At 52.8% G+C, this 108,013-nt stretch overlaps 4 protein-coding genes across 9 annotated transcripts; 2 read left to right on the top strand and 2 right to left on the bottom strand.

Annotated features, from left to right (window-relative positions):
- Window positions 1-4,904: 4,904 nt before the first annotated feature.
- Window positions 4,905-41,022, top strand: MAP1A (microtubule associated protein 1A). Of its 3 annotated transcripts, XM_035130840.3 has the most exons (7): window positions 4,905-5,084; window positions 11,829-11,930; window positions 26,732-26,814; window positions 27,380-27,520; window positions 28,115-36,407; window positions 37,608-37,840; window positions 38,353-41,022. In XM_035130840.3, the coding sequence occupies exons 1-7, from the start codon at window positions 4,925-4,927 to the stop codon at window positions 38,506-38,508; spliced, it is 9,168 nt and encodes a 3,055-aa protein (XP_034986731.3). In that variant the 5' UTR covers window positions 4,905-4,924; the 3' UTR covers window positions 38,509-41,022. The 3 variants fall into 3 exon arrangements, with proteins under 3 accessions (XP_034986731.3, XP_034986733.2, XP_088513558.1); XM_035130842.3 differs by lacking the exons at window positions 4,905-5,084; window positions 11,829-11,930 and adding an exon at window positions 19,410-19,732; XM_088657432.1 differs by lacking the exons at window positions 4,905-5,084; window positions 11,829-11,930 and adding an exon at window positions 19,682-21,589.
- A 2,308-nt stretch (window positions 41,023-43,330) lies between these two features.
- Window positions 43,331-70,917, bottom strand: PPIP5K1 (diphosphoinositol pentakisphosphate kinase 1). 3 transcript variants are annotated; one of them, XM_088657433.1, is made up of 31 exons: window positions 70,867-70,917; window positions 69,308-69,446; window positions 69,007-69,184; window positions 68,141-68,336; window positions 67,965-68,055; window positions 67,476-67,561; window positions 66,355-66,509; window positions 65,889-65,990; window positions 65,632-65,793; window positions 65,126-65,247; window positions 64,858-64,959; window positions 64,248-64,334; window positions 63,674-63,749; window positions 63,292-63,404; window positions 62,841-62,926; window positions 61,833-61,961; window positions 61,593-61,714; window positions 61,151-61,333; window positions 59,942-60,083; window positions 59,082-59,305; window positions 58,865-58,992; window positions 57,091-57,205; window positions 56,021-56,128; window positions 55,792-55,908; window positions 54,825-54,989; window positions 54,433-54,520; window positions 52,636-52,758; window positions 51,127-51,189; window positions 45,803-45,946; window positions 45,099-45,209; window positions 43,331-44,544 (listed from the first exon to the last, which is right to left on the bottom strand). In XM_088657433.1, the coding sequence occupies exons 3-31, from the start codon at window positions 69,154-69,156 to the stop codon at window positions 44,003-44,005; spliced, it is 4,032 nt and encodes a 1,343-aa protein (XP_088513559.1). In that variant the 5' UTR covers window positions 69,157-69,184; window positions 69,308-69,446; window positions 70,867-70,917; the 3' UTR covers window positions 43,331-44,002. The 3 variants fall into 3 exon arrangements, with proteins under 3 accessions (XP_088513559.1, XP_034986736.2, XP_034986741.2); XM_035130845.3 differs by lacking the exon at window positions 70,867-70,917 and adding an exon at window positions 49,234-49,422 and having other exon boundaries at window positions 69,308-69,448; XM_035130850.3 differs by lacking the exons at window positions 51,127-51,189; window positions 70,867-70,917 and having other exon boundaries at window positions 69,308-69,448.
- Window positions 70,918-72,951: 2,034 nt separating this feature from the next.
- Window positions 72,952-86,762, top strand: CKMT1A (creatine kinase, mitochondrial 1A). 2 transcript variants are annotated; one of them, XM_088657434.1, is made up of 9 exons: window positions 72,952-73,015; window positions 79,355-79,553; window positions 79,640-79,735; window positions 82,700-82,921; window positions 84,387-84,472; window positions 85,391-85,514; window positions 85,751-85,885; window positions 86,102-86,227; window positions 86,550-86,762. In XM_088657434.1, exons 2-9 carry the CDS (start codon window positions 79,392-79,394, stop codon window positions 86,664-86,666), a joined length of 1,068 nt encoding a protein of 355 aa, XP_088513560.1. In that variant the 5' UTR covers window positions 72,952-73,015; window positions 79,355-79,391; the 3' UTR covers window positions 86,667-86,762. The 2 variants fall into 2 exon arrangements, with proteins under 2 accessions (XP_088513560.1, XP_034987910.1); XM_035132019.3 differs by lacking the exon at window positions 72,952-73,015 and adding an exon at window positions 76,474-77,085.
- A 147-nt stretch (window positions 86,763-86,909) lies between these two features.
- Window positions 86,910-103,744, bottom strand: STRC (stereocilin). Its single transcript, XM_088657253.1, has 28 exons — window positions 103,687-103,744; window positions 102,533-103,576; window positions 102,387-102,411; window positions 100,624-101,923; window positions 99,861-99,923; window positions 99,496-99,612; window positions 98,822-98,988; window positions 97,827-98,016; window positions 97,262-97,377; window positions 96,036-96,285; window positions 95,457-95,627; window positions 94,702-94,758; window positions 94,094-94,261; window positions 93,849-93,992; window positions 93,516-93,574; window positions 93,297-93,420; window positions 93,075-93,166; window positions 92,253-92,391; window positions 91,590-91,792; window positions 91,415-91,505; window positions 89,545-89,673; window positions 89,219-89,428; window positions 88,571-88,726; window positions 88,118-88,263; window positions 87,804-87,952; window positions 87,608-87,705; window positions 87,244-87,391; window positions 86,910-87,123 (listed from the first exon to the last, which is right to left on the bottom strand). Exons 1-28 carry the CDS (start codon window positions 103,742-103,744, stop codon window positions 87,029-87,031), a joined length of 5,709 nt encoding a protein of 1,902 aa, XP_088513379.1. The 3' UTR covers window positions 86,910-87,028.
- Window positions 103,745-108,013: the final 4,269 nt, after the last annotated feature.

The raw sequence follows: 108,013 nt of genomic DNA, 5'->3' as shown, positions 1-108,013 counted from the left end.
GAATATAAATGAGCAAAAGAATGGCCCGTGATCCCGGGTGGTGACGCTGATGGGAGTCCAAGATGGCTCTGAAGGCCCGGTCGCCAGCAGCGCACGCCAGGAGGCAGCAGTGCACAAGCTCCCCAAAGCGAAGGTCACGTGTGCCCGGTCACGTTTAGAACAGGGAACGAAAATAATATAGATGCAGCTCCACCAGGTAGATTGCCAAAGACAGCACAGATAAGGGAGGGGGATTTTGATGGAAAGATGCTTGGCACTACCCAGCTGGCCACACACCTGAGATAGCGAGGGCACACTCCTATAACTGTCTTTGTGCAAGGGCATAGCAGCACCCACACCGGAAGGAGGGGTGCCATGGGTGTAGCCAGGATTTATTTTCGGGGGAGGCAGGCATTATGTTGGGGGGGGCAGACCTGAGTTATCTGTGGTGGAGTTGGTCAGTTAGTTAAGTATATTTATTTACTTGATTTGGGGAAGGGCAGCTGCACCCCTGGCTCCACAAAGGTGGAGCTGCTGCAACCCTCAGAATCTTTCATGTGTCCTTCCAGCCCTTCTCTATGGGGTCATAATTCCATACATGGGATATTTGGAACAGGATGGTGTAGATCTGGTACAGGGGCACAATGGGGCAAGCACAATTTGGGGGGGCAGAAGTAACTCCCTTGCAGGAAGAAGGTTACAATATTTGGGACTTTTTGGTTTGGTAAGATGGGACATGACAGAGCTGGCAGGGGAGCCTCTGATCCTCCATGGCCAAATTAGGCCTGGCAGGGATCCTACTTTTGGTCGCAAGGCCTTTTTCCTCAAGCCATGCCCATCAAATTAGTGCTTTTTAAATCTTGATTCCAAATGGCATCCAGTTGTATCCAAACATAGACAAAAAAACCCATCTCAGGAACAAACAATTTGGTCATGATATCTTAAGAGGTGTCCAAAACGCATAGCAAACAATCAACTTTCCAAAATATATAGATGTAAAGTTAGGATTTTTTACCTATGTGCATCATTTTACATTTGCTTACACTGAACCAGTGTTTTAAATTTAATGCCCCTTCCCCCTTGGAGCTCTTTACTATCCCGTTTTGTTTTTAACATCCTGAATAACTAGGTGTCATCAGCGTACTTCACTACCTCAATGTTCATCCCGACTCCGTATCACTTATGAATCAGTTAAATAGCACAGGTCCCAGTACAGATACAGTGGTGCCTCTCTAGATGAATTTAATTCGTTCCACGGGTCTTTTCTTATAACGAAAAATTCATCTAGTGAATCCCACAGGAATGCATTGAATTTTTTTTGAATTATTTTTTTGCCCATAGGAACACATTAATTGAATTTCAATGCATTCCTATGGGAAACCGCGATTTGCTAGATGAATTTTTCATAAAACGAATTCGTCTGGCGAGGCAACCTCTGCTAGAAAAAAACATTTCGTTAAGCGGAAATTTCGTTAAGCAGGGCATTCGTTAAGCAAGGCACCACTGTATCTGGGGAATCCCGTTTCTTCCAAGTACACAATGTCTACCAAGTACACAATGTCTACCTTTAGAGTGTCAATAACATAGTCAATAAAGTAGTTATTGACACTCTAAAAGGTTAATGATTCAGGTAGGTAGCCGTGTTGGTCTAACGCAGTTGATATATAAATAGGTTTGGAGGCCTTTGGAGAAGCCATGCTGATTCATCTTCAGCAAGACTTGTTCTTTTGTATGCTTTTCTATATGATTTTTAATGCCAATTGCTGGGAATTACAAGTGGGGAAAGTCCTATTACCTTCAAGTTCTGCTTGTGGGCTTCCCATTGGGGCAACTGGTCAGTTATTTTGAAAACAGGATGTTGGATTAGGTGGGCCTTTGGCCTGATCCAGCAGCAAGGCTCTTCCTACGTAATTGCTTGTTTCTGAGCCAGAGGGACCAGATGATTGCCCCTCCCTACTGTGTCACATTTTAAAGTGCTGAGGTGCTACACGGGGCTATGTCTGGTTTTGTCATCAGATATGTGTTTTGCATCCTAGGAAGAAGCCTTGCCCACCCTGCTTCGGAGACCAGTCTGCAGCCTGTTCCCTTTAAACAAAACACCTGAAGGAGAAAGAAGAAAAGTTAGTCTGTTTCTTAAAATAAACAGAATGTTATTTACCTGTTAAGAGATGACATTTCTGTTCTATAGTTGGTTTCTCCTGCAAGAAATTATGGTATTCCAAAACTAAAAGAGGCAGAGCTGGGCAGGAGCTGCCTTCCTTCTAAGCCTCAATTTCTCTATGATGCCATTTACTCCTGGAAGAGAAAGAGATGGCTCTGGAACCAGGTCCTGCATGATAGGTAAAACAGGAACTACTGGTCTTTGTACATTGTCTCCATAAATAATTACTTTGAAGAAAAAGCTTCTTTTTTCAATTAAAATGGAAGCAGTTAGATTTTGGAAGAAATATAGTTAGGCTCCTATTCAGTTGCTGCTGAATTCCATTTCAACCACATTTTGTTTGCTCACTAAGGAGTTTTGTTGGAATCTGCTCTGAAAGAGATTTGTTGAATAAATACAGCCTGATAAAAGGCATGTTTACTTTGAAACCCACTAAAATCAGTGGAACTTGTGTGCAGGTAAATGTCCACAGGAGCACAACCTTAATTGGTCTAGCCTCAGTGTATTCCAGTTAGTAACTTACACACTGCAGGAATGGAGATTCTTGCACTGTGGCTGTCAAATAGAGAGATAGAGATATATGGACATTTGTGGATTTTTACTTATTTCACATTATTTCCTTCCTCTCCTCTTTTCCTCTAAGGCACTCAGGCCAAGTTTGAGCCTCCTCTTTCCAACCTCTGCCCCTTCATATGATGCTGGACTCCAGCTCCCTGAACAGGGATTTAATCCTGGATCAATACCAGATGGATAATCTATAACTGGAGGCCCCTGTCTTGTCTTTGGTCTGAAGCATTGATCGGACACTGATCACAAGGGACCACCAAAGGCTCCATGGTCATCCATCCAGAGGAGCTGGGTGCCCTGATACACATAACTTATTGTGAACATAATTTATTGGTTAATAACGAACTAGGATATAGCAGTAAAGATACTATATAGATACGAACTATCCATAAGACTGAGAAAAGCAATAAGATTGCAAGGTGGAAAATCGGGAGTACTGTACTGTACAGGTACTTAGCTCTTGAACCCATTTGGAGCAAGTTCTTTGCTTTTGGGAACTGTCCTTGGTCCTGCAAGTTCTATTGCTGCCCCTGCCTTTGCTTCCTTGTTTTACAACAAGGGGGGGAAGGGGGAGGTGTATAATCTGATCACCTGGTGTCTTTTTATTTTCTTCAGAGTAGCTGCCACTTCGACTGAAATTGCACTGGTGGACATATGCCATTTGTACCTGTCCCAAGTCATCTCCCTCTGGCAAAAGGTGTGGGGCAACAGGTGCTTGTATTTACCCTCCTCTCCAGTGGTGCATATGCCAGCATATGGAATATTCTTACTACTGAGGAAAGGGCAGAGGGAGAGAAAAGCCCTTCCCTAACTGCTGTTTCCCTGCTTAAATTAGCAGCCCACTTCAGGTTCTTTGAAGAAAAAGAGCTAGGAAGTGTCCTGTTGGATTGGACCAAAGGGGACTCATTTGGTCCAGCATCTGATTTCCCACAGTGGCCAATCAGGTGCCCCAATGAGTGTCCGACAAAAAAGGCAAAACACAAGGTGATTGTCTTCCATATTTTCTTATTCCCTTTCAAAGGCATCCGAGTTCAGGTCTATGGCCACACCTATAGTGTGCAATGTTTTGCTGTGGTTTATAATTTTCTAGAAACTGCCCAGAGTGGCTGGGGCAACCCAGTCAGGTGGGTGGCATATAAATAATACTGTAATTTTTTATTATTAACTTATTGTTGTGGAAGTGAATTCCATCATTTAACCACGTGCCATGTGAAAAATTCTTCTTTTGTCTGACCTAAATCTTCCAGTGTTCAGCTTCACTGTATGTCCCTAGGATCTAGTATTTTGAAAGAATGCAAAGGGCAGCTGTCCCCTTTCTCCACACCATGTATAATTATATGCCTCTCTATCACTCCTCTGCTGCCTTTCTTCTTTCTAAGCTAAGAAGCCCCCAGTGCTCAGCTCCACCTTCAGCGTGGAGGTAAAAAAGGAAGGTCGGGGAACTGGCTGGCAGGGCTGCCCTTCTGAGGGTCTATAGGGTCACCAGCATTCGTCAGAAGGTGACCACCTTGTAGGGGCCCCGCGGGTTGCCACCCCTCACTCTGCATTGTAGACAGGCGCTGCAGCTGGGGGCCAAGGCAGCTTCCCCACCTCCGCTCGTTTGGAGGCCTCTGGCCTGACCGGGGTGGGGGGCAGCGGGGAGGGGTTGCCTTCGCGCGGCAGGCAAAGGGGTTTGCTCTCCCTTGCCCCACCCGATGGAAAAGAGGGAAGGGTCACCCTCATTCCTGGGTGCCGGGTGGGGGTACATCACCGAAGCCCAGCAGCAGGAGCAAAAGCTAGATCAAATCCTGGCGCGTGGGGGAGGAGGCTCCGCTAACAGAGATGAGCGCCTGTTGGTCTGCAGGACAGCGGCTGGGATCACCTCGGGTCCTGGAAGGAGTGTGTATATCTCCCCCGCCAGGAGAGGAGAAGGAAGATGCAATTCCGCAACCCGCCCCCCCCCTCCAAGCTCCTTCGACGCGGGGAGTGGAAAGAGCCCGTGCCGCGCCCCCAGCCCCGCCCCTTCTGTGATTCCGCCCCACGCCCTGCGTATCCTAAGCACGCCTGGGGAAGTGGGCGGGGACGCCCTCGGGGGGGCCGCGGCCGCGGGAATCCCCGCCCCAGTGCCTCGTGGGGCACGTGCGTTCTGAGGAGCCAATCCGCGCGCCGCCGGCTCTCCCCTTAAGAGGCGCGGGCAGGAGGCTGCTGCGGCATCTGCGGAGTTGGGAACCGGTTGCTATGGGGACGCCGGCGGCCGGGCCTGTCGCCATGGAGACGCCGGCGGCGCCCGGCAGCGGGAGGCGGGGGAGGCAGCGGCGGGGCCACGCGGTGCTTGCCGTGATCGGCGAGGTCGGCACCGAACAAGAGCGGGAAACGCTGCGCCGGAGCCTCGAGCGCGGTAAGGACGGGCGGAGGGAGGGCCAGAGGGAGAGGGGGAAGCCTGCCGGACGCCGCCGCCTGCGCGTTCAGCACCCTGGAGAGGGCCTGCCGTGTCGCCGCCATCGGGAGCACCTGAGGGGCGCGCGACCGGTTGGATCTGGCCCTGGCGCGGCGTTCCCTGGACCGGAATTCCCAAGAGCGGTGGCGTCCCCATCCCTGGAGAGTCCGCTGCGGGGAGGGGGCGGGACACTGGCCGCCAAGAAGAGGAAGGGAAAGCGGGTCGCGAGGCCGAGCCGCCGCCGCAGGACCTGTCCAGGAAGCTCGCTGAGCGGCCGTGAGGTGCGGAGCCTCTGGGCTGGCGGGGCGGCTTCTTCTGGCCGGGCCCTTCTTGCCCGCTGCCGCCTGGGCAGGAGCCCCCGACGCCATTCATCGGGTGGGAAAGGCGGGGGCCTCCGCTGCCGTCTCTGCTCTTCGCAGGAGGCCCTTCGCTACGTCAGCAAACCCGGTGGGAGGCGAGCCTCCGGTCACTTCTGCGACCCCTCTCACCCAGCCTGCGCCACTCCCCGAAAGATCCACTTGGCGGTCAGTCTTCTTGCCATTTTGATCTTGCCGGTTCGGGAGTAACTGAAGAGAGATTTGCTCTGTCATCTATGGGAGAGCCCGGGAACTGTCTAAAGGACTGTCATCGTTTTCCTCTATTAATTCTTTCTTCTTAAACTGCTGCAGTGCTCCAGCTGAAGGCTAATCAAAGCAGAATTTAGCGGTCCCATAGCTTATCATGATCCAGACACTATCATAGCTGCCAAGTTTTCCCTTTTCTTGCGAGGAAGCCTATTCAGCATAAGGGAAAATCCCTTAAAAAAAGGGATAACTTCGGAGCTATGGACACTATGTTTCCGTTGTAGCCTAGAATTGTATTAGCCTTTTTAGTAGAGGCATCACATTGCTGGCTCATTTTTTAAGCTCATGGTGTGCTAAGAAACCTGGCTCTACTGTCAAGCCAGGTGCTTTCCATCCTGTACTTGTGTGTCTTGATTTTTCTACCTAAATGCATAATGTTGCATTTATCTGTGTTGAAATTAAATTTGTTGCTTTGGTCCAGTTCTTCATCATGCTAGGCTCACCTTGAATTTTGTTAGTTTGGTGTTATCTGCTGATCTGATGAACATTTTCTCTACTCTTTTGTGTCCAAGTCTTTTATACAAAGTTGTTGAGCCACTAGCTACACATCTGGCTAACAGTAACAGTGTCTTTCATGCGGGGGTGGGGAACCTTCATAGGCAGCATTCTGGGAACTGTTTGTCAAAGGTGGGCAGGACTAGAAGCAAAATGAGTCGAGCAACAGATGTGACTCTTAGTACAATAGACTACAGCCCTGCCACAATCAAGCCAAGGATTTCCCCCCACACCCTTCTCTATCCACTGACACAATTCAAGGACACGTTTCAGCCAGGCAAAAGCCCAATAGGAGGAACAGGATCCAGAGCTTTTGAGGGTTTTGGCTTGGGGAAAGTCTAAAGATTGGATAAAGAGTTCTGGAAGTCTCTATTCTGCCCCTGAATCCAAGAGTCCCCAAGCTTAGTCTATCACACATTTTAGCAGCTTGTCAACAAGAATATTGTGGAGGAGCTTGTTGAAAGCCTTGCTGAAAACAAGCTATACTACATCTCGTAACATCCCCCTGTTCTATCAAGTTAGCTGTAAAAAGGGGGAGGTAGATGAAGTTAGTCTGGTATGACTTTTTCTTAAGAAAACTGACTTGTATTTCTCTCTGGCACAATGCTGCTGCTGCTGCTTGAACTGGTTGGAATGATGGAGTATACAAAAGCTAGGAGTAAACAAATACAAAACATATACTGTAACCATTCCTCCAAAGGGCGTAAGGAATGAGACAGTAGGTGCACTCCCAATAAGGCTTTACAGCTGGGGTGGAACCCTTAATGCCCTGTCTCCTCAAGAACTCCAGCCTGGCAGGGGGGAAAGGCATGCAAGCCCACTGACCATGTATCCAGGTAAGTGAGGAAGGCTCCCCTTCTCTGCAGCCTGGAGGGTGTGGCTGGTGCTTGCCCAGCTGCTGCCAGCAAAATGTCCCATATTGGCCCTCCCCCAAGAATGCAAATCAGTGTCATGGGATTGACACTGCAGTGTTATTCAAGGACCTCCTAGTTGCAGCTCTGATTTTCAGCAACTTATGGGAAACCCACATCTTTCTTGCTGCACATAAGGGGAGCAGATGGAAGCAAACTGGCAAGCTTGGAAGGAGGCAGGTAGTGGTGGCTGCTGTGGTGTGTAGTTGGTGCTGCAGTGCAGCTTTCCTTCCTGCTAGTTCCTGGACTTTCCCTCTGCAGTGAGTGTGAAGCAGGAGCAGCATGAAAGTGCCTCCTTGGTGAGCAGGACGTAGGTGAGGGCTCTTTTCTTACCTGCCATTCTCCGGGAAAGGAGTAAAGGCAGCCCTCTTATCTCTCCTTAGGGTGATATTTGCAGCACCTTGTCAATGTGGATGGGTCATTTCAAGGGAATGAAAGAGGAATTGCCACTGTGGTTGACTTCTCCTTTGGACATGTGGAAATCACCTCCTTTTATTTTATTTTCCCCCCCTGTGGTTGGCTGAATCTTTTTAAAGCAGTCTTACACTGCAGTGTTTGTGGAGAGGGGCTGTTTTTGTAAGTCTGGAAGGGCATAGCTTTGTATTCTTATTTAATTTCAAAAAATGCATATCTCTTGTTTTTAAATTTAAATAAGTTTCTAAAGCAATGCACAATGCTGGTAAAACAGAGCACTAAGTAAATGGAATGGTACATTATTATTAATTTTTAACTCAAAAGATCAGTGGAAATAAAATAAGTTGGACAGCATAACAGGGAAGATAAAACACAATTCAGCAAATAAAATTAAAAATGTTGCTCATGAAAAGCTCCTACAAATGAAACAGTCTTTATCTGGCACTGAAAACTTAGCAAACATTGTGTGGAGCAGCTGTATTTGGAGGGCGTTGCAGTGATGGGACATAATCTCTCCAGCTACCACCTGCCTTGCTTCTGCTGGCAAAGGAAGGTTTGCATAGGAGTAGGTGGTCTTCCCATGGGACGCAGGTGGCGCTGTGGTCTAAACCACAGAGCCTAGGGCTTGCTGATCAGAAGGTCAGCGGTTCGAATCCCCACGACGGGGTGAGCTTGGTCCCTGCTCCTACCAACCTAGCAGTTCGAAAGCACGTAAAAGTGCAAGTAGATAAATAGGTACCGCTCTGGTGGGAAGGTAAATGGTGTTTCCGTGCATGCACTGCTCTGGTTCATCAGAAGCAGTTTAGTCATGCTGGCCACATGACCTGGAAGCTGTACGCTGGCTCCCTTGGCCAGTAAAGCAAGATGAGCCCCACAACCCCAGAGTTGTCCGCGACTGGACCTAATGGTCAGGGGTCCCTTTACCTTTACCTACCGTAGGTAGTCCAGATACCAAGGTTCTAAGGCATAAATGATTTTAAAGGTTAATACTAGCAGTTTGCCTGGGGGAAATAGGAAGTATGGAGCTACTTTTGAACATAATGGTGTGTTCCTCATTACTAGTACCAAGCAATAACCTAAACTGCAGCATTTTGCACTAATTTACGTTTCTGCATTGTCTTCAAATATAGTCTAAAGATAGAAGGGCATAGTATGGGCAATAGTGGCAAGTGTTCACAGCTACTGAACCTGACTAGTCTGATAATGCAGATGCCCCAGGATATCCAAACTATTAGAAGGATTTAACAGCACTCCAAAATTCTGGGTTTGGTCCTTAAGGGGTGTATAATCCCATTCAGAACAGGCCAAAACTGACTTCCTAGTCACATTTTATTTGTTTATTAATTTATTGGATTTATAACTCTCCATTTCCTCCAAGGAGCTTGAGGTGGTGTACATCGTAACCCCCCCTTCTTCATTCAACTCCCACAACAGCCTTGTGAGGTAGGTTAAGTTGAAAAGCAGTGATGGCCCCTGGTTACCCAGTGAGCATCATGGCCAATTGGGGATTGATTTGAACCCTGGTTTCCCAGGTCCTAGTCTGACACTCTAACTTCTATACCACTCTGGCTTAGATGAAATTCCTCTCCACAGCAGTTCTGACTTGCCTGGACTCACATAGATTATGAGCCCCTATCCAATCTATTACTGACCTCTGACACCTATTCAGAATTTTTTACTCCTCTTGTTCAACTGAAACCAGAGCTCTTCCTGCTGGGACTAATGGCTGTACAACTAGAAAACGAATATGGAAGATTAAAACAATATATTATCACAGCAGTGATTTTAATAAGCACAACAAAGACAGAAGAACTTACTATTACCTACTATGAAAGAATGGTTATTGAAATTAATGGATTTGGCTGAGATGGCAAAGTTGACATGCTAGAGAAAAATCATTGTTGACATTTTGAAGACTGAAAAAAGTTGGTTTATGTAAAGTAGAAGAGTTTATTATGGAGTAAAAGTTTTTGCACAAGCTTTTAAAACTGATAGATGGAGAATTGGAAGTCTTTTCTTTTTTCCTTCTTTTTCTATAACTTATTTATTTTAGCATTTATGTTTAAAAATGCTGGAAATTTAATGTTCAATTCTTTATATTGTTTATTCCTTGTTTGTTTTTCAAGCTTTAATAAAAATAGCTTTTTAAAAAAAGAACTTTCAGCTCCTCTCCTAAATTCATGGAAGACTTGAGGGTCCTTGAGGGATATTTTCCTGATGCCCACAATTTCATTTCATTCATATCAGCAGCACTGAACGTTAGGGAACATAATGAAGAAATCTATTTTGTATGGAGTATAGATTACAATGTATGCAACTAAAATTGGTGCATATTGTTTGGTCTTTGATTGTTCTGTCATTATCAAATTGAACATACTTGCTTATTGTGTTTATGTCTTGTACATTTTAAACAACCTTAAAAACTACAGTCCACCAACCAGAGAGCCTGACTTGGGTGGTCCCAGTTTCATTCTTTATTGTCCAAGTTCCTTTCGTCTTTATTGAAATTGGAATATTCTGTGTACAATTTTGACCAGAACCTGAGGCTGGATAGCCCAGGGTAGAAGGGATGCATTTCATTCAGGGTGCCCCATTGGACTCCCCCCTCCCCCATCTATTCAAACAAATTAAGCCCAATAGTGTAAGAAGAAATAAATACTTTAGCTCCAGGTCAGTCCCCTGGTACTCCAGGGAGCTTGTCGTCATAAATCTTCAGTAGCCCACTGTAATTTACTTGCAAATAACTTCAAATTGGGTTCTGATTTGAATACTGTAAAAATATGGACTGCTGCCTTAGCTGCATCTGGTAGCACTTGCTTGGATGAGTTTCAGTTGTTTGCAGCCAGAGGATGAAGACAGGATGCATGGAGAGACAAAGTTTCCCTCTTCTGTGCTCTGTTGGAAGCTGCTGCCAAATAAACCTTCCTTGGACCATCACCATGAGCTAAATATAAGTCAGCAGTCCGATGCAGTAACTAAAAAGGCCAATACAATTCTAGACATTAACTAATGTATAAAATCTCAACACCACAAACTAATGATGGCACCCTATTCTGCTTTGGTCAGACCTCATCTAGACCTACCTGTGTCCAGCTGTGGTGGGCACTGCAGCTGAAGGAGTGCCCAACTGGAGTGTGCCCAGAAATGGGCAACAAAGATGGTGAGGCCCCTGGGAACCACATCCTAGATGAGGAAAAGATGAAGGAGGTGGGTATGTTTAGCCCAGAGAAGAGATGATTAAGAGGTGAGATGAGACAAAACCATGTTCATATATTTAAAGAGTGTCACATAGATAATGGAGCAATTTATTTCTCCAGAGAATAGGACCTGAACTAATAGGTTAAAATTATAGGAAACGGGATTTCTACTAAAACCGTTAGAAAGAGCTTTCAATGGTGGAAGAGACTGCCTTGGAAGGTGGGGGAGCTCTCCTTGATTAGAGGTTTTTTAGTGCAAGTTGTATGGTCACCCATCATAAATGCTTTAGCAGTAGACTGACAAGTGGGGCTGAGCTGAGGTACCTTCCAGTTCTTTGTGTGTCCAGCCTTACTCCTTGATACAGGTGCTTGAATTGGTGGTAAGAACCTGGCTCCAAATAATCCTAAATGGTGCTGATGATATGGACTTATTTCATTTCACTTCCAGCCTGCTTTTAGGACTAAAACTGCTTTGGTCAGCAAGGTAACATCAATGAAGCTGGTCAGCATTGATGAAGCTGGTCAGTGCAGTGTACATCACTGCAGTGTAGTATAAATCTGTGCTAAATTAAATAGGACACACACAAACCCATTCTTCAGCTTTCCATAGTGCCAGGTGGCTGAGGCAAACAGTCCCCATTAAGGAATATTCTCTGGACAGTGTGGAAGAAACTCAACTCATGGACCTGAAGGTGACTCCCACTGCACGAAGGGGAAGCCACATGGATTACCTGGAGACGCTAAACTCCTGTTTGGAAGGACAGACTGAGCACCCTGCTGGGATAGGAAGGTGATTAGCCCTCATAGATTACATGGATTAAAGAGCAAACTCTGAGGCTATCAGGATGCTCAGGGGCTTTGGGGAAGTGATTAGGCAGTAGAAGCTTGGACTAGAGTTGGACTCTCATCCAAGGTTGCAAAGCATCCAATGCACACTGGGTGGTCGAACCCACTTCCTCACCCAAGGTACAAGCCAGGCCTGTGTTCCTCTGAATCACAGTGTACAGCTTTGGTCTCTTCCCAGAGAGCACATTAACTCATTCCTCTCTCCCTTTCTTTCAACAGGTCTTCGCTCATGGGACATTGACCTCTCTTCCTGTGACCTTAATCAGCAACTAAGACTGTTTGTTACGCGTCATCTTGCACATTTTTCATCAGAGGTCAAAGGTCAGTGCCCATCTTGTTTACCTTAAATTTTTGAGATTTGCGTTTGTGCCCAGAGCTACTGCCAGGTTTTAGGGAGGCTTCTGGGGTGATGTGCTGTCTCCTGGTGGCTTCAGAAATAGGAGCAGAGCTCTGCCTGCTGCCAGCCTTACTCTTTCGTACAGTGCACTGGGATGCTAGTGGCATCCAACCAAACCCCAAGGGAGAGTCTATGGGGCACAATGGGCTCCTCCAAGTTGGGGGGGGGGAGTCCAACTTGGGGGCTAGGAAGCAGCCTCAGGCTGCAGTCGCAGCACCATGGACAGCTCCAAACGTGCAGCTTGGAGATGCTGTACTCCACTGACATTTTTTGTTTGTATTAGGCAGGGGTCCTCAAACTTTTTCAACAGGGGGCCAGTTCACTGCCCCTCAGACACAGTTGGGGGCCAGACTATAGTTTGAAAAAAATATTCCTATGCACACTGCACATATTTTATTTGTAGTGCACAAAAAACAGGAAAATCAATACAATATTTAAAATGAAGAATGATTTTAATCAACATAAACAAACCAGGCCCAAGCTGGGGGGGGGAAGGTAAGGTGGGGTAGGGGGATCCCCTCTCAAAGTTTCCACATTTGCATATAATATATTGGGGTGGGGCCGCCAAAGGCTACAAAAAATGTGCTGTTACACACAAACATCCATTTCAGTACAGTGGAACCTCGGTTTATGAACACCTCAGTTTATGAATTTACTGTTTACAAATGCCGCGGACCCATCTGGAATGGATTAATTCACTTTCCATTACTTTCAATGGGAAAGTTCGCTTCAGTTTATGAATGCTTCAGTTTATGAACAGACTTCCGGAACCAATTACACCCATGCTTCGGGTTAAGTACGCTTCAGGTTGAATACTCCACGGACCCGTCTGGAACGGATTAATCCACTTTCCATTACTTTCAATGGGAAAGTTGGACCGTCTGGAACAGATTAATCCACTTTCCATTACTTTCAATGGGAAAGTTTACTTCAGTTTATGAACACTTCAGTTTATGAACAGACTTCCGGAACCAATTGTGTTCTTAAACCGAGGTACCACTGTACACACATCTTTGAAGGGGAAAGGGCGAGATATTGCTGTGGGAGCAGGAGGGAGGGAAAGAGATGCCTGAGATCCCACCCCAAGGCTGCAGCAGTCGAGGGCTGGCGGTGGAGACCATGCAGCTGGTCAGCAGGGGGCCTGAGCAGCATTGGGGAAGGGGGGTGTTCGCTCCACACCACCTCCAGCCTGGCAGCATCCCCTAAACATCTGGCTCATCCCCTCCCCTTTCCTGACCATTAGGAGGGAAGTGGTTGTGGGAGGGGGAAAGAACCCTCCTCGCCTTTCCTTCCCCTCCAAAAAAAACCACCCGCCCATTCAAGCGATGGGGGGATGAGGAGGCGAACCCGCCCACACACACCACTTCTCCTCACAGGAAGGAGGCTCCGCTGCCACCGCATGGTCCACCCGCACCCCACTCCCGCCGCCGTATGCAGGAGGAGGGCAGCCCGGCTGAGGAGGAGTGGGAGGGCCACCTCATGAATGAAGAGCTGGCCTCCAAGGGCACCTCATAAACACCTTCCTTCCCCCCCCTCTCCCGCTTCCTCCTCTCTTTCGGGTTCTGCAGTGGGCAGGCAGGTCGGATTTAGGAACCTGGCGGGCCGGAGTTTGAGGACCCCTGGTCTTGGGCCAGATCTCCCCACTCCTTCAGTCTCTCCCCCAGATCCTCAAGAGTGGAGACTCCCTGAAGCCATTCCTCTGGCCTGGATCCCAGCTATCACCCTGTTTCCTTGAGAGTGGCTTGGGGTAACCCAATCCAGATGAGTGGCACATAAATAAATTATTATTATTATTATTATTATTATTATTATTATTATTATCATTCTCTCCTGCTTTCTGTATTGCCCGTGCTTGAGAGTGGGGTAGGGGTGGGGTGTCAAGGGTTCCTTGTGGGAATCAGGCTCCGGAAGTGCTATCTTTGTGGAGCTGTCTGTGACCGGGTTGCGGGGTCAGATACAGACTAAGGCCCATTGTTGGGGATTGAAGTTTAGCCCCTTTTCTGTTTGTATTCCTGCTATGCAGTTGGAGGATGGATGGCGGCTAACAGATTGAGGTTGAATCCTGACAAGACAGAAGTACTGTTTGTGGGGGACGAGAGGTGGGCAGGTGTGGAGGACTCCCTGGTCCTGAATGGGGTAACTGTGCCCCTGAAGGACGAGGTGCGCAGCCTGGGAATCATTCTGGACTCACAGCTGTCCATGGAGGCACAGGTCAATTCTGTGTCCAGGGCAGCTGTCTATCAGCTCCATCTGGTACGCAGGCTGAGACCCTACCTGCCTGCAGACTGTCTCGCCAGAGTAATGCATGCTGTGGTTATCTCCCGCTTGGACTACTGCAATGCGCTCTACATGGCACTACCTTTGAAGGTGACCCGGAAACTACAACTAATCCAGAATGTGGCAGCTAGACTGGTGACTGGGAGCGGCCGCCGAGACCACATAACACCGGTCTTGAAAGATCTACATTGGCTCCCAGTACGTTTCCGAGCACAGTTCAAAGTGTTGGTGCTGACCTTTGAAGCCCTAAATGGCCTCGGTCCAGTATACCTGAAGGAGCGTCTCCACCCCCATCGTTCTGCCCGGACACTGAGGTCCAGTATGGAGGGCCTTCTGACAGTTCCCTCGTTGCGAGAAGACAAGTTGCAGGGAACCAGGCAGAGGGCCTTCTCGGTGGTGGCGCCTGCCCTGTGGAACGCCCTCCCATCAGATATCAAAGAGAAAAACAGCTACCAGATTTTTAGAAGACATCTGAAGGCAGCCCTGTTTAGGGAGGCTTTTAATGTTTAATTGTTTTATTTCATTTTTTCTGTTGTAAGCCACCCAGAGTGGCTGGGGAAACCCAGCCAGATGGATGGGGTATAAATAACAAATTATTATTATTATTATTATTATTATTATTATTATTATTATTATGCCTGGTGCAGCAGACTTCTCCACTTCTGCTTCAAGATTCCTGGTAACTGCTTAGGTTCAGGGTCATGGTAGGCATCCTGAGGAGATGGAAGCAGGGTGGTGGCAGCCGGAGCTCTGCTTCTTCTGAGCCAACATCTCCTACAACCAGGGGGTTTTTCCAGCCGGAATTCACCAGGGCTCAGTTCTGGCACCTCTCAGGTGGGCTCATTGCCATTATAAGAGAACAAGGGGAGGTGTTCCTGGTGAGTTCCGGCACCTCTTTCTCTAGAAAAACAGCACTGCCTACAACTATTCTTTTTTTTTTTTAATGAAGCTGAAGCTGCTGCCCTGGTCAGTGCTCTCCCCGCCCCAAGATGTAGCCTGAAATTAGGCATCCTTAAGGATGGTGTCAAAGGGACCTTGGCCTTGTAGGAATAAAGAGAGAATGGCGGAAAGATAAAGCTAGATATCATCAGCATAACACCACAGAGGTAGCCTAGAAGGAACAAAAGGGAGGCGGCCGAAAACAGAGAACTTTCAGGTCTCCAAACGGATGGAGAAACGTGAGAAGAGGTAGCCATGGAAAAGAGCCTTCAAAACCACAGGAGTTAATTCATGGAAGGATGTTGCTACATCTCAAAGAGCAAACTGAACTAAGAAAGAAAAAGATGTCAACAAAGAGTGTTGGACTTCCATCTTTAAGGTGCCACAACACTCTTTGTTGATGTCTCATTTATTATGCTAAGCCAGGCACCCCCAAACTGCGGCCCTCCAGAAGTTTTGGCCTACAACTCCATGATCCCTAGCTAACAGGACCAGTGGTCGGGGAAGATGGGAATTGTAGTCCAAAACATCTGGAGGGCCGAAGTTTGGGGTTGCCTGTGCTAAGCTTTGGCAACTGACATCCACTTCCTTACATGCAACCATGGCCAGTGCTGATGAAAGAATTGGGGAAGCAGCTTGTTTAAAGCAAGGCAGGACAACCCTGAAGAATGCGAGAAGTCAGAGATGCAGGAAAGGATGTAAACAGGCCTGTCTCCTGGTGCTTTCCCTTCATGGAAGGAAGCAAGAGAGTCAGGAGTTTGTGTGCAGCGCATTACCCATTTTATCCTAGCCTTCAGTTCATGGCTAGATCTACACAGAGCTCAATCTTGCTTCTAACAGGTTCTGGTCTGCAAGATCCCTGGGGATTTCAGCTCACGTCATCACCCGTTTAACATTTCAAAGTCTCCATGCAAGTCAATGGAACTGGAGGCTTCTGTAGGATGGGTTTTATGGGTAGGAGATGATATATTAACTGTAATTTATCCCTTCTGGCTCCCACGTGTGTAGGTTGAACAGAGTTTTAAAATCTCATCCTTGGCAGCAAAAATTTAAAGCATAAGAATTAGGCTGTAGAATCATAAAACTGTAGAGTTGGAAGGAATCCCAAGGGTCATCTATTCTAGTCCAACTCCCTGAAATGCAGGAATCTCAGCTAAAGCATCCATGACAGATGGTCATCCAACCTCTGCTTAAAAAGCTCCAAATAAGGGTCAACTTTAATGCCTACTTTTAAAGTCCACTGTAAAGCCTACTTTTGAGCAAGTTCAGCTATGAAATAACCTGGTTTTCCATTTCTTACCCCACTTAACAAAGAATCAAGAAACAACTTGTAAAGTAAGTTTAAAACAAGATTTACTTACTTTATAACCTTCCACTAGTTCACAGTAGAGGCAGCAGTAAAAACTATGCATGCAAAACATGTATTCATATCTACAGTATAACCAACTTCAGCCATGTGCCTAAAGCTAGAGCAAGTGGGGGTTTGTCTGTATCCATCACTTGTAAAAGAAAGAAAGGGAGAGAGGGAGGGAGGGAGGAAAAAGCAGGAAATGCTACATGCTCCTTCTACGGCAGAGGAGGGGGAAATGACATCACACATATGTCAACCAATTGTATTTCTATGGTCTGAGTGTCTGTCAACAATACAGCTCTGTGGTGTTAGCCCCTTCTCATGCTAACTAGCAAGAATATATATTTCTAAGGATTGGCTGCTAATGTTCTACATGCAGCTGAGTGCTTGGCTAGGCCACGGTGGAGAGCTGAGTGCATGACAGATTTGCTGCAACCTGACAAATATGGGAATCCAAATCTGCCTCAGCCCTGCTGGTGACCTGAAATATTAAGACCATTGAAGGTCTGCCATACACTACTTGTCCTGCCACAGCCTTCCATTCAGCAATAGGGGTATAACAGTGAGCTGCTCCTTGTTTAATGCTTCCCAGCTCAATCTGCAATGCAAGCATAAAACTATGGATATCATGGCAAAAGTGTTTGTAAGCTGCACTCTCAGCTTCCACCCAACTTGCAACAGGGGCCTAACAGCTGTGGACAAGTATTAGACCCCTATTTTTGGAAACTGTTGGATTCAATGTGAGCTGCACTGCCACTCCCTGCTAGCCACAACCCCTGCCGAGGGGTCAATGAACAGTATTTGCTTTGGAGTTTGTATTAGCAGGGATCGTTTAAAAATGTTTCACACTAAAAAGAAATGAATTTGCAACAAAGGAAAGAGTTTCTGCTCTAACATTTTTTGGAGGGTGGGTGGACACTCTGCTGCCCAATTCTATCTATATTAAAATATTGGACTTCTCCATTAATTTCTATAGGTCACTCTCACTTTCATCCCTTGAGCAATTTAGCCTACGGTATCAACACAATGGTCATCTCTGTCCTTTCTGTATTTGGGTGTCTCTCTTTTGCTGGAAAAAGTGGAGAGAAATGGATCAAGAGAGACTGGAGGAGGAGAGAGCAGCACAGAGGCCAAGCTGCCCACCTCCTACTCTCCTTATGCCTTATTTGCTCCCCTCCAGTTTTCTTTTCCAACTGACCACAGGTTCTGTGGATATGAAGCAAATGTGGAAATCTGAATTTAAGATTGGAAAACTGAGAAACTGAAATAATCATACCCACCCATCCCTAGTGGATGGTGCTGTTTTGCCTTCATGCAGATCTGCACTCACCTCTGATCTTTGCAAAGAGAGGGAAAGAGGATGACACACCTATACAGTGTTTATTGGGGGAGTTGGGGTGAAGCAATATTCTTTGCAATTGTTGTTTCTTGTGAGATGAGCCAGCACCACACTCTTCCATATAGAACCTTCATGGATTGTGTGCTCATTGCAGCTCAGTACATGCACTTCCAAGTCAGTTATAGGCACCTGTCAACTCCTGTTAGGTGAGGCATGAAGAGGCTGGAATTCCATTATATTCAAAGCCCTTCTAAGACACAAATGTATTTTCCAAGCTGAAAATCACACTTCTACCCTCACAGGCACCAAGCTTTTATGTGCTGGTCATCTGTCAGGAATCAGCTGGATATCCTGTTCTGTAGATGTCTTAATTTCCTGGAGTTTTGCTGCATTCGCTGGAATGCATTATACTGATGGAGATGATGTCCCAGTCTCCCTGTTCAGCTTTCTCAGTGCTGGACAGAGCAGCACAACTCAAATGTGTTTGCCACTGCTAGAGATATTCCAGGACAATATCTGATCTTCCACATCTTGCATAAGATGAACAGGCCAGCCTCGACACAAAAGAAGAATAAGACCTCCGAAATGGCAACACTAAGAATTAGTGTTTTTAATGGTGATTTCTTAATGGTGGTGCTAAACATTTTAACTGCTTTCCTGTTCTTGTTAACCTTAGCAAAACTAGTCCACTAAATGCACCCCTTGCTTGGACCAGGCTGGACATCTCCCTGGACACCTTAATTTAGACCAGGTTTGAGTTGGGCTTGACAGGCAGAAGCTATAGCAGGAATGGCCAAGCATGTATTATGGTAGGCCTGGCCAGTTGAAAGGCTTCCTGTTGCCAATTGCTCTGAATGTGGCAACCCCTCCGCTTCCTTCTAGGCGAGCAAATCCTTCCAACAGCCATGAGCAGCACTCCCTGGCCAGAGTGGCTTCCTAGCCACGGAAGCGGAACTTCTTGCTTCAGGCCCCCAAACCCCTCCCATCTCTCTTGTCTTTTTATTTGTGACCAGCCTGGCAGAGCTTAGCAGACCCTCTGAGCAGCAACTGGGGTTAGGAGGACCTGTAATTCATTTTGGTTCTCTTAATGGGATCTGTATGTTCATTTCCAGGCCCAAGATTACAGCCAAGCATGGTTTAATGATGGGAGGATGCCTCCTGTTGCAGTTCCCTTTGGGCACCAAATGGTGACACTGGATGTATCCTAAAGCACATCCAAATGTGGGTTCAGCTAAGGCATGCCAAATCCCACTCCCCCCCCCAAAAAATAATAATAATTCTCTCTGCAGATGGGCATCATTTTCTTGTGTGGAAACAGCTCCCCACATTTCCCAGGGAATCTGGTTTCTCTTCCATTTTCACAGCAGCCCGTTTCGGTGACTGAGGAAGCCCCATTGGAAACAACGGGACTTAATTTGGAGTAGACTTGACTGCACTGTTGATGCATCCTCTAGATTTTAGAACATCACTTGCGGGCTCCCCTTTCCCAGGTCTTGCAGGAGGGAAGAGAAGTGGCTCCTTTTGCATCCACAACCTGAGCGAGCTCCTGTCCTGCGGAAGAGCCGTACAACGCCCCCCACTTCCAGCCCTCTCTTGCCCCTTTCCTGCTCAGTCGTGCGTTTGGGCAGTTGGGAGGCCTTGGGCCTTGCCGCGGCTCACGAGGGGTTAAGGCTGCCGGGGCGGGGGGGAGCAGCTCCGCCCCCTCCCCCCCCCTTCGCCGCCGCTTTGCACTGACAGCAGCTGCCTGGCGCAGCCCAGGCCCAGCCGGCATCGTAGCGGAGGGCAGCCGAGGGCGGAGGGACGCGCCGCCACCTCACCGGGTACGTGCATGGGGTGGGGGGAGCGGGGATGGGACCAGCCGCAGCCGGACAGAGGGGTGGGATCTTGGGAGGACGAGGGTGGCCAGAGCCCTCCGCGCATCTCACGGGCCGAGAGGAGGCCCGTCGGGGGGTTGCACCCCGCATACCCGACCTCCGGAAGGGAGCGGAGTGGGGAGAGGAGGGAGAGGGTGCGCAGCATCCTCACCCGCAGCTGCTGCCCGCTTCCCCCCACCCCAGGCTTCATTGCTTCCCCCGAGGGGACGTGCCCCGAGGGGTATCCCTGCCCGGGGGCGGCCTGGTCTTGGGCAGATGGGCCAGCTAGCCCTCCTGGGACTGGAAGGCGGAGGCGCTCGTACTTTTGCTCCGGAGGGGGCAGCTCGCAGGCTAGCTGGCTAGCCTGCCCACCAAGGCCGCCGGGAAAGGGTCCGGCCAGCGCCCCCTTTCGCCTTTGCCGGGGAGGGGGAACGCGGCGGCGGAGGCTCCTGAGCGCGCACGCGAGGCGCGCACACTGCGGCAAATTTTGCAGCTGGCGCCCGCCTGCTCCAAGTGCCGCGTGGGGTGGGGGTGGGGGGCGCAGGGAGTCAGCTTGGCGGCCTCCGGCCTGCCGGACCCCTTGGGAGCACGCCTCCGCCGGGACCAGCCCCCGCCTTCTCAGACACCGATGCTTCCAGAAGCGGTGCGGGAGGGGGGATGCTCTCCAAGAGCTCTTGAACGCTGCCGGAGATGCCCTCGATGGATTGGAAAGAAGCAGTGCCCAAGGGGATGGGCTGCCCCCCCCCGCACATGCTTTCTCATGGCCTGCTTGTCCAGCCCCCCGCGTTGCTGCTCAGATGTCTCAGCTTAGTCCCGTGAAGCTCCCCCTCTTCTTCCAGCATGGGTGCCCCACCCTCTGGTGCCAGTGAGGATGCCAGCAGCACAGTGCTGCTGGGGCTGAGGCTGGACTGAGTGCCAAGCATCATCTTGTCTGCCAGTCAGCAGGTTCAGCCCTCTCTCTCTGACCCACCCCAGTCCCACTGCCTCTTGGAAGCCCCTTCCTACATCAAAGGTCCTAAGAACTTTAGAGGAGCCACACAGCTGCAAGATCAGGCCTAAGGGGGCTCAGCTGGTTCTGTACTCTGTTCTCACAGTGGCCAAGCAGATGCCCCAAGGGGAAGCTCAAAAACAGGACAAGAGTACATTTTCTCAGCATCCTGACCTTGGAGGGAGAACACGGCCATTTGTGTTTGTACTAATTGGTAACCTTATCCCCCTCCATGAAGTTGTCCACTCCTCTTTTCAAGTTTTCCCACCATCACTGCCTCTCCTAGGAGTGAATTTTAGGGTTTAACTCTTTGTTGCTGTGTGAATGAGTCCTTCCTTTTTTCTGGTCTGGACCATCCTGGCTGAGCCAAAGAAAGGAGACCTCAGAAGCCTCCTGCTGCTGGAAGGCTTTTCTCCCTGCATGTGGACAATCTGTGAAAGTCACTATCTGAAGCTGCTGGAACATCTGTCTAAGAACAAATCAGTGGGGCTTAAAGGTGCTTAGCTTTGGCTGGATTGTGCCCTAAGCAAGGCATTATCTTTATTGGATCAGCTGGCTGGTATGGAGGAGATACAGGCTTTTGAGTCATACAACCCTCTTTATCAGGCAGAATGGAAAGGAAGCCAAATCTTGAGGTGAGGATGCTGCTTCCTCATGCAGAAGCTTCCAGAGGCATCATGTCACCATCCATTGCAAACGCTTCAACACTAGAGAAGAAAATCGATTTGATTGCCAAAGGTAGCAGGGCATTGCAGGGAGCCAGGAGGCCTGGTTGCAACCCTATGCTTGGCTACTCAGAAGTAAGCCACATTGAGTTATCAGGAACTTACTTCCAGGTAAGTGTGTGTAGGACTGAATTCTTAATCTTCTCCTCCAGACATAAAGGCCAAGGTGCAGTGCAATTACCTCTGAGGGTAAGGACTGGATGAGTTATGCAGAAGGATACAGCCAGAGTTTGCATCTGGAATGGCCACCCTGCTTTTCCAGCTCTGAAAGGTGAAGGGTAGTAGTGCCTCAGAGGTTAGATCACCTCCTTTGTCTGCAAAAGGTCCCAGGCTCAGTCCTTGATGATATCTCCAGGTAGACCTGGGAATGTCCCCTGTCTGACATCCTGGAGTCTCATTGCTGCCAGTCAGTGTATAAAAAACTGAGTTTGATGGACCCCATTGGTCTGGTTCTGTATAGGCCAGCTGCTTCCACTGTGGTTCCAAAGTAGCCAGAGTAGACCCAGTGTAGGAAGCCAATCTACTATGCAAATTTTGGAGTGGATTTTGCACCCCAGATGCAAATAATTTTGCATTCCCAAAAGCACGCCTCATGGAGTTCTGAAGGAGAGACTCATTTCCTGTACTTGATCATTTTAAGGCTGCTTTCTTCATGGTGTTTTTAAAAACTTTGGATTATTTCCCTAAGCTACAGAGTAATTCCCAATAAGACAAGTAAATAAGAATCAATAAACTATGTCACCTTTCTGTATAGGGGAGTTGTGCCAACCCCTTCCCTCCTAGTTTGGGTTGCCCATTTCTGCACCTTTTCCAGCTCTACAATAGCCTTTTTGAGGTACAGAAACCAGAACGGTACAAAATATTCCAAGTGTGGTTGCACCAAGTCATTACAATATAGAGAGATTTTTCCCCCACCCACTTTCCTAAAGATCCCTCAAAAGGAATTCACCATATGCAATTGGCACACTGATCTCACCTGAGCAAAGCTGCTCCTGGACATCGCCAGGACCTGGACATCTGTGTTCAAGGCTGGATCCAGGTCAGAGCATTCCAAGCTGCAAACCTGAGCTTTCAAGGGGGATGCAGCTTCAGCCAAGGCAGGCCGAATCCCCAGTCCCTGAGCTGCCATTCTGTGACTAGGAAAACATCTGCCTTGTTGGGATTAAGCATCATTTTGTTAGCCCTTTTCTGATCCAATGCTAACTGCAAATGCTAATGTAGGAGTTGGGGGGGGGGAGAATGGATTTAGATGGGAAGGAAATATAGAGTTGGGTGTCATCCACATATCAGTAGCATCAAATCCCCAAAGCTTGCATGATTTCTCTGAGCAGTTTATTAATAAACAAGTTTTAAAAAATCTAGTCCAGGTGCAGCCCTTCCTTTAGGATGAGAATTGTTCAAATGCAAGGAGATGAGTCAGATGAGGACAGCAGGAGTTGGGCGGCCCCATCTACAAAAACATTACCTGAAGGCTCACTAGGTCACCCACCTTGCGCCTGCGCTCCCTCCTCTGTGTGGGTGCCACCCACCCGCCTTGCAAAGCTGGCATCACAGGTCCCACCACAGTTGGAGATTCCTAGGCATTTGGGGGTGGGTGTCTCTTGTTTTTCTAGTTCTCTTTGACCCATCAGCTACTGACAGGTCATCCTACAGGTAGGTCTAGTTGCTGTGAAGTGCTGCAAAGGCAGGCCACCACCACCAGATTCAGAAAGGGAGTGGACATCTTCCTGGAAAAAGAGTGGGGGCTCATCAGTTGAGCCCCACAGGTTTCTGGGCAGGGTCAAGAAGTAAACAGACGATGGCAAAACTGCCCCCCCCCCAGGGCCAAGCTCTCTTTTTTCCACATGGTCGGCCACAGAGCCAAATCCCAGCAGCCATCAGAATAGTATGCAGGAATCCAGAACAGATGATGGCTTTGTGCTTTGTCTGGCCCTGCTGGAACCATTGGCCTGGCACACATTGTCAGCCACAAGGAGAGGAGTTTCTGCCCACTTGCAGGGCCAAGGGTTCTCTCATTGCCCAGCTTCTAGTCTGCCCCCTCTTCAAAGGGTCAGAGTGGAACCCTCCCCCATTTGTATGGGTGTTTGAAGGCAGAAGTAGAGGTGGGGCTGGGGTTTTCTTGCAATAAATTTAACTGGGCAGGGAGGATGCAAATAACTCCCAGCCACAGTATGCATGGCTTAGTCCAGAGTTCTAGCGCCATCTAACGTCTTGATCTGGCACACCATGTCCCAAGTCCTGGAGGGCCAGGTAGGGTATTGAGGAGATGTGGTCAGATTTCCAGTTTCCTTAGATTTCTTTACATCAGTTGATCAAACTCTTCCAAGGGACCCCTGTGTAGAGTATGTTATAGTAGATGACTAGATGTGAAACAGAATGCATGTGAAGGAGGAGAGCATAAAAAAGCATAAAAGAAGCCTGGGATTTCCCTGACCCATAGGTTTGGACCCTGTTTTATGGGTATAAACCCCCTAAATTTCTGCTTGATTTAATTTTATAGGTGTTTAGATTGTTTTATTGGCTGTATTTTCATTTTAATGGATAGTTTTTATATTGTACATAATGTACACTATTTAGAGATTTTTGAAATATTAAGTAGTTTAGAATTGCTTTTAAGTAAATATAAATAAATAAGTTACCACTACTACATACCAGATGCCTTTAGCTCTGATTTGCTTCTGGGCTCAATTTAAAATGCCAATCTGGACTTTTCCATCCCTAAATGGTTTGAATGTTGGTTTTATTTGATGGACCACCTGCTTCCATATGAAGCTGCCTGGGCCCCAGAAGCCTTCCTTGCAGGCTCATTGCCAGATACAGCAGGCTAACAGGCATTAGAGATCAGGCCTTTTTAGGAGTGGCTCCAGATCTTTAGAATTCTTGCTCAAAAGAAGTCTGCATGGCCATATCTTTGTTCATTTTAAAATGAGACTTTAAAACTTACTTGTTTCAGATTGCATTCTGTTAGAAGTGTGGTGAGGTGGGTTTTTAGTTTTTGTAACGGGATTCTTTCATTTATAGTTTAAAAACTGTTTTATGGTTTAAAGATCTTTTGCAAGCTGTCTGGAAGAGCTTTGGCCTGAAAGCTTTACATAGACAGCCTTGAAACCAGGTTGTGAGGCATTTACAGCTTCCTCTGCCCACTGGGGCATTGGAGAACCTAGTTTGGACCACATTTGTAAGCAGGCCAACTCATTTGCATTTGTTAGATGGGATGCTTGACCTGCAAGAGGAGATTACAAGAGGAAAGGAGAGGTGGGCTGCAAGCTGCAGGTACCAGGAGATGGTGGAAGCAGCCAGGAGTTCTGCAGAGGCCTCTGTAATCTGCTGGGGAGGGGAGATGGGGGGAGGGCTAGCAAACAAGAGGCTGCCATCTCCTGGACACCTGCCCTTGACCCAGTGGTTTCTCCATGCCCCTGCCTGGCCTGCCTCCTTCCCCTGCCCACTTCTTGCAATATCAACTGGGAGCAGAGGAAATCCTCTGATGCAAGCAGAATACTAAGCAGCCAGGCTTTGTTTTCCTGGAAGAGATTACTGACATGAATTGCCGCAGCAGCAGCAGCCAGCAGCTGGGCAGGCCCACAGAGGGTCAGAGGCAGGCAGAGTGCTCTCTGGTGGCCAGCTTTTTCCTTTAAGGCTTAATCTGAAGCTGGTGCAGGTGACCAGGCACAGAGGGCAAGGCCAACCAGAAACACTCCCTGCTGGGCTTCAGTGGGAGAGGACCAGTGGCAGTATGGTGAGCATCTTCCTCTGCGGTACCTGCAATCCATGAAATGCTGCAGGTTCAGTGGCAAAACACCCACACCCCTCCCACCACTTCCTGGGTCCCTTGGGATTGGGAACAGAAGCAAGTTAAGTGGGGGTGGGGAGGAACTGTTGCTGAGCAAATGTATATTGACAAGAGGTCTTGCATCCTCTTTGCAAGGCAAGTGAGGGGGCATTCCCAAGAGACTCTGAAAGGGAGGAGGAAGGGGATGCAGCAGAGGTGAGAGAGGGAGATGGTTTCCTAAGCAGAGGCCTTTGGGGACAGGAGCTGGAGAAGTGGTCCTCCGCTTCGGTCTGGCTCAACCTCCTTGTTTGGTGCCTCAGAGGAATGTTTGTTTGTATATCCATTCACTTCTTGATGAGTTTCTGGGTTGCCAGTCACACAGTGCTGGGCAGAGCAGCCTCATGCTTCCAATGAGCATGACTCATTTTTTCCAGAGCTTGACCCTAGAGAATGAAAGGTGTGCTTGATTTCTGTAATAAAATCATTTTATGAACACCCTCCCTCCTTTCAAAATCCTCTGTCCATCTTCATCTACAGACAAATACGGAGAGCTGGAAGGGATAGGGAGGGGAGGGGAGTTGGGGAGCTCATGGCTTCGGCCGTCCTTGGAGACCAGAGCAGCTGTTGTACAATGGATGCCAAGCAGGAACAGCTGCTGTAGTGCAAAATCCAGCACATGCACACACACACACTCTGTGCGTCTGTCTTCTTCTTTTTAATGGATGCATTTTAAATTGGCCACAGAGCTCAACCCATGGAGTGTTTTACAACTCAGCAGCAGGAGCCCATGCTGCCAGGGAAAGTACCGGGTTGGGCAGCTCATCTCTTTTGCAAGGATTGGTGCAGGCTCATGAGGAACCCTCAGCACACACACACACACACACACACACACACACAGCTCATTTCCCAAACTCACAACTGCCTGCACAATTCTGAGGAGCTGGGGAGGGGCTGCCCGAAGCTAGAGCATTTTCAAGATCCATGCTATGAGCATGTTTATGTCTTGCTCATTGAACATCCAAGCACATCTGCATATCCTGCAGTGCTGGAAGAAGCTTCCTCATCAGCACGTGCCTCAAATTTGCAGGACTCCAGAGCAGCCTTTCAGCCTTAAAGCAAATCACTTTCCGTCCCAAGGAAAGCTGAAGTCAGCCCCCCCCCCCCAATGGTTAGCATAAGCTGTGCAGAGCAATACTGCCTGTGCCAAAATGTATTGGTCTAGTTTTGTTTTCATTTGCTGTTTGGAATCATTTGCTGCAGCTTCCCTGGGCTGGGAGTTCAAAAGCAGCTGGTCTGCGCTGCTGTACTGGAGGTCAGTTCCCCCAGAAACAGGTCAGAGAAAGCTGAAGCCAGCTTGAAACTACCAGCCCTTCCAACTTCTCCAGGATTGCCACAATGGCCTGGTTCTGAAGGCAGTTGTTTTGCCCTTGAGCTCCGACTATGAGCACCTGTTTTGAACATAGCCTTTTCTACTGTCTCCCTAGGTCAGAGGACCCTCCACCACCAGAGCGAGGACCTAGACACAGTCATCCTAGTAAACCCTGATGAACAGAGCACTGTGTCAGAGGTAAAGCTCTGGGATTCCTGCCTACCTGGGCTCAATGTAACCAATGGGATTACAACTCTAAGAGTTGCTACAGGGGCATGGTGCAAAAATTGCCTGCTTCCTCACTTTGGGGGCAAACCAGTTACAAATCCCTTGTGAAACCATCCTCCTGCCCCATCAGGATAAATATTTATGAGGGGGAGTAGATAAAAGTCCTTAAAACAAAGACCCTCCTGCAAAGCCCTGTCCTCAGGACTGCACCCAGTTTCCGCCCCCGCTTCCAAGGACCTGGCTGCCTTCCTGCTTTTCCTCTCTGCCTGCAGCTAAATTTGACTGCACAGATTATCCTGACCAGGTGTGGGGGTATTTGGGTTCCCTGCTACCCCTCTTATGACCTTGCCTGGGGCAGGGCTGGGATATTATGGAGCTATGTCTAGAGCCCAGACTCAAGCATGTTTAGGCAAGATGCAAAGCTGCCTCTCCAAGCTCATTCATCAGACATAGCCGTTTGCATTATCCAAGTGAGGGCAGCATTTCTGCAAGTCCAAAACTCAGGAACTGAAACTGTCTCTCCTGCTACAAACAGGTTCGTTCCTTGATATGTGACCCTTCTGCCTACAAGCTGCTAGTGCTCTGTGGACAGAGCACAGACCAAGAAGGAGATTTGATCCTGCAGGCTGGGACCTTCACCTACCAGAAATTTGCTGAGATCCTTGCAGATCCAGAGGTAAATTGGGTGGGTGGGGAATCTGGGTTTTGTATATGTAGGAATCTGGCTGACATAGGTGGCTTTGGAGGCCATCCTTAGGCTGTCTTCTTTTTAGTCCTAGCTTAAGTCTTATTTCACAGATTTTCTTGGAAAATCCTTTGTCTAAGATTCCTCTAACACCCCGCAGTGTCATGGGGTACTGAGTTTGGGACCACCTTAAATGAGGATTGATGCTACTACTGTTGTACACATTACAAATCTTCCCAGGCATTCAGGACGTGTTACTAGAACTTTATTCACCATGCATTCCAACTCCTGGCTTATTGTAGGCTTGGGAAACACTCAATTTCCTTCAGAGGCCCCTTTCAGATTATTAGTCTCCAACACACACATCACAGAGTAACATATTTCCAGGATGCTATTATTGATACATCTGGTGGACACCTCTGGCCACCCAAGAACAATAGTTAGTTACATAGGTTGACTAGTAGGTTTCCAGTTCTAGTTAAAAGTTGATCTTGCATGGATTTGACTAAAAAAAGACATTTTGGGGATTTTTATCAAGGACCTTTTGTGATGCTTCTCACAAATGCCTGCTTCTGACTCTTGTAGGTTGCCCAGCTTCTCAGCAACACAGATCCAGCTTCCAAGGCCTCCCTGACTGTGTCGTGCTTGGGAGAGGGAGATTGGAGCAACCTTGGACACCCCCGATTCCGGGACCTTCTCAGTCTGAGACTGAACCCTGACCCAATTCTGCCAGAGATGGATGGGATCTCTGAGTTTGCCGAGTATGTCTCTGAGACAGTGGATGTCCCATCTCCCTTTGACCTCTTGGAACCCCCAACCTCCGGGGGCTTCCTCAAGCTGTCCAAGCCCTGCTGCTACATCTTCCCTGGAGGGAGGGGGGATTCAGCGCTCTTTGCCGTCAATGGGTTCAACATCCTAGTGGATGGCGGTTCAGAGAGGAAGTCCTGTTTCTGGAAGCTGGTGCGGCACCTGGACAGAATTGACTCTGTTCTCCTGACCCACATTGGGGCCGATAACCTCCCTGGCATCAATGGTCTCCTGCAGAGGAAGATCGCTGAGCAGGACGAGGAGCAGTCTCAGGGCTCCACCAACTACAGTGACTGGATGAAGAATCTCATCTCCCCTGAACTTGGGGTGGTTTTCTTCAACGTCCCTGAGAAGCTCAAAATGCCCGAGTCTTCCATGAAGGTCAAGAGAAGTATTGAGGAGGCTAGCCTGACCCTGCAGTACCTCAACAGGCTGGGTGTGAAGCCAGAGCCCCTCTACAGGGTGGTCGGCAACACAATTGAGCCCATCACCTTGTTCCACAAAATGGGTGTTGGGAAACTGGACATGTATGTCTTGAACCCAGTCAAGGAGAGCAAGGAGATGCAGTTCCTCATGCAGAAGTGGGCCGGGAACAGCAAGGCCAAGACGGGCATCATTCTGGCCAACGGAAAGGAAGGGGAGATCTCTGTACCCTACCTGACCTCCATCACCGCCTTGGTTGTGTGGCTCCCAGCAAGTCCAACGGAAAAAATAGTGCGAGTTTTGTTCCCTGGGAATGCACCACAAAACAAGATTTTGGAAGGGCTTGAGAAACTCAGGCACTTGGATTTTCTGAAGTATCCTGTTGCTACGCAGAAGGAAATTGCCTCTGGCCTTCCCACCCTGGCACTCAAGCAGACCAAGATCAAGCAGAGGACAGACAGTAAGGAGAGCCTCAAGTCTTCTAAGCCGGCAGCTGCTAAAGCAGGTGGTGAGGAGGGAGCAAAGGAGCTGAAGTCCGAGGTCCTCAAAGAGGCCAAGACAGAGAAGAAGGTCAAGGAGCCACTGGAAAAGCCCCCCAAGGCAGAGAAAGTAAGAATGGACTCCAGTGATGCCCTCAAAGCAGAGAAAAGGAAACACAACAAAGACAAAATGGGCAAGAAGCACCTCAAGGAGAAAGTGTCTAAGCTGGAGGAGAAAAGGGACAAGGAGAAGAAAGAGATCAAGAAAGAGAGGAAGGAGATTAAGAAAGATGATGGGAAGAAAGAGGAAAGGAAGGAGTCAAAGAAAGAAGAGAAAAAGAAGGAAGCCAAGCCAGAGCTGAAAAAGATTTCAAAGCCAGACTTGAAGTCATTCACCCCTGAAGTGAGGAAGACCTTGTACAAGGCAAAAGCTCCTGGCCGGATCAAAGCGGAGAAAGCTCGCAACAAAGCTGAGAAGGACGCTGCCCACGGAGAGCCAAAGAAGGCATTGCCTGTGCCCAGGAAACCACCAAGCCAGCCCCCAGAACCAGCAGGCGTGGCTGAGCACAGGCTGGTCTTGTCTTCCCCAGAGGACCTCACCAAGGACTTTGAGGAGCTGAAGGCTGAAAAGCAAGCCAGGCTTCCAGAGGCACCTGGTCCTGCAGAAGGAGAGGCAGGAAAGCAGGGGCTTGGTGATGTGGCTGCTCAGGAGACAGACCTGATCTCAGAAGGAGTCAGTGGCCCAGACTCCTGGTCCCAAGTCGCAACAGAGGAGGAAACAGGCAAGGTGGGAGGAGGGGAAATGCCCAAAAGACCTGATGAGAGAGTAGCAGCCTTGGAGGAGCCCCTTGAGAGAACAGCAGAAGTCTCCAGAAAAGAAGCAGGAGAGGAGAGAGATCCAATGCAGGCCTCTGGTGACTACTCAGAAGACAAATATTCTGCTTTGGAAATGAAGTGGATGGAGACACAGGCAGAGAGGCAAATGGACAGGAGAGACAAGGGATTGGAACAGGCAGAGCTGGAAGGGACCAAACAGCCCCTTTCAGAGGCCAAAGGGGTAGAGGCAGAGAAGAGTGAGCTTTCTCTCTTCCAGCAGCCAGAAGGTCCCCTCTTTCCCTCCAGAGGGAAGGGAAAAGAGGCCAAGGAGGAAAGCAGACTGCCTGGGAAGCAAAGAATGGGCAAGGGGGAGGAGGAGGAATCCTGCCTGGGCAGTGCTCCAGCCCCACTTGGAGAACACATCTCCTACATCCAGGATGAGACCATCCCTGGCTACTCAGAGACAGAGCAGACCATCTCCGATGAAGAGATCCACGATGAGCAGGAGGAGAGGCTGCCCCAGCTCAAGACAGATATTAGCTCCTCTGACATTGCGGTGCCAGACCAGACCGGCTCCTTTGAAGCTATCCATGGGATCCAGGCCATGGCAGCTGCTGGCCAAGACCCTGCAGTCCTTGCCTACCCCACCAACATTGTGGCTGCCCCCCTGGCGGAAGAGGAGCATGTTTCTTCAGCAACATCCATCACAGAGTGTGACAAGCTCTCCTCTTTCGCCACCTCTGTTGCAGAGGACCAGTCTGTTGCCTCGATAACAGCACCACAGACAGAGGATACTGGCAAAAGCTCCTTGCTGCTGGATACAGTGAACAGCATCCCTTCCTCTAGAACAGAGGCTACCCAAGGTCTGGACTACGTTCCCTCCGCTGGCACCATTTCTCCCACATCTTCACTAGAGGAGGACAAAGGCTTCAAGTCTCCACCTCCAGAAGACTTCCGTATACAAGCAGAAGGTGAGAGGAGGCTTGAGGCCTGCAGAAAGGGCCTGCAGCAGCAACAGGAACCAGAACAGGAGGAGGAGGAAGAGGAAGAGGAGGAAGAAGATGAGACACCAAATATTGAGAAGCCTTGGAGAGCACAGGGTCATTATGATGCACCTTTGTTTTCTCAGCAAGGGCCCCTGGGAGATGGTTTAACAGGAGTGCCAGTGGAAGGATCCCAAGAGGCCATGCTGATACTCGATGGAGAAGCCCAGTTGCTGCAGGTAGTTGCAGGCTCTGGTGAGGCTGAAGAGCGGTGCATGAGCCCTGATGATAGCACAGTCAAGATGGCATCTCCCACCCAGTCGGGCCCCACCAGCGCTGGGCACACACCTTTCCACCAGTCCCCTGTAGAGGAGAAATCGGACACTGTGGAGGCTGAGCTGTTTGACAAGTCTTCTGAGGCCCCTGTGAAATGGGATGAAGAAAGAAGTCCCAGCAAAGCCACTGAGATCTCCAGGGCTTTTGAAGGAGAGGTCGCTGCTACCGAGGGGGTCTTTTCTGGGGGGAAAGAGGCATCAACTCTCCTTCAGGACAAGCCTGTCCCAGAAAGTGTGGCTGGATCAGAATCTGTACCTGTCCAGAGTGAGGATCGGAGACTGCTTCTTGAGAAAGAGGAGCTGGCCATCAGCTTCTACCACAAGCAAGAGACCCTGGACATTTCTGACCTTTATCCTCTCACCAAAGAGACACTTTTAGAGCCCGGAGAGGACTCTCCATTGAAGGGTGCAGACACCACTGAGGAAGACTCCCAGGAAAGCATGAAGTGCCCTGCCCATGAGGTGCTCTTCTCTGCGGCTGAAATTCCTCCCCCAGAAGGGTGGGAGGAACTTTCCGATAGAGCTTTTGGTGAGAGTTCTTCACAAGTGCCCACAAAACCGCTTTCACCAGAGGAAGTAAAGGTGTTTCCATTTATTGAAGACACTCCTGGGAAAGCAAAATATTCAGATGATTTTGCCATGGAAAAATTGCCAGAAGATGGGAATGCCCTACATTTTACAGAAGGCAGCTTAGGCCAAGAGGGGTCCCCCTCAGTTGCTATCAAATACACTTCCCCAGAAGGCAGCGACATTTCTGTGAGCCTTAGTGAAGAAACCTCTTTGCACTTGTTCACAGGAGAGAGTTCTCAACCTGATGCTGCTCAGTCCCTGTCTACAAAAGAGGTCCCTGCTCAGAAGTCCTCATCAGACGTGTTCACAGAACAATTCTCTCCTGAAATGAGCTACCAGGCTTACACAGAGCAGAGCCCTTTTGGAAGCAAAACATCTGAAGCTTTGGCCAAAGACAATTCACTCAGTTCCCTTTCATTCCCTGGGAAGGATCCATTCCAAGACAGCCATGCCACCCTCACGATGTCTTCTGCAGACACCTTTATGGAAGATGCCAGAGCTGTATCTTTAGCTGAGAAAGAGCCCATCAAAGTACCATCTCCAAGACCTTCCCCCAAAGAAAGTCCAGATTCAAAGTCTTCAAGCTTCACAGAACCAAGCCCAGTTCTAGAGAAGGAGCCTTTGCAAGTCTCCTCTGAGGAGATGGGGCCTTGTCAGTTGCTGGAAGAGGAGCAGGATACTGAAGAGGAGGAAGAGGAAGAAGAGGAATCTCCAGAAATGGAAGATATTTATCTGAAAGACACAAACTCTGAGAAGAAAGTGTGGTTTCCAGAGGAGACGAAAGAAGTGCCATGCAAAGAGCAAAAGCCAAAGTATGGGAAAGAAAGAGGGGAATGTACTTTCTTGGATGAGGAAGTAGAAAAACACGAAACAAAGGCTCATCCTCCTCCGAAGACTGAAGAGGGAGTGATCTCTCACTCTGCAGCAGAGTCTGAAGATGATATTTCTGGATTGGCCATGAAAGACATTTGGGACTCAGGATACAGGCACTTCCATGAAAACTTTGCCGCTCTGAAGCAAGAGACACCTCCTGAGAATCGCTTTTCCCATGTGAATGACAAGGTTGTGGCCCAGCAAATGCCAGAAACATCATCTGACCAAACACATGCATTTCCACAAGCAGCTGCTGAACACAGTGCCCTGGACACAAAGGAATCCAAGATGCCTGGCTCCATAAGCTCCCCCTCTCCTGGGCTAGAAAGTGTGTCAACATCTGGCCTGGAATGGGCCATACTGTCCCCTCCACACCAGGTCAAGATTCCGCCTACAACAGGGTGGAGAGAGGAGTCCCCAGCTGAGCAAGCTGAGGAGGAAGTGGCCACAGAGCCATGGTCCAGCTCTGTGGTGGAGCCTCCTGCTTTGGAAGAGGAGAGAGAAGCATCTGCACCAGAGCAGCGAAAGTCCCCTGCAGTAGACCAAAGTGTGCCCACGCTGCAATCAGGAACCACAGAGAGGAGATCAGAGGCTGATGATGTCTACAAAAGCAAGTGGGATCCCAAAGAGATGCAGGGCAGAGAGCAGGAGGCTGAGGTGGAATCTCATACTTGCTCAGAGGAAAGCCAAAAGGAGCAGGTTGTGAGGGCAGCTCTGCTGAGTCCAGTAGGATCCCAGGAAGACATGACCCCTGCAGTTGTGGAGCCAGGGAAGACTGAGTCCACCCACCTTGGAGGAAGTGGAGACCTCGCAACCCCTTTGCAGGACTTAGTCTCGATTCACCAAGCAGAGCATCACTCCTGGCTCAGCACCACAGACCCTCCCAGTCAGTCTGGGCTCTGTGAACCCAAAGGGGAAGAGAGAGAAGCAACTCCTTACCCTCATGAGAAGACTTTCCATTATGCAGATATCTATGAGAATGTTGTCATGTCTAGCATTGACCACTTTGGAAAAGATGTGGGTCTCAAGATAGGGACAGCCCTTTACCCCATCTCCTCCAAGGAAGAAGAGTCTTGCCTCTACACTCCTACTGAGAAAGAGCTCTCGTCTCCAGTTTCCCCAAAGGACAAAGCAGAGCCCTCCTTTGAGTATGCAGAGGTCCATGCCCAGGGCCATCCTCTTCAGATAACAGGGAAGCCCAGTGTATCACAGAGCTTGGCAGCCCAGGACAACCCACAGCCTGATGAGAGCCTTGCAGACTCTTCACCTCCTCTTCAAGGAAGTCTGGTGAGCTCCCTGCCTGCAGCCTCTCTGGGGGACAAAGGCTTTACCTCCCACACTGATGTGGCAGGCATGCTGAAGCAGGAGGAGACAGCTCTTTACATTGAAGGTGCTCACCCTCCAGATGCAAACATCAGTCAGGAGCAAAGGTCTCCTTCTCCCAAGCACTCCTTGCCCAAGGATATGTACTATGAGCAAGCCAGAAGGGGAGAAGAGAGCGCCAGCGACTCAGAGCTGGAGAAGGGGGCCAAGGAGAAGTCTGAAAAGGAATCCAAGCACCCAGGGGAGCCCCCTTCAGCTCTGAAGCCAGCCAGCAAGAGGGAAGAAGAACCCTATGCAGACATTTCAGGATTGGAGAAGGAGGACTGTCTGTCAGTGACATGGCAAGGAGCATCCTATGGTGCATTGTTGGGAGAGGAGAGTCAGAGAGAGAGAACAGCCTTGAAGGCTGAGGATGTTGCTGCCTATGGCAGCCTTGCAGGTCCAGAAAGGCAGGAGTGGGCCTCAAGCAAGCCATGCTCCAAAAAGGAGGTGGATGAGGAAGAAGAAGAGGAAGAGGAAGAGGCCTCCATAGGGAAAGGCTTTGATGATACTGACTCCAAAGGCTTCTGCTTTGGTTCTGCTGCTAAAGAGAAGGACTCTCCAAAGGGCCCAGCATTGCTGACTAAAGGGCTGGATTGCTCTTCCTCGGGCTTTGAACTCTCTTCCCTGGGCATGCACCAGCCATCCATCCTGTTCCGACACGAAGCACATTTCTCATCCCACTTACGGGACAAATCCCTCGCTTTTGGCATCCCTGATTCTGACCCCTTTGAAAAGGGCAAGAGAGATGAATACTTGGAGGTATCCAAAAAGGTTTCTAGTGAGGATTCATCGTTCCCAGCAGGAGGAGGGAAGCTTCTCTCTGGGGCACCCCAAGAGCAGCAGCTGCACAGGGAGTCATCTAGCTCTCCTGAGGAAACCTTCTTGAGGGCCTCCATCTCAACACATCCGGCAGTCAGTGAGAGCCCCTTGTTCCCCCCTTATCGAGGAACAGCTGCTGGGCCAGATGTCCAGAGAACACAGCAACCCATGTCCCCACAGCTTCCAGCAGGTTCAGCAAAGATGTTTTTAGGTGAAATGGGAGGAGATGCCTCTGCTAGCTTGGGACTGCCCTCTCTACCCACTCAGCAGTCTGAGTCCAGCTGCACAGTTAGCTGCACACAGCAGCTCCCAAGCCCTGGAGAGTGGCCAGCAGCCACTCCCCTCCCTGACATCCTGGCTGCTTCCCCCCACTGCCAGCAGGAGGCAGCTGCCACTGCCAACGGGCCCACGGAGGTGAGCCTCAGCCCCCTTGCTTTCCATGGTGGGCCACATCTCACAGGGGCAACAAGGAGTGAGGAGGACGAGGAGGAGGAAGACGATGACGAGAAGGAGGATGACGAGAAGGAGGACTGTGAGAGACAAAGCCGTCCCTCTTCCTTGTTGAGCTGTGAGCCAGCTTTCCCACCCTTCTTTCCAGATGCCCAGCATGGCAGCCAAACAGAAGATCATGGTGATGCCTCCCATGAGTTGGAGCCATCTTTGGGAGCCACCTTGGAGTACGGGCAGAGGTTCTCGTGTGAGTATAAGCAAAGGAAGGGAGAGCTGTCCCCATCGTTCATCAATCCCAGTCCTCAGGATTCATCAGAGGAGAGTGAATGTTCCCAGGCTGAAGATCACCCTTCTGTGAAAGGAAGGCCACACTCCATCCCTGGTGGCCATAGGCAACCCTCTGCCACAGCAGAAGAAACTCCCCCCACCTCCGCAAGTGACTCTGGCACCTCCCAGTCTGACTCGGATGTCCCTCCAGAAACAGAGGAGTGCCCCTCCATCACAGCCGACGCGGCTATGGATTCCGACGAAGATGCCGATTTCCTCCCAGTGGACAAAGCTGTGGGCAGCTCCCATCACAGCAGCAGCAGCAGCAGCACAAGAGCTGGTCATGACCCCCCACCCATCACCCTGGCGGACCCCCATCCTCACCCTCCACACCCGGATGTCTGCATGATGGACCCCGAGGTGCTGCTCAATGAGCAGAACATGAGCAGGCCTGACAAAATATCCAAGAAGGATCTGAAGGAGAAAAACAAAGGGGTGAGGAAGCCGCTGGGCAAGCCCAAGTCCTCTTCCCCTGCCCGGAAGCCTGAGAAATGGTCCCCAACCCCCTTGAAGCAACAGCCTCCAAAGCCAGCACTGGCCAAGAGAGAGAAGCCCCTGAAGGCCCATGGGGAAGAGACGGGTCCCCCCAACCCTGGCAAGAGCCTCGTCAATGGCGTCAAAACCAGCCCGGGTAAGACTGAGCAGAGGCCTGGCCCTCTTGGTGGGAATTGTGGGGGCGTCTGTGCTCTCACCTCTGGTTGTCCAGCCATTTGTCTTCTGCCCAAAGTCTGGGAGACTTTCCTAGAACCAGGATGTGCTGCTTCTGCTCCCTGGTGTAGGGTCAAAGATTGCCAGAAGCACTTCCTGTGGATTTAATCTTGGGCATGAATGACAAATCAGGCCTACCTTTTCCTGCTGGAAAATACATGGTCTCCAGTTCTGAAACTCTGCACTCTGGTGTGGTGATTACCAAATACATTATTTTGCGGGGGAATCTCTCTGGAGGGATCTCAGGCAGAGATACAAAGGGATCACCAGCCAGGTGAGTCTTCTACTGTCAGAGGTGATAGGTTCTTGAGACCCAGCTGCTGCAAACTGCAAGCAGGGAAAGTCCTGCTGCTGTGCTCATGTTCTGCTTGGAGGCTTCTTCCCTTTGGGGCCAAGGGGAGAAGAGAGTGCTGGACTGTGATGAACTTCCTCTGGCCTGACCCTACTGCTGCTACAGGGTTCTTCTTACCGGTAGGCAATAATTCAGACTGCGGAGCTCTGTCTTGGGCCCTATAATAGTCTGCCTTTCTATAAATGCATTGGACGAAGGATAGAATCCCAGAGAACCCTAGAAGGCAGGGCTAGGCTTGTTTGTGTGGAGGGGAGAGGGAGGCCCCTGCACTTGCCCCAATGAGTCGGAAGCTGATCCTTTCCTCCACCAGCAGGAGGTGCTATGCTGGAAGTGGAAGGTGGTCCTTGGGCTCCCAGTAGAACACCTCTTTGCAGAACTGGGCAAAGTGGGCTGTGATTGCATAGGGGGGATTGCATAGTCATGCCCTCAGGCTGTTGTTGGGCCCCAGTCACACTGACAAAGGTCAAGGACAGTGAGAGCTGTAGTCCAATGGCATCTGGAGGGCAACAATTTGGCCGCTATTGCGTGATCAGCTTCTCCCAGTGAATTCCAGTTTGCTTTTCTCTTAGCTTCTCCTGGTTCCTTGACTTTTCCATTCTAAGGAGAGGAGTTGAAGTGGGGCAGTTGTGGGATGTGAAGAAATGTTAAGAATGATGCTATGTGAGAGATCCCTAGTTGGGGCATTTTCATCAGGAGCTGATGGGCTAGTAATCACCATGCCCAGTTGCCACCAGCTGGTTTAACATCCCCTCCCTCTTCTCTCTCCCTAAGTCTCCAGCAACCCCAAAAGCAGCTCCTCTGTGCCCCCTGGGCCCCCCATCTATGTGGACATGGCTTACATCCCTAATCACTGCAGTGGGAAGAACACAGACCAGGAATTCTTCAAGAGGGTCCGGGCCTCCTACTACGTCATGAGCGGCAACGACCCAGGCAGCGGGGAGCCCAGTCGCGCAGTGTTGGACGCCCTCCTAGAAGGGAAGGCCCAGTGGGGGGAGAACCTGCAGGTATGTGCTGGGCTGGCTTCTCTGTGGAGCCAGTGGGGGGAGGAGAGGGCAATAGTTTGCAAGCATGCCTAAGAGCTACAGCAGAGCATGACTCATGGAGAGCTTTATTTCTCTGCAAAGTATGACGTCTCAGTGCAACAAGAACTCTTCACTTTAAAGGAAACTGCCTAAGTCAGTCCTGGCCCTATGCCCGCCAGGCAAGCCAGTGCTCAGCTACTGCTTGGTCTCATCTGGCTAGGAAGGTATTGTCTCCATTGGCCCACCCAGCCACCTCTCCTTTGCCTAGAATAATTCTGAGCCAAGTCCAAAAAGGGAGGCCCACTCACCTCCACCAGATCTGCCTTAGCTGCTGAAAAAATTAGCTCCAGCCTGCTCCTTTGACCCAACCCTGCAGCAAACCTCCTTCTGCCTCTGCAAGGGATCCTCTATTAGCTAGAGGTTTCCTGGCCCTGCTGTGATTGGCCAGAGCACCCAGGAAACCCCTTCCCAGCCTGTCTCTTGTGCTTCCTTAGGTGACTCTCATCCCAACACACGACACGGAAGTGACCCGGGAATGGTACCAACAAACCCACGAGAAGCAACAGGAGTTAAGCATCATGGTCCTGGCCAGCAGCAGCACAGTGGTGATGCAGGATGAGTCCTTTCCTGCATGCAAGATCGAGTTCTGAGGCCTCCCTGGCTGCAGCAGTGCATTTCATCCGTCCATCCACCCCACCCCCCACCATGCAGCACTGGGAGATCCATCTACTTACAGCGCAAGTCTCCTTCCTGTCCCAAATGTGGTCTGGATTTGCTGGGCACATGCTGCCTGCACATGGCTCTTGTTTGCCACCATGCCCAGGACGTGTCCAGCATGCCTGGATGTGCGTGGAGTGGAGGGACCCTCTTGGGAGCTGCTTCACTTTTCCACATTTATTTTGCTGCCTCCGTCATTGCTGTAGAATAATTCAGCTGCTTTGATGCTGCTTGCGAAAGCGCTGCCCCCTCCCTCCCCACTTCCTTGCCTGAGGGCTCTTCTGCAGGGCCAGACCCCCAGAACTTTGTCCGACTTAGCCCATGGGGTAACTTCAGATGGAAGCAGCACAAGAGACCAGTAAAAAGGAGGACGAGAGCAGGAAGAGAAAGAGAGACACCATTCCTCAGCCTCTCAGGTGTGAAGTGAGAACTGAGCTGGGAGGAGGAGGAGAGAAGGGGGTGATGACACAGAAAAGTGGAAATCGGCTTGCTTGCCCCTCAACACTCTGCCAAAGCTGTGCTGAAAAAAAGAATCCAGCCTGGCGCACCAAGGAGTACATTGCAGAGAAGCCCTTAAGCTCTGCAGTTAGAAAATGCCAAATACTGCATCTTCAGCAGTGCCAGAGGTGAAGTTGGCCCTTGCCAAGTGACTCTGCCCTTCGGACGAGGATCATGTTTATCAAGTCCCAGTATTTTCCCTGTGAGAAAAACAGTGGCTAGAAGGGGTGAAATTGGGGTAGGTGGGTGGGGACTGGATCCCTCTGGGGATGGAGCTGGCACCTGCTGCACATACAAGGACATCCTTTCCTCCCGTTTGCTAGAACTGAGGGCCAAACCAAGTGAAGGGGGTGTTTGCAGGCTCTTCCTCCAGCTCCCCGCATGCACTGCCATTCTCCTCGCAGCTATTGCAGATAGCATTAAAGGCCCTTCAAGCTGTCAGCAGCCACAGTGAGGGCCCCCGTTTTCGTCCTCTGTGCTGTTGGCAAAGCCAGGGCTGATGGCCCAGCACATTGTAGCCACGGGGAGGGAGGGTGCAGAGAGCACACTTGGGAAGTCACAAATCATGGGTGTGAAGCTTTGGGCAAGCTCTGAAAAAGCCTTACAGAGTCTTTGGGTGTGGCTTTTGGTCTGGGAAAGAATGTGCTCAGCCCTCTTAGCTGGTCTAAATTGTTCCTGCCATCAGACTGGCAAAAAGAAAAAGAAAAAGTGGAGCTGGGGAGAATCCCATAGGAACTATTTTTCTGGTCACTGTCTATATATTTATTTTGGGTTTCTTTGGGTTGTAATTGGAACTGACCTTTTATTGGAACTGTGTATGCTATTTTGTGTGTGTGTGTGTGTGTGTGTGTGTGTGTGTGTGTGTGTGTGTGTGTGTTTAAAATATTTTTACTGTGAGCTGCCATCACCACACTGAAGGCTTCTGGGTTTCAGGGCACAGGGTAAACATCACATTTCTAAATGCAGTAAGCTTGACAGATGATAAGACAAGCCCCTGCCCCCCTGCCTTCCCCCTGGCATTTGGTTCTGCAGCCTCCAGGGGCTCAGTTCCATGCTCCAGCTCGCTGCCCTGCAGGAAGGGGCCCAGCAAGCCCAATTGTTGCTTTCCTGTTGAGCTTATCCATTGCAGTTTGGGTCTTTGACTTGCCCTCATGGCTTGTGATGAGGCAGCAGCCAGTGACCAGTGCCTACAAGCCATGTATGCTCAGGCCCAGCAGCAGAGGTGGTGGGTCCCTGGGCCTGGACAGACAAGCTGCTGCACTAACCCACCTATGAATGTGTCTATCTTAAAACTTGAAGCAGGGGCCAGTGGGATTTAGACCCACTGCTCCGTCAGAGGAGAAAGTACTACAGGGGAATATATTCCCCCACATCCCTCCCCGCTCCATGGTTACTCAATGATCTGCTCTCCACCACTCCAATTTCCCCACCCAACCAGCTCAAGTCCTTCCCCAAAATTTGTAGTTTTGAAGCTGACTTCAGCATCTCCCTTCTTCACGTTCTACGGCAAACCTTGTAAAAACTGCTGTTTATAATGCACCCCAACTGAGCTCCATTAGCAATCCCACCACCACCCACCCAGAGGGACCGTTGGGGAGCCCAGGAAAGAAATGACGAGAAAGACATTGAGCTCCTGCTTCTGCTTGTTCCTGCATGGGAGCCCCAGCACGCAATTCCTCCTCTGCTGCGTCATGCTCATGGGGACCTTTCTCAAAGGCAGCGGCGGCGAGAAGGACTTCTAGGCCAGCTCCCGTTGCTACTGAATGTTGTATAAACAGAGCCCAGTGCTCCCCCCGCCATCCTCCTCTCCTCCATATTATGTACAATCCAAGTTCCTCAGATTCCTCTCCCCCCTCCCCTCGCATTTCTGTGTGCAACTCTCTGTAATTCTAATGATTGTAAATGGAGGGGCCTGCACTAACCAATAAAGCCACATTAACTGCGACTCAGAAGGGGCTCCTGTCCTGCTTCCACCGACTGATGCACTGGCAAAGTGCCCAGCCCTGGTCCTCCACCCACTGCCGAGTCTCTTCCAGCCTTTTGGAGCTGGGCTTCTGCTTCTCCGCCAGCATCCATGACCCAGTGCCTCCCCGGCCCAATGGCACTGAGCTCCATAGGTCAAGGGAAGGAGAAGGGCTGCTCTGCTCCCTCAAAGCCCCTCTGGGAGCATTTCAGAGCAGCTGTCTGCCTGCCTGGGCCTTGCTCCTGCTGCTTTCCTCACCCCACACAGCAGAGGCCTAAAGGGGTCAGGGGAGGGCAGCCTCCTTTTTGCTTGGTGGGGAATGAACAGAACAACCTGTTTCGTTGCCCACATACCTTTTGTTCAAAACGGCATTTCCAGAAAACTGCTCAGGATTGTTGTTTACAGCACAGGGACAAGGATTTGGCCTCTGTTTGTGTAATGTTCCTCATGAGCCATAGAATCATAGAATCTTAAGAGTCGGAAGGTACCCAAGGATCACCTAGTCCAGAGCAAAATAATCCAGAAGAGAATGGCACCCTAGAAAACAACTGGTTTCCCTTGTAGATATGGAACACCAACAAAGAGTGCAAGAGCAGAGCAACCTTCTAGCTGGACCACCAACACAGGCCAGACAGTTGGGAGACCCTCAAGGCGAGGGAAAGAGCTGCCTCCTGCAACTGTGGTTGTTGAATCCCACTTCTGAAGCTGTGAAATTCTGTATCCCCATCACAACAGACTATGCACAATTTTTTCCTCTCACCTATCCTGAATCTAGTCCAGTCCATTTCATTGGGCAGTCACCAGTTCTAAAATTATGCGAGAGGTAGAAAAAACTCTCTCCACACTGTGAAAGCCTCTGTAATTCTGCCCCCCACTAATTGCCTTCCCCCTCCAAACTAAAGAGGCACCAGTATTTGTCCTTCCCTGCATGAAGGTGTTTCAACTCGGTAGGGTGGATCAGAACTGCACACAGTATTCCATATGTATTTCCTTGATAACCACGGCAGCATGCATAGTTTTTGTTCTGTTCTTTGCAAATCAATTTACATTTACATTGGGCAGCATTTGCCATTTTCTTGCCCATTCACCAAACCTGGAGAGAACCATTTAGGGTGCTGCACAATATAGTTTGGTTTTTACACACACACACACACACACACACACACACACACACACACACACACACAACCCCACACCAAAACGGCATCTAAGGTGGCTGCTCATTCCAACCTCCAGATCCTTGAGGGAGAAGTGAAAAAGCACCAGCACCATTGCAGGACCTTGCCTTGTAGGAGTTGGGGGAGGAGAGAATCCCTCCCCTCTGAGAATTGCTGGTTTATTCCTACTCTCCGCTTTGTGTTGTTTAACCAGTTCCTGACCTATAAAGAAGAGCTGTCCTCTCACCCCAAGGCTAATAAATTTGCTCAGGAGCCTTTGGCAAGCGTCTGTTAAAATCTTACTGAAAATAAAAGTATGCAGGATCCACGTGTTTGTTGACACACTCAAAAGAACTCCAAAAGTCTAGCAAGGCCAGATTTGTTCATCTGTATTGGGGTAGTTAATTTAGTGCCCCCCCATGTTGTTCAACTGGAAGAACTCCCAACATCCCAGATGCGTCAGGCAGGCTACATGGAGCCAAAGGGAGTTGGCGTCCAAAAACATCTGTAAGGGAGCGTGTTGGCTCCCCTTGTTCTATTTGATGCTTGGTAATTTTCACTTCAAAAACATGTTCCACCAACCACCCAGAACAGATGTTGCGATGGTGGCCAAGCTGTCCTCCTCTTTGAGCAAAATGCCCCTGCCTCAGGAAGGACTGCTTCCTTCTCACACGAACAGACCTCAAAGGGTTTTCAGACACCCTCCCTTTGTGTCTCTGATTTCCTGCAGCTTCTCTTAGCAGTTATATAGCCCTTGCTGGAAACGGCAGGAGGAAACAGTGCTCTAGTGCTCCGGTCCTGCTTGCAAGCTTTCCACTGGGGCACTTGGTTGGGTACTGTGAGAACAAGACGCTGGACTAGATGGGCTTCCGCTGGCTTGATCCAGCAGGTCCATTTTAAGTCCTTTCTAGTGCAGCTGCTAATTCTGCCTAAGGAATCCCCTCTATACTGTGCAGCAAGAAGGCCTCTCAATGTGCAGGACAGCTGTGCTTCATGAATTCTTCCCAGCTTTGCCATGTTCTGTGCAGCCTCCTCCTCCTCCTCCCGGACCCCCAAGATGCCCCTGCACAAAGGCACACCAAGAGACCCCCAAGCGGCAAAGCGGCTCCCTCCAAAGAGACACACACAAGCCACCCATCTTGGGAGCGTCGGCGTTTTACTCCACGCACAAAATGCAGCACAAGGAGGACTCCAGGGGACGGCTGTACAATCCCTCGCAAGAGAAACACAGACACATCTGAACCACGGACGACACACGCCTGGGCATGGAGCGGGGGTAGGGGAGTGGGGACCCCCAGCAGCCCCCTCCACCTGCCAGCACGAATAATATATTAAATATTTACTCTGTACTGTACACCATTTGGCATCTCATCCACGTGTTTCTAAGAAAACCTGATTTTCCAAAGCAGCTTTGTACCCTGGCAATGGCCAGCAGGATTGGAGGACCTCCCCCCCCACCGAGAGCCTCCCACCCCCACCGCTGCCGCCAGCAAGGAAGACCTCTTCAGTTCTCGCATTCAGACTGCCAGGGGGACACCACTGGGGGGGGGGAATGTCTCTTCAAGTTTCTCCCCTCTCTGCGCAGCTGCAGCCAGACACTTTGGAGAAAGAAAACCATCCTGGCTGGGCCAGTGAGGCTCATGTCCCAGAAGTGGGGACGGCCCCACCCTGCACCTCTGCCGGTACAGAGCCCATCCCCGCCAGGTGGACTCCGAGCAAGACGGAGCCCTGGCTCAGGCAGGCAGCCTCCTGGAGGGGCAAGAAAGGTTCCCACTTGGCCAGCCTCAGTTGACAGCAGGCCTCTCCTGCCTAAGTGCTTTCCCCAACTGGGAGGAATGGGTTGAGCAGGGCCTCCTCCCAGGTGGCCTCTCCTGAACCAGTTTCCGCTGCCGCCTCCTCTTCCTCCTCCTCTGGCAGGTCCAGCTCCCTCCGTCCTTCGCTTGCCTGCCCTTCCCTTGCACCTCTGCTGCTCCCGACTTCCAGCAGCTCCAGTGCTCCGGGCAGCTGCTCACTCTCTTCCCCTGCCACCACAGCCGCCACCTCCTCTTCCTCCTGGGGTGAGACAGCCTCCTCCCCTCCCTCAAGTCCCTTCTGCAGTAAGGCTGTGGCTGCCTGCCTGCCAGGCTCTGTCTCCTCCTTCTCCTCCTGCGCTGAGGCTTCCCTGGGAAGGCTCTGCTCTTCTCCTTTCTCCCTGAAGGCTCCGTTGTTGCCCGGCTGGCTCCCCTCCATGGGCCCTGCCAGCCGCTCCTTGCTGGTCTGAGAGACGAAGCTGAAGCGGGGGCAGCTCTCCACAGAGGAGGTGGGCGATGAAGGGCCTGCACTGGAGACGGTGCTGGAGGGGCCGCTGCTGTCTGCAAGGGAATCAGAACAAGGTGGTTACAGGGTGGGGGTGAGGTGCTAAGAATGCTCCCCCCCCTCAAGCTCCTTGCAAACCCCTTCCTTGGCACTGTCACTGCTTTGGGCACAGGGCCTGGCATCTGTCCCACGCTGAAGAATGCCAGGAGGATCCCAGGGCCGTGTCTAATAGTAGCCAGACAACCCGGGTGGGGTGGGGGTGCATATTGCCCCAAGCAAAGTTAGGGTGAGGGTCCAATCCTGTGCAGCCCAAAGGTTAGATTTACTGGCCTTGACCCCTCCCACCAGAGAAGTGCTGCTCTGCCCAACTCCAAGCGCCAGGAAGGTCTGGGCTCAGGGCCCCTGGCAACCTTGCAACCAGCCCAGTCTACCTAGCTGCTGCTGCCACCCCTAACCCCCGCTCCTCCTGTTCCCATTGGCTGGGATTCCTCCTGCTGGCACAAAGCCCACCCCAAAGGCCTGCAATGTCCCCTCGGGCAGCCTTCCCCTCTGTTCCTCCGAGTCTATTCCATCAAACTGCTCCTCCCTCCCAGGCCCCGTGCCTACTTACACCAGGGGGGCTTGTCTGAGCGGGGGCGCAGAGGCAGAGAAGAGGAGAGAATCTGCTGCGGCGTCAAGTCCTCGCCTGGCCCCTGGCTCTCCATCAGGGACTCCAAGAGCACTGCAGGACAGAGGAGGAAACACTCTGAGTCCCCTGGCAAGGGCCTGCTTCTAGGCACCAACCCTTCTGCCCACCCCCACCTTGGAGTCAAAGATGCCCCTTGCTCAGGCTAACCTTTGAGGGGCCTGAGGGTTTCCTGGTGACCAGGAAGGCATTTCTGTCAAAGCCCCCAGGTGTTCCCCCAGCCCAGGCCAGCCCCACACTTCACCTATTTTAGCCAAATTCTGCTCATCTATCACATACTTCTCAGTAAATATGTCTTCTTCACTCTCAAGCTTTCCTTTGCTGATTAAGGGCTTCTCTCCTATATCCTGCAGCTCCTTAGCTCATGCAGCTGCAATACCAAGACACCAAAGGGTCTCCGTGCCAAGATGGGGGTGCCCCTTTGGTGGTGGCACCCCAGAAAAAGGGTGCTCTATTTCTGTGTGCAGTGAAATGTGTTGCTTCTACACAGCTGGGCAAAGCTGCTTTGGAAAACATGGGTTTGGAAAACATGCCCTGCAGGAAGCCCTAAGGCAGGAGGGGGCTCAGTTTGAGGGGGTGGCCACCCGGGACCCCAGCGCAGCACCCAACCTGCCTGCCTCTGATGGTACCTGGAGCAGCTCCTGGGTGGGGAGTGCTGGTGCTGCAGCTCCTGGAGACGGCCGTCAGGAAGCTGTTGACCTGGCGCAGGGAGAGCGAGTTGTGCAGGGTCTCCAAGGGGTAGATGCTGGGCACCATGGAGCAGCCTTCAAAGCCTGCAGGCAGAGCAGACCCCCCACCCAGCGTCAAGGACCTCTGCAGAGGAGAAAACTCAGTGGCAGCTGCCTCCCCACCAGACTCCCAAAATAAGCTCCAATGTCCCCCTCGAGCCACAGGCATGGAGCCCCCAAAACACACCAAAGAGCAGGCCAGACCCAGCCCAGCATCTCAGAAGCAAAAGCACGCAGGGGCTGGGAAGAAAACCTGGAGCTCTCCTAGCCCACCTTCCCGCTGCCTGGCTGCCGCTCCTCCCTGTCCCTGGGGAAGGGAAAGCCCTTCCTTGGCACCTAGAGCCCTGAACAGATCCCCCCCCAAGGCCCTTCTCAACTTGCCTAGGGGGCTGTTAGAGTGATGCGACAAACTTCGAAACCAGTTTGCCCAGGGACTCTAGTGGTGCACCGTAACTGGTCCTGGTGATGGCAGCCCCAGCCTCCCCAACCTTTGGGCAGCCATCCTCTGTGCTCAGTCTCCAGTTCTGTGTTACCCCTGCTGGGTGAACTGGCATTTCTAACCCTGGAGCTATTCCAGCAGTTGGGAGAGGGAGAGCGTTAGGGTTAGGGATATACTGTCCGACCTCAGCTTCCTGCCTCTTGGTTCCCATGGAAGGGAAGTATGAAGCCCCAGCCCCCACCACTCTGTTTCTGAAATGTCCCATCAACAGCAGTTTGCTTATTCTTTTCTTATACAGCATTTCTGAAAATTTTAGAGCAGGTCACCACTTTGTTCCCCACACAGCAGATGAACACACTTGGTTCCTTGCTGCCTTTCCAGTATCACCCCCACCCCCACCCTAGAGGACCTGTGGTTTCTATGCAGCCTGCGCCCCACACAGAGCCTGCTCCAAGCTGGGCTGGGAGGAAAGCTTGGCCAGGAAAGGATAAGAAGGGCAGAGGGGTTGGGCCTGAACAGTGTTCAAAACTCCAATTGTTCTAGGCGCATTTTGTGACAGGGAATTTCATCAGCACGAGCAGTTTCTGAGCTCTGGGTGCAGTACTGTGCCCAAGAGTGCAGATTAAAACTGCAGAGTGGAAGGAAAGGAGGAGCTTTTTCTGCCTCCCCACTTCCAGTTACTCTCTGAAAACTAGAGAAGAGACCCTCTTAAGAATATTAGTGGGGTGGGCAGGGGAAGGACTAGACCAGGGGTGGCCAACTTCCAAGAGACAGCGATCTACTCACAGAGTTAAAAACGAAGTGATCTACCCTCCTTTTTGGGGTTCAGGTCAAAGTTGTTGAGCTTTTTTTTTTAAGAAGGAAAGCCCTGTTTTGTTGTTGAGCTTCTTTAGGGAAGAAAGCGATGTTGAGCTTTTTTATTTGGAAGGAAAGCCCTGTTTTTTGTGGTTCAGGTCATTTTAGGGGTGCAGGGCAAAGATGTTGAACTTTTTTTTAGGGCAGCCAAAGTTTTCTAGCTTCTTTGGGGGGAGCCACTGATCTACCGGTGATCTACCACAGACGTCCAGTGATCTACCGGTAGATCACGATCTACCTGTTGGACATGCCTGGACTAGACCATATGAAAAATGAACATAATATTTTAGCTGCAATTCATTCATTTTCAGCTTTGCATTCTTGTTATTAAAAAATGCACCTAGTCCTAGACACTCCATTATGGTGCCCTTAACCTAGGTTTAAGGTGCCATTTAGCTCCTAGCTTTCATATCTCAGTTTCTAACACTGGGCCTGGGCAGAGGCCTCTCTGGAGTTGGGGGTCCAGAGCCCCCCGCCCTGCCCCTTGTCAGTCAGCCAGCCCCACCATGCACTGAGCTCTGGAGTCAAGGCCCTCATGGCTATACAGTCTGCAAATAGCTGCTCAGGAGCTGCCTCCCACCTGCAGGCTGTTTAGGTCCCCCATCCAGGAGGTGGCTTTTGCCACTGCAGCACCTGAGGAAAGGATGCTGCAGAATGCTCAGCAATACTCCAGTGGGTCTGCGTGGAAGGGAAAGGGCTGCATCAGGCAAGGAAGCCTGGACTCCAGTGCCTCATGTCAGTCAAACCAGCGGAACATCCGCTAACCAATTCTGGTATCACAAACCAACATTCGACCGTCTTAAGGAGAGCTGAGCCAATTTTCTGAAGCTGCAAAACCTGCATTTCTGACCCGAGAAACTCTTAGGAAACCACTGTGCAAATTATACACAAACCTGAAACTGTTCCTCTCTTGGATGCTGAGCACCACTCAGGGGGCGCTTTGCACCAGTCCAAAAGAGCTGCTGGCTTTTAAACTGCAGGGACTTGTGCTGCAAATAAGGCAGGGTTGTGAAAGGAGCCTGCAAGCGAGCCTCCTCTCCCAGGGAAGGGAGCGGTGGCAGTGGAAGAGAAACTCCCACCCGGAAGACGCAGGCCAAAGGGAGGGGAGGCCTGGTCCTCTTTCCTGCTGAGCTGCCCTGATAGTGGAACCCAAACCAGCCTGGCCATCACGCAGGGGCAGACAGAAGGAAGAAGGCCATTCCTGGGCGTTGTTGGGCTGCAATGACCCAAGCAGTACAAGCCAGACATCTTGCAGGCAGCTGCCAAGCTCCCCCACCTGCAGGTTCCTGGTCAAGAGCCACCTGGGCAGCTTTGCCCATAAAATCAGGCTTTGGCCTCCTGGAAAAAGAAAGCCCAGCCCAGTGCTCAGAGCCATGCAGGGAGTGGCTGGGCCTGTGTGCCTGGGTGGGAAAGAGGAAGGGCCCTCCAAGAGCCCTCCATCCTTCAAGTCCCACACTGCTCCCCCTTGGCAGGTTGTGGGGGCAGGAAGCTGCTTTGCCCATGCAGCACAATTCCCACACCCACACATGCATACTCTGCAAGGGCTTTGGCACCAGGTGCAGAGCAGCCTGGGCTGGCTGGGGAGATGATGCCCAGGGCCGGGGGGGGGGGGGGGGCTCCCAGAAGCCAAACCAAACCTCATGCAAAGAAGCGGCAGCGGCAGCAGCAACAGCAGCAGTAGCAGCAGCAGGGGCATCCCTTCCTCAGTCGCCCGGCTTCCATCGGGGGGGGGGGGCAGGGGACAAGCGAGTCCCACCAGGGCTCACAGCCTTTCTAGGTAGCCAGGAATTTAGCTGGTTTTTTTTAATGTTGTGTTTTAACATTGCTCTAGCCCATTGAAGAGGAGCAGGGAAGCCACCCGAGAAAGAATCAGCAGGACAAGAGGAGAGGTTTCCTGGCTGGCCTCCTCCAGGCAAAGGGCAGCTGGGCAGGGGAGGGAGGGAAGCAGCCCCTGAAGAGGCAGAGCCACAGGGACCCCCTGGGCGAGGAGGGCCCAGCCAAGGAGGCCCCCAAGGCACCATGCAGCGCCATGCCGTACCGTCAAGGCTCTCCAGGTCCCCCCGGCCAGAGACCAGCCAGTCCCGGAAGAGGCGGAAGTGGTAGGAGCACTGGCGGAGGTGATGTGCCAGGGCGGCATCCAGGAGGGAGGCGGGCTGGCTGGCGGCAAAGTCAGAGGAAAAGTGGCGCAGCAGCAGCCGCCCTGCCGCGCAGGGGCCTTCCAGCTCATCTGGGGGGAGGGGCCACAAAGGGTGAGTGGGGGAGGGGCACAGCAGAGCCACAGCCAAGGCAACAGAGGGGGGAAGGGCAGGGGGAGGGGGGGAGCCCAGCCTGGACCACGGAAGAGCATGGGGAGGGAGGACAGCTGCCAGCGCCACCCGCCATGGAGAAAACTCTGTTCCCACTTCAGAGACAACAAAGGCAAACACTTTCTGGGCACCTGAAGGCCCTTTGAGACATTTGGCAGAAGCGCTGTCTGGTCGGCACCAATTCGGTTTCCATAAAATCATCAGAAGAACCCAGAGGGCCTGGCATCCTCTTCCCACAGTGGCCAACCAGATGTCCCTAAGAGAAGCCCACAACCAGGGTTCGAGCACAAGAGCAGCTCTCCCCCATTTGGAAGAAACCCTCCCACAGGCAGAAATAGCCAGTCAGGAGAAGATGTTGGCCCTGCTGTTCTGCATGCAAGGAGGGAGCATGTAAACCTACAGCAGGCACCCCCAAACTTCGGCCCTCCAGATGTTTTGGACTACAATTCCCATCATCCCTGACCAATGGTCCTGTTAGCTAGGGATCATGGGAGTTGTAGGTCAAAACATCTGGAGGGCCGCAGTTTGGGGGTGCCTGGCCTACAGCCTTTGAGTCTTGCTCCTCCCCCCCCCACCTCCCAGCGGCTCTGGGCTGCCCCTCCTCAGAGTCCCTCCAACGCTCATTCCCAAACCTCACATGGGCTGCAAAGGACTCCACTGAGCAAAATGTGGGGGTGCCCCTCCACTGGCAGCCAGCCACAGGGGAGGCAGGGATATTCCTCAACTCTGCTTTTAACTCCTAGAAAACTGAAAAGCCCAATTGTTAAATGAATAAATTGTAGAAATACAGAAGCGCCAAATATGAGGCTCGGAGTTTACAACCAGCCCTGTCTTCCAACCGGTCCCTCCAGTGCTCTAAGCAAGACTTTTTGCTAGTTGGCAAACAACAGGAGAGGGAAGCAAAGAAGAAAGTGACAATAAGCACAAAGGAAAGGGAGATGATTGAGGCTTAGAAAGAGTTTGCAGCCCTCTACTTTAGCAAGCAGAAACAGAAGGAACCTGTCTTTTCCGGAAACAAAAAGACTTGGAAATCTCTCTAATGCAATTAGGATGTTTTACTCTGGAAGAAAACCTTCCCCAAGGGGTTGTGAGCAGCTTCCTCCACCCCAATTTCCACCCACCAGAAACCTCCAAGCCAGTCGGGCAAGAGCCAGACACCCCGGAAGAGACAAATACCCCCATGAGAAGAGAGAGGCACCTCCCCTCCTCTGAACTCACACTGCCCAGCAAGACCTGTTGCCTGGGGGTGGGAGAAGTGGAGGGCAGGCAGGAAGGAAGGCAAGCGGCCTAAGGAGAGGGGGGAACTGGGAAAGGTTCTCTCCCCACTCTGGGTCACAGCGAGGGGGGAGGAGCTGGTACCCCTATAGGCTCTCTCTCATCAGGTCACTCCAGCCTCTTGCCCTCCCTGCTGCTGCTGAGTGTTTGTGTGTTGAGGGGTCCCTCTGCTCCCACCCCGTCCCCGTGAGAACACAGAAGGGAGAGCCAAGAGGGTGGTTAGTGGCAGGAGGGGGGGACAGCACAGCAAGACACAGCTGCCCACTCATGCACGCGGGGATGGTAGACATAGGAAGGGTGGAGGGAGCAGGAGGGGCGGGCAGGGGCGTCAAATTAAGAAGCAAACGTACCGTTAGTTGGATGCTTTGCAAATGACACAGAAAACCGCTTTACAGCTGGCATAGACAAGAGCTCTGAGGAAACAAGATGAGAGCATCGCGTCAGTTAGGCGCCCATCTGCTTGAGGCGCCCCCTGCTGGAAGCACAGGCCCACTGCAGGAAGGGGCCTCACCCCACACTAGACTGCCCCCCCAGGAGGTTGCTGGGAGGAGCAACATGCACAAGGGACGGTTTGACACACACACACAGAGGGGCAATGGGCACCACAGGACAGCGGCGCAACAGGAGACCAAAGGCAAGCACTCCCCAGAGATGGGTCCCATGGGAGGGAAGGGCAGAGGAGGAGGGGAGCAGCTCCTGCTTCTTCAACATCCCTGTCCAGAGCCACAATAAAGGGTGCAGGAACACTCCCCCTCACCACAACACTCTACTGGCCAAGGACCAGCTTCAGCCCAGCTCCTTCACCTGCCAATATCCCCGAGCTGGGTCAGGCAGTGTTACTGACATCCCTAAGCTTCTGGTTGGGAAAGAAGAGAAAGCTCCCACCACACAACCCTGTGGGGAATCACCCCAGCATGGCGCTAGGAGCAGCCCCCAAGAGGTCAACCTTAACAGCCTACAAAAACAGGCTTCCCCTTCCTCTGCCTCGCCAACCCAGGCCTCAGCAACCGCTGCGGAATCTCTCTCTTTCAACAACCAAGCAAATGCAAGAAGCCAAAAAGACCCCGAGAGGACCAGAAGGTGCCAGAAGAGGCTCGGAAAGTTCTTGAGCAGCTCGCCAACTATTTGAGAGCCATGCTCCAATCCCAGTTTGCAGGACAGGCTGGTCACAACAGGGCTGGAGCCGAGAAGGATTTTCCGCTGCAAGGGGCAGAAAGCAAGCCCCTCTCAAACAGGGAAGGTGTTATTTGGTGTGAAAACCCTGCCAGGACTTTATAACAACCTTGTGTATGCCTGAAGGCTGGAGGCAGCTGCCAGAGGAATAAACCCCAAGAGAGACCCAGTAAATGCCACTGAGGAGGAGGAGAATCATCCCTGCAGGCTGTTTGGCAGAGACTTGCAGAGCGGCAACCTCATCTCCTGTCCTGCTTCACCTGAAAAACCAACCCAGCTGCTCGCCCCGCCCCACACTGCCGCCCATAACAACCCCTGACACCTGCGGCTTCTCTTCAATGCCAGGCAACTCCCATCCTGCTCTGCGATGGGGAAGGAGCACTGCACTAGTGAGGCTGATCCCTGAAAGCTTCAAACCTGCTCTCCAACCACCCTGCTAATGGATGCCGTGACTATGTCTGCTTCTCCTTCCTTATGAGGACCTGTGGTGTTGGTGAGACCAGGCAGCTCCAGGCAAGGGGCCCTCAGGATGAGGAGACACCTCCTCACAGCCCTGCTCTCCCAGGTCCCATGAGGGCAAGGGGTTCCTCGGAGTGCTCAGCCCCCAAGCTTCCCTGTAGCCTCCCCGCCAACCGCTGAGCGCCCAGCCCCAAGCCTCAGGATGTCTCTGCAGAGGGTGCACCTACCATCTTTGTATAGAAAGCTGGAGGCGAACTTCTTTCCGTGGCTGCGGGCATAATCCTGGAGGTTGGGGGCACTGGAGGAGCCCCCCAGGACCGTGGTGCTGAAGAGACCCGTGCACTGCGACCCTGAAAAGGTCCAGCAGGGTGTTAGTATCACACGTGTGCATACGAACACACACACCCCACTCCACATGCAGCTCAGGCAACCCAGGTTAGTGGGGCAGAAAGCAGCAGAGCAGCCCTTGCAGGAAGAGGGCCAAGAAGGCGCCGCAGCACCCAATTGCCCCCCCCAAAAAGGAAGTGGCAAAGGAAGAAGCAGAAAAGGGGTCTGCAGCTCCTAAATCTGCCCTGAAGGGCAACACAAAACAGAGGAGCAGGGGCAGACCTCTGTGGCCCAGGGAACAGCCAGCCTGCTCCAGCTTCTCAAAGCCTCACCGTCTTCTCTAAGCTCACATGCCGTGGCCAGAAGCAATGGTCTGTGGTCCAGCCCACAAGCCCAGGACCAAACCAAAACACTCCCAAGCCCGAGGGACAGAGGAAGAGGCTGATCTTCACCACCCAGGCAGAGAGCCCTGTGCCTCAGAGCAAGGGCAGGTGCAGGTGCAAGAGGGAGCATCACAACACAGGTTTGGGTGCGGAGTGGGGTGGGTGGGCTTTTACTGGCTCAGGCAAGCACTGTGATTGGACCACACGCCATGTTCCCCCGCCAGCAAAGCCAGGAAGAGCAGGCTAAAGACAGGTGCAAAGTGTCCCCCGCCCCCAATTTAGACTCCAGGCCAAGAGTGCAGGTGATTTAGCAAGCAGCCTGTTACATAAGGGGAATAACAGCCTCGAGAGCACGAGGTGCAGCTAAGCAGGCCTGGGTGCTGGATCAGTGCCCGGATTCAAACAGTCGGCACAAAACACACACACAAAACGCACCCTCCAATCTTGCCCTTGGAGAAGCTCCTTCCTCCCCCCTCTGTCTTTGGCTCTGGGGAGATGGAAAGGGGTCCCCTGGCCAGTGACCTTCTTTTGGGAAGGAAGGGCCTGTGAGGAAGCCTCCGAATCTGCCCCCCGGCTCAGAAAAAGGGCTCTAAATCAGAACCTGCCTTCTTTTCTTGAGTGATTGCACACACACGAGACATTTTGAAGACAACTCGTGTCTTGGGGGGTGGGATTCTCCACCGCCAGGGCTTTTTCAATGAGACATGGGCTATTATTGTTCTTCCGTTAAGATTTAATATTCATTCATTACATGAATACACCTCCTTTCATTTTGCGGGGAGGGGGCCATTCCGATGTGCCAGGTTTGTTTGGTTTGGAAAGGGAAACAGCCTGCCAAAGCTGGAGGGCACAGGGTGGCCCCTGCCATTGCTTCTTCACCCAAGAAAGGCTGGTAAAAATCCATTTATGTGTTTCTGCCCCCCCACCCCCGAAATCTCAAAGTGTTTTTTAAAAAAGAAAAACCACGTTCAGCCCTCAGACCAAGACTCCCTGTCCCTCCTACTGACTTAAGGCCTGTCAGAAACTGCCTGCCTACCTACCTACCTGAGACATTCCTTGCCTGGACTCTCAAAATGTCTGTGAGATCCCAGAGCAGCACCACAGGAGAAAAGGCCAGCTAGAGAAGGGAAGGGAGCACAGGGCCTCAGGCAGGCAACCCAGGCTCAGGGGGAGGGGGGCACTTTACAGAGACAGCCTCAGATCCTATCCGGCTGGGAGAAAAAACATACAAAATCCCAGGCAGGAAGTCCCACCCACTGACCCATCAGGATTGTCAACAGAGAGAGAGAGAGAACACAGAGAAGAAGTTCCTACCTAACCCGCTCTGCTTCACTTCTGAGGAATGCCGCGAGTAGGAGAAGAGGCGATAGCCACCCGCCTTGGAGGAAGATTCAGACAGCACCTGTGGAAAACAAGCACTCAGGTGGCTCCGGAGGCCTCTGGCACCTTGGCTGGGGGCAGCAGCAGCAGCAGCAAGGGAAAAACTGGGAGACAGAAAGTGATTCTGGGGCAGAGGAGGAAGCAGCTCTTGGAGGAGGGAAAAAACACTTCCCCTCCTTCTAGGCCACGACATCTGGGGATCCTCCCTCTAGATTCAGGCAAACCCACAAGGGTGGCAGGCATCTCTCCCCACACTCACACACACACACACACACACACACACACACACACACACACACACAGCCTGTCTAGCCCCTCTACTCTACCTCCATGGAGCCGGTCTTGCGGTTGCGGATGAGAGGGGATCTCCGCTGGACGTAGATGGGTTCCAGGGGCGGAGAGGAGAGGTGCTGGGCTTGGTCCATCTCCACAATGGCCTTGGGCTTGGCCAGCTCCTCCAGGCTCCCCTCCTCCGGCTTCTTGGCTTCCTTCTGCAGGAAAGCAGCACAAGGGGGTGGGTGTGTAAGGGGAATTGCCTTGGGCTGAGAACTGGAAGGGAGGGGAAACCTTAGGCAGCGAAAAGGAGACTGGAGGCGGTGATGCAGAGGTGGGAACCTCAGGCCTGGGGTAGAATGCAGAGGCCCTCTGGGCCCCTTTCTCTGGCCTCTGACATGCTCCCCAAGCCACAACCCAGGGCTGACTGGCCCTGTGTTGCACAAGGGTTTCTGCCTCTCACATGCCTGTATCCAGAACAGACTCTGTGTGTGAAGGTGTACAGAAATGGGCCTACTGTACAAAGGGGAAATTTGCACCCTCTGCTTAGGTTTTGGTCCCACCCACTAATGGCATGTGGGCCCAGGAGAGAAGGGAGCCCTTGGCCTGGGAAAGTCTCCCCCCTGCCCCACACTGTGAGGAAAGAGGTCAGCCAGGGAGGACAGAGACTTTCTTTCTAGTAAAATTACCATTGTGATAATGCAGAAATCAAACAAGGCACCTTCAGTCACTCGGACATGCCTCCACCGTTAGCCTGAGGTAAAATGGGTAGCAGAACCTCTTTCCTCAGGGCGAAGCGAGACACACACCCCAGAGAGGCAGCGTCCACCCTCTCTCTCCCTCCTCTGGTAGTTGGAAGGGATCTCTCAGCATCTGCGCCAGATCAGGTCGGAGCTGCCCTTCATCCCACCTTCCCAGCAGACGGCCATTCCAGGACCGTCTGGGAGCAACGGGGACCGGTCAGACCAGCTCCCTTACAAGCGGCTTTGTTCCCAGCAGCCTCAGAGGCCGCGGACTCACCTCTGCGGAAGCCGGGCGGAAACCAGAGCCTGCCGGGGCGCTGCCGTCCTCCTCACAGCCCTTCACCCCTGGGCTGAAGTGCAGCTCCACGTGGAACCTCTCGTCGGAGGAAGGGTCCTGCCAAGAGAGCAGTGAGGCTCTGCTGGAGAAGAAGTCTCAGTGGCTTGGCCACTCGGCTTCCCCCCACCCCACCCCACCCCACCAGCTTCCTCCTCCTCTGCCCCCTCACCTTGTTGTTGTCCTCGTAGAGCATGATGACAATCTGCGTCATGTAGTTCAGCTCCGAGATGGCGCTGAGGTAGTCCATGGCCCTCTGCCACTGAGGGTCTTTCGATTCCTGAAAGGCAAGAGGAGGACCAGGGCAGGCAGGATTAAAGGGCCTGGAAGGGGCAGGCTCAGCCTTGAAGGGACCTGGAAGGGATCTAGCACTCCCCCCCCCCCAGTGAATTTCGCATAAACCCTCCTGAAGGGGTTCAGCACAAGACAGACTTCGCAGCCCACAGCTTTTCTTCCTAGCATTGGCCCAAAAACCCACTGTGCTGTGGACCCTTTCAGATGAACCAGCTGCAACCAATTCTCACAACATGCCAAAATCCAGGTGACCGTCTAGCAGAAGCAAGTGGCTTGACTCACCAACACACACACTGTCCATGGAGTAGCCTCTTCCTCCAATAACTTCCTCCCTGAGCTGCCCAAAGACACCCTTGCCCTGATGGCAGAAGGTGCTCTCTTCCCTTGGTAGCTGGCCCTGGCCTTCCCATTATAAAGTCTTAATGGAGGCTGACTGGTTAAGTATTTCTATGTAAACTGCTTTGTGAGGTTCACCTGAAAAGCACGTCTATAAATGATATTCAATGAATATTGGGTCAAACCAGGGAGGTGAACTACTGAGCAAGTCTTCCAAGGATGGCTCAGAGGAACAGGCTGTGCTCCCTCCCGGTGTTTGGAGGACAGTTCAGGCCCACCCTCCAGACCAAGGCACAGGCAACCCTGGCTCTCCATATGTTTTGGAACTACAACTCCCATGATCCCTGACCACTGCCCCTGTTAGCTAGGGATTATGGGAGTTGTAGTTCCAAAACATCAGGAGAGCCAAGGTTGACTATGCCTGCTCCAGACTCTTGAACGAAACTGAAGGCTGACTCTGCAGCCACCAGCAGAGGGCGCTGCCAGAGTTATCAGGAGACAAAGGGTTCCCCCTTCAGCAGAGGGCACTGGAGAGCCCTGGGTTAGCCCCTTTCCATGGCCAAAACACACACGCACACACACAACACCACTGCCCATGGCTGGCTCACGTACATCCAGGAGGCCCCCATAGCGGAAGATGCTGAGCAGGGAGTGGACGTGGCTCTCGCTGGTGAAGTACAAGCGTGTTCGGACATGGCGCCCCGGAGACAGGACTCCCCTTGAGTACCTGGAAGCAGAGCAGTCAAAGCAGTGAGGGGACCAAAAGTGCACCAACAATACTGGGAGTTCTGTCACCCAGAGGGCTTGGAGGCCAACGCAGATTCACAAGGAGAAAAAGCCAGATGTCTCTTGGAAAGAGGGCAATCACTGTTCCCATTACTCTGCAATTTGGTCTTGGAAGTTTTGTTTAGAGACACTAGACAAGATGAAATAATTTGTGGAGCAAAGATTTAAAAAGAAAGTTGTAAGTTACAGGCATTTGCCAATGATTTGATGATAAGTTTTGGAAAATCCACTACAGGGAGCAGATACTTTTATGGATAAATTTAATGAGTTTGGTACACTAGCATGCTTTAAGGCTAATCACCAGAAAATGCAAATGCAAATAAAGAATATGACAACCGAAGACCCAAAGATTTTGATGGAGAAAATGGGGTTTCAAATTAATAAAAAAGTAAAGTATTTGGGTATTACCATGACAAATGCAAATTGTATGTTGTTTCAAAATAATTATGTTAAGACATGGGCTGAAATTAAACAAGATATATCAAGATGGGAAGAACTAACATTGTCAATGTTAGGCAGGATTTCTGTGATAAAGCTGAATGTCTAGTTTAGAATGAAGGTTTTTTTGTTGTTGTTGTTTCAAACAATATCTATTTTCACCACTGATATACCATTTAAACAATGGCAGAAATATTTATCTACATTTGTACGGCAGGGGAAAACATGAGTTAAATCTGAAGTTCTGCAAGATGCAAAGGGAAAAAGAGGATAGGGCTTGCCTGAATTGAAATTGTATTTTGTAGCTTGTTGCTTAGTATGGATGAAGGAATGGATGGCATTGAGAAACTTTTTGAATTAGAAGGACACGACAAGGTTTGGATGGCATGAATATTTGTGGTACGATACAGTTAAAGTAAATGTGTTATGCACAAACACACACACCCACCCAAATGGATTTCACCACAAGAAGCTTTCTACAGAAAAGAGTTGACAGGCAAAGAGAAATGGTTAACCATCAGATGAAGATGATGGACTTTATGGAACTTGCTGAGATGACGGGGAGACTCCGAGACCAGAAAGAAGAGTTGGTGGAGGAAGATTGGAAAAAAAATAAAGTATATTTAGGGAAATATTGTGGTATATAAGTATGGACTTCTGTGGAAGACATTTATTTTAGGCTTAGGGATATAAATAGATGATAGGAGAGATATAAAGATGATTGTAAGGTGAAGTTTTTTGATAGAAAGAACTGAAATATTATTAAGGTGGAAAATATTTAAGGCGATGAGTGTGAAACTGCTATTGATGATTGGAAAGGGAAATCAGATACGGGGGACTTGGGGAAGTCCCAAGAACAATGGTTTGAGAAGTTAAGGAAAATGCAAATGATTCTATGTTTTTGTTATTGTTTTGTATTTGTTTTGTGTAATGTTGTGTTGTTCTTTTTTGTATGCAAATTATTATAAAAGCAATAAAAATTTCTTTTTAAAAAAAAGAGAAATGGTTAACCTGTTAAGAGTTATTAGAAGTGCATCAAGGAGATGATAAAATTAAAACAAAGGAACAATTGATAACGGAAGGTCACAACTTTCAGTGGCTCTTCTATTTATAACTAGTAGGGAGATTTAAGTTGTATAAAAATACGAGGGGTGATCCTTACAGGGGGTGCAGCTTGTTGACAGACTCATCCTCGTGGGTCCTCTGCAGGTCCAGCTGGATCTTCCGGATGAGAGGCAAGCAGAAGCCCACAGCTATCTCAAGCTTCTCTTGTTTCTTAATGCCATATTCCTGGGGAAGCAGGAAGGGACTCAGCCCAGGGCAACCCCAAATCCCCATGCCGCCACCACCACACCCTCCTTCACAGGGCCAGGACTCACCTGGGGGATGACAACATCCGCCAGGGACTTGGAGAGCCGGAACAGCTCGGAGGTGCCCTCCAGCTTGAGAGCTGCGTTGTGCTGCACGTCGTACTTGACGCAGTCATAGATGTCGGGGATCTTGCTGATGTCATAGCGCCGGTTCTTCAGGCGGAAATCCTGCTCCAGTTTCCTCCAGCGCTGAAGCATCAGCTCGAGCGTCTCACTATGGTACAGCTGCAGGTCTGAGGAATCAGCAGCAGCATCAGTCATCCCGCCCACGGAGTGGGGGGAAGGTTAGGACACTCACACAAGGACCGATGAAGGACTAAGGTGCTCACACACACAAACACAAACTGCCAAGCTATCCCCCTGCCCTACACACTGTTTTGATTTTTGAAGTTATCTTTTACAGTCGTGCCTCAGAAGTCATGGAATCCGTTCCAGAAGTCTGTTCGACTTCCAAAATGTTCAGAAACCAAGGTGCGGCTTCTGATTGGCTGCAGGAGCTTCCTGCAGCCAATCGGAAGCCACGGAACCTGCGTTAGATGTTTGGGTTCCAAAGAACATTCGCAAACTGGAACACTCAATTCCGGGTTTGCGGCGTTCGGGAGCCAAAACGTTTGACTCACAAGGTATTTGACTTCCGAGATACGGCTGTATTTCTAAGATGCTGAGTCTGTGCTGGACAACACAAGAAAATGTATGGATGTTTTGGAAGTATATTTGTTGTTTTAATTCTCTTATGAAGCAAGTTCTGCAAGTAAAACTTTGAATGATATTTCTATGGGACAACGATTTCTTCCAAAAGGAGTCAGTTATTATGCTTCCAGTTGCTTTAAACGACACAATGTTATTACGGCGTAATGCACACTCCCTACCTACAGACTTGGGATCCTCCAGGCGCTTTTGTATCTGGGACGTGAGGCTCTCAATCAGGGCAAAGACCCGGTCACAGATCTCCACAGGGTTCTGGATGATGCCCATGGACTTGATGAGCGAGATGCTGCCCGTGGGCGCCAGCTGAAGGCAGGATCAGAGCAAAAGGGGAACTGAAGCATGAGCCCAGCCAGCAGTTCCCCCTCCCAATGTGGGGAGGGCTCTGCAAGTCATTCCCTCCCCTCCACAAACTCTGGCTCAGCCACCCCCACAAGCGCCAACTGGTGCTGGCTCCCTCTCTGGATGCCTTTGGGCTTCTAATGGTAACATATGGCTTCCAGAAATGCTACAGTCTTGAGGGCCAGCTGCATGCTTTATCTTTTATTTTGTCCCTTTTTTCTTAGAAACCTGCTTCAAGACTGCTAAGCCAATACTGTATTCAGAGAGAGTTTGTTTGTTTTTTAAGATCAGTGGAGGTGCAATTCCCTGCTTTACCACATGCTGTCCCCCCACCCTTAGAAATAACCCACCAAAAATCCAATGTTATTTCCCCCCCCCCAACCCTGCCATGGATCAACACCAGATTTAGGGTGGTGCAGGTGGTTCCTTCCCTGCCCCCACCCCCACCCCCCGTGCATGATAATCATAATCTGTATACAGATACCTACTGAGAAGATCCATTTAAAAAGCAACTGTGCCAAAAAAATAATTATTGTGAAAATATGAAATGGGGGAGGGGAGGGGATTTTGTCCTCCCTCAGGGTACCATATGATCAAAATTTGCTCCTCCCAGATCCTGGAGCCTTGATGCCCATTTCCCCAAATCTTTCTGGAGGGGAAGGCAGGCTCCCCCTGCATCACCAGGACCAGAAGTTTGTTTTAATAAGGGTGAGCAGGAAGTTCGCCTGCTGGAAGACCATTCTTCTCACCTGCCTAGCCATCATGCCAAGGGACACTGGCCAAATCACAAGTCCCCCCCCCCAGCCTTGGCCCCCTCTCCAATTGGCACAGCAGTGAGCGGCAGGTAGGATGTACCTCCTCACTCCCAGCCTCACTGTCAGCACCAGGTCCCATGAAAGCTGAAGTTCTTTCTTTTGATGCAAGAGCCAAAGCCTTGAGCTGGCCTGGCCCAAGGAGCTGCCCTCCCCTTTACCAGTGGCTCCCGCCAGCCAGCCAGCCAGCCAGCCAGCCTAGCCGCCTGTCCTCCTCACCTTCTCAAAGTCCTCCTCCCCAAAGTTGGCGTCCTTCTGCATGATCTCTCTGAGTCGAGCTTTCACCCGGTGCTGGCAGCTGCTGAGGGAGTCGCTGTCGCTGTCCAGCAGGCCGTTCATGTTGGCACTCTTCACCATCTGGACCAAGATGGGTGTCAGCTCCCCCTCCAGTGCAAGGAGGCCCTGCAGAGTGAAATGGGGTGGGGCACAGGCATTAGCAGCTGGTGATGGTGGTGGTGGTAAGGGAACGGCACAGATCATCGCTTGGTCCTTTGGAACGAAAGCCATCCTGGCCTGGCTGCAGGCAAGAGCATCAGTCATCCCCAGGTGGCCTTGGCTCAACTGCCACTGCACCCACAGCAGCACTGCAAGAGGATACAGCCAGGTCAAGAGGTACCCCCACCCCACCCCCAGTCACTGGGAAGACGGAGATTGCAAGGACCTTTGCAAAGGCAGCTGCAGTCATCTGGACTCTGCCCTCATCGGAGGCGTAAATCTTGAGGTCGTGGCGGTAAGTGCTGTGCAGGCGAAGGAGGCCACATCCTGGGAAGCCAGCGTAGTCCCCTGTGAGGTGGGAGGAGAGCCTCAAGGTCAAAGGTCAGCTGCTGAGGCATGGAGGCCTCCGGGCCAAACCCGGCTCCCCCTCCCATCACACTACCACGCTCCCCATGCCAGGCCTCACCTTGGCCCCCCGGGTACATGCAGCGGAAGGCTCTCCCCAGCTCCTCAGCTTGCACTCTCCCGGCGGGAGTCAGCTCGCCTCCCCACTTCAGCACCAGCAGCAGAGACGGGGAGGCTTCCTTGCGGGCATCTGGAGGCAGCAGAGAATCAAGAGTCAGACCCCATAACCCCAGGAGGGAGGTCAGCAGCCGCTATGGCCTACCCACCACCACAGTCGGGACAGGTGACTTGGTCATGATTATCCATGCTCTGGTAACCTCCTGACTGGACTACTGCAATACACTCTATGTGCCCCTGAAGATGATTAAACTGGTCCAAAATGCAGCAGTCAAAGTACTGGCTGGGGTTTGTTCAGACCTCATATAATCCCTACGTTAAAACAGCTGCGCTGGCTGTCAGTTCATTTCCATTCAAGGGGCTTCTGCAGGTCCCAAATGTCTGAAAGACGGTCTCCATGCCTACAGGTCCTCTCAGGTGCTAAGATTGGCAGTTCCACCTCCCTCCAAGTTTTGGAGAAGGAGGAGCGCCTGGTGCCTTCGTACACAGCTTTTGCCACCTACACCTCTTTGCCTCTGACAGTGAAGGTCTTGCGGAATCAGTTGTGTGTTCCATTTGGAACACTTGGACCTGTTGGGGCTCTCCCTATAATTATATCTGCTTTCGTCCATTTTTATATTACATTGTTGGAACCCAACAATGGGACATTGCGGCAAAAGGTAAATTAACACGTGCAAATACGTGTGATGGACTTGTCACCCTATGCAACTTATGCTCTTAAGTGCCACAACACTCCAGCAAGTCAAGGAAACGAAAGCCCCTCCTGCTCAGCTACGCTGCCACAAAGAAGCGGGGCAGGGGCAGGAGACGGAAGGCCCAGCTCAAGCAAGGTGGCATCAGGGGCAGCGCATCCCTCATATGAAGCCAACAGGGTGCAAACTCCCCCCACCCCCCACTCATGCCAGCACCAGGCCTGAGGCACCCACAGCCCCCGCAGGAGCCAGATACCTGCCTTCCTCTTCGCTGGACGCTTTGGAGCGCCCGTGGGGCAGGTAGGTCAGCTGCACTTTGCGGTTGATGCCAGAGAAGTGCCCGTACCTGCCGGTAGGAGAGAGAAGAAGCAGGGGCTTGGAAGGGCTTCCCTTGATAACTCCAGCTAAGCCAGGCCCTTTCCTGCCTCCTTCGCCACTCAGGCCACCCACTGCTGCATGCCAAGAGGGAGATCCTGAGAGGAGGAGGAGCCAGACGGGTTCACAAGGGGCTGGGACTTCTAAGGGCACAGCCACCAGGCAGCATGAACTGCTGGGTGCCAAGTAGAGGAAACCACCCCAGTAGAGAGTGGGGAGGGCAGGGGGCTAGGCAGGATGCCACTGGACCTTATCCTCCCGGAGCTCTTGTTCAAAATCAGGAACAGGGGGCCCATCAAGCCACCTGCTCCCACCCACCCCCACCCCTCTTCTCACATCTCCAGCACAGTTTTGAGCTGCTCCAGCTTGGATTTCTGCTCCTCGGCCTCAGAGTCCTCATGAGCTTCCTCCTCCTCCAGCACCAGCAGGCGGGCGATGTCCAGCACTTCCTACGCAGGGCAAAGGGTTGGCTGGGTTGGCAGGGCAGCCGAGCACATCCTCTGGGCCCAGAGGGCCATGTGCTCCCCACACCTGGCCCTTGGCCTCACCACCTCCCTACCCCCCACAGACCCACATGCCAGCCCCAAACAGCCAGGTCAGTGTGTTGAGGTCCCCCCTCCAGAGCCTGCACGCCCCTGCACAGCAAAGAGCCAAGCCAGGAAGGCAAAGGCAGAGGTGCCCCGGGGTCCTTGGCCCACCAGCCGCCAGTCCTCCTCACCTGAAGCTGCTCTGGCTTCTTCAGCTTCAGCTTCCCAGCCTTGTAGCCCTCATACTTCTCAAACAACGCAAAGAACCTGGCAGCAAAGTTAAGAGGGGATCCAGGGTCTGAGAAGGAAAGGGCTGGGAAATGCAGAGCTGGACAAGGTCCAGAATGAGGTGGCTGCTTATGCTGCTGCTCAGGGGAGATGAAGTGTTTAAGGGAAACCAGCTAAAGACTAGGGTTGGGCAATATATTGATGTATCATCCAGAACCAGTTTGAAGCCCATATAGTACTGTGATATTGGTTTCATAGTCTTTGACCTAGCAATATATTACAAATGACGGTGTGTGTGTTTGCATCCTACGTGAAAATCAAAATGTGGGGGAAACCGTGAAGCCAACCAATTTCTCTATGTAGCTCCATCCTTCAGACACTGTGATATATCGGTATTTCGCAGGGTTTAGCTGGTGATAAATCACAGATGTTGAAAACTAGATACCATCCAGCCCTACTAAAGACCCTCCCAGAGAAGAGGGTACACAAACTACCACCCACACCCAGAGTGTAGCCCCGGAGGAGGGCTCTTCTTACCTGGGGTGCTTCACTTCCATCTTCATCTTCTGCTTGGGGGTCCGGTCACCATGTCGTATAACCGCAATCACACAACGCAGCTCCATCCTGTGGCAAAAGATACCAAGCTCAGGCTGCCCCACTCTCAAAATAGCCCCACTTAGCAGAGGCAAACTCCCCCCCCCCAAGCAAGGAAAGCTTTGAAGCTTGCAGAGGGACAGAATATGTTGAAGGCTGTGCAAGAAGATGGCGAGCTTTGAAAAGCCTTGCTCTGCAATTGCCCACCAGAGGCGACCCCACTCCACGTGGTCCCACCCAAGGATGGCCTCCGTCCTCTTCTCCCTCCTCTCCAATCAAGGCCAGAGCTCTCAGAGCCAGTCCACCATCCTCTAAGGCAGTGGTTCTCAACCTGTGGGTCCCCAGGTGTTGTTGGGATACAATTCCCACAATAATCCCTGACTGTTGGACCTTCCCACTAGGGATGATGGGAGTTGTAGTCCGACAACATCTGGGGACCCACAGGTTGAGAACCACTGCTCTAAGGAGTGGCAAGTGAGAACGCTTGCCAAGAGTAAACTCTAAAAAGTACCCAGGAAGCCCCAGCAGAAATGCCCAGCCCAACGACACTCACATAGTCCCTGAGGTGGTGGGCACGATGGGGATGTCCTCTGCCTCCGTGGGGATGGACCAGGGGATCTGGAACTGGGGGGCCAGTTCACGCATGATAATGTTCCTGGCAGGGAGAGAGAGAGAGGAGCCAGACCTGGTCAGAGACCTGCTTCGGACCTTCCCATCCTGGTAGCTGCCTCAGGCAGGTCCCCCACCCAGGGCATACCATCTTCCCATGCAGGAGGAACACACCACCCGAGGAAAAGCAGGAACGACAAAGTGCAACCCACCCCAAGATCTTGGCGCAGTCATCGTAATATTTCATGGAATTCTTCACAAAACTGAAGCCGTTGACGTCGCAGACAAAGGAGTGGCCGTTGGCCCGCAGGAGGTCGAAGCCGCACACTGTCTGCTGCAGGGGGCGAAACGGGGGGGGGGGCGCACGGGAAGAGTTAAAGCAGCCAACGTGCTCAGCAGGTGCCACAGGCAGAACCAAGCCGAGGAGGAGGAGGAGGAGGAGGAGGCAGTGGTGCAAGGAGCAGCCCCCGCCCCCTGCTTGCAGCCACTGAGGCCAGGAGCAGCACCAAGACCCCTTGGCAGGCCTCCCAGGGGGGGTTAAGGAGCCCTTGATGGTGGCTCTGAGGAACCTCAACCAGAAGGTGCTGGAGTCAAGGAGGAGGAAGAACAGGGCCCCTACTACTCAGCTGGGCCTTCCTCCAAAACTCCGCCCCAGGACGCCCCGGCCTCGGAGACGGAGGGGCATAAGGGGCTCCTCGGCAGGAGAAGCAGCACCAACCTTGAAAGCCACACAGACTTTCCGGGCCACCAGCTTCTCTATAGCGGTCAGCATCACAGGGTAGCGGATTTCTTTCCCTTCGCTATCCCTTTCCACCTTCCCATCGAGAGCCGGGGACTTTCGGGCCTCTGCGTGGGCATAGTCTGGGCCGACCGTGTACACCTGAGCCACCAAAGTCGAGAAGTTACACTCCTGTCCCTCACCCACAGCCTCCGAGATCAGGTGGCGTCTCTGCCCCTCTCCCCTCAAGGCCCTACCTTGACATCTGTGCCGTCTGTGGGCATGAACTCCTCGTAAATGTACGAGCCAGTTTTCCGTACGTTGCTCTCAGGGGAGTAGACGCTGCTGCGGCTCCCAATCTGAAAGAAGCGGGGAACTCAAACGGTGGGAGTGGGGTGCATGTCTGGGGTGGAGGTACTGGCAGGGGGGGCTGCAGAACTCCCCTTCCCCAGTCAAGGGGCAACTGTCAGCCCTTCAAAACAAGTGCCCTGCCCTGTTCCGCCCCCATTCTGGCCAAGCAGCACCAGAAAACAGAGTGGGGGGCAGGCCTTGTGGGCTTTCACCTCTGGACAGAGTCCCACTGGAGCCTCTATCACCCTAGAACCACAGTAAGCATCCAGAAATCCCACCAGCTAATCTGACGAACTCTCTCTCTTCCTCTCTTGCAGCACCAAGAGGCCAAATCCGTCTGGGCTCCCAGCTTTATCCTCCCACCCTGCTCACCTTGCGGAAAAGGCGCTGGCTGCCCCCACCAGCTGAGGTGGGATAGTAGATGTAGACATTGTGGTCCTCAGCACTGACCGGCTTCTCCACAAAGGGCTTGGGGAAAATGGCCCCGTTGACCTCCACGTGGTCCTCTCCCTCCACGAGGTTACACTCTGCAGCAAAAGCACAGCCACGTTTTTTTGTGGGGGTGGGGGGTGGGAGAGGCTACCCAAGCCTTCCAGCCCCTGCCCCTCCCCACAGAGCCAGGCAACCCCACTGCTTGCCCCTTACAGAGGTACGGACGGTGAAGCCAGCCTCTGCCCTGCAAGGCAGGCAAGTAGGTGGAGTTGAGGCTTTATTTATAGGGGTATTCGTAAATCACTGGCTCGTTTTTTAAAAAAAATCACAGCAATAAAATCATGTAGGCACCACAAAATTATAAAACCATCAGGCTTTTATATATGGTGGTGCAGCACTTAGGCTGTGGGACAAGGCCTGGACCGACCTCAACTCTCACTCGGCCTGAATGGGGCAGAGGGGGCATGGACATCCCTTTGGGGTCCTCGGAGGAAAAAGGGGAATGAAACAAAAATTGGAAGTCCCTACAGGGAGGGTGGGTGGCTGCAAGGAGGAGACAAGGGCTGCCTCAGGATTGCTCATCCTTAAGGACAAGGATGGGGAGCCTGGGCAGGCCTCAAGGTATCTCTTTGGACCCCAATTCCCATCAAGCACCTCAGCCAACAACAATTTCCGGAGGGCCACAGCAAGCTCCCCAGCCCTTCTGAAGAAGGCTCTGCTGTTTGGCATCTGCTCACCCCTCTTGCTTCCAGGGACACAAGCCAAACCATCTCCAGAGGAGTCTGAGCAAGTAGGATGGCAGCTCAGGACAACCCCAACAGCAGCAGGATGCAGCAATCCATCAAACCTCTATTGCAGCATTCAGCCAGAGATGGGTGCTCAGAACAGCCTCCCGGTGCTTGGACCATGAAGGGGCTCAAGACCACACCTGTCTGCTCCAGAACCAGCTCCACTGACAGAGGTTGCATGCTCAGACCAGAGAAGGGAGCCTTTGCCATCTGCATGTCTCAGACCCTGCAGTCGTCATCCTGACCTTCACCCTCCACTCACAGGCTACTCACCGTCCGGCTTGTCAGGGTCCCGGTTGAGCACTGCGTAGCGAGGCAGGTCGATTCCCTCCTGCTGCAAGATCCGGTACACCTCCCTCCTGCAGAGGACACGGACCAGAGGGCAAGGCTACCACCTGAAGGATGCTACAGGGCCAGACCCTGCTTCTTAGCAGAACATCTCACAGATCATCCCGCTTAGCCAGCCAGCCAGCCTTTCTCCCCTGTGATGTGACCTGACAGGCCTCCTTCTCTGCTGCTGCGGAGCGGCAAGGGAAGCCCAGGAAAGAGACCACCCAGACCTCAGGCTAGGCTATCTTAGGCTGCACACATGCTGGACCCTGGACCTTTGAAGCTGAAATAGACACCTGCATTCTCACACAAGTGAAATAAACTATAAAATAACCTCTCCTACTCATCTAAATCCATCCAACAGTTTGCCTAAGAGGAGGCAGCCTATCCTAAGCCGCCAATGTCCCCTCCATAGCATCTCCGCATTCCTACCTGTCCTGGATGTAATACTGCATATTGAGGTCATTGATCAAAAAAGGGCTGCGGAGCTTGGCGTAAGCAACAGCCTTGTCCAGCGGGAAGCCTGCAAGAGAGAAAAAGGAGCAGTCCTCAGAGGAGGCTGGCCAGGCAGAGAAGGAGCTGGGGTGACAGCCTGAGAGGCATCCTACCTTTGGAGTGGAAGGAGATGAGGCAGTCACAGGGCGGCCAGTTCTCTACAGGCTCGTTCAGGATGACATCCTCCCCCATGATCACCACCGTGATGTATTCAAACTTGCACAGCCGCTCCAAGATCTGTGTCATGGGCTTCGACTTGGACTTTTTGGTCATGGCACAAATGCCCACCACAATCTGCCGCTCTGGAGGCTGAGGGGAACGCCAGGAGATCGTCACAGAGCCACGGAAGGGAACTGCCCACCCGCTGCATCATCAAGGAGTGCCTTCAGCAAGTCTGGATAACAAAGCCAAGAAGGGGCCGCACAAACGCACAGACCCTGGTCCAAAAGCAGCTCCAAGGGGAGACTGGGGGGTTGGTTCCCCTTTGCCCAATGGAAGAGGCACAGGGTAGCCCAAGTGAGAACCTGCCTTAAAGGAGGCATCCCATCCACAAGCAGTTCAGTGGAGAGGACACACAACCAGCCCCCTATGTGCCTTCTCCACAATAGGCACCGAGTTGTTTCACTGCCTTAAATGGGACTCCTTGGGAGGAAGAAAGCAGATTACTACCAAGGTGGAAGAAGCACCTCTTCTTTCCCCAGAAGCCCCCAAATAGGGCAGCCTCTGCTCAAGTGCAGAGAGGTGCCCCCGTTTGCAACAAATAGCATCTGTTCAAGAGAGCTGCAGCCTCCCCAGGTGAAGGAGGGCAATTGGCCTAGTTGGGGAAGCCAAAAGGTCCTCCGCACACACACCCTCTCAGATTACAGCAACAGGCTCCCATCTGTACACACACACACATCCCAGAGGCCCAAGCATAAGCCATATGCTGAGGGAGGCCATTGGCACCTATGCCAACCACACAAGGAGGGTCCTTCCTTACCGATTCTTCCTCCTCCTCGTCATCCTCAAAGAAGTCAATCTCATCCATCTTCATGTCTGATCCCGGGAGGTCCACCTCGTCATCTCGGGAGCCCACAAAGAACTTGGGAGTCGTGCCGTCGCCCTCAACGGTGGTCGTCCAGGACGACATTCCAGACTGGGTGGCCAACCATCCCGCTCTGCAAGCAAGCCAGAGTCAAAAAGGGACAGGGAGAGGAGTCCCCCCTGTGGCAGCAGAAGCCAGTTGGGAGGGAGCATCACCCAACCCTCCAGCGCTGCAGGAAGCAGCGAGGTGGTCTTACACTGCTGCATGTTTCAGGCTGCTGGCTAAATCAAGGAGGCAGAGGCGGTGCTTGGCCTGGCAGCTGCTTCCACCAGGGAGCCTTGCAGGGCACAGGCAGCTTCCTCAAGCGCCGCCAGCTCTTCGCCAATCTGGGCAGCCTAAGGAAAGAAGGAAGTACTGAGGGTGGCAGTCACAAAGTGTCGCAAAAGAGGCACGTGGCTGGACAAGGGTGCCAGCTCTGTCCATCCTGCCAAGGAGGCTGATGGATGCCAGGGCCAGAGAGGGAGGCATGGGTATGCCAACTTGCAAAGCTGGCAGCCACAGCAGGGTGGAAAGAAGCACCGCCCTTGCCAATCCAACAGAAAAAGAAAATGGGTCTCGGGACCATCACAGCTTTGCTGGCTCTTCCCTAATAATTCCTAACCCTTTTCTCACAGACTTCAGAAAAATTTTAATAAGGAAAAGGCCATTTTAAGCTAAAGGAGCCCCACCTTTGGCTTAAAATATTCTCTTTGCAAGGGCACAGGTCCTTGAGAGTAGAGTCGGTCAGTGTTGGGCATGAGAAGCAGAGGTCCAAGGAAAAGATGCTGGCTGGAACTTGCTTCTGAGAAAACGCACTTTGGACTGCATTGGCACTTGCTGGGAAAGTGATTGGTGCTGATGCTACCTGCCAGCCAATACTGCTCCCCCAAGAGGCCAAAGGTCAGTCTTGACACAGCCTCAACTGTGGCGTGGAAGGATGAAGAACTCATTGACCCAGCACTTCTCATTCTCCAAGAAGAGCCCAGCTACTGAGTTAGGCTAAAGGGGCTCATCTGTACCAGAATCCAGGTTCCCACACTGGCCCAGTAAACACTTCCACGGGAAGCCCCAAAGGATGCCTGGAGTGCAGCAGAAGCCCCCACACCACGCTCCCCACCTGTGACTCCCAGTGACTATCCTTCAGAAGTTCACACCCATTGGCTCTCCAACAGCAGAGGTGGAAACTAGCCATAGTGGCTAGTAGCTCTGATGACTAAAACCTCCACTCTTGAAGCCATCCAAGTCGGTGACCATGGCTAGTGGCAGGCAGTTCCATAGTCCATCTAGTGGCAGGCAGTTCCATAGTCCTGCCTTTTCCCTAGCCGGGATCTTCAAGATCTCGGCTTCGTTTGGAACTGCCTGTGGGATCGAGAGGGAGAGGGAAACTTTTCCATGCCCGCCATCGCCATACGGGGAAAGAGTTCACAACTGGGGGCCCCAGCCCGATCCCTGCAAGCAGCTAGGAAGCTCCTCAGGAGCGGGAGGAAACGGGCCCCACACACCCCACCCGCGCCAGCGCCCCCTCCTCCCCTCGTACGCAGAGAGCTCCCCACGCCCACGGAGGCTCCTGTGCGCGGAGCGGGGGGGGGAGAAGCGGCTCCCGCGGAAATTCTCCCCGCCCCTCCCCCCAGCCATTGCAGCCGGGGCCCCGAGGGGGCGGTGCTACGTAGGAGTGCCCCGTCCCGCTTCCTCTCCGGGAGTAGGGGGCGCGCCCAGTGGCGCGCGCCCGTTATTTCCCCGCCGGCGCCTCGGCCCCGCAGTCGCTCGCTCGCTCACCCGCCTACCTGCCTGCCTGTGTGCCTCGGGACAGACTAACCCGGCAGCTCCGGCGAACCGCGCCCAGCCAATCGGCGCGTGTTTACTGCCGACAGGAAGCCAATGGGCGCGCGGCAGGGGCGGGACGCGGCAAGGTCAGGCTCTCCTGTCCCCTCGGCTTCTCCGCTGCGCCAGGGCGGCCCCTGGTGGACGAAAGGAGAAGTGGCTCCGGTGGAGCAAGAGGGCGAGCGGCGGCGCCTGCAGGCCGAAGGGGAGGCGGCTAAGGAGCGTACCCCGCCCGAAGCTCATTCATCCCAGTCACGGGGTGTGCTCTCCGTTGCAAGCCTGCAAGTTCAACCTCGGGGCACGCGAGGATGAGGAGTCGCCGTTGAGTGCTCTTTTCCCCAAAGGGAACATTCAAGTACTGTACAGGGAAGAAGGCGGAGGACCCACTGGGCTCCAGGCTCCTCTTCAGGCCTTTAGCACCCGAAGCCAGTGGCTGCCCATCCCCATCCTCTTGCTCTTCCTGTCTTCTGCCATCCAGCCCCACACGAGCAGGCAGCCCTGTATCGGGGAACTTTTGATGTTTGACGTCTTACTTTTTTTATACTGTTTGTGTTGGAAGCCTGCCACCCAGAGTGACTGAGGCAACCCTGTCAGATGAGGGGGGTATAAATAATAAACGTTTTATTATCATTATTATTGGGACACAGCTTGGACGGCCACACACCATTTTCCATGTATTGTTCACACAGTACATTTGTTATTGTGGCTGATACTTCTTGCACTCGATTATATGTAAAACAGGCCAGATGAGACAGGGTTTTTAAAAAATATTTAGTGACAGTGTGAATCATGAGATCTATATACAGTGTGAGGGTGTTTCTCTATCTGAAACGTGAAGTACACTCTGAATATTCCCCCCCACACACATTTGATGCTGTTAAATAATGGGGGGGGTGAAGGTTTTATGGTCATGGGAGTTTAGTCCATCCTCCAGGGCCAATACGTGTGTGCCCTTTAATAGCACTTGTGTCCTGGGCTTGTGTGGCTTGAGACAAGTGTTGCAAATTAGTTCCACAAAAGCAGGGCAAAGAAAATGAGACACACACACTGTGAGTTTCTCTCTCTGCAAATGCTGCATCAGTTCACAAACATCCTCCACTTTGCAAAATGTCGGCTTTAAATTCTCTGGGTGCAACTTTCAGGTGCCATTTTTTTATAGTGTTCTCCATTCTGTTCCTTGAAATGGGTGTGTATTGACCTTTACACGCAAACCCAGAGCATACCAAGCAGACATTCAGAGCCAGGATTGTACCTTAATGTGTACAAATCTGCTTCATCGTGGGTGTGGGAGGGATTGGGAGGAACTGAAAGCAGAGGTGCTCTATGTACTTTTGAAACCCAATAAAATGTTTAATAAAAACATTTTTTTAAAAAAAAATCTATTTCATCATGGGTGATGAAAGATTGCTCAAGTTTGGGCAATTTCTCACCTCTGCAGTCTAGCTGCTAAACAGGACTTGGGCTCCCGGGCTTCCCGTGGCCTCTTTTCCTGCACCCTGCCCTGGCCAACTCCCCCACAACCAGCATCCCAGGGTTTCAAAATCCTCACTAGGCCTACACAGACCACATGTAGCCAAGGTGTGCAGCAGGAAATAAAGGCAAGTGGTGTTGTCTGCGGACCTCTGAACTGGAAAGTGGGCTACTGTGACATTGTAATCTCAGGTGGAAATGGCATCTAGCTTTGCTTTTGAAAAACGATTTCTACTGCGACTGGTGCTTTTCACATTGGTGACATCTGACTGCAGAAGCCCAGTAGCCCCAAAGTGTGGACAGGCCCTTTTCCGGAGTTAACTGGGATGCCCTTTGTGGCTTGATTTATGACAGGCAGCATCTTTCTGCTTTGGAAGGGAAGAAGTAGCAGGGTAGGGGAAGCCACAGAAACCAAGGGCAAGTCATGCTCCTGAGAGGCTCCTCAAACAGAAAACCAGAGGAAACTGAGAGACAAAATGCTTCCAGCTAGATTTATTTCCACCCTCTCTTGGCTGTTTGTAGCTGAGACGTTGCCAGGGTGCGGCTCCAGACGGAGACTTGCAGCAGAGTCCAAAGGTTGTAATGAGGTCATCAAGAGTACGTGACAGGAATCACCTAAGCATACCTGCCACAGGTAAGCAAGGGCGGGCACTCCTCCAGGTAGCGGCAGCGGCTTCTGGTTCTTTGGAAAGATTGACTGAGCAAGCACGATTGGTAGATCTGAGGTCTTTTGCTGCCAAAGGAACTCAGGAGTGGGTGGCTGTTATCAGCAGACTCTGAAAGGGACCCTTATCAGAAGAAAGGCCTTATGAGAGAAGGCGTCCTTCCTCCAACTACCATATGGACATGGCTGACCCACCCTCAAAGGCCCGCTGAAGCTGGCAAGGGGGACTGGTGGAGTGGAGTTACTTCAGAGTCGCTGAGCAGATGGCAGGGCGTGGGAGAGACCTACAGAAGGGCTTGTGATGGTGGAGAAGCATCATCTAAGTCTGTGGCAACACAATCTGGGTTCCCTGTCTTCTTCCCAGCTTTGACTGCAGTGGTCTGGGCACTGGTAGCCTCAAGATTGGACTACTGCAATGCACTCTGCATGAGGCTTCACATGCACTTGGTGTGGAAACTGCAGTTAGTGCAGAATGCTGCAGCGTGAATGCTGACAGGAGTCAGAATCTGTCAGTATATCACGTCCCTGCTCAGAGATCTGTGCTGGCTGCTGATTTGCTACTGGGCCAAATTCAAGCTGTTACAATTACGGTAGTATTGTTGGCATCCGTCTCTCAGGAGACAATGGAAGAGTGTGCCTTCAGAGGTGAAGTCAAACTGTTGGAGTGTTGCAGTGCCTACTGAGGCTGCAGAGACAGAAGAGACATGTTTAATAATTGGTATATTGTATATAAGTATACATTAGTATATAAAGCCCTTAACAGCTTGGGATCAGTCCACTGTACAAATGCCACCTAATGCTTCTTCCATGCTTGTAAGGAAACAATCCTTCATTGTGGATTGGAACTCCCTGCCCATTGATATTAGTCAGGTGCATTTGCTGCATTATTTTTGGCCCCTGCTGAAGACTTGTTTATGTAGGCAAGCCTAACCAGACACATAATTTTAGTTTATTAGGTATATTTTTAGTCAATGCTAATTTTACTTCCATTTTACTAAATTCTAGGTTCACTTGCTCTTAATGTCTGATTTCAACATTATGCTATGTTACAAGTATGTAAACTACTTAGAGGTTATGGGTGATCAAGTAGCATATAAATAATGCTAAATAAATAAATGTATCCACCCATCAATGAGGTCCCTTCTCAGAATTTCCCTTCAGCTCACCCTCCACCTTATTCCGCCTCCCTCACGGAGCCGCTCACTTTGGAGTTGCCTCTCTTTGCAGCCCTGTTTAGGGAAGCTTTTAATGTTTGATGGATTTCTGTATTTTAGAATTTCTGTTTTTTTTGGAAGCCGCCCAGAGTGGCTGGGGGAACCCGGCCAGATGGGCGGGGTATAAATAATAAATTATTATTATTATTATTATTATTATTTGCCCTGCCCACCCCGTCTTCTTCCAGAGCAGGCCACATGGACCATTTTCATCCTCGCAGGGACTCCGTCCCTGCTGCGCCCAGGGCGCAGCAGCTTCCACCAGCCCTGGACCCCGCGGTTCATTCTGCAGCCCAGAGAAGGGCGACAGGGTAAGGAGCAGCGCTCTCCTCCCGCTCTGCCAATGCCAAGGTGGGGGGGGGCTACCCAGCTGCGCTGCCTTGTGGACCCCCTTGGCCAAGGAGGGGAGATGGGAAAGCCCACAAATCCCCAAAAGGCAGGACAACAGAGGTGGGGAAAAGCAGGACAACAGAAAGTGTAAACACACACCCCGGCTACTTTGGAGACCGCGGGTGCACGGCCAAAGCGCATGGGGGAAGGGGCTGCGTCAGCTGCAAAACATAAGCGCGCAAAAACATGTATAGAGGAAGACAGGGCTGAGCTCAGGGCGACAGGGATCCCAGTATCAAAGCACCAGGCTCAGGGTGAGCCCGCAGTCGCGTCCCCGCCCACTCTCACCCCCGCCCGCGTGCCCCGCCCTCCAGCAGCCCGGGAGGCAGAGCCAGCGTCTCCCGTCACCATTGCCTGGTTACTAACACACCCACCCCTCAGGACAGCACTCGCTCTCCTGGCACCCGCAGGACCCGTTTCTAAGCGCAAAGCTGGAAGGCGAAGAAGGAGAGCCAACCTGAGGCAGGAGCACCCCTGGGAGGGGAATCTCAAGTCCCCAAGGGAAGGGAAGGCACATTGGCCCCGCAGATGACGGCTGCTGAGGGCGGCGCAGCAGCCTCCGGGGGCGTGGGGGAAGCAGCAAGCTGGGAGATCTAAGCTTCCTAGCTTATTGCGCGCCGGGCAATGATGCCATGGTTGAGGAGCTGCCCGAACTCATCCCTGCCCTGCAGGCAACCCAGAGCAGCTCAATAACCACAGCCACCATGCGTTTGCACCCTGCTCTCCGGACCCAGCAACGGACAGGAAAGGCAGAGAGGCAGCCGCAGGAGCCCCAGCCTGGGGAGAAGCCTAGGATACCGGTGCACACCTTAGCCGTCAGCAAGACGACCTTCCCCCCAAAAAGTATGGCGCGTGCCCGAGCCAGTCAGCCCCTTGAGCCACCCTTACACCTAGCAACCCATAATACCATTCCCCTCCACACCGTTGCCCAATAAACCAACTCTAACAGGTAGCCTCTCCGCAGGATTCATTGCCCTCCTCTCCCGCAGCTGGCTTCCTCGTCCTCCCCGCAGGCAGCAGTCTCCCCCCCACTTGGGCACCCAGAAGCCCCACACAATCCATGGACCCTGAGGAAGGAGAGAGAAGAAGCAGGGAGGAAGGCGGCTCCTTTGCCGCCCTTGTGTCCACCAGTCGCCTTGCCTGCCCTCCTCAGGGCCTGATCCTGCGGCCATCTGATACTCGATCTCTCCGCTCCGCTGCTCCGGCTGAGTGCGCAACTAGTGGTGTGGCATTTCTCGAGAAAAGTTGGCCGTGGAGAGTAGTGCGCGCTCTTCCCCGACGCCTGCCCCTTCTGCTGCTGGCCCTGGGCAGGTGGGTGCCAGGGCACAATCCAGGGGGCGCTCTGCACCCTGGGGAGGGGGCGGCACAAGCTTGCGTTGCCCGGGCTGGATCTGTGCCTGCACATTGGCCCTGCGCATTCTTTACCCCCACCCCCGCGCGCATAGACAGGCTTATTTTCCCTAGGTATGTGGGGGGTGGAGGCAACCAGGCAGAAGCAGGAGGCCTCCCCGGAGCAGCCCTGCTCAGCCTCAGTCTGCTCGGGGCGAGCGCAAAGGCCAGGTCAGAGCTCAGGGGCCAGCTGTCGGCTCGCCCACCTGCGCACTCTACTGGCTCAAGCTCTGCAGAAGACTCGGCAGCTCCGCGGCTCTGGGCCTGAGAAGCAATCAATCGGGTTCTCCCTCTGCCCTGGAGGGGAACCGCCTCCCCAGGAAGTCACTTGGCCGGTATTAGCCTCCCCAGCCCAGTCCCAAGGCCGCCCTTTTTGCTTTCCGGGTGTCTCCAGGAGCGCGTGGCTGGGCAGGGAGGCGCACCTTCCTCTCCCGCAGCTCAGGTGGGTCCTCTGCGAGTGGACTTTGCCCCTCCGGGAGTGCCAGCCAAGACATCCTCCGCGCCGACTATGTTTGCCAGCCAAGCTCCGCGTGGGGTGGGGTGGAGACATAGGCGATCGGTGGGGCACAGCCCACCCACTTTCACAGACACACACACGCCGCGTGGGTTGCCGCTCGGGCGTCCGGCTTGCGGCCGCTGTCCATTGAGGTGGTGCTGAAGCGTGCCAGAAGCCTCGCCACGGCCGCTGCAGTGCATCGGACGAGCGGGCGGGTTGGCGGGCGGCCACACTGAGTCGAGCCGGGCTAGGCTGGGCTGGGCTGGGCTGGCGGCGTAATCTCCGCGCTCCCCTCCCCCGCGAGGCATTGCCATTCGCCGCACGTCCCCGCCCGCCTCACTGTGCGCACTCCCTGCCTGCCTGCCTGCCTGCTCAGCTCGCTCGCTCGCCGTCGCCATGGCCAGCACCTTCGCCCGCATCGTCTCGGCCCGAAGATCCGCCGGCCTCCTGGCCTTGGCGGGCGCAGCCGGGTCACTGGCCGCCGCTGGCTTCCTCCTCTCCCGGGACTCCGTGGGTGCCGCGGTGGCCAACCGGCGCCGCTACCCGGCTAGGTATGGCTCCTCAGGCAGCCCTTGCACACACACACACACACACACAGAGATGCCTTCAGGAAACTGAGCGGCCGGGAAGGGAGGACGGGGACATTCCGACGGGGATGGCGCTGGGTCCGCGCGCGGTCAAGGGGCCGCGGGAAGAGCCAGGGCAGGGGGAGCCCCACACCAGCTCCCTCCCCAGTCACCTGCAATATGTAGGAAGAGGCAACAAACAGGGCGCCTCCCCACCCCACCTTTTCTCTAGCACTGCAGCATTGAGGCAGTCTGGTCTAGTGGCTAGAGACTGGTGTTTTGATCCTAGCAAGCCGTAGTCCGGGCGCTCTGAGCGCCTGTCCCCCGTGAGCGAGCCAGAGGCGGGACTTTCCCTCGGTTCAGCGGTGGTCCTGGGCCAATGCGAGCATAACTGAGCTGCCGACCCGGGCCTGGTCTAATCCTGACGCATGGTCGATGGCTGTTCACTCCCAGGAGGAGGCCCAGAGCCTGAGATTGCGGCATTGGCGGGAGGCGGGGCGGCGGCGGGAAGAGCCACAGAGGAAGAGCTGTCTCAAGGGGCTTGTTGGGCACATCCCCTGAGGGCAATGTGCTCTACACATGCTCTGGAACACTCTCCCCTTCATTGCCTCTGGTTGGCCTGCAGCGGGGCCGGCTCTGCTTGGTCCTCCTCCTTGCCGGACCGGACCGAAGGAATCCGGTCGAGCTTTCTCTAGCGCCCAGAGACACCTTTGTCATCCAGGGTTCCCCCTCTCGTCCCAATCCTCAGCACCGAAAAATGGTGCCAGCCCCGCTCGGAAATATCAAACACCCCCCCCCCGGGCAGCACACCTCCAGGCTTGCTGCTCTCCTGCACAGGAGGCCGGAGAAGCTGCTCCTGCAAGCGGTGCGGTGGGGGAGGAGTGGCTCCAGAGACACCCTTCCCACAGGAGGACGGCAAGATCTCAATGTCACCAGCAGAATGAGAGGAGCCTTTCGGCTGCTGCCTATCACGTTTGCAGGAGACTGGTGCACTGGGGCTCCCCCAGTGCTCCCGAGAATGGAGCCTCCAGGGAGGAGAATTGGGGCTTCTCCGCAATCATCCCGACTGCTTCCCTTGCCCCCTATAGGCCAGCCAATGCACAGGCACCAGCGAGGAAAAATACACCTGCTGAACTCCCAACTGGCATGCAGCTCTTTTCCCAGTCACTGCCAGGAAAAGAGGACATTCCGCACTGACTGCGATGAGCTCGCGAAGAAGGATCGGGCCACTCACAGCTGCGGGGACTGCAGTGCGCCCCTCTGGGCTCAAGCGGGACCTCCTTCAGCTCTCTAAACCCGGGAGAGGGAAATATCCCTCGCTCAGCTGCTCCAGCCTCTCTCCCTCCCCGCCCCCTCGCATCTCCAGGGAAGGCCAGGAAAACCACAAAGCCCCTCTAAACTGGGAACGAGGTCAGGAGACGGCCGGTCTAAGCGGATTACGAGTCTTCTTAATGCAATAAAGTCCTCCGCGCGCCTCCTGCTCTGCTCACTGGTTGCTGAGGCTGCCTTTTGGGGTCAGGCCCTCTCAGCTGCTCCAGATTGTGGTCCAGCACCCACGCCCCATCACCTGCAGGGGCTGTTAGTAGGCTCTGCTGGGGGGTAATAGCTGAAGCCGGGGCGCCAGGAGTGGAGAGCAGGCTCCAGTCGAGCCTCATGCAAGTTGGTTCCCAAACTGCCTCAACGCAGTTAAAAACGCAAAGCTCAGACAGGTTCCCACCAGAGATGAAATCCATGACTAGAAACCAGAGCTAGACAAGAGAAAGATTGCAGCTTGTGCGGGATGGAGTCGTGGAAGCCCAGAAGCAAGTGAGCTTCCCTCTCTCCCACCCTTCTCACTGAAGGGTGGTGGTGGGGACAAAGGGGGCAGGAAGGACCCCAACACAACAAGTCAGGTTTTTTTTCCTGTATCAGGACTCAGCTGCGGTACATGTGAAATAAATTATAATGTGAAATAAGTTATAGATACATTGGTACATCTGGGCACATGCAGAATGCATTTCCTTGAAAAGATGTAAAAGTGTGGCCACAAAATTTCACTTACAGGTAATTTCAGAGCAAATGTGGAGGCTACTGCTCAGGGGATCCTCCTCCTCCTACATTTATAAATGGCTCTCAGGCTGCCTCCTTCTCTACAAGACCCTCTCAGAGGAAAGGGGAAGCCTGCAACAAAAGCCAAAGAAGCAATGGGTGCCCCACTGCCTGCAGTGTGTTAATTCTATGCCACATCCTGTCCCCTCCCCCCACCCCGGCGCAGTGCTGAGTACCCTGACCTGCGGAAGCACAACAACTGCATGGCCAGCAACTTGACACCAACCATCTACGCCCAGCTCTGTGACAAGGCCACCCCCACCGGTTGGACCCTGGACCAGTGCATCCAGACCGGCGTGGACAACCCTGGGCACCCCTTCATCAAGACTGTAGGCATGGTAGCAGGGGATGAGGAGTCTTATGAGGTTAGTCCCCAAGCAGCCCTTCTCACCCACCCACCTGGGCTCCCTTTACCTTGCCATTAACCCCACCCCCACCCTTGTGGCTCTAGGTCTTCGCAGCTATTTTCGACCCGGTGATTGAGGAGCGCCACAACGGCTACAACCCCCGCACTATGAAGCATCCCACGGACTTGGACTCCAGTAAGGTATGCTGCACCCTCAGCACCCCAGGAAGGACTTTCTCATATATGTATATGTATATGTATATGTACAGGGGTCAGCAAACTTTTTCAGCAGGGGGCCGGTCCACTGTCCTTCAGACTTTGTGGGGGGCCGGACTATATTTTGAAAAAGAATATGAACGAATTCCTATGCCCCACAAATAACCCAGAGATGCATTTTAAATAAAAGGATGCATTATACTCACCTAAAAACACTATGCAGGCCCCACAAATAACCCAGAGATGCATTTTAAATAAAAGGACACATTCTACTCATGTAAAAACATGCTGATTCCCAGACCGTCCATGGGCCAGATTTAGAAGGCAATTGGGCCGCATCCGGCCCCCGGGCCTTAGCTTGAGGACTCCTGTATATGTGTATGGGTATGTGTATATCTGTATACTGTATACACACACGCACACGCACGCACGCACGCACGCGCACACACACACAGGAACCTCGTTTTTCAAGCATCTCAGAAGCTGAACGATTCGGAACCCAAAAGCTGAAAACCCAGAAGTAATTGCTTCCATTTTCAAACACACCTCACAAGTCGAACAGCTTCCGCTGTGTTTTTCCATTTTTCCAATGGATTTTGCCGACCACCCATTGATCCTTGGTTTTCGAACGTTTCGGAAGTCAAATGGTCTTCTGGAACAGATTATGTTCAAAAACCAAGTATAATAATAATAATAATAATAATAATAATAATAATAATAATAATAATATACATACCGTGTACATACATGCACGCACACAGTGCTATTTTTCTAGAAAAAGAAGTGCTGGAACTCACCATGAATGCCTCCCTTACTCTCTTAGAATGGCAGTTCCGGCTGAAAAGAAAGCCTTTCAGTGTGTATGTTTTTCCAAGTTGTATAAAACAGTGAAAAGCAATCAGTATAAAACACAAAACAACATCAAATTGAGGAAAGGCAACATTAAAGCCCCAATTAACCCAATTAAGCTCAGGACCAAATGTTACCAATTCGCTTCAAGAGGAAACCAAAGTTTTCATTCCGGGAGGTGGGAAGAAGGCCAGGTTTCTCCCTGGGAAGCTAGAAGAGACAGTTTACTCCAATCAAAACTTGCCAAGATCCCTTGGCTTGCCCCCTGCATCCTGATGGAGATGGATTGAGGATTAAATCTGTAAATTAATATTTAAACCTCCTGTCCCACATGTGTGGGAGAAATTTGAAAGTAAACAGGCTGTAAGCAAAGTAAGAAAACATATGCTTTTGCAGTTTACTGAAATCTAGGAATTAGGCAATTGCATCTGTTTCCCCTGTTTATTTGTGGTCTGCTGACCTTTCCCCTCTTTGTCCCCATTGCTACAAATGAACCACACATTTTAGTAAGATAAACAGAATGTTTACTTACATTTCAATGCAGGCAGCAAATATATCAAAGTAGTATGCAGGTGACAAAAACCTTCTTAGTTAAAAAAAATGGTTTCTAATTGGAGTCTGGACTCACATCTCTGACTTGAAAGAGAGTGAGCTCAGGCAGGAAGTACCACATCCATCACCATAAACAACATCAAGCACCCTGGTGCTTATCTGTTCAGTACATAGAGGAAATGAAGGTTTAACACTCTTCTCGGTGATGCAACTTATGCACTTTGCTGTGTTTGAAGCATCCTGAGTTACCTTTACTGCTCTTGCAAGCTCCTTGCTCTGCAAATCCATAATGGGTTTGATGTCTCTGTGGCCAAATCTTCTGTGACAAAGTTCTTTTCCTCTCCTTTCTGTACTCTCCTCTCTCAGATCAAGGGCGTACCCACCATGCGGCAAGTTAGGGCAGCTGCCCTACTCTAGAAGCAGGGCTGGTGGGCAGAGGCGGAGCACAGCCCGGCGGAGCGCGAGTTCGCCGTTCCCGCCCGCCGCGCTGCGCCCTCCCTCCAGCTCCCCGTCGCGCCCTCTGGCAAGGCCAAGCGCGGCGGGGAACCAGAGAGCGCGGCGCGGCGGGCGGGAACGCTGAACTCGCGCTCCGCTGGGCTGGGCTCCGCCTCCGCCTACCAGCCCTGCTGCTAGGGAGGGGCACAGCCCGGCGGAGCGCCGTTCCCGCCCACTTTGTGGCCCCTCCCCTTCCGTGCCTTGGCCCCTCCCCTTGCCCCCCCCTAGTTTTGATCCTGGGTACGCCCATGTCTCAGATGCCTAATTTGTTAATTTTTGTGCTACATCCATGAGAGTTGCAAAAGCATCAAATTTAGATCCTAGTGATCCCAATAAATAACAAACTTTCAGATCACCACCTGTCTCCAGATCAGCAATCTCCAGTTTCTCAAAAAATGGCAAGAAATTGTGTTGCATGATTGCTACAGTCCCTCCTGGATTCCAGCTTTATTTTAAACAAATCTCTCATCCATGTTCTATGGGAGTATTTACTTGTGTACCCATATGCCACTTCCAAATTATCAGTCACTTGAGCTGCAGTCTCTCCTTAGTGCAGACCATCCATGCATCTGAAATGCTGTCTGTGACTACAGATATTGCCAATTTATTTTGCTGCTCCCATGCTTTAATTAAGGCTCTCTCTTCTGCAGTGGTGCCAGTAGGCTTCTGATTTTCAATGCAGTCCAGAACTCCTTTCAAGTCCAGCCATATCTCTAAACACCTCATCCAGTGTAAGAAATTATCCTGCTTGAGCTTGGGTAGTCTGGGGCTTTCTGCCTCAACTCAATTCCTTCCTTCCATTAAAACAATTAAAAATCAATCTTAAAATTTACGAATTTGAACAAAATTAAAAGTCAGGAGCAAAAACAAAAAAATGCCAAAATAATCCTGGCACCCACAAGAGGGCATCCCCTGCAGCCCCTAGAACGGTCCCGAGCTCCCAGAGGCAACAAAGGTCCTATCCTTTATATCATCCCCCTCCCACTTGTGTCACCACCCTGGTGATTAACTGCCTTTTGCATCCTGCTTCCTGGGGTACATCTTCTCCCCCAGATCAAGGCAGGCCACTTTGATGAGCGCTACGTGCTGTCCTCACGAGTGCGGACGGGCCGCAGCATCCGGGGTCTCAGCTTGCCTCCAGCTTGCAGCCGGGCCGAGCGCCGAGAGGTGGAGAGAGTCACAGCAGAAGCCCTGGGTGGCCTGAGCGGAGACCTGGCTGGGAAATATTACCGCCTCAGTGAGATGACGGACAAGGAGCAGCAGCAGCTCATTGATGTGAGTGGCGGGGTAGCCCAGTGGCCAGGGGTGGGGTGCATTCGTGGGTTGGTGGGTGTACACTAGGGCTGAGCGATATATCAATATATCATCCAAAACCAGTTTGCAGTCCATATTGTGGTTATCAGTTTCATAAATTTTGACCTGGCAATATATCGTAAATCATGATATGTGTGTGTGTGCACTATGCAAAAATCACGATGCAGGGAAAACCGTGACACCAGCCAATGTCTCTACATTGTTCCATCCTTATTTCAGACATCATGATATATATCAGTATATTGTGGTTTAGCTGGTGATATATCACGATGTTGAAAACCAGATTTTGCCCAGCCCTAAGTCATTGGAGCACCCCACAATTGCCTAACCTTGACTTCCATAGGTTCAGGTCGGGGGTCACAAGCAATAGACTTCAGCCAGGAGATTGAAGCAAAACAGCGGCCAGTAGGCCTGATCTTCATACTGCTAGACTTCATACTGCTAGAAGCAGAGAGAAGCCCCGAACAAAGGATGGCTCCTTTTTTTATATAAGTTCCCCAAATTACCCATAACACCATTAGTAAAACATATACATTTGTCATAACTATGTCATAAATTGGATGGGGTCTCCTGGCCGAAACCTGAGCACCAAGCTTGTCCTGTCCCTCACATGACCTCCACCTTCCAATCTTTAGGTGAAACAAAGGTAAGTATTTACATTTTCCCAGCCAAGTTAAGCACACCCGTTGTCTTGACCGAGACCCCAATCCACTGAGGTTGGGTTTGCGATTGTTCTTGGAATGACTTGCCCGGCACTCAGGTGCCAGGATGCCAAGCGATTCTCACCCAGGCAGTGGGGCTGCTGAGTGTGTGGTCTCATGCTTCGGGGATTATAGCTGCCCCTACCTATGTCCCAAGCTCCTCTCCTGTTAGCCATTTTCTTTCTAAGTAGAACAACGTTGGAATGGTGTTAATCCATCGGAGGCAGACATGCTTTTGAAGACCAGTTGCTGGAAACCACAGGAGGGGAGAGTTGCTCTTGTGCCCGAATCCTGCTTGCAGGTTTCCCACAGGCATCTGGGTAGCCACGGTGAGACCAGGATGCTGGACTAGATGGGCCTGATCCAGCAGGCTCTTTTGATGTTCTTGTTTCCCCTGGGACTGGAACAGGGTTGGACCAAGACACTGATTGCCTTCCTCTCTGGTCAGCAGCAGCTGCACCCTCACATCCCCCCTCAGGAGAACATCCCTAGGCACTGCCCCACATCTCAGGTTGACCCTGGCCACAATTCTTAGTTCCTGGCTGCCCAGTTTGGTGGGTCCTTCTTTGGAGGTCTTTAAACAGAGGTTTGACAGGCATATGTCAAGAATGCTTTGATGGTGTTTCCTGCTTAGCAGGGGGCTGGGCTGGATGGCCCTTGTGGTCTCTTCCAACTCTATGATTCTATGAAAACCCCAGCTCATCATCGCCTCTTCTCCTTCCCAGGATCACTTCCTATTTGACAAACCTGTCTCCCCTCTGCTGACAGCTGCAGGCATGGCTCGTGACTGGCCTGATGCCCGAGGAATCTGGTATGGCTTCTGGCTTCTTCTTCTGGTATGGTATGGAGTGAATGGGTGGGCAGGCAGCCATAGACCCTCTTGAGAGGCAGGCACTCCCCCCCCCCCAGGCACTCAGATCAATGGCTCTGCAGCCAAGTCTGTCCCCAGCAGCTGATATGCCCTCATTGAAACTGAAATCCTCCCCCTTTAATCTTTTAGAAATGAAATGAAATGCAGGGGGCAGTGCCTGCCTCTCAAGAGGGTCTGTTGAAGGGGGGGGGCCTTCTTCCGCATATTCACCTGCTGACCTGGAGGGAGATGGCCTTGGAGAGGAAGGCTGTATCTCAAGCAGGAAGAGGGTCACTCCGGAAGCCCAGACTTGTGAAGGGCAAAGCAAGAGCTTAGAATCACAGAGTTGGAAGGATCCCCAAGCACCATCTGGTTCAAACCCCTGCTTGGCACAGGTTGCGGAGACACTTCCAGTCAGGGCCAGACCAAGAACTTTTGGCACCTAAGGTAGACCCCCAAATGGCACCCACCTTCCCACTTGGGAAGAAGAGGAGGTGGAAGATCTACATCAGGATCTGCTGCCCCGATGAACCACCACCTGAGGCAGTTGCCTCATTTTGCCGCATGGGTGGGCCGACCCCACTGGCAGAGGAAGGGTGTGTGTGATGGGTGCGGTCTGCCCCAGGTGTCATCCCTAAGGGGGGTGATATCGCTGCTTCGTGCCCCTGGGACGCTTGCTGTGGGCGCCACCCCCTTGGGACACTAGCCCCGCCCCAGTGGGCGGCTAGCCCCGCCCCTGGGTTCACAGCATGTGCGCTGCTCCGGGTACCAGAGCAGCCAGCTCCGCCTCTGGCCAGCCCTGATTCCAATCATGCCCAGGCAGTGCCTAGCCTGGCACATTCCCACCCCACCCCAGTAACTGCCAATGCCTCTTTTCAGGCACAACCACGAGAAAACCTTCCTGGTCTGGGTCAATGAGGAGGACCACACCCGTGTCATTTCCATGGAGAAAGGAGGCAACATGAAGAGAGTGTTTGAGAGGTTCTGCCGGGGCTTGAAGGAGGTGAGCAGCAATTCCTCTGGCCCCACAGCCCCACCCTGCCCACCCAGGTATCTCAGGTTCAGCTGAACATGGTGGAAGCATCCTGATTAGTAAAGCTCAGGCCACCGTGGATCTGGTCCTGGACCACATCGCAAGGCAACAGGAAGGCTCTGCTCCAAGGGTTGAGCTGGCCCAGAGAAGGGGCCCAGTCTCATGGGGTGCTGTCCTTGACTTCTGCCTGCTTCCCCTGCTTACAGGTGGAGCGCCTGATCCAGGAGAGGGGCTGGGAGTTCATGTGGAACGAGAGGCTGGGCTACATCCTGACATGCCCCTCCAACCTGGGCACTGGACTGCGTGCTGGGGTGCACATCAAGCTGCCGCTGTTGAGCAAGGTAAAGGCTGGGGGTGGGTGGAGGGGTCCTATGCAGCGTGATGCTCCTGGGCTGGGGCCCCCAACACTTCTCTCCCCCCAGGATGTTTGAAACTCCAAGCAGGACACTCGCTTTCAGGTATCTAGTCCTCATCGTAGACTGCCCACCCCACAGTCACAGTTCTGTAAACCCCAAATACTTTGCAGCACTGACTTCTGCCCCCAACCTCCTCTGCAGGACAGCCGCTTCTCAAAGATCCTGGAGAACCTGAGGCTGCAGAAACGTGGCACTGGTGGTGTGGACACAGCCGCCACGGGGGGCACCTTTGACATTTCCAACCTGGATCGCCTGGGCAAATCAGAGGTACCTGGGGAGGAGAGTCAGCCTTGCTGGGTGCAAAGTGTGCGTATGCCTGTGGAGGGTATGACACTTGAGCATCCTTGCCATCCTGGGTGGAGGGAGGGGAGCATGAAGCGGGAAGTCCACGTGGCAAGGGAGGTTGCAAAGAAGGTCATTGTTCCCTTTGCGGCCTGCTGGGGGAAGAGAAGGAACTCGATGGAGCAACAGGGCTGAGCAGTGACATGGATGTGGGGTGGCAGCAACAACCAGTGCCTCAAAGGACCATGGTGGGCCTCCTTTGAGCTGCCCTCTCCAGCTTGGCTTGTTCTGTTCCTGCCCCTGCCAGGTGGAGCTGGTGCAGCTAGTGATTGATGGTGTCAACTACCTGATTGACTGCGAGCGGCGCCTGGAGCGGGGCCAGGACATCCGCATACCTTCGCCTGTGGCCCAGTTCCGCAGCTGAGCCCAGCCCAGCCCAGGGCTCTTTGCAGACACCAGTGGGCAGAAGGCACATGATGCACTGCACCAATCCCCATAAACCTCTGGCTGCTGTAACATTCTCCTGTCTCTGGCTGAGATTTGTACCACTTGGAGGGCAGGGGAGAGGGAGAAGGGCCAGAGCACCTGCCCGGCATGCAGAAGACGCAGGGTTCAATCCCCAGTCAAAATTATCCTGCAGAGATGCTGCCAGCCCGTGTCAAACAGTTCTGAGACAGGTGGTCACACTGGTCGCCTCGTCTGCCCCGTGGTACTGGAGGCAGCGAGTGGGGAGGGGGGCACAAGACGGTCGCAGGCACCAGCCAGAGTCAGTGCAAAGGGGCAGCTTTATTGCAAGGCCAGGGGGGGCCCGAAAGTCAAAAGGAGGCAGCAAGATGGAAGCAGCAGCAAAACAGCTGGGCGGAGCCCTGAGCCACTTCTGCCTGTGGAGGAAGAGGAGCCAAGGGTCACTGGAGGGGCAGCACAGAGCTGGGAAGTGGCATGCCAGTGTGGGCAGTGCCCATGGTGAGGCATGCAGGGGTCAAGGCAGGGGTGGCACATACTCCTGTGGCCCTGGCAGGGCTCCCCTTCGCACTGCGCCAGCTCCAGGGCCCATCTTTGCCTAGGGCTGAGGAGTCCGTACTGCTGGGCTGTCACGGCCGATGCCTGGGGGCTTGTCAGACTGAGCAGCTGGGCTGGGCTGAACACCACCTGAGGGGGAGCAGAGAAAGGCGAGGCAGAACCCACCAGGAGCTGCCAGCGCAAGTGGGATGGTGCTCCACCCCCCCCCACACACACACCCCTTTCCGCTGGGCCCAGCACTGGAGGGGCAGCCCCTGCCTGGCCCACATTTAGAGTCCCAGCTGAGAGGCCCGCCCCAGGCTTCCCCCTCCCCGTCCCAGACCTCCAGGACAGCAAGGCACTCACTGCAAATTTTGGGGCGGGGATCAAGGCAACTGCCACTGGGGTCAGAGCCCGAAGCTGCTCTGGGACGAGGGACGAGAGGACGATGTCTGGCAGCCCCGCTGGGAAGGAGAGAAAGAGGCAGGTGGTGCCCACCCAGGGTGTGTTGCCCCAAAAGGAAGACAGAAGCAAGGACTCCCTCCACCACACAGCCACCTACCTGCCAGCGTCCCAATCTCTGTGAAAATCCCTGGGCCCCACATGGCGACAGGCCCAAAGGCAGAGGGGGTGACCAGGAGCCAGGCCAGGGCATCCAGTTTCTCCTCAGAGCAGCTGAGATGGAGCAACCCCAGGAAGGAGGCCGCTTTGCTGTGGGGAAGGAAGAAGGCTGTAGTCAGGGTGCAGGGAGGCAAGTGGAGGCCTCTGCACTGAAACAGAAACTGGATGTGCGTGTGTCCTGCCTGCAACCGTAGAAGGCTGGGAACAGCACCTTCCATCCCCTCTGCCAATCCCTGTGCCTTCCAGCCTCCCTACCTGAATTCCTGGCTGTTGAGCTGCCTGATCTCCGCCACCTGCAGCCCACAAAGGAGGTGCCCGAGAGAAACCAAGTCCAGCAGTGCCAGATTTTCCGCGCTCACCTTGTGCTGCTTTGCAAGGAGGCTGCCAACCACAGCTTGCATCTGGGTGTGCAGAGAGAGACAATGGGGAGATCACATCAGGACTTTGGCCAGGCACCCAGGCAAAGCCACGTGGCTGTGGCTGGCTGGCAGCTTCTGGCCAGGCTGGCTCAGAAGGCCTGAGACTAGAAAAAGGGGATTGAAGGTGGCATATTCCCTCTGAAGCTCAAACTGGCCACAGGGACACAGTTGTCTTCATGGATCAAATCAGAAGCCAGGATGGCTTTCGTCATTCTGGGACTTTGCCTGGGAAATCGGGACACTTGGGAGGTATGCAGTGGGTGAGCCAGGAAAATGAAGGGCCCCTCACCTGCCTCTCTGTCCAGCCTTCCAGGGCCCCCAGCACTGACAAGGCTCCCCAGTCAGGAATCTCCAGCTCCTGTAGCTCCTCCTCGCTCAACTGGAGGGCCAGGAAGCCCAACTGCAGCATCTCCACTGCGCCCATTGCCCAGGTCGGCCCCAGAACCTGCAAGCACAGGGGGACCCTCCTAAGCCACTGTCCCTTCGCACCATGGAGACACCCCCCACTCCTGAACAAGAGGGTTTCAAGGTCCAACTGCATGAAAGGCATCTCTGTAGGCTGGACAGGCTGCTTCCCTGGGCAACCCCCGCCCCGGTCCTTTGGGGCTGAGGGAGGCCCAAAGTGTTTGAGGGCTATTTATGGCAGGAACCGCCTTCAGCCAAGGCCCTGGGTGGGTTTCAAGGCCTGGCCTACACACTGGAAGGGACCTACTAAAGTTAATTGACGAGACTCACTTAGGTTCATTCATTCCAGTGGGTCTACTCTCACATACCCGCCAACATTTCTCCAATGAAAATAGGGACGTCTTAAGGAAAAACAGGACATTCTGGGGTCAAATCTGTCCCTTGAAAATAGGGACACTTGGAGGGTCTGCTCTGAGTCAAACTTGGCCTTGGGACCCTCTGGGGTCAGAATACAGTCTGGTGGAGAACTCACCTGTTTGGCTTTGCTGAGAGCAGCCTGGCGCTGATATGGACGGAGGGCGAGGTCCTGACTGATGAGGCTCAGGCAGTCATGGAACTGGTCCAGCTCCATCGCGCTGATCTGGGTGGCGCTCCAGGCCGAGGGGAAAGAGGCCCGGATGTCGGAGCAGCTGGGCACAGGTTCTGCACAGAGAGTCCAGCAGGGGTGGGGATGGGCAATGAGCTAACCCAAAGGGACAGGGAGGGTCCCTAACCCCTCCCCTTGGTCTGAGTGTGCTTCAGAGGCACCTCCTCAGACAGAAACTCACCTTCCTGGGAGCCCTCCAGGCTCCTCCTCACCAGGGCCTCTTTCTGGGCCTGCAACCCCCCACCTGGCCCTTGAGGGTCACACAGCCGGCCCTGCTCACTCTCCTCCCACAGCTTCTGGCTCTGCAACAGCTGCTCCACAAGGTCCTTGCTCAACACCGCCTGGAGCAGAACAGGATGGGAGAGGCAGGTCATAAAATTATGGAACTGTACAGTTGTAAGGAGGGACCCAGGTGGCGCTGTGGGTTTAACCACAGAGTCTAGGGCTTGCTGATCAGAAGGTCGGCGGTTCGAATCCCTGCAACGGGGTGAGCTCCCGTTGCTCGGTCCCAGCTCCTGCCCACCTAGCAGTTTGAAAGCACATCAAAGTGCAAGTAGATAAATAGGGACCGCTCCGGCGGGAAGGTAAACGGCGTTTTCGTGCGCTGCTCTGGTTCGCCAGAAGCAGCTTTGTCATGCTGGCCACATGACCCGGAAGCTGTCTGCAGACAAACGCCGGCTCCCTCAGCCTATAGAGCGAGATGAGCGCCGCAACTCCAGAGTCGGACACGACTGGACCTGATGGTCAGGGGCCCCTTTACCTTTACCTTACAGTTGGAAGGAACCCCAGTGATCATCTAGTCCAACTCCCTGCAATGCAGGAATCACAACTAAGGATGCCAGAGAGGCAGGGACACACTGACACAGCAGAGCTCATCTGTGGGGCTCCTCTCCCCACTTCACCCCCTCAGCCCACCCCACCTCCCCAAGCAATCAGATAATGAGACAATAGGAAGCCCTTTTATGCAATGTCTGGCAATTCTTTTATATATATATATATATATATATATATATATATATATATATATATATTTTCTTATAAAGAAGTACTTGTCAAGCAGTGCATGAGCAAAGGTCCAGAGGGTGGGGATTGGGGCAGATCTACTATAAACTAATGAAACAAGCTTCAGGGGCCCTAATCCCAGAGGGGCCCCAGAAGTGATTTTAGTTCACATGACTTAACAATTTTAGGTCTAGTAGACCCAATTTGCACAGGTGGCGCTGTGGTTAAACCACTGAGCCTAGGGCTTGCTGATCAGAAGGTCGGCGGTTCGAATCCCTGTGACGGGGTGAGCTCCCGTTGCTTGGTCCCAGCTCCTGCCAACCTAGCAGTTCGAAAGCACGTCAAAATGCAAGTAGATAAATAGGAACCACTACAGCGGGAAGGTAAACGGTGTTTCCATGTGCTGCTCTGGTTTGCCAGAAGCGGCTTTGTCATGCTGGCCACATGACCTGGAAGCTATACGCCGGCTCCCTCGGCCAATAATGCGAGATGAGTGCGCAACCCCAGAGTCGGTCACGACTGGACCTAATGGTCAGGGGTCCCTTTACCTTTAGACCCAATTTGCACGACTAAATTTATTATTTTTGTTGGATATAATTCAACGATCCCAAAATTTGAGAGTCAACAGCACAGATGTTGTAAAGGTGAACTGTTGAAGTAACTTGAAAATGATAAGGCATAGGAAATTTTTGTTTACACCAATGACTTTGGCGTGTGAGATGATTGAGGGCAGCAATTTTAATCAAAAACTGAGATGTAGTAGTTATTATTATTAATTTTAAGTGATCTGCCTTGGAACAATCCCACTGAAGAAGGTAACAGAGGTTACCCAGACCTCATTCCAGGTTGTGAAGGGGCCACCATAACATTTCAAGCTTCAGGGGCCCCCAAATATAGGTCCACCACTGGTGAGGATGCCACTGGAGGTCAGCCCTGGCTGCTAGGTGGAGCCTCCATTTCCAGAGGCAGCCTGCAGCTGATTGCTGGATGCTATCAGAGCTATTTGGCAGTGAGACAGAATGCTGAAGCACACTCCAGCACACGAGATAGACATGGATACAGACCCTCACTCTGCCTCACCTGGGGGATTTGCTGGATACTCTCCGGAGGGAGCCTGAACACCAAATGCCCCAGCTGCTCCAGCTCCACCTGGCTCCAGTGCACTGGGTCCCTGTAGTGGCGAAACAGTGAGGTGGTCATGTAGGCAAGCCAAGGCCTTGAGCTCAGCCAGGGTCCAAAAAGGCACCTTCCTCACCCCAAAGCACCATCTGCCATCAGCAGTTGCCCAACCACTTCCGCAACTCCATTATCGAGGCAGGTCTCCCGGAGCTCATCCAGGTGCTGGAGCAGATTTGCAGGATTGGCATGGACCAGGTTGTCGAGCTCCAGGAAGCCCACCAAAGGGCCAAGCAAGGTCAATATCTCCACTGAGATGTCTGCCTCCCCTTGGGACCTTTGCTGAAATACAGAGGGGAGGGAGGTGGCTCACACTGGTCCCAGCCAGGAGTGGTGGTGCTGCAAGGAGTATGGCCTGGGAAGGGTAACTTTGCTGCTGTCCCATCCCTGAGGCCAAGGGCAGGGTGCCTGAAGACACAGCACTCCATCAGAGCTCACCGTTGCATTTTGACACAGGGAGAGGGGGGTGGAGAGGAGAGTGCCCCTAGGAATTTCCCTCCCTGCACCCTTCCCTGTGGTCCTCCTGCACCTGGAAAGGATGGAATGTGTCCCAGGTGAGCCTCCGATTATTGGCTCATTTTGGACCTCACAATATAACTATTGTCCCCATTTCACAGATCCCAAGCAAATCAATAAACCCACAGCAGAGCTGATGGTGGTGGTGGGGAGGTGGAGAAGTGCACTGGGTTCCAGCTGTGCCACTCTGGCTCTCAAAACTGGTCGCTGCTCCTCTCCCCCTTACCAGTAGTGCCTGCAAACTGTGCCGGGCGAGGGCGGCCCGTCGAGGGGGTGGCAAGACCAGCAGGTTGCGTGGGTGGCTCCTTACATAGTCCAAGATCAGCAGGAAGGACTTGCCAGGAAGCTTGTCCAGCAGGTGAGTCCTGGCCAAGAAGGGACACCTCACTTCAGCAGCAAGAAGCAGGCCAGGCAAGGCAGGGAGGAGCGCTGGATGTTGATCTGGCCCAGTAGCACAGAATCAAGGGGGTGAAAGGAACACACACACCCCACCTTAGTCAGTACAGGAAACCTGCCGCCTGCTGAAATGCCTGAAGACTCAGGAAGGTCTTCCTATAGGTTCCTCTAAAGCAGGGGTGTCCAACTCCCAAGAGACTGCAATCTACTCACAGAGTTAAACACTGGCAGTGATCTACCCCCTTTTTGGGGGGTTCAGGTCAAAGTTGTTGAGTTTTTTTCAAGCTGGAGGTAAAATGTTGAGCTTTTTTTAGGGGAGCCACAGATGTTTAGCTTCTTTTGAGGGAGCCAATGATATCCCAGTGATCTACTGCAGACGACCCCTGATCTACCTGTTGGACATGCCTGCTCTAAAGCCTTTTCTGTGGCAGATATTTGAATACGGCGCTCTCTCCTCTCGCCAAAACATACCCTGCACCCTTGATGTCTTTCTTAGCCACTAGGGGGAGCTTCCATGCAGCCAAGAGGTCTGGTGCCCATCAAATCCTTGGTCACAAGGAGGCAGCACAAAAGGGTTGCTGCCACCTACCTAACCGGATGTATTGGGTGGGAGGGAGGCCAGGGACTCGGGGTTGGGATGCAGGTCACCTACGGCAAGTCCATGAGGAACTGGGGTCCCAGCCCCAGCAACTCTGTAGTAGATAGGCTGGGTCTCCTCTGGATCTCCTCCCAGATGCATCCTTTCTGGAAACAAAGGCGCAGCTTGGCATTAATTGAGGAGGGGGGCATTATGTACCCAGGCCCACTGCTCTGCACCCGCTGAGCCCCTTCCCTGCTCCCATCCAGGGTAGGCCTCTCCCCAATGCCTTCTTACCAGGCTCCAGGGCAGGTGGAGGTCTTGGCTGTAGAGAGCTTCCAGAACAGCCAGAAAATCTGCCCCAGCTTCAAAGGTCTGCAGAGAGGTGCAGGATAGCCCCATAGCCAGGTGTCCCAGTGCCCTGCCATGGGGAGAGAGTTCAGCCATCACCACCCATGTCATCCCATTAGCAGAGGAGGGAGGGAGGAGGGGAGTTGGCAGGGGTGTGGCTCTCACCAGATCAGGTCCCCCGTCATGTTGGCACTGGCTTCAATGCTCTGCCAAAGGAACTGGGCCTGAGAAAGAGGGACGTAAAAAGAAGCTAGGAAGCTGCCTTGTGGCAAGCCAGACCGTGGGTCCATCTAGCTCAGCACTGTCAGCATGGACTGACAGCAGCTCTCCAGGCTTCCAGGCAGGGAACAATTCCCAGCTTCCCCTGGAGATGCTGGTGGGTGCTGAGCCCATGGCTGTCTGCATGCTCTACCCCTGAGTTATGGAGACACCACAGGGAGTGAATGACACCCTTTGCTTTGGCCTCCCATCGCCCTGCCCAGCACTCTTCTCCCATACCTGCTGTGGGGACCAAGGTGCCTTCCGGTGCCAGCTGCTCCTCCCCAGCAGGGCCTGGGTGTCCACATGCAGGAGCTTGAGAGGGACAGCAGGCAGGAGGCAGTCCAGGTGGGCACTGAGGACAGGGGACTCTGGGCCATGCCTCTGGGACAGGCACAAGAAGGGGACACGCGGTTAGGGAGGCTGAAGCCATTCGAGGGCACACACACACAGCCGCCCGGATCCCTGTGGGCCTCGCCAGATACCTGCAGAGCTTGAAGCAGACCTGCCTTTTGAGCTCCTGAGAGATGGGGCAGAGTGGGGCCCACACATGCACAGCCTCTGGCCAAGACAGCCGCCACCGCCACCTCCAGAGATTGGGGACCCAGGCCAGCGAGGAGGGAGCAGAGAGGCTCAGCCCCACTCAGCGTCACCTGCAGAGACAGAAGGCAGGGTGGGAGGGAGGCCACAGAGCCCATCACTGAAAACCAAGGGGTGGAGTGGTGGTACTGGTGGGGCTTTGGATCCCCCTGCCCAACAATATCAGCAGACAGGGAAATGCTTTGCATTCCGTTTTGGATTGAACAAGCATGTCTGTAGCTTGCAGGTTTACAAAACGGTTATAATAGAGGCAAGATTCCCAGGGAGCTCCTCCCTCCCCAGACTAGACTTTATTTCTCACTAGTTCGTTTCAGCTCTTCATTCCTGAAGAAGAGTGAGTGGGCAGGTGACGTGGCAGATTCTCCAAGCCAAGCTGGGGTCTGCCATCTTCAGAGCTGTGGGCCTGCCAACTGCTGACCTGTCCCTGCTGTCTGGACCAGGTCAAACAAGGAGGTCTCTGCCCCAGACCTCCACACCTACCTCTGAGCTTCACCTTCTGGGTGATACTCACATTCTCCATCCGCAGTGCCTGCGAGAGCAGCAGGAGAGCCTGAAGGGAAGAAGGATCTCTTAGTGTGGCAGCACCTCCACTTTGGAACACCCTGCCTATTGATATCTGGCAGGGTCCTTCCTTGTACTATTTTCAGTGCTTGCTAAAAACATTCTTATTTATATAAGCCCACCCAGATGCTTAGAAAGTTGATTGAGTTTTAGGCTGGATCTACATTGATCTTTTAAACGTTATTAAATATATGTAATGTTCTGTAACGTTTAATGCAGTTTCCCATGGCTGGTGGCTCGCTGCTCTGCAGTGCCCTCTGGTGTCACATTTTAATAACACATTTTTTATGTTATAAAACATGAGTATAGATCCACCCCTAAATCTGCTTTCAGTTTTTTTTGCTATTACAACTTTATGAAAGTTTTTAAAAAATTATTGCTAATTTTTCTTATTGATAGCCATTGTTTTATATTTAGAGGGTGGCTTTAAAAAAATACAACCCAACAACAATCAAGTAGTGTATAAATTTTTTTACTAAATAAATAAGCAAACAAACAAGGAAGCTGCCTGAGCATAAGGAAGTGGAAGCCCTAGCCCATCCCCATGACAGGGAGTTGGTGGGATTGACCTAGGCAGGATGTCTCCTGAGGTAGGCTGCTGCTGCCCCCAACTCTGGAGAGGTCAAATTTGCCTAATACCCACCCACCCCCACGGCAGATGCAGGGCATACCCTCAGTACAACTCACCTGGGCACGGCTAAGCTGTGCTGCTTGCAGCTCTGGGAGGATAGCCCCTACCTGAGACTCTGACAGGCCCCGCAGGAACTCCACCCCCATGGCTGGCACAAGACCCCGCCAGGATTGCAGCTCGTGGGAGCCCACCGAGGAAGGCAGGAGCTCTGCCAGGGCATGGGCCAGCTGGAAGGAGGAGGAAGAGGAGGAGGAGGAGGAGGAGGAGGAGGAGGAGGAGGAGGAGGAGGAGGAGGAGGAGAAGAAGAAGAAGAAGAAGAAGAAGAAGAAGAAGAAGAAGAAGAAGAAGAAGAAGAAGAAGAAGAAGAAGAAGAAGGCAATGGCAAGTCAGATGAGGTGGTGGCCCAACCAGGGGAAGGAGCCAGCTTTGGTAAAGGAGGCTTCAGTCCTGGAGAAGAGGAGGGTTCTGCAGATTTGCTTCCAGTTGGGAGAGCATCACCAGAGCTGGATCTCTGTGAAGAGTGGCTTGCCCCCAGAAGGAGGCTGAGGGACAGTGGGGAGAAATGTCCTCAGCAGCACTGGCCCTAGGCTAGGCTCTGCTGTGCCCAAGAGAGCCTGGTCCTCTTCACCACTCACCTGCCCATGAGGGTCCACCACCCCTCTGGCCACACACTCCAGGAGGTGCTTCTCGATCGGCCCCCACAGATCTTGCAAGGGGGAGATCAGACGCAAGTCCCCGATGCTGAGGAAGCAGGTGAGAGCCCCGAGCCTGTGAGGATGGGGGAGGGGGCACAGGCAGAAGTAGGCTGTTGGGACTTGCTCACTTGGTGCTAGCCACACCCCATGTAGGCCTTCCTGCTGTTCTGGACCCCAAACTCTGATGCTTCTGGTTGGATGTTGCTCCAGATGCACACAGGGTGATGCTCCTCCCCCTCTGAAGAGCTTTTGCTCTTTCAAGAAAGCTCCAGTTCATAGGAATCAAGTTGGGGAGAGTTGCTGTTGCAATCAGCTCCTGCTTTTGGGCTTCCCACTGGGGCATCTGGCTGGCCACTGTGAAAACAGGATGCTGGACCAGATGGACCCCTTCAGCCTGACCCTGCTGCTGCTGCTGCAGGGCCCTTCTGAAGTTCACATGTTCTGTACACCCCAAGTGTCCACAGACTTTGAAAGAGAACTATGTGGACAAATAGCCTTCCATCTGGGGTTCTTCAGCTCCTGTTGCCGTGATGCATCTTTGGCAGGAAATACTTTGGGGACAAAGTGGTTTAATACTTTGGGTTAAACCACTGAGCCTAGGGCTTGCTGATCAGAAGGTCGGTGGTTCAAATCCCTGCGACGGGGTGAGCTCCCGTTGCTCGGTCCTGGCTCCTGCCAACCTAGCAGTTCGAAAGCACGTCAAAATGCAAGTAGATAAATAGGAACCGCTACGGCGGGAAGGTAAACGGCGTTTCCATGTGCTGCTCTGGTTTGCCAGAAGCGGCTTTGTCATGCTGGCCACATGACCTGGAAGCTGTATGCCGGCTCCCTCGGCCAATAATGTGAGATGAGCGCGCAACCCCAGAGTCGGTCACGACTGGACCTAATGGCCAGGGGTCCCTTTACCTTTTACTTTGGGGACATAACTCCTGCCTGGTCTAGCAATAATTATGTCACCGGGGTCACCTTTGGCTTGTCTCTTGAACGTAGCATGCCTTGCTCTCCCTTGGACCCAAAGCCATGTGGAGTGCTGCCTTGGGAGGAAATCTCTTCCTCTGTGAACTCCTGCCTTGAACAGCTGCACCCACCAATCAGTGGGATATCCTGGGACACAAAATCAATCACCCAAGTCAGTTTGCTCCCAAGCCTGCCTCCCCACCACTCACCTGCCCACCTGCTCCTCGGTGCTCTCGTGGTTCCTGTTGAGCAAACTGCGTGCTACATGGCGCCCTTGAGCCAGGCCCAGCTCAGCCTCCTGCCAGCCATTCACCAAGCTCTGGATCTGGAGGGACACACCAACATTTAAGCGTTGTTTGACAGTGGAATGGACTGCCTTGGAAGGTGGTGGGCTCTCCTTCCCTGGACGTTTTAAAGCAGAGGTCAGATGGCCATCTGGCATGGATTCTTTAGCTGTGATTCCTGCATTGCAAGGGTTGGACAACATGACCAACCTTCTAACTCTACAATTCTATTATTTTATTAAAACACCATCCCTGGCATAAGTGGGTACTCTGGGGCATGCTCACCCCCCCCCCCGGGGTTCCAGAGGGTGCGCCACCAGCTTCCAGTCCTGTGGGGAGGGGGCTGGAGGCAGGGACTGCACCTTCTCACAAAGGGTTTATCCCCACAGAGGCAGCAGAGTGCTTGCCCAGCTTTCCAGGGGCAATTGAAGGAGATGCCCAGGACACCCCCCCCCCCGGGCTGCTCTCAGCCTCTGCACCCTGGTCCCACCTGCTGCTGTGTTAGCTGAAGGAAATGGCCAAGCGGAAGGTGAGGAAGGAGAGGCTGGAGGCTGTGAAGGAACTCCGGGGGCCAGGAAGGGACTTCACCCAGGAGGTGCTCGGCCTGCAGGAGGCGCTGCACTAGGGCTCGCTTTTGTGCCAACGTCATCCGGGCACTTTGGCTGCTAATGATGGCCAAGCTGAGGGTCGGAGAGGGGGAGAAAGAGGCTATGTTAGCAAGAGAAGTTCCCCCACCCCTCACCTGAGAAAACTACAGGCACACAGACCGCATGCTGAGTGAAGGACTACCTGGCCAATGCCACGCATGAGGCCAGGGGGGTGGGCACAGCCTAGGAAGACCAACATAAGGAGTGCTTCAGGTGAAATGAAATGAGAGGGCCCAGACCCTCCCTGCAGTAAGAGGGGCTGGTTTTGGCTACTCAGAAGTGACAGAAAGGACATTCTATTCTGACCACACAAGAGGTCCAGAGGGTAGCAACATGAGAACAGGCCTTTCCTGCAGTGGCTCCCTGTTTGTGGAATGCTCTCCCCAGGAAGGCTCTCCTAGCACCATCATTATTTATCTTTAGGCACCAGGCAAAAACTTTCCTCTATAACCAGGCATTTGGCCTTGAGCTCTCTGTGACCTTTTAGAAGCATGTGGGATGTTTCTAATATATTTCTCCTTCCTCTTGGTTTTAATGTATATATGTGGGATTTATTGTCTATTTGATTGGTTGTAAGTCACTTTGGGTTACCCTGGGCATGATAAAGCGACTGACAAATTTAATAAATAAATGCTCGAGCACCATCTTTCCTGAAGGTTCCTGCCACAAGATTGAAAGTGGAGTTGGGGACTAACCCCACCTTAATTAGGACCTGGGGCTAAACTCACTAGGGGTTCAACTGGGCAGGGAGGGCCTGATGGCTCTGGAGGAGGTTTGGGGAAAGACGCCCCAGGAAGGCTTGGGCCAAGCCATGCAGGCGCTTGGGGGGGCCACTCACACGCTATCGTTGGCCAGCAGGGCGGATGGCAAGCGCAGGATGTCCGAGGCAGCCATGAAAGGGACAAAGTGAGAGAGGTGGAGGAAGAGTTGCGGGGTCAGCTGAGGGAACTTGCTCAGGAGCTGGGCAGCCAGGGACTCCACTGCCCGCTCATCCCACAGAGGTACCTGATGGAGGGAAGCAGAGGCAGGGCCGTCTTAACCATGCCTGGCGCCCTGGCACGACGGATCCCTCCGGCGCCCCACCCCGTTTCCCAGCGCGGCGGGCGGGCGCAGCTGCACTGCGCCACCCAGCCTGTTGTAGGGCTGGCCCTGGGCCATGGGGTGCTGCCCGCCCCGTTGCAACGCCCCTGCGCGCGGCGGAGGCGGCCCCAGGCCCGCGCGCCTCCGGAGAGCAGCCTGAAGCCACTGAACAGCAGGGGCACGCCTGGGGCAGCCTCAGCTGCGCCTCTCAGCGGGCACAGCGGCGCCACCGGGGGCGGGCCTAGAGCCAGCCCTGAGCAGAGGGAAAGGGAGTTCCCTTGGAGGGTTTCACAAGGCGCTGAGGTCTGGAGCTGCCAACCAACACCTACATTAAACAAATACCCCCCTTTCCATGTGGAGCCTGGTGGGCATGTCAAGGCTTCACAGGTGCTGCACCCCTAATCAAGTCCAGCCCTTCTGCCACAGACCTACCTTCATCTGCAGGTGATCCCAAGAGCGGTGCAGCAGGGCCAGGAACCTCTGGGTGGTCTCACCTTCCACTGACCACAGCAGCCTCTGGACAACCTTATGGGGCATCTGCAGGTATTCCTGGAAAAGTGGGAGGGAGAGGAGGAGGCAAGGCAGCAACAAAAGTGCCACTCCCTTCCCTGCCTCACTGGAGCTGCCGCAAGGGAGGCGCCTTGGCCAGGAAGGAGGGGAAAGGGGGAGAGGTCAGCCTTGGGGTTGGAGGAGGAAGAGAAGGAGGAGAGGTGCAGCTTTGCTCCAGGGACCAGTATTGGGCAAAGGAAGTGGCTTCAGGACCAACAGGACTGGAGACTGGAATGGAAGGAAGGTACCTGTATGAAGAACTCCAGGGCTGAGATGTTCTCCTCCCTCTCCAGGAGATTCCAGAGCAAAGGCTGCAAGGAGGAGAGAGAAGAAGAGCCTGCTGGATCAGGCCAAAAGGGGTTTCTCTAGGTTAGCATCCTGTTCTCACAAGCTGGACCTGAGCACAAGAGCCCTCTCTCCTCCTGCAGTTTCCAGAAACTGGGATTCAAAAGCATTATTGCCTTAGTCCTCATGGCTAGTAGCCATCGACAGGCCTCTCCTCCCACGAATTGGTCTAATGCTCTTTGAAAGCCATCTAGGTTGGTAGGCGAGAGTGAGACAGGTGGCTATAAGTGTGTAAGATGCACCATGGAGAAAAGTGTTAAACCTTATTTTCCATTGTATGCTGAGCAGAGAAGGAGCAGAGTGCTTGATATAGTTTGGAGTGATTGTATGTGGTCCACTGACTAAATGTTCCCTCGGTGGGGAAAAATAAGTACATTTTAGTATTTCTTGATGATTTTTCAGCGGGTTGGACTAGATGACCCTTCAGATTTTTTACAATTCTGTGAAACTTTCCTGGAAGAGGAAGGGACTGAACCCATGATCTGACTCACATGAGCAATGAATGAAAATATCCTCTCTTCATGTCTAAATCCATTCATGCAGCCCAGAGGGCAGACCCCCTTCTTAGCATTCCTAGGGAGGGGACACATTCCTATCAGGCATTCCCCATGTGGTTATGGACAGTAGCCTCCCCAACCGTCCTCCTGTCCCCAGAGCATCACCCACCCCAAAGCAGTTAAGCAGGTCTTCTTTGGTGGCCGGATCCAGCTCGCCTTCTTGCAGGAACTGGCTCACATCCTCCAGGATGCTCAGGGAGAAGTTGGCTTGGAGAGAAGTCCCAAAGGAGCTGTTGCCCAGGAGGCTGGAGAGCAGGAGAGCCTGGCCCAGCTGCTGCCTGGCTCCCTCTTGCCCCACTTCGCCAAGGGCAGGAGAAGCCAGCAGGAAGTCCAGCAGCCGCAGCAGGTAGCCGGCACTGGGAGCCCACTGGGAAGAGGAGTGGGAGGGCTCTTTGCACCGGGCTAACTGGGATACCAGTGCCATCAGGAAGGCCGGCGCATCCTGGCAGAGCTGTGGGGGCAATGGCAGCACCCCTGGGAGCCACGGGAGGGAGCAGCTCCTGTCCTGCTCAACAGCCAAGCAGTGAACCAGCACCCAGGGGTGGGCCAGCTGCAGGGCTTCCAGTAGGGACTCATTGCTGCACACAAGCTCCTGGAAGCTCTGCAGGTGGGCGTCTCCACACTGAGCTAGGAAGCTGGTGTTGTGCAGCGCTTGAGGGCTCCAGGCCCTAGCACCACAAGCTGGTACTTCCATGCTCTGGCGCAGAGAGGTATTCAGCCCAGCCCCTTGGGCCAGCGGGCTGTGGCAGAGGGTGCCCATCCACTGCCTGGTGGCATCAGAGACTTCCCGCAGGCTGCTGCTGCTGCAGAGGTTTTGGGTCCAGAGTGTCTGGCTCTCCAGGGAGAGGCAGGTCCAGAAGTCCTCCCGGCCGAGCAGAGGCCTGTTCAGAGCCTCTGAGCAACGGCTGGGCTGGAAGGGCATGGAGAGGTTGGCACAGAGCTCCTCCACAAGCTCCTGGTGGGGCCCAAGGTGCAAGAGGACAGAGGCATTGCTACACACTGTGCTGTTGAACTGCTGGGGGAAGTACTCCTTGCAGGCTCGTATCCAGACCGGGTCGCCCTCGATGGAGGAGAAGTACCAGGTGGTGCTGGAACACAAGGCCTCCAGGTCTGGTGGGGGCCGGTGGGGCTCTTTGGAACCATTGAAGAGGGTGCAATACAAGTAGATGGTGAAGTTGGAGATTCCTGGCAAGCCGGGGATGCTCTCGTTGCAGGCGGCCTCCAGGACTTCTGCCTGGGAGGGGGGATCAGGAAATGCTCTCCGGGGGGCTGGAGGGAGGGTCTCGCTCACCCTGTGCCCTTCCCCAGCAGGCAGCAAGCAACTGGGCACCACAGGAGGCCATGGGAAGGAGGCCTTGGAGGCCAAGTCCACACGCAGGGTGTCCCAGCTGATGTTGTGTCTGATTCCCCTGCGAACAGTAGAGAAGAGGAGGGTCCACCACTTACCAGGCACAAGGTGATTCAGAGTGCCGTGCCAGAGATCACCAGCAGGGCAAGCCAGCAGCCACCATGCCCCCAGGGTCCTGCCACAAATGGCCCTCTGCTCAGATCACTGCCCTGACAGCACTACCACCCCTTCTGAATGTCACTCCATGCCATGTCATACCCCATGGCCTTGCCACCCTTTGCCCAAGGAACGACGAAACTCAGCCCAAGAGTGGCAACAAGAACAGCATCACCACCACCTAGTCCAGGGAAAGGAGGCTGGTCACCCCCTTCCAGGACATTTAAGAAGGCCCTGTTGCAACAGGACAAAGATCCAACATCCTGTTCTCACAATGGCCAACCAATGCCTGTGGGAAACCAGTAAGCAGGACTCGAACACAAAAGCAACACTCTCCCCCTCCAGAAGCTGTCCCCACAACCACTTACCACAGCAGCAGCTGCTGCAGACTTCCTAGGGACAGAGAAGAGGATGGTTAGGGTTGCGGCCCCCGAGGAGGCCTGGCCCATCTCTCCCTCTCCTTGTGCCCTCCCTGCCATGGCTTGCAGCCCCATTCATTCACCCACCCACCTACCTACGGAGCACTTCCCATCTGGGTCAGGCTGGGGGACCCCCACTGCCTCTGAAGCCTCAGCTGCCAGCAGGCCCGTCACATGCAAGACCCTCCTTCGGAAGCTGGTGACGAGGGTTGGGCCTGCCCTTTGCCACAGTCTCTGCCTCAGCTCCTCCAGCGCCTCCCACAAGATGTTGCCCTCAGAGCCTCCTGCCGGTTCCTGCACTTTCCCGCCCGTGCCTGGCTGCTCTGTCCGGTAGAGGGTTTTTGAGAGGCTGGGGGCACTGCGGTTGCCAGGGGGCAGCTCTCGGGGGGTCGCGGGGACCAGGCCAAAGGGCTTCTGCTGGCCATCGGTGGGGGCGAAGCCTGCTGGGCGAATGTGCAGGAAGGCTGTCCAGCCAGTGCCCTCAAAGAGCCGCAGTAGTTGCCCCAGCCAACTGGCATTCGCTTGGCACCCACTCTGCCCTGTTGGGGGGCAAAGGGACCCCTGTGAGCCAAGCAACCCAGAGAGGACAGCCTGGCCCAGGGCTTCCATCAGGTTGCTGAGAACCTCCCAGCCCTGCTGCCCATGGAGGTGCTGTGGGGGGTCTTGGGCCCAACTGAGGAGGAGGCTCAGCAAGTCCTGGGTAAAGCTCAGCCACCCATCCCAATGCCGGCTGCCTCGCCGCCAGGAAAAGAGGATGTCTTGGAGGAGCCGGTGTCCAGAGGATGCTGGTGAGAGCAGCTTCTCGGCCTGAGGTGGTGGCAGCAGCAGTGGCAGCAGGAGGCTCTCCCAGGACTCCGGGGCTTCCTGCTCCTCCTCGCCCTGGAGGTACAGAGAGATGTTGTGGAGGAAGCTGGACAGGCAGGATTCAGGGCTCCGGGCCTGGGGAGAGGGAGGATGCCTGCCCCACAGGGACTCCAGGCTGAGGAGAAGGGGATGCACTAAGCGGTGCATGTGCTGCTGATGTGCCGAGCCTGGGCTGGGCCCGGGAGAAACAGAGCCCCCTTGGCGCTGCTCTCCGGGAGGTGTCAATAGCCCTGCCAAACCCTGTCGCAGGTTCCTGCTCGGCTCCCCCGCTGCCCCTGCTGGGAGAAAGGGGACAGGGGTCACTGGCCACAGACAAATGCAGGAGGCCACTTGCATGCCCACACACAGACCCTTGACTCCCCTCCCTGCTACTACGCCCCTGTACCTGGCAGAGGATGCGTCAGCAAGAAGAGCCCCCAGAGGCCCCAGAAGAAAGGGGCCATGTTGGCACCCATCCCATGTGCACAGCGGCTGGGCCCAGGGAAAAGGCGGCTGCTCCGAGAGGCTTGAAACAGGAGCTGACACCGGAGATGTGGTGCTGGTCCTGCAGAGCCGATCCCTTTCTGCCATCCAGAGCATTAGTTACATCCAGGAAGGAAAGGAGCCCAGCCTGACATGCAGGGTCCGGCCATGGGGGCAACAAAACCCCTACAGGCTGGCAAGGAGCTAGGCCTCCCTACCCTTAGACCCTAGAGGGAAGTTGCCCATTGTGGGGGATGGAGCCCTGCCATCTGCCCTGTATCCACAAAGCTGCCCTGCAGACAAGAAGGCTCTGCAATCCCATTGCCTGGCTGGGAATGAGACCCGTCGGCCAACCTGATCAGCTACTCCATGTGGAATTGGGGAGAGGGGATGCACCATCTTGCACCATAAGAGGGCAGAATGCTGTCTGTCTGCTCTGGCATACAAGCTGCCCCAGCCCCTGGATCTGCTTCCTCAGATATCTCTTTCTACTTCTTGGGCAGCACTCTGCCCCCCTTCCATGCTATGGCAAACTATGGAGTCCTTCAAGAAGAGGAGGCCTAGAGGCCACTGGGGCACTCTCTTTGATCAACTCAGAAAGTAACAGTGGGAATCGGGATGGTTCAAGGGTGCCAGGCTGCGAGATCAGAGCTATAGGATGCTTCATGCCCACAAGTGTGAGCCCAGGCTTCTGCTGTCTCTAGTGGTCTATGGGAGGTGACCCGAACCTTCTGGTGCACAGAAGCCCCACAGGAAGCCCAAACATCACACAGAAGGAGCTCCACGAAACCAATGTGCCTGTTTAGCTTGCCAGGTGCAGCTACCCTGCCCTCTCTCTCCCTCCCTGGTAACCTGAGGCTGGTCCCACCATCCTGACACATCAAGGGGAACAATGGGGGCTTGATCCATTATTGATGCCTTGGGTATGCAAGCAGTATGGGGCCTGTCACTTGAGGAGGAGGAGGAGGAGGAGGAGGAGGAGGAGGAGGAGGAGGAGGAGGGAGACAGGCAAAGTTGCCTGTGATCTAGAGAAAGGGGAAGAAGCTGGAATTTCTGCCTCCTGAGCTCCAAGGCCCTGTGCTGATTCAGAGTCAGCCAAAGGCCAGTCATCCCAGAGACCAGTGCTAGTTCCAGCCCCTTGGGAATCCCCTTTGGAAGGCAGCTCAGCTCTGTAGAAAGTCCCAGACCCCTTGAGCATGGGCATAACCAAGGGGGGCAGGGGTAAGATGGCCCCCTAAATTAAGTACATCAATAAAAATACTTAACTGAGATTCGCTCCCCCCCCCCAATGAAGCCTGCCCCCGCAACATAAATCCTGGTTATGTCCATGCCCCTAAGGACATGCCCACCCTTTCTACTCTGCCTAGCTTTAGAGGAAGCTGCTCCAAATGCCAGGAATCCAAATCAGCAATGCCCTCAAGCACCTTGGGTAAAGTGTGCCACTTTCTGGAAAAAAAATACCCCATCTCCATTATTTATGTTATAAATATTGTATACTGCTTAGTAGGACAAATCTAAGCAGCTTACATTTGAAAACCATAAAAATACAAACTACAGCATTCAAAGAGAGTCCTTAAAAACCCAGGAAAAAAATATGTATTCTACAAAACCAATCAGTGTGCAAGGCAAAGAATTTGAAGAGTTGGAATCTGGGAAAACGAGTAAACATACATGTTTTTAAGAAGCATTTAAGGGTCATTGCTGTCTCCAATTCTCCACCTCACGAGTTGCCTGGGCAGTGGGGGTTATCATGGAGAAAGCCTGTTTCCATGGTGTCAGCAATATGCCCCTCAAAGAGCAGCCAGCAGGTCTCTTCAGATGATCTTAAAAACTGACTCAGGTGATTGCCACATGCCCTGCCCTCTGAGTAGTGGGCTGGAGGGGGGGTTATATAACACAGTTGGTGCCCTGTGATTGGATGCAGAGTTTGTCTATTGTGATGGCCTGGGCATGGAGTGGGGAGAGGTGGGTCCAGTACTTAGTTGTGTTTACTTTCTGTTGTGTTCAATCAGTGTGGGGTGCCAATTTCAGAAGTGCAGGGTCCCTTCATGATCATGACAGTCATGCCCCTTCTAAGATTAGAAAATAATCCTATGAGTATGCAATAATGAGGAATTAGAACAACCAGTGCAGATTTCCTTGTGTTGCTTCCCAGATAAATCTACTGTTTTCTGTGCACGTACATGGGCAAATGCCTTGAAGTATTTCAATACATTCCTTTGGTGTGTTTTAAGTTGTGCTACCTGTGCTACCTTATGGTGCTTTTGAATTATGGTGCTGGAGGAGACTCTTGAGAGTCCCATGGACTGCAAGAAGATCAAACCTATCCATTCTTAAGGAAATCAGCCCTGAGTGCTCCCTGGAAGGACAGATCGTGAAGCTGAGGCTCCAATACTTTGGCCACCTCATGAGAAGAGAAGAATCCTTGGAAAAGACCCTGATGTTGGGAAAGATTGAGGGCACTAGGAGAAGGGGACGACAGAGGACAAGATGGTTGGACAGTGTTCTCGAAGCTACGAACATGAGTTTGACCAAACTGCGGGAGGCAGTGCAAGACAGGAGTGCCTGGCGTGCTCTGGTCCATGGGGTCACGAAGAGTCGGACACGACTAAACGACTAAACAACAACAACAACCTGTGAAGTTCCTTTGTACATAACAGAACTTACAACTTGTTCTCTTGAAATGGAAGTCTGACATGTATTTTCAGTGTTCCTCTGCCCTTGACTTTGGAGCACACAGTGGCTGAGAAGCTCCCCTTTGGAGCTGAAGGGGCAGCTCTAGGAGGTTGAAGATGGCAGCTACTCTGCTGCACAAATAGGAAAGGATCTCTGACTCCAACTCCAGACTGATACACCACTCTGCTCAACGGGTGCCTTTTAACATATGCCACCTACTTTGATGTGGGAAACCTGAATGGAGATTTAAGTGGCATAGGATTTTGTATCAGCAGAGTTGCACTGTAGCATTGTAGTGGCATAGCTTGTTTGGGACACCTGAGACCCTCCAGTTTAACTCCCAACAGCTCAAGCTAGAATGTCCAATGATCAGGGGTGATGGGAGCTGGAGTCTAGCAACATCTGCAGGGCCACAAGTTTCCTGTCTCTGTATGAAGCGGTAGAGATGTATCTTAAGTTGCACTAACACAGAGGTGCCTTTGCTGTACAGTGGTAACTCTGGTTAAGAACTTAATTCGTTCCGGAGGTCCGTTCTTAACATGAAACTGTTCTTAAGCACCACTTTAGCTAATGGGGCCTCCCGCTGCCGCGATGACGCTCAATTTCTGTTCTCATCCTGAAGCAAAGTTCTTAACCCGAGGTACTATTTCTGGGTTAGCTAAGTCTGTTACCTGAAGCATTTGTAACCTGAAGTGTTTGTAACCTGAGGTACCACTGTAGTTCACAAACTGTCAGTAGGGTTGTGTCTAAAGTCTAAAAACTAATAGATGCAACAGAGTAAATTCCAGTGTACAAAAGGGGAAGTTTTCACCATCACCACAAAGGCTCCCACAAAGTAGGCCTGGCAGACCTCTCTTCTGGAAAAGAAGTGCCATAGGATGCATTAAGAACTCCCTTCTCTAAATGGAGTCCACACCCAAGCAGAACAGATAGCCAAACAGCCGTCATCTACTTCTGAGGGTTCCAAAGTCACGTGGCCACACCGCCACCGCCTTGCACTGAAGCTTCCAATGGCCCTACAGCCCACCCAGTCAGATTTTCTGAGAGCCTTCCATGACTCATGCTGCAGTCCATTGCACACTCTGGAAGAGGCTCTTTGGCCTTGCCAGCAGTCAAGGCTGGGCTTAAAGGTCAAATTGACTCAGCTCAAGGCAACTCTCACCAACCCCCAAGGAAGCACATGGAAGATTCAAGACAAAGGAAGTCCTTCTTCACACAGCTGTGGAATTCACTCCGATAGGAGTGGCAGTGATGGATACCAACTTGGCTGGCTTTCAAGGAACATTAGATAAACTCACGGTGATTGATGGCTCGCTACACTCTGCCTCCATAGCTGAAGGCAGAAACTGCTGGAAACTGCAGGAGGGGAGATTTGCTCGGGTGCTAGGATCCTGCTTGCCGTTTTCCCATTGGGGGAATCTAGTCAGCCACTGTGAGGACAGAATGAATGCTGACTAGATGGTCCACGGGTCTGATCCACCAGGCTCTCCTTATGCTCTTAGATGGCCTGGCCAGCAAGGGCAGGAGGGGAGGGGGCTGTTCTGGCCCTGCCTGCGGGCTCCCTTCCATGGGGG

This window comes from Zootoca vivipara, chromosome 13, assembly GCF_965207765.1.
Source record: "Zootoca vivipara chromosome 13, rZooViv2.hap1.1, whole genome shotgun sequence".
NCBI classification, from domain to species: Eukaryota; Metazoa; Chordata; class Lepidosauria; order Squamata; family Lacertidae; genus Zootoca; species Zootoca vivipara.
The sequence above is the reverse complement of the archived record's forward strand: the minus strand, read 5'-3'. Positions and strand labels throughout refer to the sequence as shown.

Coding starts and splice junctions, on each gene's coding strand:
- MAP1A (XM_035130840.3), top strand. CDS start 4,925: ATGGGGACGCCGGCGGCCGGGCCTGTCGCCATGGAGACGCCGGCGGCG. Junction 11,931..26,731: donor TTTTTCATCAGAGGTCAAAG/GTCAGTGCCCAT, acceptor CTGTCTCCCTAG/GTCAGAGGACCCTCCACCAC. Junction 26,815..27,379: donor AACAGAGCACTGTGTCAGAG/GTAAAGCTCTGG, acceptor TGCTACAAACAG/GTTCGTTCCTTGATATGTGA.
- PPIP5K1 (XM_035130845.3), bottom strand. CDS start 69,156: ATGTCGTCCTGGACGACCACCGTTGAGGGCGACGGCACGACTCCCAAG. Junction 63,750..64,247: donor ATGGAAGTGAAGCACCCCAG/GTAAGAAGAGCC, acceptor CTTTGCTGCCAG/GTTCTTTGCGTTGTTTGAGA. Junction 58,993..59,081: donor CGGATGTTGTCATCCCCCAG/GTGAGTCCTGGC, acceptor CTGCTTCCCCAG/GAATATGGCATTAAGAAACA.
- CKMT1A (XM_035132019.3), top strand. CDS start 76,931: ATGGCCAGCACCTTCGCCCGCATCGTCTCGGCCCGAAGATCCGCCGGC. Junction 79,554..79,639: donor GGGATGAGGAGTCTTATGAG/GTTAGTCCCCAA, acceptor TTGTGGCTCTAG/GTCTTCGCAGCTATTTTCGA. Junction 84,473..85,390: donor CCTGATGCCCGAGGAATCTG/GTATGGCTTCTG, acceptor GCCTCTTTTCAG/GCACAACCACGAGAAAACCT.
- STRC (XM_088657253.1), bottom strand. CDS start 103,744: ATGGCCCCTTTCTTCTGGGGCCTCTGGGGGCTCTTCTTGCTGACGCAT. Junction 101,924..102,386: donor CTGCAGCAGCTGCTGCTGTG/GTAAGTGGTTGT, acceptor TACTGTTCGCAG/GGGAATCAGACACAACATCA. Junction 99,924..100,623: donor ACCTGCTTAACTGCTTTGGG/GTGGGTGATGCT, acceptor TCCTCCTTGCAG/CCTTTGCTCTGGAATCTCCT.